This window comes from Primulina eburnea, chromosome 4 (genome assembly GCF_022965805.1).
Source record: "Primulina eburnea isolate SZY01 chromosome 4, ASM2296580v1, whole genome shotgun sequence".
Classification (NCBI taxonomy): Eukaryota; Viridiplantae; Streptophyta; class Magnoliopsida; order Lamiales; family Gesneriaceae; genus Primulina; species Primulina eburnea.
The window spans coordinates 39,416,186-39,541,098 of record NC_133104.1 but is presented as its reverse complement, the minus strand read 5'-3'; the positions used below and the strand labels follow the sequence as shown (position 1 = coordinate 39,541,098).

At 33.4% G+C, this 124,913-nt stretch overlaps 11 protein-coding genes and 2 long non-coding RNA genes across 21 annotated transcripts in view; 8 read left to right on the top strand and 5 right to left on the bottom strand.

Moving 5' to 3' along the window:
• Nucleotides 1-1,735: 1,735 nt before the first annotated feature.
• Nucleotides 1,736-4,020, top strand: LOC140829868 (subtilisin-like protease). The gene has a single exon (XM_073193149.1). The coding sequence runs from the start codon at nt 1,780-1,782 to the stop codon at nt 4,003-4,005; it is 2,226 nt and encodes a 741-aa protein (XP_073049250.1). The 5' UTR covers nt 1,736-1,779; the 3' UTR covers nt 4,006-4,020.
• Nucleotides 4,021-12,165: 8,145 nt separating this feature from the next.
• On the top strand, nt 12,166-13,084 carry LOC140828836 (uncharacterized). Its single transcript, XR_012117355.1, has 2 exons — nt 12,166-12,437; nt 12,773-13,084. It is a non-coding gene; the product is annotated as an uncharacterized lncRNA (long non-coding RNA).
• Nucleotides 13,085-16,294: 3,210 nt separating this feature from the next.
• Nucleotides 16,295-18,831, top strand: LOC140828835 (subtilisin-like protease). Its single transcript, XM_073191675.1, has one exon. The coding sequence runs from the start codon at nt 16,378-16,380 to the stop codon at nt 18,634-18,636; it is 2,259 nt and encodes a 752-aa protein (XP_073047776.1). The 5' UTR covers nt 16,295-16,377; the 3' UTR covers nt 18,637-18,831.
• A 5,814-nt stretch (nt 18,832-24,645) lies between these two features.
• LOC140829867 (lignin-forming anionic peroxidase-like) lies at nt 24,646-26,074 on the bottom strand. The gene is made up of 3 exons (XM_073193147.1): nt 25,584-26,074; nt 25,270-25,435; nt 24,646-25,183 (listed from the first exon to the last, which is right to left on the bottom strand). Exons 1-3 carry the CDS (start codon nt 25,998-26,000, stop codon nt 24,795-24,797), a joined length of 972 nt encoding a protein of 323 aa, XP_073049248.1. The 5' UTR covers nt 26,001-26,074; the 3' UTR covers nt 24,646-24,794.
• Nucleotides 26,075-39,404: 13,330 nt separating this feature from the next.
• LOC140828834 (glyoxylate/hydroxypyruvate reductase HPR3) lies at nt 39,405-41,311 on the top strand. Its single transcript, XM_073191674.1, has 2 exons — nt 39,405-39,908; nt 40,575-41,311. Exons 1-2 carry the CDS (start codon nt 39,441-39,443, stop codon nt 41,097-41,099), a joined length of 993 nt encoding a protein of 330 aa, XP_073047775.1. The 5' UTR covers nt 39,405-39,440; the 3' UTR covers nt 41,100-41,311.
• A 4,690-nt stretch (nt 41,312-46,001) lies between these two features.
• LOC140830288 (expansin-A7) lies at nt 46,002-47,236 on the top strand. Its single transcript, XM_073193572.1, has 3 exons — nt 46,002-46,152; nt 46,310-46,619; nt 46,845-47,236. Exons 1-3 carry the CDS (start codon nt 46,002-46,004, stop codon nt 47,155-47,157), a joined length of 774 nt encoding a protein of 257 aa, XP_073049673.1. The 3' UTR covers nt 47,158-47,236.
• Nucleotides 47,237-48,929: 1,693 nt separating this feature from the next.
• Nucleotides 48,930-56,688, bottom strand: LOC140828833 (agamous-like MADS-box protein AGL19). The gene is made up of 7 exons (XM_073191673.1): nt 55,773-56,688; nt 51,950-52,034; nt 51,227-51,288; nt 51,037-51,136; nt 50,698-50,739; nt 50,573-50,614; nt 48,930-49,148 (listed from the first exon to the last, which is right to left on the bottom strand). Exons 1-7 carry the CDS (start codon nt 55,952-55,954, stop codon nt 49,035-49,037), a joined length of 627 nt encoding a protein of 208 aa, XP_073047774.1. The 5' UTR covers nt 55,955-56,688; the 3' UTR covers nt 48,930-49,034.
• Nucleotides 56,689-66,166: 9,478 nt separating this feature from the next.
• On the bottom strand, nt 66,167-67,534 carry LOC140829866 (uncharacterized). The gene is made up of 2 exons (XR_012117570.1): nt 66,417-67,534; nt 66,167-66,316 (listed from the first exon to the last, which is right to left on the bottom strand). It is a non-coding gene; the product is annotated as an uncharacterized lncRNA (long non-coding RNA).
• A 1,928-nt stretch (nt 67,535-69,462) lies between these two features.
• Nucleotides 69,463-81,578, top strand: LOC140828832 (uncharacterized). 2 transcript variants are annotated; one of them, XM_073191671.1, is made up of 12 exons: nt 69,464-69,728; nt 70,981-71,099; nt 71,268-71,374; nt 71,586-71,673; nt 72,995-74,024; nt 74,191-74,245; nt 74,315-74,396; nt 75,883-75,963; nt 78,514-78,618; nt 78,701-78,750; nt 79,234-79,345; nt 81,292-81,578. In XM_073191671.1, the coding sequence occupies exons 1-12, from the start codon at nt 69,554-69,556 to the stop codon at nt 81,370-81,372; spliced, it is 2,085 nt and encodes a 694-aa protein (XP_073047772.1). In that variant the 5' UTR covers nt 69,464-69,553; the 3' UTR covers nt 81,373-81,578. The 2 variants fall into 2 exon arrangements, with proteins under 2 accessions (XP_073047771.1, XP_073047772.1); XM_073191670.1 differs by having other exon boundaries at nt 69,463-69,728; nt 70,981-71,374.
• A 3,063-nt stretch (nt 81,579-84,641) lies between these two features.
• On the top strand, nt 84,642-88,550 carry LOC140828831 (homeobox protein HD1-like). Its single transcript, XM_073191669.1, has 5 exons — nt 84,642-85,308; nt 85,470-85,590; nt 87,215-87,405; nt 87,491-87,622; nt 88,105-88,550. Exons 1-5 carry the CDS (start codon nt 85,012-85,014, stop codon nt 88,243-88,245), a joined length of 882 nt encoding a protein of 293 aa, XP_073047770.1. The 5' UTR covers nt 84,642-85,011; the 3' UTR covers nt 88,246-88,550.
• Nucleotides 88,551-90,035: 1,485 nt separating this feature from the next.
• On the bottom strand, nt 90,036-94,360 carry LOC140828829 (hydroxymethylglutaryl-CoA synthase-like). Its single transcript, XM_073191668.1, has 12 exons — nt 94,064-94,360; nt 93,498-93,604; nt 92,546-92,678; nt 92,322-92,465; nt 91,989-92,147; nt 91,503-91,576; nt 91,347-91,422; nt 91,167-91,222; nt 90,996-91,083; nt 90,787-90,927; nt 90,531-90,680; nt 90,036-90,395 (listed from the first exon to the last, which is right to left on the bottom strand). The coding sequence occupies exons 1-12, from the start codon at nt 94,133-94,135 to the stop codon at nt 90,204-90,206; spliced, it is 1,392 nt and encodes a 463-aa protein (XP_073047769.1). The 5' UTR covers nt 94,136-94,360; the 3' UTR covers nt 90,036-90,203.
• Nucleotides 94,361-102,465: 8,105 nt separating this feature from the next.
• On the bottom strand, nt 102,466-112,796 carry LOC140828828 (SPX domain-containing membrane protein At4g22990-like). 7 transcript variants are annotated; one of them, XM_073191665.1, is made up of 12 exons: nt 112,502-112,795; nt 112,144-112,322; nt 111,343-111,399; nt 110,247-110,367; nt 109,546-109,857; nt 109,280-109,384; nt 108,706-109,160; nt 107,813-108,114; nt 105,935-106,110; nt 104,571-104,761; nt 103,300-103,433; nt 102,466-102,913 (listed from the first exon to the last, which is right to left on the bottom strand). In XM_073191665.1, exons 3-12 carry the CDS (start codon nt 111,393-111,395, stop codon nt 102,675-102,677), a joined length of 2,088 nt encoding a protein of 695 aa, XP_073047766.1. In that variant the 5' UTR covers nt 111,396-111,399; nt 112,144-112,322; nt 112,502-112,795; the 3' UTR covers nt 102,466-102,674. The 7 variants fall into 7 exon arrangements, with proteins under 7 accessions (XP_073047766.1, XP_073047765.1, XP_073047764.1 ...); XM_073191664.1 differs by having other exon boundaries at nt 112,233-112,322; XM_073191663.1 differs by having other exon boundaries at nt 112,226-112,322; nt 112,502-112,794.
• Nucleotides 112,797-123,420: 10,624 nt separating this feature from the next.
• Nucleotides 123,421-124,913, top strand: part of LOC140828827 (uncharacterized) — a 4,662-nt gene continuing 3,169 nt past the window's right edge. For both annotated transcript variants that reach the window (XM_073191660.1, XM_073191659.1), the window contains exons 1-3: nt 123,421-123,746; nt 123,816-123,977; nt 124,700-124,913. The exon at nt 124,700-124,913 is cut by the window's right edge and continues 2 nt beyond it. In XM_073191660.1, coding sequence (XP_073047761.1) covers nt 123,543-123,746; nt 123,816-123,977; nt 124,700-124,913 — 580 coding nt within the window. In that variant the 5' untranslated portion in view covers nt 123,421-123,542. The remainder of the gene's footprint in view (nt 123,747-123,815; nt 123,978-124,699) is intronic.

The following is a 124,913-nucleotide window of genomic DNA, read 5'->3' as shown; positions in this document are numbered from 1 at the left end:
ATGAATGATATTACTTTATCTAAAGTGATATAATATTTTTGTAAAAAACTAATTTGTGTTACAAATTCAAATTACTAAAAGTCTCAACATTTATATATATATATATATATATATATATATATATAATGTGAATTTTAAACTCGATTAAATATTGTAGTTATGAGTAAAGTATATGAAAAATATTATTTATCAAAATGAATAGAGTATTTTTGTAAAAATTAATTGTTGTCGACAACTAAGGTCTTCAACTTTTATGCATTAGTATTAGTACAAACTAATGAACGACGCACATGTGTAAAATAATAATTATTATAAATCATGATCATGATAATTAATAGATCGATTGATTCAAAAAATTTTGTTATAGTTTTTATTATTATTTGGATAATTATAATGTAATTATTTAAATATATAATTCGTACAGATGATATATGAATTTTTAAAATTTTAAAGTAAAATAGACATTGTATTTATGAATAAATAATATAAAAAAATATTACTTATATAAATGACCTTAGACTAGTAGGCCTTCATTATATGAATATGAGTTATTAGTATTCTCACACGAGTGTGTGATGTAGTTGAAAAAGTCAACGGAGGTATTTAGATCATTGAACAAATTATTCACACTTTTATCCTAACTACAAAAAAAATCGTATCAAACAAAATACAATTTTATCTCAACTACTACTACATATCTTTACATACAAACAACTAGAGGTGAGTACGGTACGGTATACCGTATCGAATTACAGTACCGTAAATATCGGACCGATATTGATACCGAAAATTAGGTATAGCGTATATTCGGTATACCGAATTTTCGATATGAAAAAAGTTCATACCAGTATCGTACCGACACCGAAAATTTTGTCGGTATACCGAAAACATTTTCGTAATACTGAACTTAAATTTTTTTAAAAAAATAATAATAAAAAATTATTTTCGGTATTTCGGTATATATCGAAATACCGAAAAAAAAATATTCCATACCGATACCGATACCAATACCGAAAATTTCGGTACGGTATGATACCGTACCGATTTTTTCGGTAAGTTCGGTATTTTTTTCGGTACGATTTTTCAGTATTTCGGTATTTCGATATTTTTTCTCATCCCTACAAACATCTCTTTAAAAATAAATTACTTTATCACTCAAAATTGATATACATGCTCATCTCATCCCACCTTTCAAACAAACCCTTTTTTGATTACGTTCTCCAACACTTTAATCAAATGAGTAGGTCTCTTGTGAGACGTCTCACGAATCTTTATCTGTGAGACGGGTAATCCCTATCGATATTCACAATAAAAAGTAATACTCTTAGTATAAAAAGTAATACTTTTCATGGATGACCCAAATAAGAAATTCATCTCACAAAATACGACCCGTGAGACCTTCTCACACGAGTTTTTGGCTAATCTAAGTAATTAACAACCCAATATTTATAGGTTGGCCCTTCCCTCTTCTCGAGGCAACTGGAAAGCAATGGAGAACTATTTATATTATCATATAATTTATATTCAAAATTAAACGAGCTTTGATGACATTAAGCATTTTAATTGAGATGCCAAATAATGAAGGCCTAGTCTAAGGTTCAGCCAACGAAATTTGACAATCGAAGAGTACTATGGTTTGTTAATTAAGCCAGCCAGATCTTAAAGTACCTGTTTCTGTACGCAAGTGAGTTCCAATAATACAGAAAATGTCAACACAAAAGTGCTATTTATTTTTACAAAAGTCTGGAATTCGTAGATGAAGAAAGTTGGCGATTAAGAATGGCCTCCATGTTTCTTCTCTTCTTCATTTTTGCATTCCATTTCCATCTAGAAATGGCGCAGCAGGAAATCTTACAAACTTACATCATCTATGTCAACTTGCCTGAAGGTCACTTTCCAGGGCAATCACAGGCTCTGGAAACCTGGTATGGTTCATTTTTGGATGGAATACATGATCTGAATAGGACGCCGTCTCGTATGGTGTATATGTATCGAAACGTGATCACAGGATTTGCAGCTAAGTTTTATCCAAATGAAGTTAAGGAAATGGAGAAGAAAGAAGGTTTTTTGCATGCCAGGCGTCAAGAAAAATACTCTTTACATACAACTCGCAGTCCGAACTTTTTGGGATTGTATCAGAATCTTGGTACTTGGTCTGCCTCGAACTATGGAAAGGGTGTGATTATAGGAGTAGTGGACTCCGGAATAACACCTGGACATCCATCGTTCAGCGGTGAAAACGTCCCCCCACCGCCTGCGAAATGGAAGGGGAAATGTGAACTGAATAAAATTTCATGCAACAACAAGCTAATTGGTGCCAGGAATTTTGCAAGCGATGATCCTGGGCCACCTGTCGACTATGATGGGCATGGAACTCACACAGCCAGCACAGCTGCCGGAAACTTTGTCCCTGATGCCGACATATTTGGCCAAGCCAATGGCACAGCATCTGGCATGGCTCCTTTGGCTCACCTTGCCATTTACAAAGCATGTGGCTACGACTGTTACAACAGTGACATATTAGCCGCAATGGATACGGCAATAGAGGACGGTGTCGACATTCTTTCTGTTTCTCTTGGTACAGATCTTGTTCTATTTTATCGAGATGTTATAGCATTGGGTGCATTTTCCGCCATGAAGAAGGGAATCTTTGTAAGCTGCTCAGGTGGTAACAGTGGCCCCGATAAATTTTCAGTGTCTAATGCTGCTCCCTGGATTCTTACAGTTGGTGCAAGTACAATCGACAGAAAAATAGTTGCTACAGCATTGCTCGGAAACAAAGAGGAATTTGAAGGTCAGACGCTGTACCAGCCGAAGAATTTTCATTCTAGGTTCTGGCCATTAATTTTTCCAGGCATCAGGGGGGACAAAAAATTCAGAAGTGCATCATTATGTCTGCCTGGAGCATTGGACGACATTGATGTGAAGGGAAAGATAGTATTGTGTGAGATAGGTGGACCGATAGATGGAGTAGAGAAAGGGCATGTAGTTCGAGATTCTGGTGGGGCAGGGATGATCCTGGTGAATGAAAAACCAGATGGATACACCACTTTTGCCGATCCTCATGTGCTTCCAGCTATAGACATTACTTACGCTTCGGGAGAAAGGATTAAATCATATATAAACTCAACTTTATCTCCAACGGCTACCATTTTATTCAAAGGGACAATGATTGGAGACAAAACGGCTCCAAGTGTTGCATTTTTTTCCTCCAGGGGCCCCAATCTTGCAAGTCCCGGGATCCTGAAACCCGATATTATCGGCCCTGGTTTGAATATTCTTGCAGCATGGTCTGAATCGGTGGACCAGAACAAGAACGAACGGGCAAGTTTTAACATGATTTCCGGAACTTCAATGTCCTGCCCTCACCTTAGTGGCATCGCGGCCCTGATCAAAAGTTCTCATCCTGATTGGTCTCCTGCAATGATTAAGTCAGCCATCATGACATCTGCCACCCAAACAAACCTTGACAAAAGGCGTATTCTTGATGAAAGAAACAAATCTGCCGACGTATTTGCCATTGGAGCCGGACATGTGAACCCAACTAGAGCACTGGATCCAGGGCTTGTTTACGATATTTCGACCCGTGATTATATCTCTTACTTGTGTTATATCTACAATGAAAAACAAGCCGCAATCATCGTGCAACGTAAAATCGATTGCAATGGATCTAAGTACAAAGGCTTGCCTGAAGCAGAGCTGAACTATCCGTCAGTTTCTTTGGAACTAGGATATCACGAAAGACCTGTATATTCCAGGACTGTGACAAACGTTGGCGATGCAAAATCAGTGTATCATGTCAAAATTGAAAGAGTCCCAAAAGTGAACTTGACCGTGGAACCTGAGGTACTCACCTTTACGAAGGTGAAAGAAAGGAAGACATATAAGATTTATTTTAGTAGACACGAGTTCAAGGAAATTGAGTCTTACGTTGAAGGTTCCATTACGTGGGTTTCTCTCAAATACTCGGTTAGAATTCCGATTTCTGTAAAATTGGTATTGTGAACCACAAAAATTGTATGTTAGGGCATCTCCAACCGTCCTCCATAATGGAGGATTCCTCCATTATGGAGGACGAAATCTTCTCCAACCGTACTCTATTTGTTTCCTCCATTTTAAATGGAGAGTATGCAATAGTGATCCTCTATTTATGGAGTATCACTGTTCATATAGAGGATTGAAAAGGAGTGTGAAATAATTACTGAAATGCCATCGTAACAATTGCGAAATAACCTTTTTGTATTTTTATGTATTTGTTTTGCTCTATTTTATATTATTATATTTCAAATTATTTAATTTATTAATTTTAATGTTAAATAATTTTTATACTTAGTTAATTTATTTTACTTGTTTTATTATTTTCATGAATTAATTATAAGTTTATTGTTTATAATAATCATGAAATGGAAATAATAAACAAGATAATGATCACAAAAATTAATTACATAATTTATTAGATTATAATCATGTTTTATTGTATTATGTTTATCGAATTAATTAAGTTCGGTTATATAATACATTATGTAATTATATAATTATATGTGTGTTTTTTTAAAATAATAATCATGTTTTATTGTATTATTATGTCTCTTATTTTTTTCATGGTAATAAGGTTAGAATTTCCATATAATGTAATTTGAAATTAATATTATTTTTAACATTGATTTTAAATTAATCTCGATTCACACATATAACCAAGGGCGGAGCCACACCCCTTTTCAATCGGGCTTTAGCTCGGGTGTTTTAAAAAATATTATAAAATTTATATGTACTTTTTTTTTTATAATTTTGGATAAATTTGATATTAGTCGGGTATATCAATTTAAAATATTAAAAGATTTTAGAGTTTAAAATTCTAGTCCGGGTATAATCGAATTCTTGGCTCCGCCACTGCATATAACTGTAAAAAAATTTAAAATAAACCTATCTAGCTCGGCTCAGAGTAGTTGTTATGGTAAGTTACACGAGTTTACGATAAATTAATGAGTGTTACTGTTAAGATTGTAACTTGGACATAATTTATTTCCAAAGTTATCTCAAAAAAGACGATTGACCAAATCTATTTAAGCAACTTCCAGGAATTTTAAACAACTGATGTGAGATAAATAACACATAAAGTTCATATATACAATTTCCAGAGATTTTATCTAAACGACGTGCGATAAGTAACACACCCACTCACGCCTAATAATGAATATCAATGAAGATATAGAGCGTAAAGTTTATGAATGTCCCAACTACGGGCAGTCAACACATAACAATAAAACATGAGCTCTGATATATACTAAGATTACGACTTGAACATAGATACTTATATGTGGAGTTTTAATACTAAGACCAAGACATTCCGCCACAGCGTAATTTATGAACATTTTAAATCTTTAATTTGTCTTTTATCTCAAGTGGAATCCTGCCACTGCTGCTTTAAATTGAGCTGAGCAATTTCAATTATTCACCAAAAAATAAAATAAAATTATGAATATATTTTCTTACATTTTTTTTATTTTTACCATTAATTTTGCAGTTCCCAGTGTACACCACATCATAAATTTTGGTATCGTTATAGCTTGAATCAAAATTTAAATTTACAAGCAAATGCAGAGTTTGTAGTTCATTTTTCTTTTCCCTGATTTTGCAGCGTGCAATCATCACGGTCATATATCTGCTTGCCGCCTGGAAAGAATATGGATAGCAATTTTCTTCAATTCTTATGTTTTCTGCCGGCAATTTTCTTCTCAAGTCCAGAATATAGACAGGACCATATAAGTATATATCCTGGCTGGGAAATTTTGAAGAACCAAATCCAGGCTCCTAGCTTTTGAATATGGCAGAGCGATTCACTTTAATATTGTATGCTCTCATTTCAATTTTTGTTAGCTTCCCTGATTCATAATTCAGCAATGGATTCCCCGCCAGGGTCGAAAAAAGTGAATTCAAGACATACATTGTGCATGTGAAGAAACCCGAGGGCCGTGTAGTCTCTACACAATTTGAGGACGTGAAAACCTATCACGAGTCATTTCTGCCTGTTATGGCTATCGGTTCAGCCGAGGAGCAAAGCTAGAAATTGCTCTACTCCTACCAGAATGTTATCAGTGGTTTCTAGTCAAGACTTACCGCTGAAGAGCTTGAGCCCATGAAGGAGAAAGATGGGTTTGTTTCAGCAAGCCCCTAAAGGATTCTACATCCTCTAACAACACATTCTCCCAAGTTTCTTGGATCGCACCTAGAAACAGGATTTGGGAAACAGTCACATTTTGGCAAGGGTCATCATAGGAGTGTAAGAGATTTTATCTAATCAACCAAATCATGTTTCTAAACATATATGAACATGATAAATAAATATGCGGAAGCTTATCGAGTATTACCTCCAGCCATTGAATCATCTGAAAGATTTCTGATTTTCCTCCGGTTTGAAGTCTTCTAAGCATTCCAACCCTCTTTAGATGGTGTAATGTTTCTGTGTGGGTTGTATACCTAGGGATCTCAAACGCTTCTATTTATAGGCGTTTCTCATACCATCAATGAGCTTTATCGGGAGCACGAGATTCAAAAGGAGTGAGCGCATGCATGTCTCAAAGTCTAAAGATGAGGCGGCTTACGCAAAGTTTGTCAAAAGTGTTGGCTATGGCCGTCGCCATTGTCGACACGTTTATTTCCTTTTGTTTGATATGAGCCACATTAATATTTGTTAACATTTATCAAATATTTCTTACATTCTCCCACTTGGCTCTTATACATCTCAATTTCCATAGGAGAAAACAAAATACATGAATCATGGCGATAGGTCATCTTAAAACGAATATTATCTTCCATGTATTACAATGCATTATGTCTCTCAAATCTGTATAACTTAATGAATAAACCTTATGTTTATTCGAGGTCCAACTTTATTGATATTTTTCTCAAGATAACTGAATATGTACATAACTGAATATGAGAAATATCATAACTGAATGAGTTTCATAAATCATAATCAAATGTATATACCAGAAGTTTTTAGGAACCAAGTCCAACATTAATTACCACATGATCATTAAACATCTTAATTTGCATGCCTTTAGGTTAAATGATCACCAATTCATTGATAAACGTCCAATGGCTAAAAACTGTATGTCGATATACTTAATTCGACTATCGCTTTAGTCACAAAGACTACAACTGAATTGTCGTAATATAATCTTAATGGCTCAGACATAAAATTCACAATTCTAAGCCCAAAATGAAACTCTTTAAATACACCATATAATATTGCTTCAACATAAATGACGAATTTAGACTCCATAGTGGAAGTAGCAAATCACTTTCCAAATTGTCAATTCGTTTCTACATACGCATGTAAAACTTTAGTACCATGAAGGTATCCAAAACATTTTGCAGCCTTTTATTGATCAAATACTTTAGATTATTCTGATAATTCCCATAATAATTCAGCTCCCACTAACCTTATGGTATACATAATTGCCCATAATGTTCTCAACAAAACTTAATGAAGAGATAGCATCATGAAACATAAAATACCACTTAATGTGAGGTTTTTCTAATTTATATAGTTTCATTAATCTTGTAATATTAAATCTCACAGTCATTAGAGAAGAATACTTAATGTTATTTGATATAACATTCTTACTCTATATATCACTATTAAAGAATTTTGTTTTCACAACCAACTAATGCAAATCTAAACCAAATGGGTTATTAATGTCATGATCACATTAAGAGAATTTTCTTAAATACATGAGAAAATATTTTTATGTAGTAAATTCTCTTTCTTTGAATGAATTTCATAGCAACGAGTATATCCTTATGTTGTTCAATGTCGTCTGATGAGACTTTATTTGTCTCAAGGAATCATTTATAACAAATGACGACTGAACCAACTTTTATACTCTATTATTTGCTATTGAATTCCTTTATAATTAATGACATTATACCGCAAATTAGATTTCTTATGCTCATGGATTGTGAAAACACCTCAGGATCATTTTCGACATCAAAAATAAATAGTCAGATTCAAGATACACAATATAATCACTTAAAATTGTTGATCCCTTAATTCAACTAGATCATCTTAATGTTGCATCAACACTTTCCAGCGAAACTAGATTGTGTTGTTCAACTGAATACTCAATATCTTGATGAGCATTAAGATCCATATGATCATGATCAACAATTTGTGGAATTTATATGACTGGTCCCACAACACACTTTTAACTTGATAGATGTTGCGAATATAAATCAATAAATATAACTTGCGTGGCTGAATGAGCATCATAATGATCAATATTCTGAATTTGATCGCTCCCACTAATCAAGTCATTCTTAAGAAATTTCATCTCTTGATTCCACAAACTTTATGATTTGTGATGGACATTTACATATCCTTTGGACCCTTTGGTATATCCAATGAAATACCCATTAATGGACCTCAGTTGTAACTTGTTTTCTTGTGAACTATAAACTTTTGTTCAAACATGTATATGTCCCAAATTCGATTTCCAATATTTCCATAATTAAAATTTGATCTTATGGATACCTTTAATTGGAATCCGACTTGACATAACACATTAGTCTTAGGAGTTTCAATTCACAAGAACTTAATAAGTTTGGAGGTACTAATCATACTCCAAAATGTCCATCCTCAGTGTATTTACTATAATACTTTTTACCTTTATCTCATCTCACGATCTTAATTTGCTTATCGCATCAATTCTTTACATCTATCACTTCATATTTATTATGAAGCAAGTAGATATATACATATCGTGAGTAATCATTCATAATGGTAAAAAATTTCTGACCATAAATATCCATATTAATGATCTCCAATATGTCTAATCATTCAGTAACATCTTTCTTTGACACATTGATCTACTTATTCTTAATGTAGTCCAAATAAGTGTCAAAATAAATAAAATCAAGATGTCACATAATATTAATACATAGCACAATGTCTTAATATCAATATTTTCTGCAACATGCTATAGTGGACATATTTTATAAATTAATGTGAAAAGACCATCAAACAAAATATCATTTCCAAAATTTATCAGATTTACACAATAAACTGAATGATAAATTTGAAAAATATCTTTTTGATACTAGTTTGAAACTGAAATCAAATTTCTATGAAATTTGGAATTAAAAGTCTTTTCCAACTAAAATATAAAACCACGATGCAAGTCTCGACAACCTCCATATGTGAAATCATCTAATTTACTGAATAGATGAAACTTAAATCACTTCTTAATGATTTCTTCGAGTCTTGCAATTTTTTCATGATATTGATAACATGGATTGTAGATCATAATCAATCCACCAAATGCTATGAATAACCATATTGGATTATACCTAATGAGAGTTGAGAATTCATGTTCACACTTTATCTCTCATTTATAACATTTCACTCTCTTCTTAAACACATATGGTCAAAACTCATTTATTGACCATTTAACTTTATGTGTTTTAGAATATCTTAAGTGAGTAATAATGTTGAGCGAGAGTGCTCAAAATATTGTGAACTAAAATATCTCAAATATCTCAACCTCAATATTTTAAAATGATCCAATTATATTTCTTCATGTACATGACACGGTCGCACTTAAATATTAGTGAGCTTTAAATAATTAAAACTATATAATTAAGGTGTGTATGAACACTATCATTCTGTTTGATTTAATCCATGATCCCAGCAGAAATATTGATCTTGATGAAACTATATGAGAAACTATTAAATTTCTCCCACTTTTCATAAAGATCGTCACTTTAATCACTGGTTTCATTAATGACAGGTGGTTCATCTTTCCTAATAGTAGTGTTCATTAAACCTGTATGAAGAATAATCTTCCATTTTCACACCTTATAATTATAACCTTGAATCTTAGGAATTATTATTAGAGTAATTAGTATATAAATTTGCTGCAAAATTAATGAATACATGCTAATGTTATCAAATGAAGCAATAAACCATATGTCATGGTTTACCCCATGTAAAGCATGATATATATGAATCACTGACATAAAAATTGCCTGTGGGCTAAATTTTTAATTCAATTAGATTCATATAACTTTAATGATATAGCTATTGAATTATACTTTATTCTTAATTCCTGTGGGTAAATTAAGAAATAATTCAATATAATATCCTAATTAATTATATTTAACATAATGAAATTTTCCGTGGGATAAATTTCACTAATTAAATACAATTAATTACAATTTATATCCTTTATGACCAAATGTGATTTTTAATAATCAATGTATAATTTTAATTCAATTGAGGATGCTGTGGCTACTCTTCAATTAATTAAAATCATACGAATCACTAGGATATTGAATTCTTTATGCATAAAATATTTATTCTTCATAATTATTCATCTACAAGTATTACCAAATGATGAATAATTTTATGTAATTTATGTCTGTTATAACTAAATGTGATTAATGTATAATTTTAATTCAATTAAAGATGCTGTGGCTATTCTTTAATAAATTAAAATTATACGAATCACTAAGACATTAAATCACAAATTTTTAAATATGTATGCTCTTAATAAATGTCTTTCATGTGATCCTCAACCCACTTAAAGTATAATTTTTCATAATTAAGGGTGATATGGCTAAACCTTAATTATTTAAAATTAGACGGTTCACTAGACATAAATTTTGATTTTACAAATGTCCTTTATTCCACTTTATGTGATCTTTAACCGACTTAATGTATAATTTTTCATAATTAAGGATGCTGTGGCTAAACATTAATTATTTAAAATTATACAGATCATTGGACAAATTTATTTATTATACTTAATAAATGTCCTTAATGTGATCCAAATCTGACTTAATGTATAATTTCTCTTAATTAAGGGTGCTGTGGCTAAACCTTAATTATTTAAAATTATACGGATCACTAGACAAAAATTTTGGCTTTAATTAACGCTTTATATAATAATTATTTCGCAATCAACACTTTCCAAGAGTGCTCCCAGGATAGATAGGTAGTGCTAAGGCCTTTTAAATACCCAACTCCTAGTCAGAGCAACATTCCTCAGGGAGACCAGTGGCTAGTCAAGGCAATTTAAACCGATCTATGAAGAACTCCCTCAGATCATGTTTTCTCACGTCACCTTATAATTATTATTCAACTTAATTATCCACATTTATGTGAATCTTAATAAGCCAAAATTTTTCATTAAATAACTTTATATTCACATTTTTACTTAATATGAACAATACATTCCCCATCAGTTTTTCTCTTCAATCAGAGTAGTGATAAAGTGAGGATAAAAATGTGGGCTCCTCAACAGTTTTTCTCTTTTATCAGAGTAGTTATAAAGTGAGGATTATTTGTTCATTTGTGAACATCTGAAATATTTTAAATATTATATTCACATCTTACTTCATATGTTCATTTTAAATTATAAACAACTCAATATAATTTAATATGAACATAATGTGAATATTGATTTACCAAAATATTTTTCAATATTATTTGCATTTTAAATTTCAAGAATAAATGCAAACATAATATTAAATTTGCATGTACACATCAAACACTTATCCATATTATTTGACATTATATCTTACATGCAAAAAATAATTTCTAAACATGTATTAGAAATTACGTCGAACTTGAAATTATTTTTAATGTGTACAAATTATTTGACCAAATGCTATATGTATACCCAATTATACATATAACTTAATTACACATTAATTATTATTATTATTATTTTAAGAACAATAATAATAATAAAACAAAACTCCATCAAATTAAAACAAAACTCCATCAACGGCAATGTCACAATTGACGTGGGTCCCGTTTATTTTTTATTTTTTATTATTCATTAATTATTATTATTATTATTTAAAATTAATAATAATAATAATCATCATCATGATAAAAACAAGGCAAAAACTTGTGTGAGACGGTCTCACGGGTCAAATTTTGTGAGACGGATCTTTATATGGGTAATCCATGAAATAGTATTGCTTTTTATGCTAAGAGTACTACTTTTTATGATAAATATGAGTAGGGTTGACCCGTCTCACAGATTGAGATCCGTGAGACGGTCTCATATGAGACCTACTCTAAAAACAAACGTACACCAATTATGGGTCCCATGTTAAAAAAAAAATTAAAATTTTTCAACTCAGTTCTCGTACAATAATTGAAGCCAGTTGCCATTCATTTGCAGGTTGTTATTCAATTACATTCATTACGCAGAGAATTTATTTCTCATTCACGTGATATGTTAAATTGCCTCAATTATGAAGACCATTTCATTGAAGAACTTATAGCGTCGTCTTCTTTTTTCAGCCGAAACATTCTCAGAAACTTTCTTCGAAAAAAAAAAATTTTCTCCTAAAAATTCTTATTTTATATTTCAAGATTTCAGCTGAGAACTCCAAAGTGCAACCAAGAACAGAATTCTCAGGTAAGTTTCTGAATATTATTATGTCCGACTTCAAATTTCTTACGTAAACTTTCAGAAATCAATTTCTTAAAATTTATGATATCCGATCCTCAAGCTTCTTAAACAAATTTCAGAAAGAAATTTTCAAAATTTCATGATATCGGATTTTCAGAAAACAAAATTTCAAGGCAGAGGTATCACGGCTCTGATACCAAATGTAAGAGATTTTATCTAATCAACCAAATCATGTTTCTAAACATATATGAACATGATAAATAAATATGCGGAAGCTTATCGAGTATTACCTCCAGCCATTGAATCATCTGAAAGATTTCTGATTTTCCTCCGGTTTGAAGTCTTCTAAGCATTCCAACCCTCTTTAGATGGTGTAATGTTTCTGTGTGGGTTGTATACTTAGGGACCTCAAACGCTTCTATTTATAGGCGTTTCTCATACCATCAATGAGCTTTATCGGGAGCACGAGATTCAAAAGGAGTGAGCGCATGCATGTCTCAAAGTCTAAAGATGAGGCGGCTTACGCAAAGTTTGTCAAAAGTGTTGGCTATGGCCGTCGCCATTGTCGACACGTTTATTTCCTTTTGTTTGATATGAGCCACATTAATATTTGTTAACATTTATCAAATATTTCTTACAAGGAGTTCTTGACACACCGATATTCCCCAGTCATCCTTCGTTTAGCAGTGAAGGCATGCCACCTCCAACAGCTAAATGGAAGGGTAAGTGTGAATTCAAGGCAACAGTGTGCAACTAGAAGCTTATTGGGGCAAGATCATTTGATGTGGGATCTATGAACTCGAAAATGTGCAGCCAAGTTCAGTCTTGTACCAAGCCCAAGAATTCAAAAATTTGAACACATTCAACGACTTTGTAACAGCCTATAATGGTCAATTTTCGAAAATGCAGCAACACTCAGATTGTAATAGCCACTTTGCATCCATTTAACACCATTTTTAGCAAGCCTATGATGACGAATTTGACCCTAACTTGTAACATCTCAATGGTGATAGAATATGGCCTTAAAAGTGATGATCAATGGCCTTAAAATCATGTCCATTCAGTTGACCATTCTCTCCCTATAAGTACCACCTTGAAGATCCAGCAAAGCACACCAAAAACCTCACTAGAATTCAAGCAAAGAGGCTGCCAAATACAAAGCATTCAGGAGAATTTTCTTCAAAGCATTTCTGTCAAAGTTTCGTCCATTTTCGAGCAATTTTTTCTATTCAAGTACAAGCAAAGTAAAGTCCGAGCTCGAAGAAGTTTCTGTCCAACTTTGGAGACAAAAAACTCAAATTTTCCAACAAGTGGAGCATAATTGGGTAAAATGGACTTATGTTTTAAAATAAAAATGTATGTTTTATTTCGATCGTGCACAAAATGTTTTCTTGTGCTATTCGACCTTTGTTCGGCCCATTTGATTTGATAAGTATGTTCATTTCGTCACAAACATGTTATAAGTTCAAGAGAACTAATATGATTCAAATTAAAAATGGTTAAGGAAAATATTCTGAAACATGATAAGTTACAACAAGTTATTACCTTGATACAATAGGTAACAATAACCGCTATATGACCTCACCTTTTAGAGAAATTACATATTGAAGATTGATTAGTTAAACCATAGAAATGAGATGAAGTTCAATGATATACGTATATATACAAGGTTATGTTATGATTCTGCCATGTTTCATAAGTTTTAGGTTCTATAAATATGTGTATACATTATATTATTTATATGTTCGATCGACCCACATTCGTCCTCAAAATACTCACCTTTCATACTCTTCTCCTCAGATAAGAATGAAAAATAATTAGATGGAGAGGAATAAGAATTTTTTTTGGGCTGGTGATAAATATATATAAAGCTCAAGATCATGCAATTGTTTTAGTTTTTCTTTAGTTAAATTGTAATTGCTTATCCAGTACTTTATGCATCTTGACTTCAACATTGTAAAGACAATGAGCTATTTTATAAAATACACTTGTTCTGATTATTTGATTACTACGAATCTTGTTGTTTTATAATGTTAAACAACACCGGTGTTAAGTGCTCCGGAAAATGGGGCATGACACATGCCTCATCATGCACATGTACAAGGAAGGGAATTAGGCCGCTGATTATTTGGCTACTGAGTCTTGAGGCTCATGTTCATAAATTTGCCAAAGCTATTTACGCTATAAAAAGTCCTAGTTGTAGTAATTCATTGGAGGTTTGGATTAGTCCACCCCTGCTTTTGACTTATATACAGGTCGGGGTGGGTTGATTTCATCTTACATATAGGGGCACAATCCACATGATAGAATCAATGGCCCAAATTTAGCCACACATACACAAGGTCCACAATTTTTTTTAAAATCACATATGTGTATGAATCTTGTCCATCCAAATCATGTGGAGGCAGTGCCCCCTTAGGTAGCATCGACTTAACCGTCTCGGGGTGTTGGTGTCTGCCAAACCCTCAAACCCAGCCTGATGGTTTTTTTTTTTTTAATAAGAAAAAAAGACTTGTATCTCACACCTCTATGATATCTTTGCTGGAAAATTTCCACATAATTTGGCGATGTATGATATCGATAGACTAGCAACCTCGTCATTAAGTTAAGATTAGTTGACTTTATTGACCAATGTAATAAAAAATTGATAGTCGATCGAGAATGTTACTTCGTAAAATTTAAATAGTTTACATCAGTTGGGTCAAGACTAATCCTCAAAAATAACATAATCAAGGTGGGGTTGAATTCCTCAAAGTTGATTAAGAAATTAGACATCGCCTGCTTGCTTATTTTAATTTAAAAAGAGGGAAAATTTTGCTTAAAATTCACAACCCCCTATTTTTATTGGCATTGAATACACAATTTAGGTTGTGTTTGGATCGGAAGATTTAGATTTGAGATTAATATTTGAAAAGATGATTTGAAATAACTTAATATTAGATGAAATTGAAATCGACCACGATAACTCAGAAGACATTTAATTACTTGAAAATTTGAAATTCTTTCTCAAGTGGATTTACCAAAACAAATTAATTGACTTGTCGATCCAATTACAAGATAACGAATAATTGCATTAAAAGAAAAGGTCAATAATTGCATGCCTTAAAGTCTAATTTTTTTAATGGAAATTCCATTTATTTTCAAGTGACCTCTCTTTGTTTCATTTCTTAATGATGCAATTTGAATTAGCACGAAATATGTACCGCATACGCGTGTTTATACTCGTAACTGAAATTAAATTGACAAGGTCACCACTAGATTATTTATGTTCAATCTATACTTTTTTGCATCACTTGTAATATTTTCACAAAAACATATATAAGACATTGTTACGAGTCAATTTTGTGAGATGAGTATTCTATTTGCGTTACCCATAAAACATTATTATTTTTTGTGCCAAAAATATTAATTACTTTTTATTGTAAATATGAACATTATTTACGTCTTCTCGTAACAGACCTACTCTAATATTTTAGAACTCTACTAATTCGACTGACTCCACTTTGGAATAAATTCCACTAATACTAAGGTTGAACCAAATGATTCAAGCTCGAATTCTAATATTTCTAATTCGAGTCAGAATTAAGTTGAATATTCAAAGCCAACTCAAGATCAAGATCAAGATCGAGCTCGAATACGAAGATAAATGCAGCATCCATGAGTTCGGACGGGTTAGTTCGCCTAGCTAGCCCCTAATCTCTCCTGTGTCTGACCTTGTGAAAATTCATGCAAAAGCATCTGACCAAGTCGATTCCTTCAGCGACATAGTCACAGGAACAAGTCTTGGTCGGCAATGAAGTTGGAGTACTTAGTTATGTAATAATATATAACATTGAAAACTCAAAGTTAAGGACGAAGCACTTGTATAAATAGTTGACAAATCCAAAACTAAACACCAATTGCATTGGAAACCAAAGTTTCAATTACCAATAAAGGAATTAAAAACATGAGATTCCTGTTATTTGTTACCTTTATTTGCATTCTGAATTTCGGTTCATCAACAACATTTGCTCAAGATTTACCAGGTGAAACCAATTTGGAGACTTACATAGTTCGTGTCGAGGAACCTGATGCGCAGCTTTCCTCTGAATCAGGCAGCTTCGACTGGGACAAATGGTACCGGTCGTTCATGCCAACCACCATGGCAACGTCCTCAACCAGTGGAGACCGAATGGTTTACACATATCATCACGTGTTTAAGGGCTTTTCTGCTAGATTATCTGCAGATGAAGTGAAAGAAATGGAAAATAAGGAGGGATTCATATCAGCACGTCCCCAAAGAAAATTGTCCTTGGATACAACTCATTCGCCTAACTTCTTGGGCTTGAACCAGAACATGGGGTTCTGGAGAGATTCCAATTATGGCAAAGGTGTGATCATTGGAGTAGTGGACACTGGAATTTTACCGGAACACCCTTCCTTTAGCGATGAAGGGATGCCACCTCCACCAGCGAAATGGAAGGGGAAGTGTCAGTTCAATCACACAACATGCAACAATAAGATTATTGGAGCTCGGTACCTTGGGAAGCCTCTTAATGAGAGTCCACTAGATGATGATGGCCATGGCACGCATGTCGCGGGAACTGCTGCCGGAAACTTTGTGAAAGGAGCAAACTTGTTCGGCAGTGCTAATGGGACAGCATCTGGCATCGCGCCACTTGCTCATTTAGCCATTTACAAGGTTTGTTACTTATCTTGTTCAGACAGTGATATTCTTGCTGGGATGGACTTTGCTATTGAGGATGGAGTAGATGTGCTTTCTATCTCTATTGGAGGATTCTCTTTTGGTTTCTACGACGATGACATAGCGATTGGGGCATTTAGTGCTATGGAGAAGGGGATCTTGGTTAGCTGCTCAGCTGGAAATAATGGCCCGAGTGATAGAACAGTACATAATGCGGCCCCTTGGATTCTAACCGTAGGTGCAAGTACTACGGACAGAAAGATAAGGGCTACTGCAGTCCTTGGAAACAATGAACAGTTTGATGGCCAGTCCGCTTTTCAGCCAACGGATTTCCCAACGACACCGTTGCCTCTTGTATATGCCGGGACGATTAACAAAAGTGATTCTTTAGCTCCATTTTGCGACCCGGAATCATTGAACAGAACATCCCTCCTCAAGGGAAAAATAGTGGTGTGCGAATTAGGCATAGTAACAGCGACTGAAAAAGGAGAAGCAGTGAAGAATGCTGGAGCGGCTGCCATGATTGTGGTGAATAATGCACGGTATGCGAATACAACATTTTCAGAATTCTATGGCCTTCCTGCAGCTTATGTCAGTTATGCAGATGGGTTGGCCATCAAGACTTACATAAATTCAACTTCCACACCCACGGCCACAATTTTATTCAAAGGTACTGTAATAGGAGATGATCGAGCCCCAGTGGTCGCGGCTTTCTCTTCGAGAGGGCCAAATCGGGTTAGCCTCGGCATCCTTAAACCTGACATTTTAGGCCCTGGAGTCAACATTCTCGCAGCATGGCCTACCTCAGTGGAAAACATCGCAAACACCAAGTCCACATTCAACATAATATCTGGTACCTCAATGTCATGCCCACACCTCAGTGGTGTCGCGGCATTGCTCAAAAGCGTGCACCCTGATTGGTCTCCAGCAGCCATAAAGTCAGCAATCATGACTACAGCTGATGTCGTAAATCTCGCCAAGAATCCAATCGAGGACGAGACATTTCTTCCTGCAGACATCTTTGCCACTGGATCAGGACATGTCAATCCGTCCAGAGCAAACGATCCAGGACTGATTTATGATATCCAACCGAAAGATTACATCCCTTACCTATGTGGTTTAAACTATACAAACAGACAAGTCGGGGTTATTCTTCAACGCAAGGTAGATTGCCTGGTGGAATCAAGTATGCCGGAAGCACAACTCAACTATCCTTCATTTTCTCTCACTTTTCCATCATTCAATATTTCAACACCTCAGACATATTCAAGAATGGTGACAAATGTTGGTGAGCCGAACTCATCTTACGTCGTTGAGATTGTCCCACCCCCTGGAATCGAAGTCCTTGTTCAACCCGCTAAGCTCGATTTCTCAGAGTTTAACCAGAAACTGCAATATCAAGTGACGTTTACACGATTGAATATCACGACCTCAAACATCACAATTGTCCAACAAGGTTTCTTGAAGTGGAGTTCCACCAGGTATTCAGTTAGGAGTCCTATCGCGGTTATGATGCGTTAACAGATCCCGGAAGAATATTGCATTAAATTCTTTCCAACATAACTATTTATTGCATGCATTTGATGGATTATTTATGATTGCTTGCGGCTTGGTATCAGTTTATTTACTAGAATAAGAAGACATGAACTTATGTAATAATAATTTAATCTGCAAAATGAGTGCATATATACGACACATTTCTTCATTCAGACTTTGCCTCAAAAGCCATTACGAACATTTGGCGATTCCAATCTACGTACAGTCCTTTAATGTGAATGCTGAGCAAAATAATAATAAAGAAAAAAAATTTATAATTCACAAACTTTGTCTAGTTTGAGTTTTGGTCCATTAATTTTTCAAATTTTGATTTTAATATATTAAATTAGATTTTTTTAAGCTTTCAGGCCTATTTTGCTAGAGTGTTGACGTGATATCGAAAAATACTGACATGATATCAGAAATTGTTCACGTATCCAATATCATGTCGTCAATTGAATTAAAAATTAATTTACCTAAACTAAATTTTGAAAAGTTAGTAGATCAAAACATAAAATTAGACAAGCTAGTCTTACATAATGGTAAATTTATATGTATAATATACCCTTAGACATACATGTTTCACATAGACATGATCATGTAGAAGCCATACATGTTTTAATAAATATACTCCATATATAGTATTTTTCCAATTAATATAATTAATTTTTCTAGAAGATATAAGTGTGTTGTATTTTCTTTAATACATTAGAAAATTATTATTTTTATCAGTAATTTTATACTATTTTGAAATTTTATAGATAATTTTTGTACATATCTTTCTGCACTTTCGTATGTAATTTTGGCTATTTTAGCCATTGTGTTAAACTTTTAAACCTTTTTGTTGCAAATATAACATAAATTCAAATTAGATGAGATGATATATATTTATCTTATCATCGAATACACGTAAAGAAATTAAATGACATAATTAACATTAATATATTTTAATTAAAAATAAATTTTTACATGGATAGATAAATTGATTAAATTTTTTTTAATAGTCATGATTGCTATAGAATCTAAAATAATATTAATGCGAAATGTAAAATATTATATAGTGAAACTTGTATTTATTAGGGAAAATAAATATTTGGTTCAGTAACTTGTTTCTCTCTCTTTTTTTTTGTCCATGAACTTTTCCATTCTTAGTTTTGGTTCAATATCTTCTGAATTTGACTATTTTGGTTCAGCTGCTAAAAATTCGTGGATTTTTTGATTTTGAAGGGACGTAGATTTATTTGGAAGCAACTTAACATTAAAACAAATCGAACAAATTTTACAAAGTTCTATGCATTCTACCAGAATCATTCAATGATTATGCCAATAATCTAATCAGCATTTTTTTATGAAATCGAAAATTTCAATGGTAGATGGACCAAAATAGCTAAGTTCAGGAGTTATTGTACCAAAAAAAAAACTAAAAAGTTAATGGACAAGTTAAAAACAAAAAAATTTAATGGGGAAAAAAATTTTCCATATTAAAATATTAGAATAAGACACCGATATGAGAAAAAAAATTTGGAGATGCCAATTGTGTGTTTTTGTAATATACTTTGTGCTCTCTCTTAAAATAAAATTATAAATGATGAAACATTTTAAATAATTACTACTCCTTTAAAATAGGAGTTGAAGTTTAGAATAATTGTGTTGTTTTAAGTATACTTGACATGATTGATTAATAGGAGATCATCGTTGAGCTACGATAGCTCGGTTCTTGAAATATTGAACAACGATGAATTAAATCAAGTTTGGTCTTCAAACCAAGCAGAAGACACTCAAAATAATCCTTCATAGAAACCGATTAAACATTTTGTAAAGCATTTAAGATATATACAAGTTGAATGAGTAAAAATATTTTGGTTGAAGCATTTTATCAAACATTTGTTATGAAATATTTTGGTATTTGAAGAACACATAAAATGTTTCAACAATGCATATTTAAAAATAGTGGAAATGACAAGTAAATGAAATAAATAAATAGACACGAATTTGTTTATGGATGTTCGGAGATTAACAACTCCTACGTCACCCCTTCTTCCCCTTGAGAAGGATCCACTAGAAGACTTTGATTTATACAATACCTTATACAAACTCATTTCAACTTTGGACTTATCTCTTGCCTAATTGAAACTCCTAACACACTCTCGATTGTAGGCCGCAACCTCACAATCCGAATAATGTTTAACGTCTCTTATGCCAAGACTACAAACACAATCTTTAATGTCTTTGTGTCAAGACTCACTCAACTAAACTTTGAAGTTCAACTTTCTTTTATATGTATGAGTTATTATGTGTGAGAAATTTATCTTTTACAATGTACATCTTTTCATGCCCCGAGACGGGGGTTGGTTGACACCGACGTTGCTCTCAATTTTACATTCGAAAACAACAAGCCTCGGAAGGATAAAATTCAGGAACCAGTCTTTTTATTCATAATACGAAATAATTCTTTATTTGATACAAACTCGAATCATTAATGTTTTACAGCGGAAATGTAAAACATACAAAACATTGCTTCTACAGATGCAGCGGAAAAACATAATTTAAAACTGAGAATAACAGTCTTCTTCTTCACCATCCCCAAAACTGATTCTGCTCCTTTTCTTATAACCTTTCTTCATTGTTCTTATCTGAGATGTTATGGTGGGTGAGTGATATGGTTGTCACTCAGTAAGCGGGGGCGGGAATAACTCCCAGTTTTTGAAATCATTTTCATACAGAAACGTAATACGAAAAATATACAGAAATTCTTATTTTCATAACAGAAATCAGTATTCAGTATTCAGAAATCAGTATTCAGTAATCAGGAATCAGAAGTTTAACAAGTAAGCACTGACCACGTTCGTGAATTTCATGGCTAAACTGATATCAGTCCCCTAAATATTCTCTCCTCTAAGGGTGATGCCAGTAATCAGTAATGTTCAGAATATATATTCCTACCATTAGTTCACTCAATTTCAGTGCTTCAAAACCAGATATCAGAAATCAAGACTATACTTTGCTTTAAAACAGAAATCATCAAACGGTTTTCAAGATATCTATACATAAGCCCACTTACAGTAATTTGCTAAAAGTGTTTCGGTTGAAGTCTGAAATCTGCTTGTTCTTGCTACTAGTTTCTGCTGCTCGAAAATCAGCACTCTCTTAGCTCGAAAATTCAAGTGATAGTCTCAAGATTTGTGTAACCCATTTCAGAGGTCTGAGAGTGATATTTATAGACCAAATTATGACTGTTAGCCTCCCAATTAATGACCATAATCTGACATTAACAGCCTTTATTCCATGTTAAATGCTTCAGTTACAAGTCATGGGCTGAATTAGTAACCGTCTGCTGGAATTTCGTGATACTGCTGCTGGATTCTAATCTGCTGGAAAAATACCAGCTTCTGAAATAATAGCTTCTGCTGGAATTTTGCATTGCTGCTGGAATTTCGTGCTGTTGATGCTGCTGGATTTTATCTGTTGTCTGCTGCTAGGATTCCAATCTGCTGGAAAAATACCAGCTTTTAAAATATTAGCTTCTGCTTGAATTTTTTAGCTTCTGCTGAAATTTGCTAGCTGCCGCTATTGCTGAAATTTCAGGTTCTCACACATCTCAAATATATTATCACACAAGGGCTTGTGCTTTCAAATAACATATTTCTTCATGCTAGCTGCAGATGCTTTGAATCCCCTTCAAAGGCTCTTGTTTGATCTTCAAGATGTTGTAATTTTAGGCCCCAACAATGATATATATGTTAGACACAAAGAATATGACTGTTTGGAAAGTTTCTATACTGTTTCTGAAACTGCAACAGTAAAATTCGCCTTGCCAGACATTTTCTCGAGCTTAAATTGGTTGTTCAGCGGTTGAAACTGTTCAGCGGTTGAAAATCGATCAACGGTTGAAACTGGTAGCGGCTGAAAATTGGTAAGCGGTTGAAACTGGTCAGCGGTTGAAAACTGATCAGCGGTTGAAACTGAACTGGCCAGCAGCTCAATCTGGTGTGTTGAAATCAGCTTGATGATTTCAGTTTGTGCAAAATCAGTAGCTTCATCGTCATATATCATCATGTTAAGCTTCGATTCAAAGTTTGAATTTTGAAGATAATTTGTTGATCATTGTTATCTTTTCAACGTATACTGAATCGCTTCATTTAAATAAACGAGCTGAGAAATATGACCAAAACACTACAACTGCTCATACCCAACTGATTGCTGTTTTCGAGCAATCAGTTTGTTCATTCAACGAATAGTTTGGCCTAGATAAAATCCGATTTTGCCCAACTGACGTGAAATGCGACTTGTTTTAAATTGAGTTTTCTGATTGGTTAGACTAGCAGATTGTCATTTGAATCATCCAGTTGAGAGATATCATCAAAACATGAAGCTCGTCAGAAATTCAGTTTGTTTAAGCACAGTTTAATTTCATTCTTGTGTTAATAACTTCACACTTGAGTAAATATGTTAGAAATACAATAAAAAGTTTTGTTAACATAAATATAAAGGATAAATGAATCAAATCATATCGAATAATTAAAAAAAATGTAAGGTTCGAATTAGGTATATTTGAATTCGAGTTTGATTCGAAGCTCGAATATTTTTAGATTTTTCTGGCTCGATTTCTACTCAAACTGAAGTTTGAATTCGCGTTTGGCTCGAAATATTTGGACCTATTCACGAACTATTCAGACAAAAGTTCGATAATGAAAGTTCAAAAACTCAAAATGTATATATATTTAATATATAATAATATTGTATTAATATAATATCAAGGCTTAAGAACTATGGAACAAAATAATTTTGGTTTAAGTTCGGCTCAAAAAAATTTCGACCATGTCCGAGTTTGGCTTGAGTTCGATAACTTCAAATACGAATCAAATAATTATTGAGGTGGCTCGAAAGCTAGCGAACTAGCTGGATTTGTTTATACCCCTAAGTGCAACACAAAAAAAATTCAACGACCATATATATCAAAGTTAGTTTCTCTAAGGTTGCACTTGGATTCATGACTTTCATATCCATGGATTTCAAATGTCAAATGTATTTAGATAAGAAAGGCCATGAACTGCAAAATCCATCACTCGCATATATATTAGGAGTGTAAAAAAATCTAATCGAGAAGAATATTATTAAAAATCTAAGGTTCAAATTCGGTTCGAATTAAATATATTAGAGTTTGAGCTATATTTATATTTGAAGCTCGAAAATTTTAGACTTTTTGGCTCGCGTTCAACTGGAAATGAAGTTCCAATTTGCGTTAGGGTCGAAATGTTAGAACCTATCTGCGAGCTATTGTGACTATTGCTCGGATATTAAGATCAAAGAATGAAGGATCGAAATCTTGAAACGTCTGAAAAGCTCGAAACGAAAAGCTCAAAATGTATATATATTCAATATAATATTATATTAATCAAATATTAAGGCTCGCGAACTATCGAATAAAATAATTTTGGCTCGAGTTCGGTTCGAAAAAAGTTCGAACTGTTCGAATTCGGCTTGAGTTCAATAAATTCGAATACAAATCAAATATTTATCTAGACGACTGTAAAAGCTCGCAAATCAGTTCGATTTGTTTACACCCTAACGTATATAATGTTTCAAATTAATTACGATGAATTTCAAATTCACCAATATTGATATAATTTGAATTCATTCTACTTTGAGTAAATAAATTATGAAATGACCTATTATTTCATTGTTAATAATAAAACTATAATCGAAATATGTGAGATTTCAATTTAATCTCCCAAATGCCCTTTAGAAGTCTATCTCATAAAAAATACTAGTATTTTGGCACATATATTGTGTACGTAAAATAATTGATGTATGTGTGTGTGTGTCTATATATACACACACACACGTTAGTTAGAAATAAAAAAACTAATAATTGAATTATATTAATTAATAATTAAGGAACTAAAGCGCATTAGAATGATGAATAAATCATTCCATAAATATCTTACAGATATAAAACACCCAAATTGTGGGAGAGTGAAATTTATTACGATACAAAGAAGATAGACGACTTTTAGATATTACAAACACACACACGCACACGCACATATATATATAAATTGGTGATTAACTATAACAAATTAAGAGTAACAAGAAATTTAAACAAATCTACGTGCTTTTGCTACAAATATGCTTGGAATTGGTTAATTAATAGCGCCACAAGTCCTCCTTACGATCCCATTTGGTGCAAGTAATGGCTGAATCTCCCCCATCTTTATCATTGCAGCAGCGAAATCAGCAGCGAAAGCTCCTGGATTCCTGCTGTACTCGAGGACGATGCTGTTTGTTGACGCGGAAGTGAAAAGAACCTGATCGGATTGAAGAAGACCCTTTCTCTGTACCAAATTCCTGAAGTAGTTGTTATCGAATGAATTTGGTGTCACCAAATCAAGTGGAGCCAGATTGGTGTCACCACCTGTTTGAGGGCATTGGCGCCTTCGAGTGCTAGCAAAGCCAGGATCAATATCGGTTGCGTTGCTGTATATTCTTGACCGAAACAAAAAGCATTGGGCTTGGCCGAGTGTATGTGATCCTACAAGCATTAATATGTCATACTTCCGAAAGTCTAGTATATGCAGTATGTACATGAATGTACATAAAACTAGCTAGATCGTATACCTGACAGCGCAATCATGTCTCTTGTGTTAAGTCCCTTAACGGCGAAGGCGGAAATAAGGGTGTTGGCATCAGCAAAAGGACTGGGAAGATCGGTGTTTGCTTGAGCACGGTTTGCGGTGGTGGAGTCCTTTCTTCCGAGCTTCACATCCCACGTCGGACCACCAACCTGCATGCATGTATTTTCATTTCTTTTAAAAATTAAGCATGTATGAATTTGTTCTTTCGAAAACACTATTTACCTAGCTAGATGTAGTAACTATATATATTATATAGTTTATACGAGAAAGTATATTTATATATATATAAATTCTTACAGCAACTGAGGCATCACGTGCTGCTAAGGTGAGTATGTCCGCACATGAAACTACACCAGGACATATGCGCTCCACCTCACGCTTAGCGTCCTCTATGACGTTGTATCCTCTTGCAGAATTTATATTGGGAAAAGCTGTTTTCTCACTTTGAATAGAAGGCGTCTCATCTAGCAGAATCGATGCATCGCATCCCTGAACAAAACAATCGTGAAAGTGGAGCCGAATGAGTGAGGCCGCCATGCGACGCTCCGCCGATACTGCCCGTCTGACGGATGTTCGAATCGTAGCAAGTGCATTTGGGCATGTTTTGCTATAAAAAATTGTGGATAGTTGTGCTTCACAAGAAATGCTAGAGAGTAAAAACAAGATGGATGTAAGGGAAAAAAGAGTGCAAAATGAACTCGTAAAGCTACCCATTATTAGAAATAGAAATTTTAGATTTTTGATTGGATAAATTATTTATCCACTCAGATTAAGAATCAAAATATTGATTGCAATTGAGGTTGATGGAGATGATGGGTTTCTTGGCAACTATTTATAGGACAAATTAAAAGTAAAAAAATAAAATAAAAAGAATTATTGTTCACTGTTGACTTCTACCACGCGTATAAATACGTACCTGCCACACTTTTTTTTTTAAAAAAATTCCAGCCTTTTATATTCGCAATTGCACGTAAAAATTCAACTGATCCATCCCATTTGATTTGGTCGTTGTTCGAGGGAATTTAATTAGATTATGCAATCTAAATCATTGAAAAAATATATCTATGTCCGTATCTACGTGACTACGTCTCTCATATTAATTCATGCTGAAGTACTGATTTGAACAATAAAGGAATAATTTTTAGAAAATAAATAAATAAAAACTTTTATTTCAACCCTAGCTAGATTATCATCACTTAATATGAAAAAGAATACTCAAATCCATTTTATCTGAAGTATATCACTTGAATGAATAGGTCTATCATGAGATAGTCTCAAGGATCTTTAGGCAAAAAATTTGGTGGGACGGTCTCACGTGTTGTATTTTGTGAGACGGATATCTTATTTGGGTATCCATGAAAAAATATTATTTTTTATGCTAATAGTATTAGTTTTTATTGTGAATATCAGTGGGGTTGACTCGTCTCACAGATAAAGATTCGTAAGACCGTCTCACAAGAGACCTACTCAATCTTTATTCGTGAGATGATGAGTTAATCATGTATATATTTACATTAAAGGATACTCAAAAGTAATATTTTTTAATGAGTGATTTAAATACAATATTCGTCTCACAAAATTGACCTATGAGACTGTTTCACAAGAGTTTTTGTGTAATTTGAATTTAACCTTGGTAATGCGAAAATACATCCAAATATCGTGAAATAACTAATACAATTTACGTTACTAAGTACCAAGAATTCAGAAAATACATGCATGAGTGTGTATATAGAAACAACTTGCGGTGGAGGTAGGTGAAAGAAAAAACAATTAGGTTTAAGTTTTAAAATATTTATATTTTAGAATACTCAAATAGAATAGTCAAATAAACTTAAATTTTATCGAATTAAACCAAAATATACATTATTCAAAGTCTTTCAAATCCGTACATTTACTAATCATGATTTTATCCAAAAAATGTTATTTCTTGTTTCCAAGTGTTTATTCTTTAATCTCTCCATTACTTGTATACATTTGAACTTGAATTCGAATTCTAGTTTTGAGCTCCTTTATTATTTAATATCTCACCGGCTCGCAATATTATAATTAATATATGTTATAAACTTACCGATATATTCACAATAAAAAATAATACTCTTAATATAAGAAGTAATACTTTTCATGGATGACCCAAATAAAATATATGTTTCACAAAATACGATCTGTGACACCGTCTCACACAAATTTTTACCTAAAAATAAATACATGCCATTTGTGTCGTTCTATTAATATATTGACAAAAACTTGTGTGAGACGGTCTCACGAGTCGTATTTTGTGAGACGGATCTTTATTTGGATAATCAATGAAAAAGTATTACTTTTTATGCTAAGAGTATTACTTTTTATTGTGAATATGGGTAGGGTTGACCCGTCTCACAGATTAGTATCCGTGATACGGTCTCACATGAGACCTACTCTAATATATTTTGGGCTTTTTATGTCAGCGTTATGGGAAAAAATATATTAAAGTGAAAAAAAAAATACATAACCAAAATCTAAGATAATTTAATTTACCATTACGGTTTTGATAATTTGTCCTCTACTAAATTACTGTAATTAAAACAATTTATCTTATGCATGTTATTCAGTTTTTGACTTCATAGAAAAGTCAAATGCAAGTTGGCATATTACGTCATGAGATAATATTATTTTTCAAGTAGTTGAATAAAGAAACCAAGCTGTTATTTGACGTTTGATTTTCTTCTCTTATCGGCTGGGGAAACAGTCAAATGTCCATAACTTTCACGCAAATCCTCTTTTAGATTTACAGCTCGACTACAGCATTATTATATATAAGTTGTACTCAAAATTATAATTAATAATATACAATAAATCAATTATTTTTTTAAAAAAAATTACAATAAATCAATTAATTTTAAAAATAATTATTGTTTCTCACCATGATCTCCAACAAAATTAGACTGTAATAACTACAAGAAAAACATGGATCGGTCTCTGCTCCAAAATAGAGACAGATTAGCGACTGATTTGGATGGTATCAATAACATTGCTTGTTAATGGTGAGAGACCGGTACCATGAACCGGTAAATTAGTTACCATATTTATGTTGTCGGTCTCTAAAATAGAGATCGCATATTTTTTATGCGATTTCTACTTTTTTTACCGAATAATTAAAGTCAGTCTCTAATTTTGAGACCGATTCATAAGTCGATCGCTAAATGAGAGACCGAAGCCGTACAATCAATCTCTAAGTTTGAAACTGAATTTATTATATCAGTCTCTAAATTAGATATCGCTTTTCCGCTCATATCTTTTATTGCTGTTTACACAAATTCAAACAATCACAACACAATCAATATGAATAATCAGTCAATATAACCATCATCTTTTATTGTTATTTTACACCAATTCAAACAATCATAACACAATCAATATGCATAATCAGTCAATATAACCATCCAAAAAACACAACATAGTATTAACATCAATATAACTACTCCAAACCACAACTTATCAACACCAAAATTAACAGAAATATTTATACCAACTATTCAAGTGCAAAATATCCCAAAACAAGTGTCAATTCATTCTACAAAATGATCAACCACTTCCAAATTATTCAAGTCAATCTATTCGAAACTCAAACTTTAACTACTGGGATGGTGTTTAAGGGACTTGAGTCTCATCAGAATCTATAATGGGTGAAGAAAACTCTAAAAAAGTAGAAGCACGATCTAGTATTTGAGAAAACACTATACGAGCCATAAATTCACACATCTTTTCTTCCAATTCAGTAACTCGAGGCCTCAAATCTGCGTTCTCTGCCCTCAACTCTTGTATCTCAACATACGAGCAACTTGGACGAACCCTTCTTGTAGAAGCGGGCATCGTATGAGGAAAGACAACTTTTGCTTGGGAGTCAATTCCATAAATGCATCTTTTCTTCATTCCTTCATCAACCTCGTAATATATGTCGTTTATGGCATCCTGTGATGGAGTATGTGGCTCCTCCCCCTCTGTAGTAACTTGAGATATCTTGGAAAGTCATATTATTCTATGTAAAAGAAAAAAAATTTAGCATGTAATATACCAACTATTCATCAACTACTTAACATTAAATTTTATATTTAATGAAGAAAGGTATATATATATATTATACTCACTCACAATCAACCTCTCCCTCAGGAAAATTTTCTCAATCGTTTTAAACTGAAATTAAAGAACAATATCACAAAGAGTTCAACAAGCTAATTATTTTTCACACATTTTCAATTGTATTTTTATTTTTAAATATTTATTATATATTACATCTAAAATTAATGTAATAACCCTCCATCAACCTTATATAACTCCACCAACCTGGTGTGGAGAGTCCTACGAGTAACGATGCCTATGGAAAGCCCGTGAGGGAAGAGTTCCAGAGGGGCTAAGGCCCATAGAGCAGATCCAAAGATCGGGATAGCCTTGGGTCGTTACAACATGTCTTCTGGAAAAATACCAGCTTCTGAATATTATCTTCTGCTGGAATTTTTTTTAGCTTCTGCTGAAATTTGCTAGCTGCTGCTACGGCTGGAATTTCATGTTCTCACATCCCTCCCTCCTTATGAGAAGTTTCGTCCTTGAAACTTGGCTAAGCATGATCTTCAAAGAGATAAGGGTATTGTTCTCGCATCTTTTCTTCCAACTCCCAAGTATCTTCTCTTTCGGTGTGATTGGACCATTGTACTTTGACATATGGAATAGTTCGTCGCCTCAGTACTTGGTCTTTGCTATCCACAATTCGAATCGGAATTTCTTCATATTTCAGCTCTTCATTTAGATTGCCCTCAACCAGAAGTGGTCCAGTTTCCAGAATATGACTTGGATCAGAAATATATCTCCTCAGCTGCGATACGTGGAATACGTTGTGAATTCTTGACAGGTCAGGTGGGAGTGCTAATCTATAAGCAAGCGTTCCCACTTTCTCAAGAATTTCAAATGGTCCGACGTATCTGGGGTTTAGTTTCCCAGCCTTATTGAATCGGATTACACCCTTCATGGGTGACACTTTCACATATGCCTTCTCTCCAACTTCAAATTCCACGGGCATTCTTTTCATGTCCGCCCAGCTTTTCTGTCGATCTTGTGCAGCTTTGAGTCGCTCGTTGATCATAGCAACTTTATCCACTGTTTCTTGGATCATTTCGGGTCCAACAATGGCTTTTTCCCCGACTTTATCCCAATATAGTGGTGATCGACATTTTCGTCCATACAAAGCTTCGTATGGTGCCATTCCAATGCTGCTGTGGTAACTATTATTGTATGCGAACTCGATTAAGGGCAGATGTTCGCTCCAATTACCACTGAAGTCCAAGGCACATGCTCTCAGCATATCTTCTAGAGTTTAAATTGTCCGCTCTGTTTGGCCATCGGTCTGAGGATGATAGGCCGTGCTAAGAGTGATTTTGGTTCCCATAGCATGTTGAAAGCTCTTCCAAAAGCGGGATGTAAACCTCGGATCTCTGTCTGACAGTATGCTAGCTGGAACTCAATGCAATCGTACGATCTCATTCATGTACAATGTGGCTAGCTTGTCCAAATTATAATTCATGCGGACAGGTAAGAAATGTGCAGATTTTGTGAGTCTATCCACGATTACCCATATTCCGGCATGACTTTGTCTCGACTTTGGTAAACCAACTACAAAATCCATGGAAATATGTTCCCATTTTCATTCCGGGATTTCTAATGGTTGAAGAAGTCCACCAGGTCTTTGGTGCTCTGCCTTGACTTGCTGGCACACGTGACACTTGGAAACAAATAGTGCCACGTCTTTCTTCATTCCACTCCACCAAAATTTTTTTTCAAATCTCTGTACATCTTGGTACTACCCGGATGGACTGAAAATTTCGACTTATGTGCCTCAGACATTACTTCTTGTCGAAGATTATCGATGTCTGGTACGCACAATCGTCCTTTCATCCACAAGGTTCCTTTGTTATCCGTCTCAAAATCTGGTGATTTCCCTTCTTTAACTTGCTCTTTTAGTTTCACCAAAACGGGATCTCTAACTTGACTCATCTTGATTGTCTCTCGAAGACATGGTTGTGCTGAAAGTGATGTCAGGATCACCTTACTCATATTCTTTCGACTTAAAGCATCTGCTACTTTGTTGGCTTTGCCTGGATGGTAGCTTATTGTCAAGTCGTAATCCTTCATGAGTTCGATCCATCGTCTTTGTCTCATATTTAGTTCCTTTTGAGTGAACAAATATTTGAAACTTTGGTGATCGGTGAAAATCTCACACTTGGCTCCATAAAGATAGTGCCTCCAAATCTTTAGTGCGAACACCACTGCAGCTAATTCAAGGTCATGTGTTGGGTAATTCTGTTCATACGGCTTCAACTGTCTTGACGCGTATGCAATCACCCTTCCCTCTTGCATGAGCACACATCCTAAACCTTCTTTGTATGCATCACTATAGACGATGTAGTCCTTACCTTCCATAGGTAATACTAGCACTGGTGTGGATGTAAGCTTCTTCTTCAAAGTCTCGAAGCTTTGCTCACATTTTTCACTCCGTTGAAACTTAGAGTTCTTCCGTGTGAGCTTGGTGAGAGGTATGGCTATTGAGGAAAATCCTTCAACAAATTTTCTGTAATAGCCTGCTAGTCCCAAGAAGCTTCGTACCTCTGTCACATTCTTTGGTGTAGGTCAATCCGATATTGCCTCCACTTTCTTAGGGTCCACAGATACTCCTGTTGCTGATATTATGTGTCCCAAGAATGCGACGCTCTCTAGCCAGAATTCGCATTTCTTGAACTTGGCGTATAGTTCCTTTTCTCTCAGCTTCTGGAGCGTGAGACGAAGATATTCTTTGTGGTCTTCTTCACTTGACGAATATACTAGAATATCGTCGATGAATACCACAACAAACTTGTCTAGAAATGGTTTAAACAGTTCATGAGATCCATGAATACTGCCGGAGCGTTTGTTAATCCGAACGGCATCACTGTGAACTCATAGTGTCCGTACCTTGTCCTGAAGGCTGTCTTTGGGATATCGTCTGATTTGACCTTCAATTGGTGGTAGCCTGACCTTAAATCGAGCTTGGAAAAGACTGAAGCTCCTTTGAGTTGGTCAAACAAGTCATCTATCCTTGGAAGCGGATACTTGTTTTTGATTGTGATCTTGTTCAGCTCTCTGTAATCGATACACATCCTCATACTTCCGTCCTTCTTCTTTACAAATAAGACAGGAGCTCCCCACGGAGATGCGCTTGGTCGGATTTGCTTTTTGTCCAACAACTCTTGAAGTTGCTCTTTGAGTTCTTTCAACTCTGCTGGAGCCATTCGATATGGTGCTTTTGAGATTGGTGTAGCATTGGGCACTAAGTTAATCTCAAATTCCACTTCGCGATCGGGAAGTTCGCCAGGGAGTTCTTCAGGAAAGACATCCGGGAATTCTTGTACTACTGCAATCTCTTCTAGCGTAAGTGTGGTTTCTTTCTTTACCTCGCTTAACATAGCTAGGTAAACTTCTTCTCCACTTTTCATGGCTTTCCAAGTTTGAGAAGCAGAAAGAAGAGTCTTTCGTTCTTTGGTCTTGCCACGAAATAATAGTTTCTCTTGGTGTGGGGCTTGGATAGTTACCATCTTTCCATGACAGTCTACTAAAGCATGATTCTTGGCTAACCAATCCATTCCAAGAATTAATTCGAACTCCATCATGTTTAGTTGAATCAGGTTTGCCTTGAAATTCTGATCTTCTATGAAAACATTAATATCCCGATATAGAGTGCGAGTTTCTAAAATTCGATTAGCAGGAGTTGCTACTCTATATGGTTCTTCTAAGTTATCAGGCTTAGCTCCTAGCTTCTTGGCAAATCTCTTAGACATGAATGAATGTGTAGCACCACAATCAAATAACACATAAGCAGGTATATTATCGATTAGAATGGTACCAGCTACGACATCATTCGAGTTGTCAGCCTCTTCTTGAGTGATAGCATAGACTCGAGCATTTGGCTTGTTCTCCTTAGGCTTGTTTGGAGTTGTTCCTCCTGCTGGTCCGTTCCTTGGATCTGGAAGAGGACATTGAGCAATACGATGGTCCATCTTTCCACAACGGAAACAAGCTCCAGAATTCCTACGACATTCACCCGTGTGTGTGAATCCGCAAGTTTGGCACTTGACTCCTTTGTTTGATTGAGAAGAAGTGGTTCCTTTGGATGGAGCACCGGTAAATTGGTTGTTTGCAAACCTAGGCATCTTGAATTGCTGGCCCGATGGGTACTGGCTTGGCTGAGGATGTTTGAGTTTGTTCTCGCCTTCACGCCTCTTGATGTCATCCTCGGCCCTGATGGCGGCTCCCATCAATTCCTCAAAACTATTGGGCTCGATAACGGCAAGGGCAGATTGAATACGGCTGTTCAATCCTTTCTTGAAGCGATGCATCTTCAAGGCTTCGTCTCCCATGATGGTTGGGGAGTAAGTTCCCAACGAGTGGAACTTGGACGAATACTCCACCACTGTCATGTTTGGTTCTTGAACCAAGCTTTCAAATTCTGACAGCTTCTGCACTCGAACTGCTGCTGGAAAGTACTACCTCAGGAATGCCTCTCGGAACCTTTGCCAAGTGATAGGTCCCGCCTCTATCATAGCTGGTGAGACTTCTTCCCACCATTTGGCAGCTTTATCCACAAGAAAAGGTGTAATCACCTCTACTCTGATCCTTTGGGGAACCTCAAGTAGTCGAAGATGATTTTCCACCTCTTTCATCCAATTATGTCCGACCTCTGGATCGGTGCTTCCATCGAAGTTAGGGACTCTTGCTCTTCGGAGAGCCTCATAGTGTTGCTTAGTCCCATTCTGAGCTGGAGGTGGTGGAGCTGGCTGATTAACATTAGGGTTCACCAACCCTTGTAGCGTTGTTGTCACGATTGTGGCTATAGCCATCAAGTCTACCTGACTGAGGCCAATTGCTGGTGGTGGTTGTGGTGGCTGTTGCAGTTGTGCATCCTCATCGTTGCGGTTATTGTTGCGGTTGCCGTAGCGAGGATTGCGATTGTTTCTAACTGGGCGTCCGTCCATTTCCTACAATTAAGAAAGTTCTAATGTTGATGGCAGAATATGGACTCAAGAAAGAAATGAAACAAAATGATTGAGTAATTGCTCGTAATTTAAATACGAAACCAATGGATAAAAATAAATTTTATTGATTTCCCAAGAAAGTGCAATTACAACTGAATTTCGAAACAAAAACAGAAATGCAAGTGTTATTACAACTACTACTACTGGTATTCTAATCTATCACTTCTCCCAAATCTAAATCCATATGATCATCTTCAACTTCTTCTTCCTCTTCTGGATCCTCTTCAGGTTCTTCTTCATGGTTGGCTATTACTGCTTGTAGATGTTCAATATGACCATGCAGAACTGCATTCTGGTCGAACTTCAACAGTACTCTGCAACTCATTAATTTGAGCGTCAGTCTGCTCACTATATTGATTGTGCTGGTGCACGAGTTGATGATTTTGATCCTTAAGAATTTGGATCTTGTCAACTAGTGTGTCACGTAGTTCGATGAATTCTGCCACCCTCTCTTGGGATATTTCAAACTCTTCTTGAGTTTTTCTATTCCTCTCTTCTGCTTCATGCAGATAGTGAGCATAACGTTGAACATCACCCTCTAAGTGTTATGCTCGACGCTCCAATTCATCTTTGTCCAACTCTAGACAATAGTTATGTTGCTTGAGTTTCTCTAGCTTCCTTTCTAGGCTCTTAATGTAGCTACTCTGGTCAGTCATATCCTACATCCAAAAACATGAGATTCAAGGTTCAGAAATGATCTCAAGAATATAGGTCGAGTTATAGACAAGTACTGGAATGAACAGAATCAGTACTGCCTATACAATTAACAGAAGAAATAGCTCAAAACTTTTCGGTCTCAGAATGGTGTGAAAATTTTTCTAAAAATACTTGACATCAAGAACATGAATGGTGCCAAGTTTGGTGTAAAAATACTAAGCCAATTGGAAATGAAAATTCCTCAAAGTTACGAAATTTTGGAAAATTTCACGGGAATGATGATATCACTATCTAAGCGATGGATTTTGGGGTTCGTCGGCGGTGCTAGTAAAAATTCCTCCTGGATCAAAAGTTATGGCCGTTTGAAGTTTGCGCGAAAAACACTTCAACTTCCATGCCATTTTGCGAAGTATACTGCATGTGCCTACTGGAATTCACTTGCTACTGCAATTCTGATGCTACTGCATTCAGTCTGCTACTTTTCCAGCATTGTCTGCTGCATTCCGAGTCTACTGACCCAGTCTTCTGCATTCAGATCTACTGGTTTCCTTCTACTGGTTCTGGTTTCAGACTACTGGTCTTATCTTACTGTTTTTCGTCTACTGGTTTTGGCCTAATGATTTTTTTTTTTAAACTCGTTTCAGTAGCCTATTACAGTAGCTTATTTTCATAACAGTAATACAGTGATATACAGAAAAACTCGTATTTCATAACAGAAATCAGAATTCAGACTTTACAGGTTTCAGAACAGAAACCAGAATTAGTAAGCACTGAGCACGTTAGTGAATTTCATGGCTAAACTGATATCAGTCCCCTATATGTTCTCTCCTCTAAGGGGTGAGGCTAGAATCAGAATCAGAATTCAGAAATGTTCAGAATATATATTCTTACCATTAGTTCACTAGGGAGTTTCAGTGCTTCAAAACCATATATCAGAAATCAACTTACATAAACTGATCTTTAAAACAGAATTATCAAACAGATTTCAAGATATTTATATATAAGCCCACTTACCGTAATTTGCTAAAAGTGTTTCGGTAGAAGTCTGAAATCTGCTTGTTCTTGCTACTGGTTCTATTGCTCGAGAATCAGCACTCTCTTAGCTCGAAAATTCAAGTGATACTCTCAAGATTTGTGTAACCCAATTCAGAGGTTTGAGAGTGTTATTTATAGGCCGAAATCTGACTGTTAGGCCCCCTATTAATGGTCATAATCTGCATTTAACAGACTTTATTCCATTTTAATGCTTCAGTTACAAGTTTAAGCTGAATCAGTAACTGTCTGCTGCTTCTTTCTCGCTCTTCTGCTGCTGCTGATTTCTCGTTCTTCTACTGATGCTGCTGGAAAATACATGTCTGCTGGAAAAATACCAGCTTCTGAATATTATCTTCTACTGGAATTTTTTTTAGCTTCTGCTGAAATTTGCTAGCTGCTGCTACGGCTGGAATTTCAGGTTCTCACAGTAAGGCCCATTGGTGACACACATTTCACACAAAAAGCAACCAGAAATATGTGCTTGATATCAAGCATGGAAGACTTTGAAGAGCATGAGATCGTGTGATGCTTAGTGAATGATTTGTGTGTTGCGCACAACAATTGCAAGAGTTAAAAAAGAAGCTATGGAAACGTGTGCAGCCCTTTGCAGAATCAAGTGTCAATTAAAAGTCAGGAGGAGAAAGGAAATGACGCATGATTCATACATATCAAAATGCTTAATCATTTTACAACTCAATCGAAATAACATAATTTGAAATCCAAATAACAATGGATAATCTTCTCCCGGTAGAACACTTAGCTAGTCTCGTCTAATATCAGCTCTGGTCCCCTGACTCATCCAACCTAAGACCTACACCGTGAGAATACAGTTGTCCAAGATAAAAGCAAGAACTTGATCAAACTAATTACTCAATGCATAAATATAAGTATACACACCTATCATTAAATGCATAAAATTATGCTCGGATAACATAGATTAAGTACTAGAATCTCATGCTCAGTCTAGAGACGTATGAGTATGTAACACTTTGTTATGTAGAATCAGTTGGTGGCTCTCATACTCAATCGAGATCTTGGACCTGAAATATCCTAGGTTATCATAACACTCTGTTCTGTGAAACTAGTGGGATCGGAAACTCCTTATATATCCGATTTTCTAAAAGAAGATGTCTGAGTGGCCCTACTCAAACTAGGATATCTCAAAAGATAACATGCTCAATATAATATGCAATGCATCATATATACGGTGATAGAAAAGATGCATCATATAATTGAAAGTAAATAGGCCAACTAAAATAAGAATGTATACTCGGCTAATAAACTCACTCAGTACTTACATACCTTTAAATCGCCTCTAAAGCCTACGCTCCCGACCTTAGACATTATAACCAAACTAGATATTACTACTACAATGCCAGATTCGTAACTCCTAAACCATGCTAAATATTAAACTTTCAGAATACTATAAAAGTGTTTAGGTTTATACATTCGTCTGTCGTTAACAAGATGTGATACAAACTCACCGACCGATCCTGGAGTTGTCGCTATATATAAAAATATAGTACTTTTGAATCAATTGCGAAAGTATAACAATCCGGGGAAAGACGAATTCCATGTCAAATTCCCGCGGATCCATCATTTGTTTAAAATATTAATTTAATTATTTATTTAAAAGTAAGATTTAACCGGATTAAAGAATTAAGTGGCAGACTGGTACAGATTTATAAAGCTGCACTTTTTTTTGCTACATAAATACTACGACTTTTGCGCCTTGCGGAGCCTAAGTTAATTCTCTTCGCGTGGTGTAGCTCTTTTCTGCTATAAATGTTACGCCTTTTCTGCTATAAATTGTGGAGCCTTAATTCATTCAATGTTCTTCTGAAGTAGCGTTAGTTCTTTTTTGTTATAATTTACGTGCGTACATGTAATTATATACTTATTATTGAAAATTTTTTTCCACTTATTTGATTTTTTCAAAATTGTGGTATATAATTTGAGTAGGTGGTCTCTTGTGAGACGGTCTCACGAATCTTTATCTGTGAGATGAGTCAACTCTACCGATATTCACAATAAAAATTAATATTTTTAGCATAAAAAGTAATATTTTTTCATGGATGCACCAAATAAGATATTTTTCTCATAAAATGCGTTCCGTGAAACCGTCTCGCACAAGTTTTTGCATATAATTTAGAATTGTAGGGAAAATTGTTTTATTAGTTCTTCGAACAACAAACAACTTCTAAATTGTCACAGTTTCAACATTTATTTTTCATTTGTAGTTTGTTTTTTTTTTTTAATTTACGTGTAAGATATTTATTATATATTTTTGAATATTGAAATTATTTTGTTTTTGTAATATTTCTGATAGGTTTTACCCAGATCCGTAATGGATCTGCGTGTATGCGGTGTGTTTGGATATACTAAATGGGTCATGAGACGGGTCTCGCGTCCAAGTTTTCAGACCCTTCCGGATATGGGACGGGTCATGGGTCCTATAGTACCCGTCTCATACATGCCCCATATATGTGGATATAAATAATCTAGGGTTTTAGTTTTTTTAATTTTCATTTTTTAGCAACTCACCTCAACCATAACGATCTTAGTTATTCTTATGTCAACGGTTGCATTTGAATTTGTTTTTAGCAATAGTGGAAAAATAGTTGACGATCGTCTTAGTAGACTTAATCCAACGACTTTGGAGGCATTGATATGCTCGCGTAGATGGTTGTCACAGTTTTATTTTATTATTGTACTTTCATTTTAATTTTTTTTACTATACTTTTTCTCTTTAAATTACATTTTTTTGCAATTTGAAATTACAGTTTTATTTTTCAATGTACTTTCTCTATTTAATTTTGTAGTTAATTCTTCAAATAGTTTACCAACTTGTCCTAACATTCTTGGTGATGAGGAAAATGATCCCGAAGAATGTGCTTGAAATATTGCCTACTCGCTGATTTTATATTGATCTGTTTAAATTATGTTATGACTTATTTTTGGGGATGTCAAAATTTTTTTGGAGAGCTAGTAACTCTTTTTTTTTATGTAATTCTTTATGTCGTGAAAATACTTTGTTTGTTATTATTAAGTGTGGTCGAAGACAATAATTATTTTTCCACAATGTTGTATTTAGAAGTGTGTCTATTTCATAATTCAATCATATGAGAAGAAATATTACTTTTTTATTTTAAAAAAATTAGGATCTCACGGGTCTCACGGGTCTATCCGACCCTGTTTCGTATTCGAGGTGAGGTGAGTCTGAATAATATTTAACCGGAGTAGGATGGGTAATAGATCAAAGTTTTTTTCATGAGAAGGGTCTTGAATATAGCCAAACAAGCCCCATTAATGTCTCTAGAGAAGACACTATATATAGAGACAAGATCGATGAGTGTTCCCCAACTCAAACATGGCTGCCGCTGCTCCTGATAACCTGAGTGAATCCCCACAACCGCCGCGCCTGCTTCTCCTCCACCGATTTCCCACTTTCAAATTGTCCTTCCTCTCCTCACTCAACACCGATTTCACCGTCCTCGATCCGTTTTCTGACCCGCCCCACCCATCATTCTCAACCCTCTCCAAATCCGCGCGCGTCATGATCTGTGTGGGTCCCACCCCAGTTGCCTCTGAAGACCTCGACCGCTACCCTGCCGTCGAATGCGTGGTGGGAACCAGCGCGGGTCTCAACCACTTCGACCTCGTCGCCTGCCGCCGCCGAGGCATCCGTGTCACGAGCGCCGGTGACGCCTTCTCCGATGATGTTGCAGATTACGCCATTGGCCTCGTGATTGATGTTCTACGCAGAGTTTCTGCGGCGGACCGGTTTCTTCGCGCCTCGTCGTGGGGACCTGGGAAAGAATATCCTCTGGCTTCCAAGGTTAAATCACCTACCTACTTCATGTGGACCAACTTTCTTTTCTGACATTTGTACTTTGAAACTCTTTTCAGTACTAATATTTCTCCTAAGGGAAGTCAATTCCGATTAGCTATTGACCAAAACTCTTCAATTTACTGTTGCCACTTCATTATATGCAACCAACACTAACAAGTAATTAGCGAGAATTTCTATGCTACATTGAGGTCCCACCCCAAATAAATGATTATATCAACATGCTGAAACTCATCCGGTGGAACATAGAATGTCCCAGTAATTATTAACCATAAACTTCGTGCTTTTGGTTGGCGCAAAGATTAAAGCTATGTTCTGGATTGAAAAATGATATGTAAGTTTTCAGGACAAGGAAGTATGTGATGAAATGCGAGCGTAAAAATATATAATTTTTCACAGCCCAAGTTATCTGAAAATGCATGGTATATTTCATTGGATATAACATTGAAATGACCATTAGAAAGTAGTTGGATAACTTATATCTGCCATTTAATAAAATGGAGGTTTCATCAAATTTTTGGGCTACGCTTGAATGTGATCTTATAGTGTCTTTCTTTTTTTTTTTCTTTTTCTTTTTTTATAATGTGAACCAACCAGTAGTACATCTACAGTAACTCATAAATATATTGACGTGATTATTATGTACTTCTTTAGGTGAGTGGGAAACGAGTAGGGATTGTGGGGCTAGGCAGCATCGGTTCGAGAGTTGCTAAAAGGCTCGAAGCATTTGGCTGCTGCATATCATATAAATCAAGGAAAATGAATCCTCGTGTTTCATATACTTATTACGAAAACATTCTCGACCTTGCATCAAACAGCGATGTGTTAATTCTTTGCTGTGCATTGACTAATGAAACATATCATATTGTTAATAAGGATGTAATGACTGCTCTTGGAAGAACCGGAATACTTATTAATATTGGACGTGGGTCACTGGTGGATGAGAAAGAACTGGTTGGGTTCTTGGTGAGAGATGAGATTGGTGGTGCTGGTCTTGATGTGTTTGAGCACGAACCTCAAGTTCCCAACGAGTTACTCATGTTGGATAATGTTGTCTTATCTCCGCATCAGGCCGTTCTGACTCCCGAATCATTTGCTGGTCTGCAGGAGTTGATTCTGAGCAACTTAGAAGCTTTCTTCTCCGATAAACCTTTAAAGACAGAAATCAATCTTGAATGATGTTCACTAGTACTTTGAAGTGTGTTCGGTTGCTAGACAGTAGCAACTTGTTTTGTTCCATTGCGAACAATGCTACCGATACTATGTAGAGTTTCGGGGTGCTTGAAGAGCATTTGAGCAAATCAGTTTGTAGCTACTTGGAATAAATTGTTGGAACATGAGTATGAAAACGTATGTAACAAGAATCAATAAGAAGGCAGTGTGTTTATTTATTCATCGTTTCCTTTATATTTGTTATTTTATGTTAGGTCAAGGCAGAAACTAGTGAAACTTAAGAATGACAAGTGACAAATAAGAGAGAGTTACTACGTATGAAGTTTGCAACGATATGAATGAATGCATTTTTTTATCAAATCCGTTGAAAATTGATTAAGGAAATTATATTACAACCTTAAAATATACAGTAACAGAGTATTTTGAAGAAGCCATGAAAAATTTAGCTAAAAAGCGATGCTTACTTATCTTATGTTGGACATGCGATAGCGAGGGAACACATGTTTTGAGAGGAAATGATTCTTTATGGAGTTCTAAAAATAATGCTAAAATTACGGTCTCAATCAATTTTCTTTATGATATGTTTATACGATAATTAATCTTAGTACAAAGACTTAATCACCTGTCACGCCTTGGGACAGGGGTTGGTTAACACCGGCGTTGCTCTCAAATTTACATTCGAAAACCACAAGCCTCAGAAGTACAAAAATCAGAAAACTGTCTTTTATTCATAATAATCATTGTCTGATACCAACTCAATAATAAATGTCTTACAGCGGAAATGTAAAATTAGAAAATACAATGTCTGAACAGATGCAGCGGAATATAAAATATAAATCAGAACTAAGAACAACAATCTTCATCACCAGCCCCAAAACTGATGTTGCTCCTCTTCTTCTAACAACTCTTCCTCGTTCTTATCTGAGATGAGTTTGGTGGGTGAGTGATATGATTGTCACTTTCATAACAAAAATCAGTATTCAGTATTCTGAAATCAGTAATCAGTATTCAGTAACCAGTAATCAGAAATTTAACAAGTAAGCACTGAGCACGTTCGTGAATTTCATGGCAAAAGTGATATCAGTCCCCTATATGTTTTCTTCTCTAAGGGGTGATGTCACGCCCCGAGCCCGGGCTCGCGCCTGCATGACTGCACAATGAGACCCTATAGCAACTACTTCGTATTCGTCCTCGCTTTACGAAAATGATTAACCCAAGTTGCTATAGAAGTCCATTGTAAGCCATTATAAACTCATTTTAAATGTTTGATTTTTTCGATGTGAGACAAGGGTATCACAATCACTCCTCCTTCAGAACGCGACGTCCTCGTCGCGGTCTGACCTCTCGATCCACCAGCACCGAGAATCTAGAGGTGGCTCCTACAGGTTCAAGAAGTGGCTCCCGTCATGTAGCACTTTGCCCCGCAGGTTCAAGAGGTGGCTCCCATGCACGTAGCACTTTGCCCTGCATAGCACTTATTTCCCGGTGTTCCATGCCGGTGACCGGCTCTGATATCATTCTGTCACGCCCCGAGCCCGGGCCCGCGCCTGCATGACTGCACAATGAGACCCTATAGCAACTACTTTGTATTCGTCCTCGCTTTACGAAAATGATTAACCCAAGTTGCTATAGAAGTCCATTGTAAGCCATTATAAACTCATTTTAAATGTTTGATTTTTTCGATGTGGGACAAGGGTATCACAAGTGAGGCCGGTAGTCAGTAATCAGTAATGTTCAGAATATATATTCCTACCATTAATTCACTAAGTTTCAGTGCTTCAAAAATCAGAGATCAAAATACAAATACTTTGATTCAAACAGAAATTATCAAACGATTTTCAAGACATTATTACATAAGCTCACTTACTGTAATTTGCTAGAAATTTCGGTTGCTGAAGTCTGGAATCTGTTTGTCTCGCTACTGGTTTTTACAGCTAGAAAATGCACTCTCTTAGCTCAATTTTCAAGTGATAACTCAAGACTTGTGTAACAAAAATTTCAGAAACTTGAGAGTGTTATTTATAGGCTAATATCTGATTGTTAGTCTCTCAATTAATGACCATAATCTGTCACTAACAACTTTTATTCCATGTTAATGCTTCAGTTACAAGTCTAAGCTGAATCAGGAGTTGCTGTCTGCTGGAATCTCGCACTCTTCTAGAGATGGCAATGGGCCGAGGCCGGGGCGGGTTTGCGCCATTGACATCCCCATCCTCGAATTCCATCCTCACCCCCATCCCCGTCCCGACCCCCACTTTTTCGGGTTCAGGAAATCCCCATATCCGAAACTTCGGGGATCAACTTCTCATCCCCGTCCCCCATCCCCGTTTCAAAAATATTAATATGTCAAGACGATGCTGAATTCGGAGATTTTCTCAAACCAAAAGTTATTATTATCTATTATTATTAGATATAATATTAATACTAATATCAATATTAATAATAATAAGATTATTAATATTTTAAAAAATAATATTATTATTATATTATTATTAATAATAATAATAATATTATTTTATTATTGATATTATTTTCGGGACGGGTTCGGGAATTTCAGGAATGAGGATAGTAATCTCATACCCGCCCCGAATTACATCGGAGATTTAAAAAAATCCCCGAACCCGAACCCAAACCCGAAAAAATCGGGGATCCCCATCCCCATTTTGGGTTTTCCCCGCGGGGCCACAAACCCATGGGGAAGTTGCCATCCCTACACTCTTCTGCTGCTGGATTCTATCTGTTGGAAAATACCAACTTTTGAATTATTAGCTGCTGCTGGAATTGTGAGCTTCTGCTGAAAATTTAGCATTGCTGCTGAATATTACTAGCTACTGCAATTATTACTATATATAGTTGCTGCAAATGGCTAAGTAATGCTGGAGTTGAAAATTTAGCATTGCTGCTGAATATTACTAGCTGCTGCAATTATTACTAGTTGCTGCAAATGGCTAAGTAATGTTGGAATTTCAGGTTTTCACATCGCTGATCACTGTCCATGAATGTTATATTATTGATCCTTATGATTATATATTCATGGTTAATGGATTGAATCAATCCAGAATTGATTTGAATTTGGTTTGGTTTAATCCGGTTCAATGCGGAACAAATATAATTGGTTCAAGGTTGAATCAAGATTAGGGATGTAAACAAACCAAACCGTTCGCGAGCTATTCGAAGCTCGGCTCGATAAAAAGCTTGTTTGAGTTCGTTTGTTAATCATATCAAACCAAGCTCAAGCTCGATTTTGAGCTCGACAACTTAATCAAACCAAGCTCAAGCCTAAGCGTATTCGGCTCGTGGGCTCGCAAACATGTTTGTTAATAGGCTCGCGAGCTCGAACTCGGCTCGTTTAGGTGGCTCGTAAGCTCGAGCTTGACTCATTTGTTGAGTTGACAAATAAAAATATTAGTACTAATAAAATTTAAACTTTTATGTCTAATATAATATTAGTTCATAGATATATTTAATTTTAACAAGCTCGAATCAAGCTCAAATTCGAGCTCAATTATATGTTTTACGAGCTCGAAAACGAACCGAGCTCAAGTCAAGCTTGTTAAATATGATAAACGAGCTATTAATAAACCAAACTCGAGTCAGGCTTGATTAACATGATAAACGAACTTTTAACGAGTCGAACTCGAGCTTTTCACAAGCTTAGTAATTTCAAGACAAGTCAAATTCTAGCCTGATGATAAAAGCTCGAATAAAGCTCGAGCTCAATCAATCTTAAACGAGCCAAACTCAAGCCAGATGATAAAAGCTCGAATAATCTTAAACGAGCCAAGCTCAAGCCTGATACTGTTCGGCTTGGTTTGGATCGTTTACATCCCTAATCAAGATCAACATTAATAGTATTTTAATCCAATTCGTTTGAATTGGGTACCGAAACTAGTTCATGAATTGTTTCATAGAACTATTTTTATCTATATATATAGATAATTAATAAATAAATTATGAATTGATATTAGAATTATATCTAAGTTTTTAGATTTATAAATGTTTTTTAAAAAAATTGATTTCAATTTAATCTCAATCTAGTCCAATCCGATTTCAATCCTGCTTAACTCAATTTCGATTTTAGATTGGGTTACACTCTCAATCCAATAAATCCAGAATCGATTTAATCTGATATCATACCAGATTGTTCTTGTCTCATCATCCGGCAATCCAAAACCAATTCTGATCCGGTAACATGTCTATGTATTATCATAGTTTGGACTAGAGCTATATACGACTCGAGCTCAATTTGATCCAGCTCGAGTCAAGTTCGAGCAATTAGTGAATCTGGTCGAGTGGCTAACTATATATTATCGAGCTCGAGTAACTCGATAAGTTCTCTAGTCGAACTCGATCTCTAAAATTTTTACTCGGTTGAGTCGAGCTCGAATTCTAATAGTTCAAATTTTTTTGAGTCGATCTCGAGTAGAGTGATATCTGGGCTCGACTCGACTCGACTCGACTGCATAAGTAGTTGGGACGGGAACCATGAGCAACATAGATAATGTTCGAAATTATTGATTCTAAATCTGAAAATTCAGATTGGTTAATTACATAGATAAATAGATACTGGTCGGGGAGCAATTTTAATTTGTTTTCACATAATCGGACTAATTTTATATAATACACTTGATTGATTCCTTGCACATTTAAATAAAAAATTAAAGAGAGGAAATGTTTGGCCGACCCCCCAAATACCTGCGTGCACGTTTCAACATCGACTCTATGAATTATTAACAAATTGTAATATATGGGGGAATGGGGATGCATGCATATACTAAGTTGTCGGCACATAGAATTATAAATTATTCGTGGAGGTCACGAAGGTGGTTATATTCTCATTAAACAACCCTGAATTCATATAAATATCACATTTTCAAGTGAATTTGGCACCGAATTAAGAACGTGATCATGGGTTCTTTGCTGCATTCATGGAGCCTTGCTAGCTTCTTCTTGGTGTTGGCTTTCATTCGCGAAGCAACGTCGGCGGGCCAGTTTCAACCTAGTGCATGGCGTAATGCCTTTGCAACATTCTATGGCGATGATTCGGGAAATGGAATGGGTGAGTACTTCAGATGTTACATAAATATAATCTCATTCGCTGTATCTTATTAACTATCCGGTACAAAAATCATGTCATATATCGAATTCGATATAGATGATTCGGTCATATTTTTGTTTTATTCATTTTCCGGCCATACTGGTTTTGATCTGCCTAGGCGGAGCTTGTGGATATGGAAACGTGTACAGCAGCGGGTACGGGGCAAACACGGCGGCATTGAGCACAGTGCTGTTCAACAACGGTTACGGCTGTGGGCAGTGTTTCCAGCTTCAGTGCTCCAACTCCAAGTGGTGCACCAAAGGCTCCATCACCGTCACCGGCACCAACCTCTGCCCTCCAAATTGGGCTCAGGACTCCAACAATGGCGGCTGGTGCAACCCGCCACGCACGCATTTCGACATGTCTAGGTCTGCTTTCACCAAGATTGCCCAGATGCAGGCCGGCATTGTACCCGTCATGTTCCGCAGGTATATATGTAATAGATTTTTTCGCTTTTTGTTATCAGTAACTCAACTTTTCATAGACATTGTTTTTATGAAATACTCAAAATAATAAAAAAAAATACAGGCGTTAAGACAAATGCATGGAGTGTTTGAAGAAGAAGAAAACCCATCCGGTTTATGATAATTAACCAACAATGATTACAATTTTTTGAAATATATATTAATAGCACTCCCCCTGCCTCATTGCAGGGTACCATGTATTCGAACCGCGGGCCTACGATTCAACTTCCAGGGCAACGGGTACTGGCTGCTGGTGTACGTCATGAACGTTGGCGGGGGTGGGGATGTATCGACCATGTGGGTGAAGGGGACCAAGACAGGTTGGATAAGCATGAGCCATAACTGGGGAGCTTCGTATCAAGCATTCGCAACGCTTGGAGGCCAAGCTCTTTCTTTCAAGATTACTTCTTACACTAACCGTGAAACAGTGGTCGCATACAATGTTGCACCTGCCAACTGGCAAGCTGGGATGACTTATGGTTGTAATGTCAACTTCCATTGATTATGGAAAATATATAGCATGTCTTTTCTCTGAAATATTGCATGATTTTCGATATACATAGATGAATGATTGATATTTATCTATAGATATTCAATATATTGAATGACAGATTATTTTTAATTAATACATGTTATTCAGCAGAGAAAAGTGCGGAATTGAACTGAAGATCGGAGACATATTCTTGGATATGGGCATTTATTTCCTTGAATGTTTTTGTTAAATATTCTTCTTAATTGGGTTACCCTTTTAATTCTTTCACTGCATCCTAAATTAATTGATCAGAATTATTTTCTCTTATTTCGGTACCTAGTGGTGGGATTTCATGCATGACATAGTGTACCAATGACCAAAGAGATACCTGTTTGTATGGGAAAAAGAATTGGCATTTTATGCGTGAAGAAGGGCAATAAGATTTTAGCCTAACATTTGGTCATTTAACTTGTATATTTTTTATTTTTGACATGTTATAAGTCAATTTATAGTTTTAGTCACTTATCTTGCATTTTGTCTTATTTTTTTCTTCGCAATACTGACGTGACACCAGATACATCAATAGTTCATGATCTCATGTCTATTTTTTGGTGTCAAATCAGCATTTTTAGGCGTTACATCTGCATTTCGGTGAAAATGACTAAAACGAGAAAAAATACAAGTTAATAGACCAAAATCGTGAATTAACCAATAACAAGATTAAAAATGAAACACATACAAATTATACGACAACAAATATTATTGTGATGATGATATAAGTTAAAATGTGCGCATTTTCTTCCAAATTTTCAAAATTTTAAAAGTTCATGTTAATCTTTTTCTTTGCCACGTCGTTTTCTTGCTTTGATGTAGCATTGCATTTAAATATATTGGGTGTGTGAGAGTCGGTACAAAGTTAGATTTTATATATCACGAAGATATTAATTATGAAATTAACTCGATCTCATTCCCTACAAACAATTTGCGACGCAACTCGGCGACGAGTTTTGGCGTCGTAATATATTCGGCGGCGTGTTTCACTTACATTTTACTACGTTGGTGAATGTTAGTTGATTTTTCAGTATTTCGGCCCATTTATGGATCATTGTTCGATATTTATTTTATTTTACATGCATCATTGAATAACAGAACTGTTATTAAAGTTTTTTATATAATTAGTTAATAATGCCATTCTGTTGATGAAAATGCCATCTCTCGATGATGAAAACAACGAACAATATTGGATTGGATGGACAGAGATGGAATTTAATGAATAATGATGAGAATACAACATACTTGGAACGATGAAGAGAAGCTTGTCGGATCAAGCAAGAGCACATTTCATTTAGATTTTTGGGTAGTCGACTCAACTGAAAGTGAGACTTTCAGGGGATGAAAACATGATTCAAGGTAATGTATCATGGCAGCGTAGCTCCATAGCTGCCTAACTCGCAGCTCTAGGTAAGGAAGTGCCTTACCGCATTCCTTGTTTCAGAAATGCTCGACTCGTTAGCTCATTAACTCCTTGTTAATTATAATTCCTGAGTATAACTCGATAAAAACGTAACCCCAAAGCCCGTAGGACGTATGCTAGCTAAAACTCATTGAGTGAGATATAAACGCGCAATCGGGAACCATGACCAATATATAAATAGTTTTTAACATTACTTTCTAATATCTGTTTTAGCCTACAATATAAATAGAAATTATAATTTTGCCTCTATATATTAAATGTCCACAACTTATCAAATATATTGAAGTATATTAACCAAAAACTCAACCAATTACTTTAAGTTTTTGGCTTCACTTTAAAATCCACATCACATAATAATGCAAACATAAGCTCGTATAACTGAAATTGACCCAACAAGATGTACATAATGTAATAAAATAGCTGGCCTTTAAAGCTAAACATGAGCCACCTTCGTTTTCGGCGGTCCGATAAACAACCCCGTCTCCACCTCCATATCCGGCGATAGTGGTTGGCTTATGGGGACGCTGGACATCGCCAACATCTCACACTATCACAAAAATAACAAGAGATTATAACATAGTGTCCACCTCCATCACTAGTTAGTCCTACATAAATATATACAAATCTAATAATACACACTGTTTGATAAATACATTCTTCATATTGGATTTATGCACTTTTAAGTTGATTTGATAACTCATCTCACAATTATATATGTGTAATTCACTTTCTCAAGTTTCCCATCAAATTTGTGCATGAAAACTTGTAGAATCCGCCTTTTAATTTGTTCTATACGAACTTTCGGTCCTCTATTTGATTAAAATTTGATCTTAATATAACAAGTCAGCTTTTACCAAATTTAATACGATTTTCATCATAATACAGACATGTGTCATGTCAGCACTTCGACAAGAATTGGAAAAAATGTACAAAACACATCGTTTTGCATTAAAACAAAACTCGACTAATCAAAGGACTAAAATCATACAGATTTTGAACTTAGATGATGATATTTTGAATTTTCTAAATACATTTGGTTAAATACTGATATTGTATATAAAATTTAGGACGTTCAAATAATTTGTAAGCAGTTTAAAAAGTAGTAATTAGTAAAATGCTCATAGACTTTAACATGATATAAACCAAAATTCATTTCATACTAATTTTATCTCCATGACTAAAATCATCACGATTATAATTTTTTAAATACTGTACTGTCATTACTATATATGCTTATCAGCTTATGTTTAAAATAAGGTTTAAATTAGAACACTCGATATCAAAAAATATCATTTTAAACATAATAAAAGCTAAATATATCTCTTCCTCCTTTCAAGCCCAATATCTCTAAAACCATTTGACAATTTTGGGGTGCTATGATAAATATATTCATTTTTTTGTTAATTTCAAATCAGATTAATTTGAAATGGTAATTTTTTTTAAAAAAAATCAAAAATTACCGTTATGGGTTTAATGATTAGCATTATTCCTTTGACGAGGTTATTATCAGTAAGAACCAAATTTTTTTTTTACACAAAAACTCCTGTGAAACGATCTCACGGGTCAATTTTGTGAAACAGATATTCTATATGAGTCACCCACGAAAAAGTATTATTTTTTATGTCTACTATATTATTTTTTATTGTAAATATGGATATGATTGATCCGTCTCACGAATAAAGATCTGTGAGATCGTCTTATAAAAGACCTACACTTTTTTTTTATCTTGTGATTCCATAAAAAAAGGTGTGAATTCATATCACCAAAAAGTTTGAGCCCTTTGATGATCGCTCATGGTATACCCCGAGGGTAGCATATCTTTAATCGGGTTTTTAACCCGTGAGTTGAAAATTCGGAAAGATTTTAGCTTTGTTGATTTAAACAAGAGTTTTTTTGGAAGAAAAAAAAAAGTTTCACCTCCTTTTATATAAACCAAGTAACCAAAGAATAATTTATGGATTCAGCACCCACCTTTTCCTTTAAATCAGTGTTTACTTTCATAAGTTTTGCCTCCTGCGTCATAAAACAATTAGGGTTGCCAATTACAAGCAGCAACAAGAAATCGATTATTATTGATCCTTGATCTCAGTTCATACCTGTTGTTTTAGCTGATGGATCTGTTCTTGAAATAAAGCATTCTGGCCAAATAAAAATAATATTCATTAGTCAGATAAATAGAATTCCAGATTTCATATCCATATAATAAACTATGATCAATGCAGAGGAAGTTAAATCAACTATGCATGTCACATTATGGTTCATACCATAAAATGTAATTGAATATAAAAACATATATTATATCATATGTATTAGACGATTACCACAGCCGAATACATAAATGATGACTTGAATTGATTATTGGTATGAAACGAAAACAAATCGATACTGTAACTAATGGATATGGATTTTATACACAATGACATTAACGAGATCACCTTCCTAGCCCTGATTTTGCTTAAACTTTTTCCCAACTGTTCTTCCACATGTACTAACTCGTTAATAGAACACGAATCTATATTTTCTCCCATGAGTTTTCTGCAATATTTGTGCAATCATATTCTGAGTTAACATCAGCTTGTCAAGTATCGAACCTAATCATATAACCAATGAGTGGCTCATGAATACCTTTTAGCATCTTCAAGGTGATCAAGTTTCTTATACGAATCAGCCGCCTCATCTTTCAGTTTCTGCTTAGGATTCAATAATATGGAAAAATGTAAGAAAGATCTTGTACCATTCACCTCTTTTTATATATGCTTGGGCGATACTTTATAATCCGTGTATCTTACCCGTATCGTCTGTAGTTATAATGCATGTATGATTTGCTAAGAATAATGCATTTTTTCTCCAAGATTAAAAAAAAAAAAAGAAGCAATTTTTATGCAATGGTTGTTGGACGTACATGTAGTTTCTTTGTAATATCAAAAGGAAAAAAAATCATTTTTAACGGATGCAAAGAACATGATTGCACTAGCTATCAGTATATTTTAGACGGATGACAGACAAAATTTATTTAGACCATCACCAAGGGAATGATTCAAAATACTTTACAAAAGTATAAGATCGAAAAATTTAATTTGTCCGGTTTTTATAGCCTTTCTTTATTGCATTATGGATTTGATCAAACTAAGGATTTCAAATCAATAGGTTTATTTGAGTAAATTTGTTTGACAATAGATTTCAAATCAGAAACTAGCTGGTTATTTGTTAGGTCATTGTAATGGACTTAAAATTCATGTCAATATGTAGTCATTTCAAATTCTTCCTTCAAATACCTCGTCAAATTCAAAATCCTCTGATCTAAATGCAACCTTATATAATGAGCTAAAGATGAATAAGAATCCTTACCTGCATATATACTTCTTCAGTTATTCTCAGGTTGGATAGGGTCTTGGCATTCTTTTGATACCGTTCAATTGTGTTGCTCATCAGACTGCCAACATGAGTTGCAGAATAAATAGAATATATATACCAAGAGAAATCACTCAGAATCAATATTGGAAAAACCAGATGTAATACAATCTTAGATTTTTTATTTTTTATTTTTTGATCATACACACTTACATTTTCTCAAGGGTTTGTAAGTTATGGTCTTTTCTTGTTCAATTTGTAAAAACAACATTTTCTTTCCTTTTTCTATGATTCTAGAACATAAATTTTATGTTCGAGTGTCATTGGTGAGTAAATATGATTCTAGATTAAAAAAAAAAAAAAAAAAGTGGAACCTCATAACTAATCAGAAAGGGCGGCGCGGCGCTTAATTTTCCTTCGATTCGTAAAATATGATGATTTTTAAAAAATGATCTACATGTTTTACTAGTGAATGTCGATAGTCATTTAGAATATTGTTCTACCATACATCACCTTCTCTTGAAGTTTAGACTGCAAGCAGACATTAAACTCTTAATGCTTGGAGGAAATTAGTGAAGTGAAACAAGATACGATTACACAGATGCATGCTTGATATCAAATAGACATGTGATTGATTGATTACACATGGATATGCATCATTGAGGATTGATAGCGCGTGTGTGTATATAACGAAACATTGAGTCAAACGTTAAATGAAACATTGATATGTAATCATTTAGGCATAGTTTGGTGTGTTTGATAACTAAGTGATTAATAATTTATCACTCTTCAACCTATGTTTGGTTCACTTTTTAAAAGCCCACAAAAATTAAATGGGCCCGTGATAATGGTGGTCCATCATGGAGAAGACAACCCACCAAAGGTTAGTGATATCTCCATGATAAAAGAATAAATAATATGAAATGACATTATTAGCCCCCAAATTTTCCATCGGCAACAACCCATAATTTGGCTTTCTTGTTTGGTATCTCTTTGTTTGAATATTTTAAATCATTTCAGTTAATTTTAAATGTTTATTAAATACATATATATATATACAAATATATAGATACATATATATACACACAAAAATACACACACACGCATATATACTTCACTTTCGTTTTATTTTTTTTAATATGCGATGGTTTTAATTTGGCTTTCTTGTTTGGTTTCTCTTTGTTTAAATATTTTAAATCATTTCCGTTAATTTTAAATGTTTATTAAATACATACATATATAAAAATATATAGATACATATATATATACACAAAAATATACACACACACGCATATACATGTGTGTGTGTGTATATTATATATTATATAGCATAATTTAAGAATTGAGACATGCAATTACAAGATCTTGATAAGAATGAAATATAACTTTTTATAGTAGGGTTAATTTTGTCATTACAATACAATATATAAATTTAATCACTCATGTTAAAATCATACCAAACATTCAACATATTATCTTATTATTATATTTATCCTTGATTTATCCTTATACTATATATCCCTTAGTTATCCTATCTTATGTACCAAACTATGCCTTAATGTCTTATCCTTCTCCCGAGATGGTGTCTCATATAGTTCAAAATTTTAAGCACGAGGAAAAGATAAACAAGAAAACGAACAATTATGATGAATAACTTTGTAATAGGAGTTCTTCAACATTTTACACAATACTGATTACAATAAGTATTTGTATAAAATATGGCAAAAACTTGTGTGAGACGGTCTCACGAGTCTTATTTTGTGAGACGGGTCTTTTATTTGGGTCATCCATGAAAAAGTATTACTTTTTATGCTAAGAGTATTACTTTTTATTGTGAATATCGACCGCGTCTCACAAATAAAAATTCGTGAGACCATATCAGAAAAAGTATACTCTAAAACTATTGATTGTATTGTCTCTAACAAACTCGAGCTTAATTTTAGGATAATTTGTTTCAACGTGGTGTCGTAGCAAGAAGTTCAAAGGTTTAATTCCTTAATTATGAGGGGAAAACCTAGGCTACATATTTAATTAAGTTAATTAGTATTAGGTGGTTTTTCCGGTTTAAAGTCCGATTAACTTGCGAGTGTATTTTAATCTGAAGATATATTCTAAGTTTTCCAATGCTAAAAAATTCGAGTTTTGGGATAGATAATTTCAAGAAACTTATATAAAGAACAAAGAAAATATCAGTATATATAGTTAATAGTCTCAGTATATTAACTTTAAAATCTACCCAAAAATAAATGTTTACTATTTTTTTTATATAATAACAAGATTTCGTCAGAATATTCACTTTTATGTACAAATATGGGATTTCAACTCTAACATCTGAAATCCTCCTAGTTAATTCCGATCTATTATATGACACGATCAAACAAGTAAACGTGTAATTAAATTAATAAATGTATATACAGGCAAAATGTATGTATATATACACACTATTCTTACAATTATTGATTTAGTTCAATTATTTATCTGTCCCCATGAAAACTGAAGGGACACGTACGTTTTAACCTGGCCAGAAAAACTTTAATGAGAAAATTTATTTTTCTGCGTCACAATTACTTAGGCAGCAAAAAAGATTGAGCTTCCTAAGAAGATTAAATCTTGCAAACGATTAAAATATTGTTAATCATTTACATTATATTACATTTGGATTGAAATCTCATAATTTTGATCATAATTTTATTATCAATAATGAAACAATAAATTCAATTTTAAATTAATATCTTGTTTATTTTATTTACAAATTAATTACACAAACAAACTGAATGAACTTGAAATTCATCTTAATTAATAAAAAAATTATACCACCAATTTTAATTATAATGAAATGTTATAGCAATCTTAATTAACATGAAACGTTATAGTCTAAATCTTCAAAAATACATTTGAAATATATAAATTTGAAATTCATCCTTTCAAATATAAATTTTTGGGACAGTACTCTCCATTTTATGTGTAGAAATATCTTTTTTTGTTTTTGAGTGAGTCTCATGTGAGACCATCTCACGGATCTTAATCTGTGAGATGAGTCAACCCTACTCATATTCACAATAAAAAGTAATATTTTTAACATAAAAAATAATACTTTTTCATGGATGATCCAAATAGAGATCCGTCTCACAAGTACGATTCGTAAGACCGTCTCACACAAGTTTTTGTCTTTGTATTTTAGCCAAACCCTCCAAACATAGGATAAATTTTTGCCTAAAAAAGGTAGTACTACTCCAAGGAGGTGCCCATAAATGAAGTCAAACAAGATTCTACGTACAGAAACTTATTATCTACACTGCTTTTATATATATATATATATATATATATATATATATATATATATATATATATATATATATATACTAGTAAAAGATACACGAGCGTTATATATGTTATTATTATTTTTAATTTGATCAAATAATATTAAACAATTAATACGAAATTATTTTCAATTTAAAAAAATTGTTCAATTTAAAAAGAAAGTTTTCTTTAGATTTTTTCTATTTCAAATATGAAGTGATTTAAGGTGGTTTTTAGTAGAGTAAGAAGGATAATTATGGAATTAAATTATAGTATAGGATATATACATTCAGCAAAAAGTCAAATTTTTTTAAACAAATATTTTTTTTAAAGCAGGATTGACCTATCAAGATATATGAGACTTCTCATAGACATATATATATATATATATATATATATATATATATATATATATATATATATATATATATGGCAGCCTGATATTCAATATCTAAAAAATAAAGGGAGATTTTTTTCTATTTTTTATCAGAAAATAATAATGTGATAAAAAAATTTGTACCTGGAACTTGAAAATTCATAGAGTCTACCGGAATGTGAAAAGATTGTAAGTGCGACTTCTGCATCACAGAGAACAGAGAGCTCAAAAGCCTTCTTCAAAAGCCCACTCCTGCGCTTGGAGAAGGTCACTTGCCTGCTGCTCGCATTTTCTATCCTTTTCAATTGGGTTTTTCCCCTCACCATTTTCTGTATATATATGCTTTCAAAGATTGATTATTTCCGGGATTATTGGAGCATAAACCAGACAATCAACTGTTTCTCGAGTTTATGATCAAGAAAAAGGGGGGGAAGTAGCGGAATATGGAAACATAACTGGACTGCCACAAATTTGGGCTGTTGAACTTGATTCACTCCAAAAATAGCAGAAGACGGAGAAGAATTTTCATGGGTTTCTCAGATCTGTGACAAGGAATGAGCTGATATCCGTAAAGGGTTAGAGGTAATTGCCAAGAAAACAGCAAAAGAATGCCTGAAAATCCATGAACCTAGGCGGGAATCCAAATATAGAAAGGGTATCGCGTTGATTGACTCAAAAAATAGCAAAGAACGGACAAAACTTTACGCGGGTTTCTCAGATCTGTAAGATTTATAAGCTGGAAAGGGAGACATGAGATGGATCAAGATTAGAAACCCTAGATTAGTATTTCTCCAAGAAATCGTGAGGGAAAGTGTCGGTTGCTGATTTTTTCCAGATGGATTTGAAGTGATTTCAAAGACTCAACCATGGGAACAGCGATACAGATGGTTTAGGAAAGTTACTATAACCTCATTCCTTTCTTCTTTTGGTAAACACAGCGCAGAAGCACTAAATATGGACAAGATAGATAGATAGATAGATAGAAAGATTGAATTGAGAGAATGACTTGCAAAGATAAATGGAAACTTTATGGAATTATTTATATTATTTTTGGGTTATCAATTGAAGCAAGAAAGTATGGTCTTTTGAGAACCACTCATAGGCACGAAAATATATTTTACCAAAGATATATATATATATATATATATATATATATATATATATATATATATATATATATATATATATATATATATATTATTTGACTTTAAATCCATATTTTTGCCACAATTAAGATATTATGTTATATATTAATCTTTTTTATATTTTGTAAAGCTTATATATAGTTTTGCACATTCGAAATATACGTGAAAACAAAATTGCACTCATTGGGCGCACATATATTTTCATTGATGAATATTGATATAAATCATTGAAAATATGGTACTAATGTATTGTACTTGACTATCGACTATACAAATTAGAACAATTGTATTAATATCAACACTTGCTATATTTTTATAGGTACTTAAATATCATATATCAGTACTATATCTAAAATAATTACTACTCAAATATTATATATTAATATCATATTTTTAATATTTTAACAACAAATAAAAGTATATTATTGAAGTTTTATGATCATTTCCTGTGAAAACAATAGCTAAAATACTTAGTGTGGTGGACCACGGCTGAATGTATAGTGTTGAAAAACCTAATTGTCCGTACAATGTTAGCTACACGTCGATATCTATATCCGTACGGTCGACAAACTCTAAGCCAATGTAGATGCGCCACGTCATCATCCACTTGACGTGTCTCGTTCTGCGGCATTTAATTAGTAACTTGTTTCGACTATACTTTTTGGTTGTAAAAAATGTTCGTAAGATCGTCTAAGATGTCGTATTTTGTGAAATAGATCTCTTATTTAGATTATTCACGAAAAAATATTATTTTTTATATTAAGAGTATTATTTTTTATTTTGAATATCGTAGGGTTGACTCGTTTCACAAAAAAAGATTCGTGAGATCGTTTCACATGAGACTTAGAGTAGTTAGTTTTATTTTTTGGCACGCCATACGTTGTTATATATTCCATCCACCACTGCTAATTTGAATGTGAAGTTCTTGTGAGATGGTTTTATGATTATATTTTGAGAGATAAAATAGATTTGACTCATAATTAATATTAAAAATAATATTTTTTACATAAAAATTAATATTTTTTTATGAATTAAGCTTGGTTAGAGATTTATCTCACGAAATTAACATATAAAACTGTCTTACAAGAGTTTTAATTTAATTTGAAAACCAAATAACAGTATTTAAACAAATATTACATGATATCCTAATAACATCTTCAACCATATTATTTAATTTACAAAGTTACCAAACTTAATGGAACTATTTATATGCAATTTTATTGATTTTTGTGTTATTTAACTTAAGAATCTATTAATTTGGCTAAACATAGATACAAAATTTTTTTTAAAGAAAGTTACTAATCAAATTTTGTTTTTCGAATATGTTTGAAGTGACGAGAACATAAGAAAAAGAATTGACGGACGGCCTATTTCCTATTGTCTGTGAGAATTATGTAATCCATCTCTAATCCATCTATTGCCAAAATAGAATTTTTTTTCATCTCACGTGTTTATCTTATAGATGGATTACAATACATGATATAGGAATATATAATTTTTTACAACAAAATAAATCTAATCTAGTTGATAAAATAAAACTAAATTTCAAAGATGAAAATAACAAACAAATTTAAAAATATTCATATCATCCAACACCCCACTCAAGTTGGAGTCGGGATTGAAATGTCAAGAACACCCAACTTGGGAAGTAGTCGATCGGTGATGCGCATCACCATCGAGAAGCTTGGTAAAGATGTCTGCCAATTGATCACTAGAACGCAGGTAGACATAAGCAATAAGACCAGCCCGAATTTTTTTCCTATCCAAAATAACTATTGATCTAATTTGGTGTGCTCGTAAAATACATGATTCTCTGTTATGTGAATTTCAACTTGACTATTGCAATGAACAGAAATTGGTTTTGGATGATGGAAGCCAGGTTTGAAAAAAGAGATATTTTAACTGTTGTAATTCGTAAGTAAACGCAGCTAAAAAACGACATTCAGCTTCTGCGGATGAACGAGAAACTGTGGGTTGTTTCTTGGTTTTCCAAGAAATAGGGCAAGAACCTAGCATGGTTAAACAACTCGTGGTGGATCGACGAGTAGTTGGACAACCATCCAAATCAAAATCAACACATCCAACCAAAGTAAGGAGACTAGTGATGCAGAAAAGAAATAAACATTTACTAATAGTTATTTGTAGGTAACCGAGAACTCGGTATGCAGCATCGAGATGACTAGAGTAAGGGCATTGCATGAATTGACTATATTTACGACAAATTGAATAACGGGTGGAGTTACAGTGAGATATATAACACTCTTCTCATGAGTCGATGTTAAATGTTGGATCGAAAAGAAAAGTAACATCATTTGATCTCAAATGAAGATGTTGTTCCATATATAGGAAAATCAGATGTCCGAGATCCGGTCATTCCAGAATCATATAATATATCAAAAATATATTTTCTTTGACATAGAAATTCCCTTGTTTAGAACGAGTCACCTAGAAATGGCATCATCATCGTTTTCAGTGATAATAATGTCATCGACATATACGATAATGAAAATTAAATTTTGATCACATATATACATAAAAACACTATAATCAGAAATAGATTGATATAAATCACATTCGATAAGTGTGCTTGAAAATTTAGAAAATCATTTACGATAAGCATGTTTAATTTAATTTATTTAATTGACTGTATAGTATAAACAAAGTATCCATCATCATCGATTGGGGTGGTGGAGATTGAAATTTTTTATGATGGAGATGGGATATCTTGATATGGGAAAGTTGATTCATGGAATACGACATCGCGAGAAACATATATTTAATGAGTCTGAAAATCATATATGTGATATTCGGTTTGACCCTATGGGTAACCAACAAAGATGTCAAGCCTTGCTCACTCATCAAATTTACTTCGAATATTCAATTTTTTGCAAAACATAAACATCCAAAAACACGAGGATATGAGTATGACGAAACAGTTCCAAATAAAACTTGATGAGATGATTTATACTGAAAGACTTGAGTTTGAAGTTTGGTAATAAGGAAAGCAATTCTGAGAATACATTCACCCCAAAAGAAAATAGGTGTCGCCTGAAATTATAAAGTGCAAGCAACATCAAGTAAATGTCGATGTTTACGTTCTACAATGCCATTTTTTGTGGGATTCCAACACAACTACGTTGTTGAATAATACCATTGTCATGAAACCAAGGCGCATTTGTTTCAGAACCATTGTCTGAGTGAATAGTTTGAAGTTGAGAAAAAAAATTTCCCCATTGCCAAAATTGATGCGAGAAAGTTTCTTATTGAATTAATGATTAATTTGAATAGATTAACATGTGAAAAGTTTTAGATTTATGTCTTAATAATTAAATCCAAGTGTAACCTGAATAATCATCAACGTTAGTAAGAAAAAAAAACGAGATGCATTTTTAGAAAGTATAGAAAAAAAACTTCAAATGTCAACATGAATTAATTCAAAACAATGAGAAGAGCCAGACATACTTTTAGAAAAAAAAGAGACGTGTCTGTTTAGCACGCAGCAACGTCACAAATAAATTCTTTATTAGCAAAAATACTTGGAAAATTTTTAACAATGAAATCAAAATGAGACCTGGAGGTATGGCCCTATGCGAGAATGCTATAGGTCAAATTTATTACATAAAGAAAAAATACATAATTTAAAACTAAATCTGCATCTAAATAGAAAAGGCCATTACAAGCACTACCACGACCAATCATCTTCGTTGTTGATCGGTTTTGAAATATACATACAGAAGAAGAAAAAATGCATCACAATTTGTTGACTTAGGTATTTATGAGATAGAGAGTAAGTTGAATTTAAATGATCGAATGTGGAAAGCATGCATGAGAGTTAGTGAAGATTAACAAGTAACAATGTCTATGTGGGTCAGAGGCTCTTGAGAACCATAAGGTAATTGAATCGATGAACTTTTATTGACCTTACAATATGAAGAAAAAGAAGAAGAGATGAACATATATGATTAGAGGCGCGTGAATCAATAATCCAACAAGAGGGTAAATAAATGAGAGATGTACATGCAAAATGGACAGATGATCCACCAGATTCTTCCTTGGCAAGAAGTGCAAGTTTATCGTGTTGTTCATGTGTTAATTGGCTAGCAAAGCTAGTGGAAGGCGGCTCTGTTTTCTTCATCTACGTATCTGCAAAGTTGGAGGGGGTCTCTGGTCTCTTAACTTGCGTCTCCGGAAAGCCATGAATCTGATAGCATGTAGTAAGAATATGACCATGATTGTTGCAATGCTCACATAAATGGTGTTGGAGTTTCTTGAAGATCGAGAAAGTGGCTTATATGCTTGAAGTGTTGATGAATCAAAATTAGGAGTGGTAAGAATATTAATCTCATGTTGTTTTTCTTCTTGGCACACCAAATTATAGATACATTGAATTAAATGAAAAGGCTCCATTAGGAGAATCTGACTTCGAACCGCTGAAAACGATCATGCTTTCCTTGAAAAAACTCCATGGCAGGATCTTGATATTGTTGATCGATGATGTTTTTATCATTGCCGCAGATACATGAAGTAATAAAAATAATGGAACCATGTCCCACAAATATTTGAGTTGTGTGAAATATAGGAAAACAGATATACGATCTTGTTTGAGAGTTGAGATTGATTGTTTCAATCGATAGATCTTAGGAGCATTTTATTGAGAAAATGATCCTTAAGATTCGTCCAGTGAGCTGCAGTTTCAGTGTAAAAGAATGTATCTATGGTGAAACAGAGTTAATAATCCAACTCCAAACTAAGTCGTTACACCGCTCCTAGTTGGAGATATCATCCTTTTCTTTTGGTATTGTAAGAGATCCATCAACAAAGTCATACTTGTTTTTAGCACGAAGTTCAATCGTTATCACACGACTCCATGAACCATAATTGTCTCCAGTAAATAAAGGAGTAAAAAGGATAATTGAAAGATTGTCAAAGTGATGAATAGCGTGAAGATTGGTTTTGATAAGAGCTGAAGAGTTTGGAGATGGTTTTTTGTCGGCCATGATGGAGAAATGATGGAAATGTTTTGAATTGAATAAGGAAATGATATAGGATATTGTTGACCTGATATTGATACGATGTGAAAGTAATTAGGTCAAAATAGAATGAATTTATTTCATCTTATGCATACATTTTATAGATGGATTACAAAAATAGAATAATACAAAAATATAGGAACAAATAATTTGTTAAAATAAATAAATCTAATCTAGTTGATAAGATAAAACTAAATTTCAAATATGAAGATAACAAATAAATCTAAAAATATTCATATCATCCAACATTGTTCATATTGATAATAAAAAATTTAGTCTTATATAACTCTTGTATAATTTTAAAAATAAGAGATTTTTTTTTTGCGAACCCCTATAATAGCTAATTAAGTATAAGAGTACTTTATAAGATGTTCAAAAGTAAGTTATTCCTCGTATCAAAACAGATTTCAGAAAAATAAATTTTGTGAGAGATTTTTATAACATCTTCATGGTTTTATTTCCAAAAACCAGTATGAAATTTTCGGAAAATGTGTTTTTAAATTTCATGGTTAAAAGAACATAAAAAAAATTCATATATTTGTGCGGTGAAACCTGTTATTATATTTTTAATTGAATTAAATGAATTTTGATCGTTACATTTTAAAAGACATTTTTCCTATAAAATAATAGCAATAACGAAAGCTAAATTGGTGATGTAAAATGCTACATAAATAGAGATGGTTCAGTATGGTATACCAAAATATTTTGGCCATACAGTATAACGTACCAACAATTTTATTGATACCATACCGAAATTTCGGTGTACTGTATTGTGGGCGTCGGTCGGTTCGGTCCGATTTTTCTCTACAACGATTCAGTTTTTCGGTTTTCAGTTTTGAATATATCTGGTCAAAAACCAAAATATTTTATTACGGTTCAATTTATTTTTTTTGTAATACAGTTCGTTTTATATGGTCAATTATATATAGTTTTATAATATTTTGTTAATAAATAAAAGTATACATCAGTTGATGCTTGATGGATGCAACACATATAAAAAAAAACAATGACAATATATGAGTAGAACATATATGATTACAATATATTTATGACTTAACAATTTAGGAAACAAAATCGAGAACTTGGAAGAGAACAACCCAATAAAATAAAAGAATGATTAATGAATCATCCAAAAGAAAAACAAAGTAATAAGTTATTCAAGTACCCTGGGCTATGAAGATTGAAATTTGAAGCAGAGAATGGAGTTGCGCGAATTCATATGAGGAAGGAAAGAAAACGGATTATAGAAGTATGAACGTGTAGTGATGAGTGATGACTAGTGATGAGTGATGACTAAATTCAACCCTAACTCCCAAACGAGAATATTAGTCAGTAATCAATATTGGACTCATTATACAAAAAGCCCTATAGTTAAATATAATATGACATGTTCGGTTATTTTGGTTTTCTAGAGATCAAAACCGTAAACTGAACCGAAAAACCGAATTTAATTTTGAAATCTTAATCGGCCGAAAGACTGATAAAACCGAAATATTTAATCCAAATTTTTCTGTCCGATTGGTTATTTCGATTTTAACCAAACTATGCTCACCTGTAGTGTACCTTCATTTTGTTACAGTAACATACCAATTATACAAAATATTTGATGTTTACCGAGATGTCATTACATTATCAATATATATCGTTCATGCCAAATATTTGACATTAGTTTTCTTATTTTATTTATAATTTAATTACTTAAGTATTATATTTTTTAATATATAAATATTTTTTCGGTATTTTGTTATATATATATATATACCGAATTTTTCATAATTTTATACTGATATTATACCGAAAATTTTGATATTGTTATCATATAGTACTGAAATTTTCATTATACCGAAAATATCAATATTTTCAGTTTTTTCGTAATGGTAAATTCAATGTACCAAAACTTTTAGCATTTTGTCCATGGTCCATTAGTGTTTTGAAAAGAAAGTAGCTTAAAATCGCAAAAGTAAAAAGAAATTTAAATGAATATTTAATAATAGGTACGACGATTGAAAGCGACGTGTCCATTTTGTCAGGTAACAATAAAAATTATCGTTGAAAATCAAATTCATTCATTGGAGCTTTTCAAAATATATATATATATATATATATATATATATATATATATATATATATATATATATATATTTCAAAGAAAAGAGACTACCAAACTACCGCATTGTTCGATTATTTTCTGAAGCCTGCATATTTCCAAGATTTTCGAGCACACTCACACACATAGCAGAATATATAAGATCTTTCAAGGATCAATATATTCTACATTATCAACTCAAGCTGTCAAGCTGACTATTAAGATATTTTGTATTGTTTTCTGGTGAATTGATGGTTCTTAAACATCCAAATCTAATAAAATGATTACTAAGAGTTTTAGTTTAAGTAGTGATAAGTCATAATTGAAGTGATTTACTACAAGACATTATAAAACAAAAGTTTTTTAGTGAAATTCTTTCTAACTAGAATAAAGAGCGACGTTTGAGTGTTATCTCTGAACTTTCATAAAATATTTGTCTCATTTCATTACACACTTTGTATTCTTGCTTATTTTTTCCAAGTCATTTCTTGTTAACTACCAATTGCATTATATAGTTTATCATTAGTCAAGTCAGGTCATTTCCGCATTTATTCACTTTTCAGTGGTCCATCAAGCTAGCCGTTAGATAATATTTTATTAACAGCTTAAAAACGGTTAAGAAAAGCTCAAAATTTTTGAAAACTCTAAAATAGTTTATACACCCCCTTTAAACTCTAATATGATCCCAACAAATTATTAGGGTCAAACGCTTACCACTTGACCAAAAGTTATTGTTGTTCGTCAAAGTTCAATTTTATTTATTTATACTCGTGGCATATCCAAGTTCACCTACTTGAGTGTTAATGAGTCGGGATGTTAGGCTCATGAGTTCGAGTAGGTGTGTGTCTATCTATTGATGTTGTCTCATATCCCTTAAAGACTAGTCTTACTATTTTCCTATCATCATCCATATACCAAGTAGAGACATTATTACATATTAAGATTTAACATCACTCTTTTACAGCCCACTTAGCCAATCAAATCAAGCAGTGTAACATCAGCAGTTTGACACACGAGAACTTCTCAATAGGTCATCCACACCAGTACTACTATCAATCATACACGATTAACTCAACAAACCTCTATGCGCATTTGGGCGGACGTAAGCAAACTTTAAGATCCCGGATTTAACCGAACTTGTCCCACAATTATATTATATTTATATATAATAATAATAATAAATAATTTTTATATTGAATATTAAATACTTTATTCATATAAAAATATATAATTACACATTTTTTTATTACTTATTAATTGAATAAAAATTGATAGATTTTAAATTGTAATAAATTTTTTTTTCTTATATATTATTATTATAAAAATGAAAAAGAACTTTAATGATTAATTAATTCTAATTTTTTTGTAAAAAAAATGTTTTGGTTGATCTAATGGGTCAAACTCTGATTGGACCAGTCGAATTCACAAGACGGGTCTACTGTAAGGCGAACGGGTCTCGGGTTTGGCATGACCCTTTGTTATCAATAAATGTATCATGAATTGGCAGATCCATGTCCTTCATGGTGCATTTCATTTGTGTTTCATCTTTATACAACATCAAAACAAATAAAATCTTGTTAACCATCATACACTATTTATCTTGTAGGCCATTGTTTCAGAAAATTTATGCAACAATGAAGATGACTATGTTCCAAGTTCAATTATTTTATCACTATTAAACAAATTGTTGTTTTCCCTTTCATTTTCTGTTTCCAAAGTATGCCAAACCGACATTAATAAAACTTTCTAAGATTATATATACTAGCAACCGAAGCACACGCGTTGCGTGTGTCATGAATATATGACGTTAATATATTAAACTTTCGTGATTTTACAAAACCATCACAGTAAAAAAATGTGTTCTTGGTCCATGAAAAGCAAGGGATTACAAAGCTTAAATAAATATGCAAAATTCAATTTGTTACCTCATATGATATATATGTTGATTTTAAAAAAAATATTATTTTGAAGCAGTAATATCATATCTTGTGAAATAATGATAAATTTCAATTTAAAAGAAATAAACAAATAGTCAAAAAATGTCTAAAAAATATGAGAATATCATTAAACTAAAATTTATTGAATATAAAAACCTAAAATTTGTCTTCTACATTCACCAAATAAATTGAAAAAAATATTCAAGTTGTAGATATCCTTGAGCATTTTATGCATAAGTTAAACTGTTTATGGTCAAACGTAATAAAAAAATATTCATTTCATACTATAGTTCAACCTAAACATACAAAATAAATAAAACAATCCATTAAAGCGTGCTATAAAAATCGATATGACAGAACCAAATGTAAACTACTGCAAAGATTTCGCTAAATACACCGTAAATAAATAAACATTTTAGAAACGTTTATTTTCTCGTAATGGAAAGAACCCGAAGGGTTTGGCCTAGCTGCATTTGATGTCAGGTTCCACCTGTGAACACCGTTTCAAGTGTAGTTCTTGATAAATATTTGATGCATTGCATATTCATTTGCTGGTTTCTTTCAAACTCATGAATAAGATCTTGGAGTACCTGTAAGTTCTGGCTTGGGCAATAGACCACTCCATTTGGGGAGGTTGACCATTTGGTAAAAGATCCAGAAACAGAACAAAATTTCTAAAATATGCAATGATAAAACAAAATGTAATGACAAAACAAAATGTAAACTACTTCAAAGATTTCGCTAAATACACGGTAAATAAATAAACGTTTCTAAAATCCTTAAATGGAAAAAATCTTTGATTTCAATCGTTGTTTCTTCAAATAAATATTATTTTTAGATAATTTTTTGAAGAACCTTACTTTAATTTTTCCATTTAAGGATTTTAGAAACGTTTATTTATGACATGTTTAAGTTTCAATAATTCAAGAAATGCAATAACAGATTTACCAAAAATATGAATATACCAGCATTACATCGATATACATTGAAGAAAATTGATGGCAGAAGATGATAACATGTTATAATTGGATAAACTATTGTGAAAACATGAATAAAATTTGAGATGAGAGGTTAGTCTCATACAAATCATTTTTTTTAATTCAAAATACATAATTTTTTTTTATAAAATGTAAAATACAATAAGTCTCAAATATTATATCATCATAATATCATACATTATTTTGTTACACCATGAGAATGTCAGAAGCGAAAACAACGTTGGGAAGTAACACGAAAATCGTGTACCAAATGATACACGGATGCCGTGTGCTACACATTTCAAACAATATACACAAAGTAAAACACCAAAGTGAAAGCAAAAGAAGGAAAACTTACAGATACAATACCTCTTTGTAAGAAGGAACCTTCGTCTTGAAAAAATGTGCACCTTACATACAATATAACCATTAGCATTGATTAGCTAAATATATACCTCAGTTATAACAGTATATCACCGAAAATAAGAAGTAAAGATTACCAACCTTATTTCGGAAGCTTAAATAAAAAAATACAGTATGACAACATTATACTCTAGATCCAAATCAAAATTTGATAAAATCAGTTTAAAATTAAATGAGGGTCGTAGTTGTCTATCATTTTTTAAAAGAAAAAGCTCACACATCTCATACCTCAAAACAAAACACCAAAAACAAATGAAATCATTATATTAGCGTAGTATTATTATTTTTGTTGAATATTACATTTAAATGTTGAGAAGGCATCAGGGAACATTGACTTACGGCTCCAAATCAAAATTATGCAAAATCACAAAAGAATAAAAATTATTATTATAAAAATGAAAAAGAACTTTAATGATTAATTAATTCTAATTTTTTTGTAAAAAAATTGTTTTGGTTGATCTAATGGGTCAAACTCTGATTGGACCAGTCGAATTCACAAGACGGGTCTACTGTAAGGCGAACGGGTCTCGGGTTTGGCATGACCCTTTGTTATCAATAAATGTATCATGAATTGGCAGAGCCATGTCCTTCATGGTGCATTTCATTTGTGTTTCATCTTTATACAACATCAAAACAAATAAAATCTTGTTAACCATCATACACTATTTATCTTGTAGGCCATTGTTTCAGAAAATTTATGCAACAATGAAGATGACTATGTTCCAAGTTCAATTATTTTATCACTATTAAACAAATTGTTGTTTTCCCTTTCATTTTCTGTTTCCAAAGTATGCCAAACCGACATTAATAAAACTTTCTAAGATTATATATATTATATAAATAATTGTTTTCATTTATATATATTTTTTGAATAAAAAAATATTTGATGATTATGTCGTTTTATTTTAATATTGAACTCCAAACTTTTGCAGTATCGGATGTTTACACCTGAGATCTTGTCACACTAATTAATGTTTGAATTAAAATAAAAATTAGGCAAAAAAATATAATATCACAAATTTATATTTTCTAAAATTCTCTCTTATATTCTTTGTTTTTTGGGCATGCATTGTCAATGTCACTGTGATTTTAACATAAATATGAACAATATAGAAAGCTCAAAATAAAAAATTTATATCCAAATTTAGTCAATCTATCTACATTCATTTCATAATGGCATTGTTTAATTTGCTGCTAATAATGAAATATTAGTTGCTTATAATATTTATTTTATTAAACACTGAACTCAATTTTTACAATGATTAGATTTATAAAATATTAAATTATTTGTATATATTGATTTATTATTTATTTATCAAGAATATTTCATTATCCTATCTTTCGAGTTATTTTACTTAATTATTAAAAAAAACGACAAAAAAAATATTTAGTTTCTTAGCGTGTTGGATATTTTAAAATTAACCCAACTAATCCTTTAATTTATTGAGCGTCACACTTGTAAATTTGTAATAGAATACGACATGATATTGATATCATCGTTGAATAATGATAACAATACTTTAAATTTTAAAAGAATATTAAATTATCTGATTTAAGACTCAGATAAATAAATATATATATTTTTTTCATGTAAAATTTGGGTATTTTTTAAATAACTTTAGATTACGTGATATCTGCCTTTATTATAATCAACATTATTATTATTATTATTATTATTATTATTATTATTATTATTATTATTATTATTATTATTACTATTATTATAATTGTTATTGTTAGAGAATCTTACTAATTTTTTTAATTCAGTGTAATTATCATGATAAGTTTGACATATTCAAAGACAAAATGATAATAAAAAATTGCCAACTTTATTCAATATTCTTACAAACTTTAATAAAGTTTGTTTTTCTTATTTTTTTTGTCAAATTTATATGTAAAATTTTTGAATATACGTATAATACGTTGAGTAGGTCTCCTGTGAGATGGTCTCACGAATATCCAATCATACCGATATTCAAAATAAAAAATAATATTCTTAGCATAAAAAATAATATTTTTTCATAGATTATCCAAATAAAATATGTCTCACAAAATACGACCTGTGAGATCGTTTCAAAAAAATTTTCATGGATTATCCAAATAAGATATATATATCATAAAATACGAATCGTCTCACAAAATACTTTTAGTCTATCCTTGAATGATTTAATTAATAATTAATTTTTAATCTAAATTATTATATATTGTTGTTAATTATGAATTCACCTCCTCACCTTCTGCTTTTTTGACTTAGTAGAAATCGGGAAAAAAAAATGTAATCGATCAAACCAAAATCGGTAATTACAAAATTGTTTCCTGGAAAATAAATGGATTCTTCTTCTTCGAGCTCCGCCGTGGCTCAGCCGCTGCCTGATGACGAGGCAAAGAGGGAAGAACACGAAAAAGAGATGGTGCACCGAACTAAAGTCGTACAATTCTTAGGACGAACGACTCCGATCATTCTCCAGAACGACAATGGCCCTTGTCCTCTCCTCGCTATCTGTAATTTCATCCATAGGAATTTGTAATAATTGCGGTTTATGTATGCGTCAGAATATCTGTGTTTTTTTATGGTTCAGGAAGATTTTGATCCTTTGCTTGGAGGAGAAATGCTAGAAATCGGAAATTTAATGGAACTGTGAGTTAAATTTTATTGACCCCACTCTCCATTCGAGGGAATACTTGCGAATATCAGTTAGTTTTAGAGGTGTGGTATGAATTGGTGACGTTTGGGCAAAGAGTAAGAAATGGAAAGTAGTTGCAAAAGAAGCTTAATTGCACCCCAGAACTCGATAGTTTTTTTGAGTTAAGAGAGTGACTGGGTTGGGTATTTAATTTTAACATAAAACTGTTAGACCGTGACTTTTTATTTTATATTTTATCACGTGGCTCATCATGTGTGAATGTTGGTAGCACCTTGGAATTGTCTTGGCAGTTGGCACTAGTCTGAGTATGAACGAATTGTTCTCACGACTTGACAAGCAAGCATTTCTGAGATCGTGAATTATGGTTGTATGCTTCGCACGTATCAAATTTTTGGTTATTTTCGAGGAAAGACTTTGTATCATGTTTTGAATTGTTGATTTACTAATTTCTGTTTTCATGACACTAATTGCAAATCGAATCTTTGATTTATTTCAATTTGGTACTTGCTATTGGTGACTCTTGTTTTACATATTCAAAGCATGTCATCACGATCTATACTGGGCCAATTGTGTGCTCCCATTAGGCATGACTTGGCACTTAGGAAGTTTAGTGAGTTATTTGGACATTGAATTTTTTCGGTCTAGTTTGGATTAAAGTCCAGTAGTTGGAAATTAAGGAGTGGGGTTAGATCTTGTTGAACCTCATTTGTCTCTGAGGGAATTTTTGTGAAAAAACTCTTCCGTTTGTTTTATCAACCTATTTGTTCAACTACGAGTTACTTGGCACATTATTAGTACTTTCTGCTTTTTTTCTCGGTCCTTAATAATTGTTCAAAGATGGTGAATCGTTACTGCCAGAATGGATTATTTTAGTTTATTTTATGTTGGCATGTCATGTTTTCATGACTTTGGATCAAGAACAGATTCTTACCTGTTGGATGATAATTGTTTATAGTGTTGTATTTGACATCTTAATTGTCTAATTTATGAACAAACTGCCTAAAATTTGTACTGTTTGAGTGTATGCAATGGTATTCTTATTAAATACCCGAATTTTGTTTTTGTTTGTAGTTTCTGTCCTATTAATTTGATGTTTTCTGTTACAATAGGTAACGTTCTTTCCCTGAAGAACAGCCTAAATTTGAGTCCAGATATTCCTGAGGTTTCACAGGAGAAATTGCTTTCACTTGTTGCTGAGCGGTTGATTGATTCAAACTGTAACATTGAAGTAATCACATTTGGTGCATTCTTAGCTTATCCATTTATTAACATTGACAAATTGTATGCATATTATTCTTTTGATTATGTTTACATAGCTTTACAAAACTTAAGCGATCTTTTTTCTAGGTTTTCCTTTCTGAATTTGATTGGTTTGACCTTGCTAACTGTTCGGCAGAACAAAGATACTGGCTATGTTGAAAATCAACAACAGAACATTGCAGATGCAATTGATTTACTTCCTAGACTGACAACTGGAATTGATGTGAATATAAAATTTAGGAGGTAGAATAGTTCTTATTATCTTTTTATTATTCGTCAAAGATTACATTCCACTATTATATGCTAGAGGTTATGTTGGCGGTGGTCCTGGTGCACCCATTTAATATGCATAATATTGAAAGAAAAATACTATTTTCTTATCTATTTTGATTTTGAACGAGAGTATCCTTTGTTTATCATTGTAAATTTGACAGGCAAATGTTGTATTTTGCAGAATTGATGATTTTGAGTTTACCCGAGAGTGTGCAATATTTGATTTGTTGGATATTCCACTCTATCATGGATGGATTGTTGATCCACAGGTATGCATCTTGTGCCACACCAATCAACAGCAGTGATATTTAACTTTTCAGTATTAAATACTTCCATAAAACTAGTCTGAGAGTAATGTGTTTTAATGATCTACCATGTTTGAATGCAAACTATGCTTTGAGTGGAGCCTCTGCTTTAAAATCTTGGGTTTTGTATTGGGTGATTTCTCTCATTCCAAAGGTGATATAGTGTGAAGATTCATTGTATTAGTTTAGGTGCCAACATACTTTGCGTAATTGCATCACAGAGATGCAATGTCGAGGGGTATTGTAATTGGCAAAGGACGACTTGGGACTCAGACATGAAATTTTATGGTTATATTAATTAATTATTGTTTTAAGTGATGCCAAAATTAATGGATATTTGAAAAATTCTGTGCTATTTCATTTTGTTGCATGATTGAGTTGACTCGTGTTCAATCCCAAAAGCTTTCCCTTTAATGGTATGAAATTAAAATGTTTGAGGTGTTATATCCGAATGTAGGTATATGAATCTAAATTAGCTCAAATGAATGATGCATAGCTCAGAAAGCCAAACACGAAAAACTTGATTTTTCTGCCAGGCCGAGTTGAACGGTAAAACGAGTAATATGCAACGATGTTGTCCCCCATCCAGAGACCTAAAAAATCAATGACGTCATACCAGGGAATATTGGGATCTGAAAATACGTAGGTGTAGCAAAGAAAGAACGTGGCCGAGTTGTTCGACCATTTGTATTTTTACAGTGTTTCTTGTTTGTTAAAACTTAGTTTTCTTGCCAAGCTAATTATTCTATTCAAACACGTTATATCTCAAACATTCTTTCCTTTAATAAAGTGATTGGCAAAGGAAAACATATATTATGCACTAAAAGTCAACCTTGTCAACTAAACTAGAATGTCAGGTGGTTTGAATAAGTGACTGAAATATTTTGATATTTGGTTCGCATGAATACACAGTTCTTGCAACCATTTTTTGTTTGGAAGTTAAATATTTATCGGATGCCAAAATTGTATTAATTGGCGGATGATAGAGTACATGTGAATCTGATTATTGATTCAAGGTCTTCAAATGTCAAGAACACAGTTTCAGCAGAAAATGTATTGGTGATATTTTCGTTAGAATTAAGGTGGAGTATAAAAGTAGTGAGAGGTGTGGTTCTTTGGTTTTTGGATATCTTTTGGGTCAAAATGATGTTAGTCCGATGCTGAAACTTAGTAATCTCTCCTGGTATGGTGTAATGGCATCTGGCTGTGCTTATACCGTGCTTCAAAATCTCAGGCACACCGTGCTTATATTTTAATGTTGGTTTCTTCTGTTGATGTGTTTCAGTACCATGAAACTGCTGATGCTATTGGTTCAAAATCATATAACTCTCTCATGGGTGAGCTTGTTTCGTTAGACACACAAATTTTGGAGAAGAATGATGAGAAAAGGAATCAAGAAGGTGTTAGTGTTGATTTTGTGGCTGCAACCACTGCAACTCTTGGAGTGCCTTCACCTTGTCTTTCCCGAGGCCAATCCTTTGATAATTCTCCTCATAGATCAAAAAAAGGAGACATTGAGGAAGAAGCAGAGCTCCTCAGAGTCCTCAAGTTGTCAGAGGCCGAAAGTTCATATCCACCCGTTGGTGGTGGTGTTACTGGTGTAAATTTCCCTGATATTGTACAAATTGATAAATCTGAACTGGCAACACATTCAGAAGCATTGGAGAAAAATGTTACTGGTGTTGTAAAGACAGGGACATCAATGTCAGATAATATCAGCATTCTGAACAATGACATTGTAGATCTAAAACACCCTGAAGCAGTTTCATTGGAAACTGATTGTTCAATCTCAAATGCTTATCCGCAAAACTTCTGTACCCAACCTACTCTTGAAGAATCTACTAGACATTATGAAAATGTGGCTGAAAACACTGGTTCTGGAGCTGAGAATGAAAATGTTCATTCTGTTTCATTTAAACAAGATCCTCCGTCTGTCTCTGATAGCTTTCGAGATAAATCCAGGAGTGAGCATGCTCAGAGTGAGTTCACTTCCACTGCTGGCTCAGAGGAACTGAGAGAGAATCAAAATGGTTTTAAAGCAGGAGATTCTTCTAGCGTGTTGACCACCACCATTGTTATGGATTCATCTTGCGGCATTTTGCATGGCGGGGATGAGCCTAATGTATTTATTCCAAGTGTCGACGGTGGTGAACCCATTTATGAAGGTGAAGAATGCATATTGAAGCCAGAAATTGTTGTTTATGAAAATCGAGAACCTGTTTATGAAGGTGAAGTGGTTCTTGCGGAGCAATTGGATAAAAATGGTTTGGATGACAGTGACCTTAACAGCAAAGACAGAATATCTATAAGACAAGGTGAAACTGCCCCAACTGAATGAAAACATCGATTAAGTAGTGTTCAACCTGGTTTATTTGTTCCACTGGAAAAAGTGACACTGTCATTCTTGTTTAATTATTTTAATTCTTAAAGATGTAGGATGTCTTTGTTAATCCATCTTGTCGTTTTTGATTGATTCATTAGGGGAACTGATCCAGAAGTTTATGAAGAACAGCGCCAGTCAGTTGACTAAATATGGGTATGTTTGTTTGCTGTGTTGCCCCATAGTTTAGAAGATTAGTTTCTGATTTTTGGTTCTCTTCTGCAGCCTATTATGCTTACAAGACAAAGTGAAGGAACGTGAGCTTTGCGTGTTTTTCAGAAATAATCATTTCAACACTATGTTCAAGGTTAGAATGCAGCAGTTAGATTGTACAGCTATATCTGTTTCCACTAGCTACGGTTTTCTTGATCCCCAAATAATCTGTTGCAACATGTTGACTAAGTTTATACTGTGTGTTAGCAACTATTTTTTTATTGATTGAGATACTCATCATATTAGTATAACTGTGCGTGGAAGATGCTCACTTTTCTGGGGTTGATGTATCGTGTTGGATAATGATAAAATGTATCGGTTTGGATAATGATAAAATTACCCTTTTTCATTTGGCGGTTGATGACATGCCTACATCACTAGGTCCAGGGTTTTCAACACGGGACGAAAGATTATGGATACGAAATTTACTCTTGCCCCATCTAGGAATTTGAAAAACTATAGAAGTGTAGGCTCCATAATTTAAGAAGTCAAGTTGCCATAATATATCAATATGACTTTTCCTGTTAATTCTTGTTGATTGTTCAAGTTTCGGGAGAAAATCATAATCGTTTTCTCCTAAAGTCTGATTGGATGAGAAACATTTTGCAACATGAGAAAATATCAATGTGGTATATTTGTTCATAGGTTTTCATGTTTATGGCTGGAAACACAAGTTCTCTCTTTTTAGTCAAATTGTCACAGTATGGTGGAACCATTAATTTTATGTTCAAGACTATTGTTCCTTTGCATGTGACAAAAAATGAAGTTCCTACAAGAGTTGGTTGTTATTCTATATATATTGGAATTCTTTGTATAAATTTAATTATATTGTAATATCACCGATATTATTTATGTTGAAGTTTGTCAATTAATCTAAAAACCAACATCGTTTGAAATGAGTGATAGGGTTTGTAACCTACACTTATATGGATTTTTTAATCTAAATTTTCTACTACATTTGTTTATTTTACAGAAATTATTGATGTTGAAGACTGGAAGCTTCTCAAACAATTTAAACATTCACATCATTTGAAATGAGTGATGGATATCGTATTTAAATGATGAATAAAAAATATGATACCAATTGATATTTTCAACTGTAATGACAACCTAAATGTTAACTAAATGCATTTTATTGATACTTGGTGTTAATAATTAATCGAAATGTTAATTTTTAAAATTAAAAATTTCTTCTGAAAGTTCAATGAGTAAGCTGTAAAGCTACTACATGCTAGTTTTGCGGAGTGTAACAATTTTATTATGCCCTCATTCACAATTATGTTTCTTGAAATCTTTTTAGGTACAGCAAAATGTCTTAAACGTGGAAAAATCATAAATATACCATTGACTATAAAATGAGTGCTCATCTATCTATCAATACAATATTCGAATATATGAATCAATTACTATAATATTCTCACGTCTCCAAATGCTTTAGGGGATGAATACTCTGTCAATTCTGATTTCAAAATGCGCCATATGGTTTCCACTATGTTATTTTAATGCTAGTGTTACAGCATGAGTTGTGTTTTGTTTCTTGATGCAAGTTGTCTGTTTTGTACCTTATGACTTTGTTGCAGTATGAAGGTGAATTGTATATTTTAGCAACAGATCAAGGTTATATAAATCAGCCAGATTTGGTATGGGAGAAGCTGAATGAGGTGAGATAGCATGGAAATTATTCGTTCTATTTTTATTATTGGGTGATTTTTAATTCAATCGTGGAAGGAAATGCCTGGATACCTCTGTTAAGATGTGACAAGATCATAGAAGGTATACCATGTTGTGTTTCGGAGTTCTCCACGCTGTTTGTTTCATATTTATTTTCGCTTTAGGTATAAACTACTTTTTTTAATGAATAACATTCATTAAAATAAGGTAAAAAGAGTTTTGTACAAGTACACTCCCAAGAGATAGCAAATATCAAACCAATAGAACCAACGATACCCACACCAACTACATGAGGCATACCTCGGTTCTAGAAACAAGCAAAGGCGATCATGTCCACACACAACATAAAAAATAATAATACAATAAAGTGCCTATATCCAGATGACTTGGCAAACATAGAAGAGTAAGGATCTTGATTTTCCTAATTATATCCTCGGGACACAGCATTTCTTCTTCAAAAATATCCGAGAGGGTGCATTCCAAATGTTGTAGACACATGCTGCCACTGCAATACATCTCATGATCTCAACTTGGACAATGCAAAATTACCTCTATAGACTCCACAGAAAGCTTTCAGAACCGATGTTGCAGATCCCATGGTTTTACGCATGCCTAGCCATTCTTTGTTGTCATTCCATATTTTCTTCGACACGTCACTAGCTAAGAATAGATGATTTGCTGATTCCTCATTATTATTACAAATTACACCCATCTTGTTCTCGATTTAGCATTGTTTATATTTAGTTAGGAATTTAGCGTGTGCAAACAACCACATGGCAAAATGATGCTTGGGGAGTATGCAATGTTTTCGAATGATAGGTTTCCATGGTTATCACCCTTCTTTTTTAACCTAGAAATCATAAGCTCGAGCAAGACCACCATGACATCTGAACCAACTCTCCAGCAGCATCCCTGCACTCTCAGCCGAGGGTTGTCTAGTAGAAAAACATACGAATTCTCAGAATTTTTTTAATCAAAAGAGACCATGACGTTTTTGCAATCAAAGCATTGTTCCATGCAAATAAATTCTTAAGCCCCATGCCCCCATCTTCCTTTGGTCTACAAAACATGTTCCACGTGATAAAAAAGTGCTTCGGCCTTCGAGGGCCACACAAACTTCCTACAAATCATGTAACTGTTATCCACGACATTAGAAGGGAGTGGTAGAAATAGAATAGATAACCGGAAGCATTCTACTCAATCTACTCAATTCGATCTTCCCGGCATATGATAGTTTCCCGGCATATGATAGTGAATGTCTCGGTCAAGAGCTAATTTTAGCCCCAATCGCATCCACAAGTAGGCTATATTCTAAGGTGCGCAGCTTCCAAGACGCGAGAGGAATACTGAGGTATCAAAACTGAAGGTGACCAACACTAAAACATGCCTACATCCAAAATGGACTCCCTCACACCATCTTCCATGCCGGCCATATATATGTTAAGACTTCATCAAATTCACTCTCAACCCCGCAATATTACAAAAATGATTCAAGCAGTCCATTATCATAGAAACAATGCTAATATCCCCTTCGTGTATGCAAGGTGTGTAATCCCCAGCTTACCGCATCTCGAGTGGAACCCAAAAGATGGGGATGAAGACATGTGATTCAAAGACCTCGATAACACCTCAATACATAATGTAAACATAAAAAGGGATAACGGGTCACCTTGTATGAGGCTCGTTGAGCATGAAAGAATACGAGTTCGTTGTGACACACTCCATGATCCATCTCACAAACCGAGAAGGGAAGTTAAATAGAATCAACACTTCTTTCAAGAATTGTCAGTCCACAATATCATATGCTTTTTGCAAATCCACTTTAAGAATACATCTTGCAGAAATTTTCTTGTGAACATATTTCCTCAAAAGCTCTTGTCCAATGCATAACGCTTCCCACTTGGTTGAAGTCATGAGACACTTCTCTTAACATTTTTTCCTTGTGAGCATATTTCCTCAAAAGCTCTTGTCCAATGCATAACGCTTCCCACTTGGTTGAAGTCATGAGACACTTCTCTAACATTTTTAGGTGATGAAACAACAACAAAATCATCAAAAGATTTCAAACTTCAAACTTTGGCTATTCAGATTGTTTTAAATTTGTATACTGAAGCATGTAAACTGTATTAAGCACCTTGATGATATGCAAAAGTAAAGTTTTTAAAAAGTTAAACTATAAGTTTTCCATAGATGAAAATTCAGAGTTTCTGTATGTAGAGACTCTCCCATATGTGACATTCCCCAAAACTGTGTAGCTAGAGATCCACAGCCAACTAACAAGTTACTATTTCTTTCATGATTACAACTGAAACACAAATCATGGAGGGGCTTTTATGGCGACATATATACCTTGAATGGACATAGTTTCTCTATTCCCTACTTTCCTTGCCTAAACCTTGTCGTGTATGTTGATATTATCATGCTTTGCTTGTTGGATGGTGTTCCTTGTGTCTAAAGAACAGGAGTAGACGTCCTTCTTTTCTTTTAGACTGGGTATTTCATCCATGCTTCACATCTCATAATTTGATTCCCATGATCAGGTGAATGGTGATACGGTATTTATGACGGGAAACTTTAATGTATTCAAGGTGGATGACAATTCCAACAGCACATGGGATGAGCAGAATGCCATGTCTACTACTGCAGTATGGAACTTTTCGATAATCTCTGTTTCCTATTATTTCTCTTCTTTCCTTTCTCTATCAATTCTGAGGTTTTGGTTTCCAGGACTATCTAGCCGGCGTTGACAGCACCCCTCGAGAACATTCAAGTTTCAAGTATTACTCTTAACTTATCTTCGACATGTTGTCCTCAAATTATCTGGTTTTGTGATGAAAAATGAAATGTCATTTTCGACCGTGACCCTGTATCCCATCCCAAGTTTGATATTCGTCAAAACGAGTCCCGTGTTTTCAGTGTTTGGTTAACATCTGCTTTTATTAAAATTTGTTGTGATAGTGTGTATCATTGTTTGCTGTTTGCGGTATCTTTTCCTGGAAAAGGTTTTAAATTTCTCTTTGTTTGTGGGTGAAAGCAATTCATATTTACTACCTATCTTGTTATTCTATACTTTATTTATTCTTTTATGGATTTGAAGCAATTCATATGTTCCTGTGGATCTGTAATGGATTTTTATTCTCTGGGGACATCTTTTATTCACCATTTCAGCTGTCATTTTCCAAATTTCAATTTCTGATAATGGGAAACCTCTTGCCATGGGAATAATTTTAAGTAAAAAACTTGAATGCTGTTTTTGGCAGTTCTGATTTGCAGTTGGCAATAGCTCTCCAGCAACAAGAATTTGAGCAACCACAGCGTAATGTGCAGCAATCAGCTGTAAGTGGCAGTTCAAGGATGGTGACTGGTCCACAGGTAGTTTTGTGTTTTCCCTTTGTACACTTTCTTACGTATCTGGTGTAGTTACATTGAGGTGCCATTTAATGAATGTGCATGTCCTTTATGTTTTCTTCTAACTGGTTTTACCATTGCTGTTAAAAACAACGTTTGAGGTAGGATAACTCAGTGTATATTACACCAAATATAATGTAATGATGTGGGTTTTTTTTGTATCACTGGATGATATTTCTATTTTATTTAACAAGTGTTAACTAAATCTCTTAATGTTATGAAGTTAATTTGTAAGGGGACCGATGTCACGGGCCTTGACCTGCTTAAGCCCGTGTAACTTGTACTAGCTTACTCTTTATTGGTTTATCAAGTCAAGGGAGTGTTTGCAAAATATATGTTTTTGTTGAAGTGATTAAATTTATGTATTATGAAAATGTGGAAAAAAAATTAGAAGTGGATAGTATTTGAAATAAAAATGAAAAATTGAAATTTTTTAAAGTAGAGTTTTTGATAAATAAGTGATTATTTTTAAATAAAATAACAAAAATATCCTTGTTAGAGAATACGTCTCTCTTCATTTATTGAACGAGTGTAAAGTTTAATTTTAAATTAGACAAAAATATTGTGAATAAGAGTGTCTAAAAGAATTTTCATTTATTTATCAAAATATTATATTCAGCTTTGAAGAAACAAAATCAGCATGAGACTGGCTTTGAGATTTTTATTAAATTGAGCATAATCAAAAGCAAAATTTGCGGTTAAAAAACACCAAACTGATTTCTGAGAAATGAATAATCATTTTTTTTAGTAATTGCAAACACTTCGAGGAGATGTTGGTTAATGCTCATAATATTGTGAAGTTGTATTGTATGGACCAAAAGTGACTTTTGTGGACTTGGTTTAGCCTCCGATTGGTTGTACGAGCTAACCATGCCTTGCAAACTTAATACGCTTTTGGCCCTCGACCAATATGAGGTGATAAATTTTGAACCACTTTCCCCCATTTAAACTCTTGCTGTTCAAATTGTGTACAAACCTTCGCCATGACTATGTGGATAGAGCACCTAGAGCGGAATTTGATTTTCATGGACCTTTTAACTTCGACAACATTTTGTTTTAGAACTTAGAAGTACTTGTGACCTTGCTGAAAGAGTGAACTAACTAGAGCCTTCCCCCTTACAACCAATTAAGGATTAGTTTTTACGCATCTAACAGTTTGTGAAGGAGATGATGAAAGGAGTTAATTCTTATTCAGATGCCGAGAATGTGCTCAATCTTGTTCACATGTTTGGTTAGACACTTCAAATTAAGAAGTCCTTGACTTCGAGAAAAGTGAGCGCGAAAGTGGTCATTGATGTTTAGGTGGGACTCCTGAAGGCTATTTCAATTTCAAAGTAAGAAATTCTGACGTTAAAAAATATAATATAGAGCTCTCGGTGCTTCTGGGAAAGCCTTAAAAAATGGTTTTTCAACTTTTACAACATATTATGAAACTCTTCAACTTCGGTTTTGGAAAAGAGCACTTCATAATATATGTTTGCAGAGCACCTTATTGAGTTTTGTGAACTTGAAGTACATGAAAGCATTGTTGGATTTTCCTTCTAGTGCCTCTTGTCGTTATAGTCCTGAACAGGTTCTGATCCGTTAATGGAATACTTAATGTGAACAACAGCAAAAGAAATGAGCTGGTGCTTGTATACTCTTGTTTAGCATTTCTGCAGTTATTTTTCCTCTTTTTTCTCCCTCGTGGACGTTAGTTGTGTCACCAGATGTTACTTTGTTGTGTAATTCTCTGTTGGATGCAAACTACTGCAGTTACATTTCTCAAAACGTATAATAAGTGCATGTCCCTACACATATTTTTGAAGAAGCAACCGCATGGGAAGCAATTCGACTGTTCTATTTGATCCAACAGAAAATTCTGACCTTTATTACCTCGCTCACATGCTCCGAACTTAACAAATTTTCAGGTACCACGAAGTAGTGGTAAGTATACCACCTCTTCTTCGAAGCAGGAATCAAAATCAAAAGCCAAATGCATTGTGATGTGATTACTTGTTCTGCGCAAGGAACTTCTGTGAATGCTGTTATCGTTTGTTGATCTCGTAGCAATGTAAGCCAAGCTTAACACCATCATGACGTTTTTTCATGTAGATAGAAACCACATTTTTCAGCTACACAACTTTACTTTTGTATCTCACAGTTGTAAATCTTTATAGTCCTAAGAATCGAGATGTAAATGGCTTCCACTTGATTTTGTTTTCTGGTCATGGAGTTCGGTAGATGCTACGAAAGTGTGATCTGTTATGTCATGACTGCATTCAGAGCTTCGTAACACTGTCTAGGGTATGTACATGTTAGAAAAATCATGGATTATAAAATACTTAGAGATTAGAGTATCTATCATATATGTGTTTCAATCACACTTTGGACGTAATCAGTTGGGAAAATGGTGAAAACCAGAGAGATGTTTTTTACGTGTTGTGTCCATGCATGCAAAATACTCTAGACTTTTCGGCTTTCCACGACCAATCGTGGAAAATTAAAGAAAATATGACGTCAAATGTGAATTGTATACGTTACTGCGCTTCTCCTTCAAAAATAATGTAAGAAAAGTAGAAAATGTTGGAAAATTTTAATTTGTGCCAACCCTTTGTGTGTGTGTGTGTGTCTATATATATATATATATGTAACTTATTCTAGCAGTACAGTTTGGATTTAACTACGTTTTGGGTCCACTCTCCACTTCTCTTCGACCTTCCAAACGTTAGCGTTACCCTCATTTCGCTGCCCAACCACCATCACCATAACTTTATTCCACACAAGAAAAATAAATTAATCGTGTGTTACCAACATATTACTCCATATATTAGAATTATGTCAAATTAATATATCATTAAACAATTAATCGCGGGTATTTAGTGATTTTAGGACGTAAATATACGATTTTTTAAGTGGAAAAAATATTATTTACGTATGTATAAGGATGAGATATCTAAGTTTTCAATCTCAATTATGAGAAATGTGTGAATATACATAATTCCTAAAATCCATTTACAACTGAAACGTCTTTTTTTTTTTTTTTTGACGGGCTGTGACAAGATGAGCCAACTATTTTTATCAAATAATAATAATAATAATAATAATAATAATAATAATAATAATATCACATATTCTTAACTCTTACGCGTATTGTCTTCAAAATGAAGTTTGTTACCAATTTAAGTACGTTTTGATTGATTGTTTGCTAAAATTCTTGAGATTATCGAAACAGGTCTAAATTCATTTGGACACGACACCATTTACTAGGACAAATAAAATATGTTTTCGAACGTACTCGAATTTTTTAATTCTCAAAAATAAAATTTTTTTACAAAATGAAAAGGAGAAAAAATATTCATACTTGACTGAAAAGTTTGAATTTAAAAAATAGTGTAATGCTAAAAAAATGACGATGATATTTATTTAATTCTTCACAATTTTTGATACCCATGAATGGGTCAATCAAGTGATTAGGCCCAAACCAGATTTTGGATCTCCGACTCATTTCGTCTCTCCCTAGTAGGTGACCCATGATAGATCTCATATATTCTCCTATAAATATCAGGGTTGACAGCCTAATTTATTAATTCAATATATTAATTTTTAGCAGCTATCTCATTTTGATCCTCAGTACCTGACTTGAGCGTTGGAGAGAATACGCGAGGACACCCTCCTGGTCCCTTTCTAATAGTCTCTTTTGTGATTTCAGGTCCAGAGTAAGTCCGACGTCGGAATTCGGACTAGTCTCATCCATCGGAATCGAAGCTATATTTCTAGTGAGTATCAATTTTACACTTTTATTAACTTTAATCCACCTCTTGAGTGTACGCATTTACCAGTTAGTAATGATTCTTGTGGTCCTAATTTTTTCACTCGCAAGATATTATTTAACTTGATAAGCGATTGAGTCAATAATGTGGCGATCATTATTTATTCATTTGTAATAATAATAATAATTATTATTATTGATCATTATTTATTCATTTGTAATAATAATAATAATAATAATAATAATAATAATAATAATAATAATGCTCGATCGTTAAATAACGATGTATGGTTTGAGCTTACCATCAAGAATGGGAGGAAATGAAATACTCTATAGTAACGAGAATTGCATAATTGCATAATTTTCAATTTCGTATTTTATTAATTAATTATTTTGTAATCATTAATTAATATATAGTAAAATCAAACAGCCCGAGATACTATAATTATCAATATTTTCATATGCAATCTATCTATTTGTTGAATCTCGATTATTCATTTATTTTTATATCAAGAAAAAGTGAAAGATTGGAATGTGCATTTATTTATTTGATTTAAATTATTAGTTTTAAATTAAAATTTATTAATTATTAGTAGAGTGGGATCTCATGTGAGACCATCGCACAGATCATAATCTGTGAGATGAGTCAACCCTACCCATGTTCACAATAAAAAGTAATACTTTTAACATAAAAAGTAATACTTTTTCATGGATGACCCTAAATAAGAGATCTGTCTCACAAATACGACCTGTGAAACCGTCTCACACAAGTTTTTGCTTTATTAGTATTACGATTATAATCTTCGAATAAAATCATAAAATTCTTAAGCGATTCATGGAGTAATATTTAATAATAATAAAAAAAAAATTATAATATTTGGTAGAGCCATTTTGGACGAGTTAGGTCAAAACCGAAAAGCAAAGATAAAAGAGTGACACCTCAACCCCTTTCAGCCGACTTTCTTAAATACAATTGAAAAGCAAGCGAGTTTTCAAAGGTAGCTGGGGTCGTGGTAGGGCATCGTCAGTTTTTATCAAGAAATCGAAGGTTTAATTTTTCTTTATGTTTTTCGTATAGATGATTCACTTTATTAGCGTGATTTGAATATTACTGCATTGACCATTTAGATTTATCCAGATATCACCAAATATAATTATTGTGGTTTTCCTATGTAAAAAAAATAAATTAAAAAGAGTATGTCTACGGTTTCACGAATCTTTATGTGTGAGACGGTCAACACTATCGATATTCATAATAAAAAATAATATTTTTAAGCATAAAAAGTAATATTTTTATAGATGACCTAAATAAAAAATACATCTCACAAAATACGACTTCAAGACCTTCTCACACAAGTTTTTGACATTGAATAAATACTATTTAAGGGTAAAAAGTTACTGCAGAAATAATTTCAAAGATATAATATTCTTTTTATATTATCTGGTTATATAAAGATCAGCTACCTTGCTGACTCGGTGCAGAAAGTTGTGTGTTTCTGATCCCAATATAGTGTGTGTCCCCATCAATATCAAGAAACGGCGCTTTTTTCCTCTCCCCCACAGAAATTTTACACACAATTATCATGCAAAATCTGAAATAAATCCGAGCTATTCAGTGAATATATATACATATATATATATATATATATATATATATATTTCACATGAAAACACCCTTTGCTTGTCTGAGCGAGAAACCCTTTTCCCCCCCCAGTGGTCCTCACCTGTGAAACTCTCTACTTTTTGCTTTGATTTCTACACAACTCCCCTTTTTCTTTTCTTTCTACCCCACTGCACTGTTCCACTTCTGCATAAAGGAAAAGAAGTAATCGTGTAGTGTGAAAAAGACGGGATCTTTGGGGCCACGAAAATATCTATTATGCAAGAACAAGGGGTGAGCATGATGGGTTCCGGAGGAACTGGTGGATTCAGCGATGGGTCCACGGCGGTTTCCATCGAGCACCACCACCAGCTCAAGGCGGAGATCGCCACCCACCCGCTGTACGACCAGCTTCTGGCTGCACACGTGTCATGCCTACGTGTGGCGACGCCTATCGACCAACTGCCATTGATTGATGCTCAGCTCTCTCAGTCTCACAATATCTTGCAGGCTTATGCTCAAAATAATCATCATTCACTCTCTCCACATGAAAGGCAAGAACTTAACAATTTCTTGGTACGTTTTTTTTTTTTACGAAATCCCGTCTCTTCGTTTTCTGCTATGTGTTTCTTTGATTCTTCTTTACTTGTTGTTTTCCTATATTTGAGGTTCTTCTTCCATTTTTTTTTTAAAAAAAAATTCTCGGTTGTTCACTGTTTGTGATTTGAATGAGACAGGCACAGTATTTGTTGGTTTTGTGTTCATTCAGAGATCAGCTGCAGCAACATGTCAGAATCCATGCTGTTGAAGCTGTCATGGCCTGCCGTGAAATTGAGCAAAATTTGCAGTCTATTACTGGTAAAATTAATTGTTTCTCCCCATTTGTTTCGAATCTTCTACTTGTGAATTCATTATTATTTTGGTACGAACTTCCAATAACATTTCTGTCTTTAGTTGTTTAATAAATTCATCCGTTTGATAGTGTTACTGAACTTTTCTTCCTTTCTTGTCTTTTACAACTTTATCCCCCACTCAAATCCAAGTTTTAAATGTTAGCGAATCAACCGCTCAGCCTGCGCATACCCATTGATTGGCCACTTGTATTTTGTTTTTTTTTAATTTCATCCTACCCGAAACATCAACTCATCAAAGCTCTCAAAGGGAAAATTTTAGTTTTCCAGATAATGAATAGGCATACTAGCTAAGATGATTAATGAAGTGTCGGTTGTGTATCATTTAATGTAATGTGGTTGTCCACACCTAGACAATGAATTTCATAAATTGGCATTATTGTTTGGTGAGTTTAGATGTGTGATACAACCAAACCTAATATCAAATACTGTAGTTTATATTCCAATTTGGCAGGAGATTTTGCTTATTTCATTTTATAATTCTTGAGGATTTCTTGATTCACATTTGGTAGTCAAAGGATTTTGAGGATTCTGTAAGGTAGTGTGTCTGACTCTACAACAAGAGGTGGGTACAGTGGGATCCATTGAGGATTAGTTTATATGGTTAGGAGAGTCTTGGTTGGTTGGTGGTGATGGACGATGTAACAATTAATTAAGTGACAATCAACCTACTAATATTTATAGTCTACCTCTACCAACCAATGAGGATGTGTTGTGTTACTTTAGCTTGATGTTTATATTACTTCCCATGGTCAAAAATTAATGTTGGAACCTGCATCCGAAGCTATACTTGTATTGAATGCAACCCAGTAAACGTTAGTGAAAATTAAGGATGCCAGATAAGATTAATATGAGTTTGGTTTGTGATATAAGTAAATTTTTCAATGTTGTTCTTTTTTCCGGGACTGCGACTTTTAGGTGAGTTTTATTCACGAGACGAAATCAATATTAGAGTAACCAGAAAGCATGAGTGCTGGGTTTAGAACAATCAGATCTTAGTCCAATGTTGGGCAATCATATTTAATTTATGGTAGATCATCATAATATGGAACACCATTATTCTAAGTCTCATAAAAATAATAATCCATTTCTTGATTGTGCATGACATTTTCCAACTTTATTTCGAGTGTTTGGTTATCTCCAAATCTCTGACAATGTTATCTTTGATATGGTATTACATTTGTGCCACAAAAGTTCTTAAATTTAATTTTCGCTTTTCTAAAAATATAAACTGAACATACAGCTTAAATGTGTATGTTGGCCATCTTTGGGAAGAAATTTCTAGTCTGAGAATCAACCAACTGATTATATCAGAGCATTAATCAATTCAACGATAGGGCATTTGTGCATTGTCCCTTGCTATATAATTGGTGATTGTTCTTGAAAACATATGTTTAATATAGACAACATTCTACCATTGAAGATGAAGATCTTGTACCAGATTCCCACACTGCTTGTCAAGAATTTATTTACTTAAGATGGTTATGAATCAAGGATAAGTAAACGTGGAAGCTTTTCCAGACCATGACTGATCGAACACATTGAGGATTTGGTTGTTTTGTTCCCCACAGGTGCAACTCTGGGAGAAGGTACTGGTGCCACTATGTCAGATGACGAAGATGAGCTACAAATGGATTTCTCAATAGATCAATCCATGGGTGATGGTCATGACTTGATGGGATTCGGTCCATTGCTTCCGACAGAATCAGAGAGGTCTTTAATGGAGAGAGTGAGGCAAGAACTGAAAATCGAGCTGAAACAGGTGGATTTATTTCCAAAGCAGCTGGTAATTACTTGGCAGACTATAATGTACGAATGTAGTTTGACTTAAGGTTTTATTTTTGCAGGGATTCAAGTCGAAAATTGAAGACGTGAGAGAGGAAATATTAAGAAAAAGAAGGGCCGGAAAATTACCTGGTGACACTACTACTACTCTAAAGAACTGGTGGCAGCAGCACGCGAAGTGGCCCTATCCAACTGTAAGTGTCATTTCTAGATACCTTGTTTCTTGAAATATCAAAATCAGCATCCGTTCAACTCTGAACCTCTACTCTATTCATTAAACAATCCGATCGATATAAACAAACCAAAAAAATAAATTCGAGTCTCTACAGACGACTCGTGACTGTCTATAATTCTTTATGCTAAAACAGTAACAAATCTTTATAGTAAGTGTTGTTTATTTGTAGGAATCACGATTCTTGAAATATTTAAATCCATTAATTTGAAATCTGGTCTGGTTATTATATTTGTTATGCGTAATTCCAATAAAGATGAAGGAACAAAAGACAATCTATATGGTTTAATAGTTTATAGTCTCTGCCGATTCACGTATAGTTATGATCGACTGCAGCAATCTTTGTGTCATATCCGCAATGAATTCGGTGTCAAGATTACAAAAAACACGGAGATTAGAATCAAGAACCCTGAAAAGCACCGTGTAATTTTTCCATTCTTGCAGGAAGATGACAAGGCAAAGCTTGTGGAGCAGACAGGGTTGCAGCTGAAGCAAATAAACAACTGGTTCATCAACCAACGGAAGCGAAACTGGCACAGCGGTTCGCAGTCTGTTACATCTCTCAAGTCCAAACGCAAGAGATGAAAATTCGATGACAAATCTTGGATTTGAATGCACATCTGTGTTCATAACTGAATCTTAGGCAATATGTGAATCAAATTTCAACCTGGCAAACTGGAAAAATGGGAACTAATACTTAATTTTGTGGTAAATGAGGTGAGGTTGGGTGATACATAAGTATACATGATGCTACGTATATTTTGTGTAAGGAAACTTGCTAACAAGTTGCTTGTAAGAAGAACTGGTGTGACTACATTTTATCTTATTCAAGGTCACATGGACTTGTTTGATGATAATTTATTTTGAATGCAATTCGAAATATAATTATTTCAATCGCCATTTAAGATTTCATGATACTCCATATTTCACCTGATTTCTTAACCACAAGCCCAAAATATATAAACATTTTTCAAAACTAGCACGAGTCATAGAAGTACTTGGATGAGTGAATATTTGGAAGATCATGTGTCAAGTTGTTTTAATAATTATATATATTAATAAAATATTAAAAACTTTAATATACGTCAGTTGTGTTTCAATAGATAAAGTCTTTGTTTCTTAATTATTAGAATTATTGATTCAAGTCTCACTGAACACTTTTTTTTAAAATTTCTTTTTTCTATTTATTTTGTAATTAATATATCAAAATTGTAGTTTTGACTACTATTATTTTTTATAATTATATTTTGTTCATCATTTAAATATAAAAAATTAATTATAAAAAAATATTGTAAATACACTAATTTCAAGAAAATTCCCAAAACCTCTAATACTCACGTGTCACCTACCCACCAACTACCCCGAATTTGCAATTAACAAAATCCTCTCCAGATTATCTCTCAAATTGTTACAACAAATGACAAGATAATAGTCAATAGCATCCTAATTGATGATATTACTCTCTACGCTGGCGTTCGAGGAACCACGGGATATTTCATATAGAGCAAGCAAGTAATAGGGATGAGATATCCGCACAAGGATCTCAATTATCATCAGGAGGTCGAACCAATGACCTATGGAAGTCGGAGCTACCCCGTCCCCATGGGAAACGCAATAATGTCCCCGAGGGAGGAGTTTAGATTTCTTATAATAGCACGTGCTTCTTTTTCTTTCTAGGTCATGGGAAGAGAATCAGTCCAAAATAGTACTGTTTCTCTACAGAGACAACCGACAGAGCCGCTCTCAGTGGCGCCTTGTTTTGACAAAAGCTAAGAGCTTTCCCCATCAGAAAACTTGAAAGAGAAATATTATCAAGTAATTATGAGTAGGGCAATGCCGGCATGGTATTAATCATCTTTGTAAATCAGAACTTTCTCGAATAATTCTTTTCTAGATTTTTTTGTTCAAACAAAAAACGACAATATGAAATATAATTTAAATAATGATTTTAGTCATATAATGAATGAAGTATAACATATAATATATATAATTATTATTATTATTATTTACAGAAATATATTAAGTCATACACCCTCCTCTTAATATCCCCTATTTTTCATGTTTTGTTCGTTGGCAAAATTAATTTTGTGTAAAAAAATTATAAAAATTTAAATTTAATTTCTAATTTTTTTTAAAAAAAATATTAAAATAATTAATTTTAATTAAAATACTTTTTAAAAAGAAAGTCGACAATACAATACGTGTAGTAGTCTTTGGGGAACGGTCTTGATGTGATTGCATATTTCGTTTGAATAGTTTTTTTATTTGGCGCAAAATAAGATCTGGGTGGGTCTTTCCGCTGAGCAACTAATTACAACGATACTTTCAATATTTGGAGATACATACCCTTTGCATCATCTTCTTTTAAGATAGAATAAAAAACCCAGAAAATATATAAACTAAAATAAAATATTCAATTTCCAATAAACCGAAAGAAAAAAGAAAAAGAAAACTCGATTATTTGCTTGTACTTGACAATGAAACAAGGTTATTTTTTGCACGTCCCAAAACAAGTAGATTAAAGAAACCAGACCATTCAGACTTCAGTGGCCATTGGCGAGGGTGCCGTTCTCATTAGCTTTCTTGGAGTAGAATCGTCTGTACTTGGAATCCACTTCAGTGAGATAATAGGTGCCGGGAGCAAGAAGACTACAATCCTTGCTCGTTACGAAGTCCTTGCCACCGTACCTATGCTCCATCACCTTCATCGTTTCGACGAATTTTTCGGGAGGGAACTGCCAGATTTATGATCATTCATATATCAGAAAACCAGAAAATATGGAATCCAAATATTGTCAAATGCACCATAATGTGGTTCGGTGGATTAAATTTTAAGTGAAGAAGAAAATGGAAGGAGAAAAATGACCTACCTCCTGTCTTGACTTCAACTTCTCTGCTATATTCATTACGGATGCAATGTTTGACAAGTTAAAGGGGTGTTGTCCCTCGTTAAGACGGACAGAAAACATGGAAGACGAGAGACCGCTCCCGTAGGAAAACAACATCACTCTTTGTCCAGCCTGAAATTAGGTGGAAAATATCAATTCCAAGATTGCAACATTTTGCTTTTGTGAAAATTATCGAGGCTACAAGAATTTTTAATGAGAGCATTGGTTTGTACTTTACCAAAGTGCTGTGCTTGTTGTGAATGAGGGATGCAAATGCTGCATAGATCGATGCAGTGTACATGTTCCCGACTTGTTTTGGTACTAGAGTAGATGGCTGCACTTTTGCATCATAAAATGGTTTTGCAACTTGTTGGGACGCCTGTTGATATAGCAAGTTAGGATGGAAGACGAAATTTTTGCTAATGGAAGTTTTATAGTGATTCAAACCTTCTCAAGATCACGGCTTTGGTAGCTTTCATCGCTGGTTAACGATGAAAAAGGTGCAAGTTTTTCCTTCGCAGACTCACCGATAGAGCTGAAATCAATAATGGACAAAACAACTAAGCAGAAACCTTTTAAGCAGATTGCTGCTCGTCCAAAGCCGGAGAAAATATTTACCTGGCACTCCTTAAAAAATCATTGAATAGCAATCGCGCAAAGCTTTTCTGTACTAACTGCATTTTTTGAGTAAAATTGTTACAAAACTTAGATCCAGTAGTTTCAGATTTCGATAAGAAAAGAAAAGAATATTAAAAAAACACACTTATCAAAATATCCATTATTTTCTACATGAACTACCTTATTGTATGGAGAATGAAATACGAAGTAGTCGACATCAACAACCGAAAATTGTTTGCCCTGAAGCTTTTCATACCTGTATACATAATATGCAGTTAAGAACCTGGTGATAAAATTTAAGCAATCAAGGGATGAAATGTACCAAAAAAATCTTACTTGTCACATAAGCTTTTGTAACAAGAATCGAGCGCCATGAGGTAACAAGTCTGAGAAAGTTTTCCATCGACAACCTACAAACATAACATTAGTTGCATGTAAACAAACAGAAAACGGTTATGTGATTCAATCTATTGCCAAATAGTATTCATGATGCCAATATAAGGTCAATGTCAGACAAAGAAAATTTAATCAGTGCCAAAGTAAACTTGCAAAATGTTTATTACAATTTAAAAGGGAGGCAAACGCATTTTCCAACATAAAAGGGCATGTAAAAAAGGTCAGGGAGGGCAGACTTTCAAGGGTTTTGAAAAATAAACACTTGGAGAAAACCCCAGTGAGGACAAATACAATACATGAAGTATACGTGATTGTTTAAAAGTCATAATGGTTCTTAACAATTATTTCCCCCAACTAACACATGTAAACACGACCTTGCATAGAAAACAAACAAAAGCAGCTAGTAGAGGCTGAGAGGAGGATTACCGGATATTCACTGGCAAGATCAGGCTTGTAAAAATCATAAGCATGAGCCATGTGACTTGCCCTGAGCTTACTTTCGAAAGAAATAGGTGCATTTGGCCCTATAAGCATGGCAATCGCCGCAGCTCCACCAGTTGGCCTAGCTGGTCCCTCAGCATAGACCTGTTACAAATAAATCGTTCTTAAGATGTTGAAAAACAAACACATTTATTGTTTTATTTTAATGCTAACATTTATGAGATGGCCAGACAAGAGTAACCTTATCATTAACAAAATGTCACCTCCTATTTTACAAGTAATCTAGAATTGGAAAATATGTGACGATAATTGTCATACCGCACTGTCTGTGCAGACAACAAGGCCGTATCGTCCATCCCACGAACTACTTTCCACCCAATTCACACAGTTAAACAAAGCAGCAGTTCCTCCATAGCAAGCGTTGGTTGAATCAACACCTTCTATGTCAGTATTTCCACATTTCTGTTCATTCAAAAGGACAAGACATGGAATGACTAACCTAAACACGCTAAGGTAAATGCTCAGATCACACGCTTCAATACCTCAAAAATAGGCATCAAGAAGGTTTTAATGGATTTGCTCTTATCAAGTACAGTCTCGCTTCCAACTTCCAGACGACCAATCTGCTTTGGATCAACCCCATACTTCTCAAGGAGTGAAGAGACAGCAGTCAAACTGAAGATCAAAGAGTTAACTAACAGTTACCAGAAAGCAACTAGTAATCAACTAGGTTCACAAATAGTAAACCACAATAACCTCCCACCAGATTTCTACTTAACATTTTGAAACACAAGCAACAAAAAGTAGCAGTTTCCATTCATGAAACCTATAAAGTGTTTCAGTCTTTTCAATAATGCCATAAACGATGACGCAAAACATATAATATTAAATATTCGTTATATAGCTTCTATCAAATACAGCAGCATAACGACCTTTAAGAAATAGAAAGCAGCCCGTGCGTTTACATTTTGAATATTCTCTTGCTTAAGGGCACATTTCAAAATCAATTTGCGAAAAAGTTAACCAACTTCCCATCAGATAGTCTAGTTACAAGTGGCAAAATGTTCAGAAGTTGGTTGATCATAACTTCAACAACTATGTCTGTATTCTCATACTTGTCAATCGATGCTTGGAGAAAAAGAGGGTATAGTCTTTACATGCAATCTGCCAAAGCTCTCAACAACAAAGGTGAAATTACATTTTAAATCCTCTTACCCCAAGCCTCTCTTTGGTATTTGCCAACATTTGCAACAACTGGATATGTATTAATTATAACATACAATTTAGATTTTTAACAATGTTAATTATTAAGAAATAAACCATATGTTTCCATCCCCAAAAAAAAAAGGACTAAAATATTTAATTTCTCAAAAGCGGTAAAGAGAGATGGGGAAAATCCCTCCATTCCCTCTGCTTAGACTGCGTTAGTAAATATGCATTGTTTCCTCTTTTTCCGATTTTTCCAACATTTAATATAACGGAAGAATCGAATACCTCATGGAGATCACATCTTCAACATCAGTACAAAATGCCATGCAATCTTGGCCAAGCCCAATTGTATATTTACCCTTGCTTGCTCCATCATGAGCCTCCAGCACTTCCTGCACCAATTACAACATTTTTCATTAAAGGGCATCAAGATCTGTTTTCCTCCATTGCAAAACAAATCAAAAGTGCAGCAAAAAAAAAAGAAGAAACCCGAGGAAGATTTCTGAAAGCGAATCTGAAATTACGATACTAGGAAACCAGGTGTTAAAAACGATTAAATGAAAATGGATCAAAACTTCACAGCTAATAACATCAGAAGCCCACATCAAAATCGATAGGTTGATCCACTCAAGCGATTTTCTCCACCCTTCAACGTCATTCTCGAATCCCATAAAATTTCTCGAAAAAAGCCAGAAAAATAGAAGCCAACAATAAACAAAACACAAAAACACACACAAGCACGCACGCAACTCTCCGCAGACGTGTACGCATGGCACGTTTGATTTCCCGATTCAACTAACGTACAATAAAACAAACAACACCCAAGATAAAATAAAACACAAAAATCAAACCTGCTGGATGCAAGTAGGAGGAAAGTAAACTTCCATGGCGAGAATTCCGACGTTCTTGGGTTGCAGGGCCATTTCTCTTTCTTCTTCTACCTCTTCCTCGCTTCAAAAAATGCAGCAAAAGGCAACAGATCGAACAGGCCAAGAAACTACTATTTCCTGCGTCTAAATTCAGGAGATAATTCGCTAAAGACAGGTGCGAGTAAGTAGGAAAACAGGAGCTGGAGAGAGTACAAATGGGTGGTTGAATGTAATGGCTTCTTGATTTATAGGAGGAAAAAAATGAGTTTTTTTTTTTTTTCTAGTTAGCAATTATTCCATTTTCTTGGCTTTCACAGCCCCTCATTGCAGACTTCTTGAATTTACACCCCTTTTTCCACTCACCAACCAAATTCTCTAGTCCATTACACACTTAATTTGCAATTGTATTCATCAATTTCAAATTTATAAATTTTAAATATGTTTTTTTATTTATAAAAATAAAGTCATAAATTTAAAATCTATTATTTATATATTTATATAATATTTCATATTAATTAATATGAATTTCAAATTCACTCAATAATAATATAATTTGAAATTCATTCCAATCTAAATAAGTAATATATTGATTTAAGATTTGATTTATTATTCATGGTAGTCAAATACTTGTGTTAGACGGTCTCACGGGTCGTATTTGTGAGACATATCGCTTTATTTGGGTCATCCATGAAAAAATATTATTTTTTATGCTAAGAGTACTATTTTTTATTGTAAATATGGATAGTGTTGATCCATCTCATATATTAGGATCCATAAGACAGTCTTGCATGAGACTCACTCTTCATAGTAAATAATAAAACTATAATCGAAATATATGGATTTCGAATTCGCCGCCTCAGACACAACCATAAGTTATATTATATGATTTGTTTTGTGTTAAAACCATGTATCTTAGTTTCTATATAATTTAACTATTGAGAAGATTATATATGAGAGCATAATGAGTCATATACTATACATTTTCTAACACATTATGTAATACTCGTCTCGAAAAGACTTAAGGTTGTAATTGGATAGATGAATTTAGAATTTATAGATTTCGATTAATTTTATTATTTACAATAAAACAATAGATCAAATCTTAAATCAACATTTTACTTATTTATACAGTAATAATATAAAATAAAATAAATTTCAAACGACATTATTATCGGATGACTTTGAAATTCATCATTTACTAACATAAAATAAATAAATATATATATAATCGATGTATTTGAAATTTATTATCTTATTTTTTATACGACAAAAATATATTTAAAATTATCAATTAAAGCCAACCTGATTGAATTGACTTGGAATCCATACAAAGTCAAACATATCACATAGCATACTTAATTGTCGCTTCAGTGACATTATGTCCCTTCATAGATACTGAAAACTTGTAATTAAACTTGAGTACCAACAGAAATTTCACATTTAAAAAAATGGTCAAGCATTATTTGATGTTGGAAATGTCTTTAAAATGGTTTAAACTGATAAACATGGCTATTTAACTAAAAAATTATATTTTTTCCAACCTTTTTTTTCATGGCATTTTGGCTAGAACTGGACATATTGAAATTTTTGGCATTAATTAAATAAGTTATTTGAGAGACAGGAGATGGCCCCCAACAACAATTATAGAACTAATGAAAATATTCAGAATTTTGGACTATTTTTCATGTGGCAAAAATATCACATGCATTGAGTTATGTACCTGTCGATGAGGACAAATGACTCGTGACTACCGATATATTATATTAATAATATTATTTTACGGGAAATATAAAAAATAAATTTAACCTCAAGAAAAACAAAGAAAATATAGTAGTGCATATGTTATTTATCTACCAATAAAATATTATATATATATATATATACATATGTGTGTGTGTGAGAGAGAGAGAGAAATACAATATGATTGATAGAATTTTGACTTTTGGGCTAGTAGGATTTGTATTTATACATGGAATCGTGTTAGAAATTGTCAAATATATATATTTTTGTCACATCCAAACATAAAAATCAGTTATATATTTTGAGTTTATAATGTAATGTATAAATAATATAGTTTTTTTTAAAAAAATTATATAAAATATAAAGATATTTACATGGAGGGAGACATGAAAAGAAAAAAAGAGAGAGATATAATATAGGAGATAATGAAATAAAAACCTATTAATATCTTATGGATTCAATAGCATTTTTTAAAAAAATGTGACGATCTCATAGATTTATTTTTATGAGATCAGTCAATCTGATTTATAATATTTTTTTATAAATTTGATCGATTTAGTTATTTATTTCACAAAATTAACTCATAAAATTACTTTTTAAGATAATTATTATAAACTTTGATTCTTTTGCAATATTTAGGTGAAAAAGTATATTGTATACGTGTCTTGTATTAAGTTTCCGAAAGTTGAACGCACCACTTTTTATCATTATAATTATAATTTTAAAACTCTATTATTTAACAGAAAAACGACACATTTTTCCCCTATCTTATAAAAACATATAATTTTATCCCAATTAACTATCATATGCAAGCAATAAAAATTTATTTCTTCACTATTTATTTAATTTAATTACAAGCATGCATTAAGTTATTGTATTTGAAGGTACTGGATGGTTATCGTTTTACCAAAAACTATAACTGACAATAACAACGTAAATTTAATTCTAAACCGTACAACAACTCCAACGTCGTGTTTGGATTGATGTCATAATAAGACAATTATTACACCGAACAATAATTTTTTTTTAAAAAAAAAAATTCCTATTACATACATATTGTCACGCATTAAGGTTTTGATAACAAGTGTGCGTAGGACTCATTGGGCCAGTACCAACCAAGTCAATTTGTTGACTAACTTTTAGTACCTAAAATCCGCTAGTGCGGCCGGTAAATTTACTATCTTTATTTAAATAATAAAAATAATAATTTGTAATGTCAAAACGTCGACATTTTGTAAGCTACCCACATTAATGTACTTAGTCCTTGCATTGTATATAGCCACCCCCCCCACCCCCCCCCCCCCCCCTTCCAAAACTAATTTTAAAAATTAATTATTTTAAAGATCAAATGTTTGGCAACAATAGTTAGAGTTAGTAGTTATAGTGTAACATAAATCTTATAACAACCTAGTACCCTATGGACATTTTTTCCAGTAATTTCATTACTTGCAATTCATTGGAATTGAAAACGGGATTTGATTCGAATATGCTAATTGTATGGCAGAGAGAATGCCGTTTTACAAAGAATAATATATTGTGATAACGATCCAACTCAAATTATTTAAATCGTAGAGCGGTCCTAACAAATACGTTGCAATTGTTTTGCGAGCTAGAATAATTAATGCACACCAACAAGTTTTAAATTAAATAAAATATTTGATTTTTAGAATATTATTCTAATTACGTAAATTTTTTATGTTAAACTGTGAAAGAAATGAATATCTGAAACAAGCTGTTTTAAAACTTAAATATATATTAAAATAGAAAATATAATTTCTTTAGTTACTTTTAAATCAAGTAATTATTTTTATCTCATATTTAGTATAAAATGCTATATAATAGAAAGAATAAATTTCATTCTAAAAAATATATATGATTATTTGATATAAAAATAATTAAATTATAACACGGGTTTTTTTTTATTTAAATTAGTTTGAAAATGTTTTATTATTGTATTAATGTTTAAACAATATTTGTAATTATATATGTATATATATGTGAAAGTATTGATAATTTTTATTAAAATATATATGTGAAAGTATTGATAATTTTTATTGATTTTAATAAAAAAATCTTTGTTAAATTTTTATTAGTTTAGAGTAATTCTATATTATATTATATAATAATAACAGTATAACAAAATTTAGATTTACATTGACAATGACTTATTTATGGTCTTCAACTTTTGAAATAAAAAAATCATCATTTTTATAATAAGCGCATGATCTGTAATGGTGGATCGTTATAACAACCAGCAACTCATCAAAAATCATGGGGATCCAATACCTACATGGTTAGGATGAAATAAATCTCCACGTTGCTTTTAATATTAAAACTCATTATTTATGAGTCTTACATTCGAGTGATTCCACTCAATCATCTTAAATTTTATTCATATTAAATAAATATGTTTTTATTTATTTTACAATATTTAAATCATTATTCTAATTTTCAAAAAATATATTAATTTTTAATAAAATAATTTTATTAATTTTAAAAAGTTAAACAAATAATAAAAAATCAAAAAAATAAAAAATACAAAAGAAAAAAATATTAATTTAAAAAGTTAAAAAAATTAAAAAAAAAATCCAAAAGAAACCTAAAAAAGATTAAAAAATAAAAAAAAAGATGATGCAATGTGTGGGGCCCACAATAAAATTATAAAAAAGGAGAGAGAGATAGGCGTTATTAATGCTCATTTAACACTCCAATGTAGATGGCTTAACTAGTAAGAAACATGTGCGTTGCACGTGGAAAAAAAACTACGAAAAAATTATTTATATTGCAAAACTATAGTAAACTGTTACATTTATTCGATTAAGAAACAATAACTAAGATATGAATTTGATATTTATTTGGTTCCATGTATGTATTTAAAGATTTTCTTGTTAAATTCTGATTTTTCCCTTTTATTTTTTATTTCTATATCTATTTTGGATTCTTTATTTATGAATGTTGATCATAACTTTGCATCATCTAATATCTCAATCACTTCGATCTTTGTGTGTTTTTTTTTTTTTTTTGTACTTTGATCTTTCATTGGGTTGTTAACTTGTTATGTGTCTTTCTTTTTCGTTTTTGTATCCCTTTGACTTCGTTTTCTGTGTTTCTTTTGGTTCATCGTTTTCTTCTATCATACTTTTGGTCTTCTGCAATACATGTATTATAGCGGTATATTCAAACAATTTTACTCTTGCAACATGGTCATTTTCTTGGACTGATAATGTCAAATGATATCAATAAAAATATAGTAATGTTAATTTTTTTTGGAATTTTTTATTGAAATATATGTTTAATTATTTGTTATGCTTACTTGGAATTTTAGTGATTTTGAAGTCCACACACTTTGGGCAACTGTCTCCATTAATTGTTTTGATTACACTTCTCATACAATTGTTACATGCCTCGTACCAAGGTTTAGTTTTGTTTTCCACTTTTGATATTTCTGTTTCAAAATAGTAGAGAATATCCTGCAATTTTTTTTTTGTAAGATAAGAAATTATGATTTTATTTCATTTATAATTTGGGATTATAATGAACTATACATAAAATTTTCTAATATTGATATATTTTTTAAAAAAATTAATGTGATTTTGATTATGTTGTATCTTAGTTATACATATGATATTTGCGTTAATTGTAATGAAACAATTGAATTTTATCTTTTGAACTGTTTCTTTGTGTTTTATCCATTGCTCAATAATTAGGCTACCTATGAGTTTTCGAATCAACTTTGAATTCTGTTTCGCGACAATCAAATTTTCTTGTCAAAGTGTTATAATTACTTGTATCTTTACATTCCTTTGATTTTCTGTCAATAAACTTATTGGTATATAATTAACTTTTTCCATGATTATACAGATTTGAGTTTGAAAATGAAATTTTAGATGATAATGAATTTGAGGTTGGTGTGAGAATTTGCAAATTTTGAGGAGGACAAAAACTTGTGTGAGACGGTCTCACGGGTCATATTTGTGAGACGGATCTCTTATTTGGGTCATCCATGAAAAATTATTACTTTTTATGCTAAGAGTATTACTTTTTATTGTGAATATGGGTAGGTTGAGTCGTCTCACGGATTAAGATCCGTGAGACGGTCTCACATGAGACCTACTCATTGAGGAGATATTTATATAGTTTTTTTATGTTTTAATATTAAGGCATTTATATAGTAGTGTAGCATTAAATGAAATTGATTTTCGTCCTAGATTATATTTCATTTAATGATAAACTAATATAAGTGTCAAATATTTTATTGGTCGTTTCATATGTCTCTTTAGTGAAAATTGTACCGTTTGTTAGATTTTTATTTGTGACAGGATTGAATACAAATCGTGGTTTTTAAATTATTTTTTATTATTATTAATATCAATTTTGCTTTTTGTTGATATTGATAAAATCTTCTTTTGCAATTCTTACTAATTATAGTTTGTTTTGCCCCAAGACGTGATTTTGGTAGACGTCGTGGTACGTAGCCGTCTGATTGTTCGTATCGTAAGGTTTATTAAAACATGATTCGAGAAGGAAAGATGCCAGATTGCCAGAACTCCTGAGCTCGAATTTTATCAGCTAGGACGGTATTCAAGTACTGTCTGTGGCAGACTGGCAGGGCCTTTTGAAGGCAAGAAACCGATTCGGTTAACGAGGGAAGAGTTTCGTGGTTAGTGAAGAAGGTGTTTGGCTGAATGTATGGCAGTGGCGAAATCAGTGCGAGGATTTGCGGCCGTGCTAGGAGAACTATGAGGATCAGGCAAACCAAGCAGAGGATTTACAGAACAAGTGATGCAATCTGATTGCATTTTTGTTTCTGATATATGACTCAATAATAATCTTTTGTTTTCCCCTTCAACTCCATTTCCCTTGTTTTCATCAAGTTCCTTGCTTCCTACTCTTTATCGTTATTTATTGTTGCTACTACTAGAAATAACCACCGTGGCTGTGGCCAGGTTGTCTAGAGGAAAACGTACTAGACTTGACAAAGTCATTTTCATTGTTTGTTTATTGGAATACTCTCTATCTATGTATAGTGTATTCATTGTTGTTCAATAAAATTCAAGATTTCGACTTGGTCATCAATCATAAATACATTTCCTACGAGTGACTTATAGATTAAGTCTGTGTCACTCTGATTACAGACTAGAATCAGTTTTGACAGATATGCTTTGTGCAGCCATAGGGTGAAATTAAGTAAAGCCAATTGTAAGCCCCGACCTGAACTGCATTATGTCTAATTCATGTACGTATAAGATACTAACAAAATTATCAGACATCATAGGACAGAAGATCGATGGGATTTAGGCCTAGTACCTCTTTTAAGTAGTGGGGAATACACATTTTCTTGCCACTCCTTTTTTGCCAAAAAAAAAAAAGAACTCATGACTCCGCGCAGTCCACTAACGTATGTAGTAGCTAAGCAGGTGTAAAGTTGATGGGTATTGTTAGTTTGATGCAAAAAGACAAGCAATCTGATGTTTCAAAGGTGTCGGGCATCATCCACTGCTGGGCACAAGCTTTCTTGAAAATGGATTTCTTCGCTTTTGTCCGCATGAGTTGGAGAGCCTCATCAACGTAAATATTATTTGTTGTGTCACAGAAAAGTGAGAAATATTGATAAATATATGCACATAACATAGTAATTAATATTTACATAATAATTATCGCAATCTACATAATTCTATTGCAATTTATTATATTTATACAACATCAAATTTAATTTATTAACATCCTATATTTATGATTTCCACAATTTTTTTTTCTTGTATGCGTGGAGATGATCGAGATTTGAGCAATGACTTGCAGTCGAGGAAAAATTATGAGGAGTAAGTCTCATATGAGACCGTCTCACGGATCTTAATCTGTGAGACGGATCAACCCTACCCATATTCACAATAAAAAGTAATACTCTTAACATAAAAAGTAATACATTTTCATGGATGACCCAAATAAGAGATTCGTCTCACAAATATGACCCGTGAGACCGTCTAACACAAGTTTTTACCAATTATTAGAAACGCCAAAGAACCAATTACGATAGTCTCGCTCACATATTAATTTAAGAATAAGCAAGCATCTTCAAATTTCCAGCTTAGAACGTTTAAATTTAACGCAATACAAAAGAATTAAAAGAACCAACGTCACTAATATTTACTTATATTATAAATATTTTTATATTAATAACCATCTCTTAGTATCAAGAGAAATTATATGATCTAATAATTTTTTACTGCTATTATTTCCCAAAAAAAAAAAAAACTGACCAAAATTATTCCAAAATTTCTCAAATAATAATTGAAATAGAGATACTATATTAACTTAGTTTTTAGTTTACCACAATTTTTTTCATAATCATAAAAATAGCCTTTTATCATTGTTCAAAATATAAAAAGATCAAGTAAAAGCACGATTTCAACAAGAGCTTATATTTGATGATTCGAAAACGAACTCGAGCTTGACCCTACAAAACTTTTAAGCACCAGACTCATCTCTCCGAGAAAAGAAGATAAAGAACGACATTGTGTTTCTTACAAATCTACATTCCCAAAACGATAGTCCAATCTCGTAAAAACCATAAAAAAATTCAGACAAAATTCGTATCTACATTCACACGACAATGACCAAACCTAAAAGTTGAAACATAATCGATCTTTACTTTCACACAACAATAAATAACACATAAAATTGATAGTTTACTTTCACATGATAACATCCAAACCTTGGGAAAAAATGCCAAAACTTCAGACGTAACTGACATCCATCAGATAAATTACTAACAACAATATTAAAAGAATGAATCAAAATTGATGATCTTCGACACCTGTCAGCTTGAAGACTTCGATTCAACACACGGGGTGGCTTAGTACAAAGAATTGAAGGTAAAACATGTGGCTACTATAGACACCATACAAATCACAAGTGAAGGTATAAGGGTGACGTTTAAGAGCTTACTCCGCCCCAAATATCCTGCGAGGGTGATTGTTGCATCTGCAATCACTCGAGCAATTGTTCCAGCTTCTGTTGATAATAGGCCACCATTGAACGTTCCGCGAGAAAGCCTTGATGACATTACTCTTGAGAGGAGTGACAGGTTTACCCCTAAAATGGTAACCAAATCAGTGCAATGTTAAAGCTACAAACTTGTGAACATACAAGTAGGGGCGGGCCCAAAATTTTAGATAAGGTGAGCCATCTTTGTGTTTTCAGGTGGAAGTGGGGCCAAGTTAAGTTTTTTGACAAATTATAGTAAATTTGACGAGATTCTACAGCACCCCCGCTGCTTGGATATCCAAGTGCATCCCTCATAAAAAACATTTTATACAACTCTATTGCTGTCATGACACTCATACGATGAGAAGGTAATATGCATCATCGTTGAGAGGCAAAACACCAGATATGGTAACTGAAATCCATTTCCAAAGGTTCGCAATTGTTGAAAAAAATTATTTAGGATGGTTGAGAGTAACAGAAAATAGAAATCTAACCTTCTAATACTTCAGCAGATACAAACATGATGAGGCCTGAGCAGACATATTGGGGCACAGAGTATGGGATTATAAACTGGAAGCTGAAAAGTATACCCAGGAAGACCACAATTTCCGATGCCAATAATATTTGCCTAAAAAAAGCAATGAAAGATATTGATCAGCAGGTAATGATCAACGAGACAATTGGCTAACATGAAACTAACTAGCAAAAATCTTCACAAAATAAAAACTACACTACATTAGAGACCTTTGTATAACTTTTTTTAGCAAAATTAAAAGACAGTTTGCAAGATGCGAAAACACAATTTGAATTCAATTTATAAGACAACCTTCATAAGAAATTGCCGGTACATTCATGAAGCTCACTTCATTCCTAAGAGCTAAAACTCAACAGCTATTGAGCATAATGAGAAACAACCATATACAATGCATAGGCCCGGGCATAATATTAAGAATCATAAAGATGGATACTCCACCAATATTCTTCAAGATGTTTTCAATCGCATAGAAGGGCTATGATACCGAACTTCGATCCCAGAAACTAGATCCAAGCTTGACTTAGAGAACCAACTCAATGATTATTAATAACTGTAACCAAATTCCACTAAAGTTTCTAGTTTGTTGGATGCGACTTCTTCAAAGTTTCAAAAATGATAAATCTAGGTTTTGAACACTACAAAATGAATCTTCATAAGTTTAATTTGTTTGCAAATCTAGAAGAATTCCTCACCAGTTTGAGAGGAAACCCCATTATTATTGATGAAAGATATATTCTCCTTCCACAGTATCTTGTCCTAGCATTTACAATGCATAATTGCATAGGCAGCTTAAACAAGCTTAATGGACTTAAAATACTTCCTAATAAAGAGTCCAAGACCATCAATATTTTAACTAAAAGTAACCCGAGAATTAAATAAAACAAACTTAAGGCTCATAAACACTAAATAAGCCCTACTTGATATCACGTGCACTCCTCAAATCTAGAATATCAAGCACCACCACTCTGCCTGACAGTTACCATGATGGCACACAAATAGTCCAAGTTGTGTATTTAAAAAGCATATTTTTTCAATTCATTGTAAAAAATTCTTTCGCAAAATATTAGCTCTACAAGACAGAATTCAACAGTTACCATCTGCTCGCCACATCAGAAATTATCTTAATAAAGAATTGGTAGAGATTATGTAAGAAGCACCTTTTAAACATTGAGGAAAGTATAATTGTTTAGATATTAATGATCCATAGCAAAACATCAATAATGAAATTACCTGTCCTGATACATATTACTTATGTAACTTCCAACAATAATATTCACTGGAAGAACTGTTAGGCCAAGGCAAGCAAGAAAAATCGACACTGTGCTTGTTGTCCAGCCAAAATAGTAGGTTGTGACAACACTTGATTCTGAAAGTAGAATCTCCATTGCATATTTAAGCATAAAGTAGATCAACAGCTGAACCTGCAAGACATGATAGACACTTTACTAGACAATTGAACAGAAACTAACTACAACTAGGCTGTACATATCTTGTGTTTTATCCTCCCATAAAAAGAAAGGTATAAACCCTTGGACTCCCCACTATCTATGCAACCACGGTGACTTTTTCTAGTTTCCTGTTTTAAGATGCATTTATTGCACCAGATAATATCTGAATGGTTCCACATATTCTGCATCTAATCTACAATCAAATTTCAGCTCTTTCCCTAATCTTTCAGTAATTTATGATAATTAACTGTGGGACTCTATCAGGATGTCTTGCATCATTTTGTCGCTTGATTAAATCAAGAAAAATACATTGACAAGTTTAAGACAATTTAGAGACCCGTGATCTGAATAAAACGTGCCCTTTTGTTCGCTTAGCCTTCATTGCAAGTGACAGTACCTACGTGTATTTATTTAAAGTAATTTTCGGTAAACGCTGACCAACTTAAAAACATTTAATTATATTAAAATTGAATCAACATGTATGGTTGACCTAAGGAAGTTAACCTTAGATCCACAAGTGGAAACAATACTATGCAATGCTTTGAAATTTCTGTTGCTCTATCTTGATAATACCTAGTGGCTCAATTTACATGATGTAGTGTTAGCCCAATAAAACTACACATAACTTGGTCCAGTTTTCGTCATTCTGATTCTTTCTGCATGTCATAACAGAGCACCTTTGTGATGAACATGTCTAGGAAAACGCATAAACAACCCAAATCAGCACTTCTAACAGTCGATGACTAGCCTTTTAATTACTATGCGGTCAAATTCCAAAATATATCTGGAATTTGTCCGTAAAACTCTGAAAATGGAGAAAAGAACAGGCAGCTAAAAGATGACATCCACCACAGTTTGTATGTCCAGCGTCCATCACAAAGTTCCAAAGAAAGTCTAACTTGGACTTCAGATTATCTTTAAATTGGCTACGGTATTCTTCTCAGTCCAACATCACACTCGGTTCATTAATCTTTACCCAAAACAAACCTCACTCATAAATATTTTCTTCTTGACGTGTTGAAAAATAAAGCAACTGCTATCGTGAAAACAAATTACATCTTTTAATTTCTAACTACAATCATGTAAAGGCTGAAAATAGGCTTCACACTTTTTAAACTATCACACTCTCAAAAGTAAGCGCATTACCTTTACAGAAGGCGTAAGTAACCGATAGGCAGCTACCAGCGAATTGGCTGGTTGACGAGATTCCTCTGAAGACTCTTCACTCATGTCACATTCTACATCTCCGTCATCATCTTCATTTTCAACTGATGCTAAAAGTAGTGGTTGTGCAAGACCTTTTTCAACCTTATCATGCTCTTCTACCAAACACAAAATATCAGGTTACCAAGTATCATTATTTGGTTCAGAAATGAACATAACCTCGAGAAACTTATTTATAAATATACAAACTGAACATACAATTAAAACCCATAATTTTAGAGAGATATAAGATGAATAATTTTCTCAATCTGAAATTTGAGTGCATATTATATATTAATAATTATACAAGAATTATATTAAATGAAGTAGATTTAAATACCCTAACTACTCGTAGACGTTAAAATCATGCACTTACTAAATTCATCTTTTTTCTTTTCACACCATGGTATCATCATGTAATTAAGACAAAAGTTAGACACAAAGAAAGCAGACGAGATTTAGCTAACCAGTAGAAACAAGAATTATATTCCGGATTATGTTTTCTGCCAATTGAACTGTTTCTAATATTATGCATGACGATTGAGTTGGCAACTTCCTTTTGCCCTGAAACAGGTTTTGAGTGCTTCAGATAAGGAGTCAGAAGGATGGGCCTTGAGGGGAGCTCGGGAAAAATAAGAGTAGATGACATCTTGGGAGGTAAGGAGTCAGGAAGTGGAAGTTGGATCTAACTTAGAAAATATATGCTCACGTTGTGCTTGAATGGAAGTATTTGAAGCTATGAAATTCAAATTCATGAATTTTAAATTATTTAATTGTTTGGATGAATTTATGTTGGGTGATTGTTTAGATGAATTTATGTTAGGTGGATTTTAAATCCATCTCTTGCTAATACACGTAGATGCAATGGTAATTAAGACATATTTGAAATACACCCAAGATGGGCGTCATTTCAAATCCAATCACAAATCATATCCTTTCTTCCAAATCATACTCTCTCATCCAAATGCAACCTTAGTGCTTTTCAAATTACAAAACAAGTGTAAGGTAATTTATTGCGTTAATATTTAAAACATGAAGAGAATCATATTTTGATATGAATTTTCATGCAGCGTGTTTAAGCTTATTCTCCAACAAAAAGAATTCAGTTATTCCGTTAAGTTAAAATTTTGCTTCCACTTGATTATTATGTTCCACTTTTTTGTTCTGTTAGTAAATGTATGTTCAGCCTAAGTGATTAGACCTCGGGTTTTCATCTGGTTGAGAGCTCTGAACTATTTTTACTTTTGGTCTGTTCTATATAAACTTCAGAACGACACTTAAGCAATTTTTGAGAAGATAGAATTGAGAAATACTGTTTAAAACATTGTTTTGGCTAGCAATTAAAGTTAAAGTAATATATGAGCCTTGCGATCAGCAACGATCACGGTGACAACACGTCTCTTCCGCTTCATCATTCTTGAAGGGCATGGTGTCACCGTCGCAAGATAACATACTTGCAAGATTTGGTTTAATGAATGAGCCCAAATTTATGTACAACCAATCAACACGTGAACATACATTCTTCAAAGGTGTTTTAAATCAATCCTCATATTGTTTACATGTCTATCAACCAATCAGTTAAAATGGACTCCATCAATATGAAGTGGATAAGATGGTTAAATTCAAAAGAAGTTAGCAATTGTAAGATGATAATTTAACTCTTCTTTAATTAATGATGCAGACAAATATAGGCTTCAAGATTAACAGTACATCTTGATTTATCGATGTTAATTATACATTTTGTCGGGTGCCAAAAAACTAGTTATCACATTAACTGACAAAAGACATGGTATGAACAGGGAGATATTAAGGAAACAATACCAGCACTAGATTCTTGTCGGTCTTCATTGGTTTCAGTCTCATGAACAGGTTCACTGAATGAGAACCACAGCCATATCAAATACATCAACCAACCCACAGCCATTACCCAACCAGGTAAAGTGTCTTGATTAAATGTGATTCCATAAATCTTGAAGTTAGTTTGGAGCAAACCAGCAAGTGCAGGGCCACATGCCATTCCTAGAGCACTAGCACTAACAAAAGCTGCTGAAGCCTGCATGCGAATTTTAATCGGTACACAATCACTTATGTAGCGGCGATTTACGGCCCTGGCAGAACCTAAACTGCAAAATCATGAAACGAGGGAAACCATCTTGAGATCATATCCAAATCATTCACTCACTTACCATTCAGTGCATGTACTCAGATGTCTGAATGACTGTACATGAATGAAAATTAAAATGTAAAATTCCTGATCAGATGAGTGAGCTTATCAGGACAGCAGAATGCGCCACCATCATTCTTATGGTCTGAATTGCCTAAATTGGAACTTTCAATATTCTATTTTCATTCTCTGTTTAACATATAATCAATACTTAAAAAGCTAGCGACATGAAGGAAGAGGATTCAAAACAAAAAATATAACTCATTTGGAACGAAGTACTTGTAAAAACAGAAAAGAACGGAAATAAAAAGAATTGATAGGTTCAACAACAATATTTCACAAAATAGAACTAATAATCTGATAATGGATAATGATTTACATTAGAAGCAGGTGGATTGTAGATAAACAGTGAAAATGGTCCGCATCAGGTATCAAAGGACAAACACTCAAATAGGTTTGTCATATAATATCAACACGTGAAAATGAAACATGCGCACACACCAGAGAACAGAAAAATAAATCACAATCAGAGAGAGAGGCTGTTACATACCCACAAAATAGTCGACCAAGCAAAAGCACTGAAATTGAGTTGAGATCATAAGCCAATGCATACATCAAATTTCCCACAAAAAGCACTATGCTGCTAAATATCAAGGGTCTGAAGTACGACTTATTAGACCAAGCACTGAAATACACGGAAGAAAATATCTGTGCAACTGCCATTGACCCAATCACAATACCGCAGACAGTTGCTGCCGCTCCAAGGCTCATAGAGTAGTCATCTGCTGTTGGAACAATAATATATGTATTGACCATGTAAAGAAATGTGTTCACCAGATTCAGAAGAAGTGAAATGAAATGGTATTTCTGATCATCTATATGTTCTTCAGCAGGAGAGGGCAAGTCTTCATGCATAATCAATGCATGTTGACCCAAAAAGTTGAGGAGATTCGTTGAGTTGGTTAATCTGTCAACAGCTGATTGCAGTAAATCAACTACGGGATCCTGCAAATCAATCCTCAATGAATATGCACAGACCAGAGAACTTTCAAAAAAATAAATAGCTGCAGATACGAGATGAACTAAATCAAGGAAAGTTAACTGAAAGATAAAGGTGTCTGTACCTCAAGAGAAAGTGGAGGCTGGTCGTAAATTGATAAATAGCTTCCTTGGCGGTCCTGGAGATCTGCAAGATTACGAGAAATAGCTCCAACAACAGCTCCAAATCCCTGATATCAGCAGCAAATCAGAGGTAAATGCATCGCTAAGTTTCATCAAGATAATAATTTATCGATACTTTACGGTCCATTTAACATATATATAGTAACGTACATTGTTTGACTAGTACAGAAACATGGAAGCAGGGTGACTATTCCCTTCAGCATATTACCACATGCTTGAATATTCCCTGCAGCTGGGAATACGGGTGATTAGCGCGAGTTTTCACATAATAATCAGTGAATTTGTATCCAAATCTCTTATCAAATTTCTTGAGTATCTTCCTCAGACCAATGGCATTCATTTCGACAAAGAATAGAAGCTTTAGAAGTTGTTGTGCAACTGCCCTATAAGCTTCACGCAACTCAGATATTTTGGATATGTCAGGCTCATCCTGAATAGCTTCTTGTTGCTCATTAAGATGGGCTATCCTGGTTGCAAGGAGGCCTTGCTGTTCCAACATAAAGAGAACGATAGTTTCAATCTGCAAATGAAAAAAAGAAATTATGAGAGCCTCGTTATCAAAACTAGAGCAAAGAAAACTTATTTGTGACTGCTGACGTAAAATTACAGCACTTCCACCAAGTATGCATATTAGTTAAAATGCTTGGCTTGGCTTGGCTTACTCTGGGCCAATAATACTAAAGATTATTTAAAGCCATTTCACCTGGAGTTCAATTCAAAATTTTAACATTGCTTTTCAGACAAGAAATTGGGAAACGGAAACACGTGAAGAAGTTGAAGCCATCTTTCATTACAAGATGGTGAATAATATAACATATAAGTGAAAACTTTGATATCTGGAGTTTGATGAGCAAAACAGCGATGCTCATATGGCATACACGAGTGCGCCTGAGTTACATGCATTTTAACCTGTTTATCCAACATCCTTGAGAAATCCTTGAGGACATGACGACGATCCAGTGCTCCAGCTTCAATCTGATTGGCATACTGCTTCACTTTTTTCTTCATCAATTTGTAGTTGATGTAGTATCTGCAGGATACATACTTTTCTAAAACCGTACGCACAAAGACAAAATCAAAACAATATTGTCAATGTTATGAGCTATCTTGTAATTTCAGATCCTCTCTAACTTCACATGCTTCTACCCTCGCACAGGTTTTAATCATAGTTGTCAAGGGCGCAAGGCGCACCGAGGCGCACAAGGGCTCTGGAGCCTGAGGCGAAAGGCGCAAGGCGAGGCGCGCGCCTTATCGAAGCAAGGCACACATTTTTTTATTTTTTTTAAAAATATATTTATCTTAGAATAATATATTAAAATATGAAATAATTAAGTCACAATGTCACACAAAACAACAAATAATTAATAAGTTCATAACAATAAGTAACACAATTCAAATTCTTTAATCATCCTGGGCCGTTACGTTTGAGGTTGGTTTGGGCTTTTACATTTTAAGTTACTATTAAAAAAAATAGAGAAGTTGCATTTTCAAAATGCAACTTCTCTGTTACTGAATTTGTTTTTTAAAAAAAGCAACTCAGGCGCGCCTCCGAGAGCCTTTCCAAGGCGAGCCCAGGCACGCGCCTGGGCGAGCCTTTGTGAATCGTTGCGCCTGGGACCACGCCTGGTGGTGCCTCTCGCCTTAAGGCGAGAGGCGCTCGCCTTTGACAACTATGGTTTTAATTTAGCCATTTTTCTAAAATAAGTTTGCAGTTGTCCGTGAAAGTTACCTTAAAATGCACTAAAAAAATCAAGGTAGAAATATCTACATGTCTCTCCGTCAAGCACACCCACGTGTTTAATAATGCAATAAGCACTTGGTTGGTGTAAACTACACTGGTTTAATGGCTCATATTCCAAAACACTCTTATTTCTTTTTAATTTTGGGAGTTGGAGCGCTCTCATTTTTTTGATGAATTGAAATCATGCAACAATGTTATCATAGAGCCATCACTGTAAAACTAACAGAAACTGAATCCAAATCAAATTAAATATATCATGCATACCCTTGCCATTCTGGAATTTGTCTTTCCTTCAACTTTTTGCCGAATGCAACCATTTCTCTGTTCATAACAAAAAAAAAATGAAATAGGAATATAATGCAATAAAATCACCAGATAAATTTGGAAAATTTCGATAGATAGTCATAATTCAAATGTCCAATGGACTAGAATAAGGATGTGTTTCACCACCAAGAATGTCGCATCTGCCGCAGTTGCTACAAAAGAAACATCTCTAAATAGCTTGTTTTACTAAAAAATAAAATAAACCAGTAAATGATCTTATAATATGAGCCTTCTAAGCATCCACAGATACAAATAATATGTTTGCTCCCCGTGTAAAACCTCACCAACAGTTGTGTTGTTTTAATGTTGACTAAATTTGACACCATTCCGTCATTAATTAAATCTCGATGTATAAAGTGAGATTATATTCCACCCAGGCTAATGTTGGAAATCCTCCATATGCATCATGCAAAACTACCACCAGACCTCTTTCTCAAACCTGAACCTCAAAGATCACAACAGTAAACCATTTTGCTAATGTAATTCGGGATGAATATGCTCAGCTGGTTAACTGCTAACAAAAAGCTTTTCTAAGATAAAGAATACAGTAGTCACACCTATATATCGGCAACGAACAGGCGTTGCCCTTTCAGATTCGTAAGAGCTAAACTGAAACAAATCTACGTATGCAAAAACGTAACCTTTATTCTAGGATTTAACAATCAAACCGAGACTTCAAAAATCTATTTTTTAATCAATTTCCTCAATTGTTAGGCCCACCACTTCACAGCTCACAAATACCTTTTTCACAGACAGCAAAACAACCGAAGAGTCCAGGGGGGGAATATGATTTTGCCAATTTGTATTGCAAAATGTCACGTACCAAATACCTTTGCACAAAAACGTGTCAGCAAATCAAGTACGCCTTCTCAACAAAAACAAAAAAAAAAATCCTCCTGAGACTCTGAAAAGTCCCCTCCCTGCCATCACATCACACAAAATATTAGTTTTTCCGAAATAAAGTAACGATAAGCTCCTACAAAATGAAAACCACCAAATAGATTAAAATCATCATTATCAGAACACAACAATTTTCAATTTCAATAAATCAATAAAATACACACACACGAAGACAATTAAAAAAAATGGTAGGCCATACCTGAAAATCTCGCAGCTAGAACCGGGCAAGAACTGGATGAGCATCAACAAACGAATATTTTCGAGGAAATGATTCCCCGTCTATACGGAGCCGAGCCGAGTAAATTCAGCAGATTGGCCCAAATCTCGTCTCGAACCAATAATCACAGCCACGATCAAACGACCTATGCATACACATACATACGCACGTAGATGTGTGTTTGTCTGTGTGAAAGAGAGAAGGATATATTCTCAATCATACGCAGGAGAATCCTAGTCCGTGGCTTTTGTATGTAATTGTAACATGCATGATTGGGGGGTTGGGGGGATCTGATTGAAAGATAATAACTCTCAAAAACTACATATGCCTCCTTGAACTGTGTGTAAATTACAAAAGTATACCTTTCTTTTTGGAGAAAGTATTATCTCATAAGTAACACCTGGCAGCATCGTGGGTCGAATATAATATATTAATCTTCCGAAGCATCTACATGCAATTTTGGGTTTCCGTGCCGCCAAAACAATAGTATACTGGGCATCTCCAACCCCACCATTTTGGCGTAGAGGCCATTGGGACGTAGGATTTTCTTCTCCAACGCAAAATAGCGCAGGTCTATTTTTGCTGCGTCAAATTTAAAGCAGAGTTTTTTAAATTTTTTTTATTTATTATAAATATTTATATTAAATATTATAAATATTATTTAAATAATAATATAATATTTATATTATTTTATTATATTATTTAAATAATTAGATATTTAAACATAAACATTAAAATATATCAACTAGATGAGTTGAACAATGTTCACATTCGGTTCAAAAAATAAAATAAATTTAAATAAATCAAATAAAAAATAATATTTTGAGAATATTTTTTTAGAGTAAGATTTGAAATAAATGAGTTGGAGATGAATATTATATTTGAGAGTAAGTCTCTTGTGAGATGGTCTTACAAATATTTATCTGTGAGATGGATCAACCCTACCGATATTGCCAATAAAAAGTAATACTCTTAGCATAAAAAGTAATATTTTTTCATGGATGACCTAAATAAGAGATTCGTCTCACAAAATACGACCCGTAAGACCGTCTTATACAAGTTTTTGCCTATATTTGGTACAGAAATTGCACTATTTTAATATTAGGATCCGTGAGACTGTCTCACATGAAACCCACTCTAAAAAATTACAACACACAGCTGTAATACAAAAATTTTCATTCTCACCATATATATATATATATATATATATATATATATATATATATATATATATATATATATATATATATATATATATATATCTTGTTTTAATTTACACCTTTAAAAATATAAACAGAACAAAAAATTAGATTCAATTTGATTCGTGCTCAATAATTGGATAAATTATTAATAAAATTATAAAATATGAATTAGATAGGTCAATGAAGAAATTAAATTGTTCGAATTGACACGTTGGGAAAGGACGGGAAAATGTTCTCCACCACGAGACTGATATATTACAAGTAAGAAGAATAGTCGTGAAAAAAAAATTAAATTTTTGGTTGGCTTTTGTATCGAAAAATATTTAATTTATCAAAATTTTGATGCGATATAGTATTGATATCCAAATTTTGGTAAAGTGCGGAATTTGAAAATATCAACATAATATATATAAATTTAAAAATATATAATATTTTTAAATAATAAATTTAAAAAATATATAAAGTATTTTTGGACATATAACCATATATACCGATATCATATCAAAATCTCGTTATATCACAACATTTCGATATAATCGGTATACTAATTATACATTTCGAAAATCTTCGGTATATTGATATATAGTAATTTTTTGTACAATTTATCCCCCCTAAGTAAGACAACGTTGGAAGTTGCGCATAACAATTTATCGATAATTTATCTTATCCAATCATTTGTTTATTTGATCATATTTTTTATTCATATACTAATTATTTATATTATATGAATCAAATCATTTATATTCTTAATAAATAATATTATTAAAAAAATAAGAAGATATTCTTATCTTAAATTTAATCAATCAAATATCACATTAACTATATTTTTTATTTATTTTTTTCTTATTACATTATATTATTTATCTTCACATTATTATCTTATCTTTAATTTCAAACGGTGGTTACGTATTATCATTTCATGGGGTTTACACTTCACAACATTAAATCCACGTTTTAATTTTTCTTATTTTAATTGATCAATTTTCGATATAAAATTCAGAGAAGAAATTATATTATTTTGTATTTTAATATAAAAAAATATTCTTTTCAATAAACTTAATTACTGTTATATTCCCTTCTAGTTAGTGATTAACAATATAAAAATTTTAAAAATAAATTAATTATTTTTATTTGCTGAACAAAATATCTAGGTTTTAACCAAAAAAATTGGTAAAATTATATTTTAATAAATAGATCAAAGCTACATGCTTATTAGTTTTTCCATTAGTTAAAATATATTATTATCATTAAATAAAACCAAAAAAATTGGTAAAATTATATTTTAATAAATAGATCAAAGCTACATGCTTATTAGTTTTTCCATTAGTTAAACTATATTATTATTATTATTTATTTAACTGTTATGACCATTTTTTATTTTAACTGTTTAAGTTAGTAGATCATTTTTTTTTAGTATAAATTAAATTTTATAAAAGTTATCCTGCAATCATTGAACAGTTCAAAATGTGAGTACATGTCAATTTTCTGCTACAAAGTTTTCAGATTAATTAAATCACTGATGTGATAGACTTTAAGAAAGAGCACATGATGTGTCCGAGATTATTTCTGTGAGATTAACTTTTTTTTCGATTTAATTTATAAAAAATATCATTTTTATATGAAATATATTGTTTTTTATGATAATTATGAATTTAATCAACTCATCTCACGTATAAAAATATGTGAAATCATTTTACAAGTGACGTACTATTAAAATAATGTACTGATGTACTTTTTTAAAAAAAATTATCATCAATATTGATTGCATATAAAATAAACAAAAACCTGTGTGAGATGATCTCACGGGTCGTATTTTGTGAGACAGATATCTTATTTGCGTCATCCATGAAAAATTATTATTTTTTATGTTAAGAGTATTACTTTTTATTGTGAATATCGGTAGGTTTGACTCGTCTCACAGATAATGACTCGTGAGACTGTCTCACGAGAGACCTACTCTATAAATATTAAGTTTCGTTAATAATCTATTTCTTTGTTATTCTCCTGTTGACAACTCGCAAGTCGCACACGGCACATGTAGAGTGATATAAAAAATAAATTGTTTGGATAAAGATAGAAAAAAATGTGAGTAATTATAGGATCAGTGATGTAATATTCAGTGGACACTATTTAAAAAATAATAATCTACTAACATAAATCATTGAAATGAAATTGCCAATGATATTTTTTCATAAGAGGCAACAATAATTATTGAAATAAAAAATCTATTTATAATAAAATAATCTTGCCCATTTTGTCTTTGTTAGGAAATATAAAGCTTTGGTGGTATTTAGTCAAATAACTTTTGATCGAGAATTCGTAATGGAAAATTGAGTTAAACGATGAACTTCGAAGAAATTAAAAATACATAAAAACTTATGAAACGATTTTACGGGTCAGTTTTATGAGACGGATATTTTATTTTGGTTATCTACGAAAAATTATTATTTAATGTCAAAAATATTAATTTTTATTATAAATATAAACATGATTAACTTGTCTCACAAATAAATATATGTGAGATCGTCTCATAAAATATTACTCGTTGAAAAATCATAGAGGCGGGTTTTGAAGTTGGGGCAGTGTAGGGATGGAGTGGGATTTATCCCTCTCATGACAAAATTCATATTTTGTATGCATTAGATAATTTAGTGGCCCATCCATACATGTAATATCACGAAAGATTCGTTAATTATGTGTGGCTTAGTTTCATTCATGTTTTAAAGGGACAAAAAAAAATTGAAAATGTATATAATAATAATATACAAAACATGTGTATATTAAGAATGAAAATTGCAATATTTGTCTTATATATTTATTTTGTTATTTTGTCTCTTTTTGTACTGTCAAATTTCAATTTTAATTCTCTACTTTTAAATTTTTTTTTACAATTTTAACTATTTTTTTATTGAAAATACTGATATTGCATTTACACGTCAACGCTATTTAAAGATACGTAAATAAGTATTTCATAGATAGAAATGATTAAAATTGTTAAAACAGTAAAGATAACAAACCAAAGTTGAAATGTAATAAAATAAAATATCAAAATAACATAAACGTTTCCAAGACTAAAATACGGCCTTTTCACACTCTTAATAAATTTTTTTTATGGAGCTACTGAGAAATTAAAATCAATAATCATTCTTTTATCCATAATTATTTTTCTATATGTTGCAAACACCCTATAATATATTTTTTAAAAAAAAATTAAAACCAGCTAAACTTAAAGAAATGTAGGTATATATAATATTTCGATTTGGTTAGTTCCATTAGTTCAAGTATTTTAGACTTTTATTTTTTTAAGAATACTCTTTATTTATTTTGGTTTGATTGTTTCGATTTTGAAAATGGTTGTATTATTTCGATTTTGGTGTGTAAAGTCGATTAGATTGGTTTATTTCATTAAAAGTTTGATATTCACGTTTTCCACAATAGCTCTCGTTATCATAGAATATCATGGAATAATTAACCAAAGACTTAGCCAACCTATGAATTGGTTGTCTTTCATAATTTCATTCAAATTTATTTTCAGTTCAGATTTTTTACGATGCCAATCAAGAAGATTAAGAATCAAATACTTTATTGCTTGAGAAAATTAACTTTTAAAAATATCGGAAATCATATTTAAAAGTCTAATAATATTTACATGAACTTGAAAACTCTTTTGACAATTTTTCATGCCATACAAAAATTTGCAACTCATGTTGATTAGTAGGTCTCTTGTTAGACGGTCTTATAAATCTTTATCTAGGAGACGAATCAACTCTGCTCGTATTTCTAATAATAACTAACACTTTTGACATAAAAAAATAATGATTGACCGAGAGGAGATAAATTGACTCATTAGACCATCTCACAAAAGTTTTGTGATGATTTAACTATCTCAAGCCAAGAAAATAGTGGACATTGTTTGAAAAAAAAAATCAAATGAAAAATTGTCTCAAGCAAGAAAATAGTGGTGATTGTTTGGGAAGAAAAATTTGTTGAACGAGTTTTTACGATGAAACTATCAAACCAAGAATAAGCCATCACCTACAGCCGTGGATCGATTGCCTAAAAGATTTCATAAAATTGGGCCAAAACTTATAACAGAGCCTGCCTCTTAAAATACAGCTAAAAGAAAATAATACCATGTATGGAAAGAACTAGTAAGTCGAGTTACTTGAAATACGAGATTTCATAAAACTGATATGCCTTACTTTATCTTTAGTAAAATTTGGATATATCCGGATATCTTCAAGATTGTTTCTTTATTAAGATTTGTACGCGTATTTAGTTCATAATTATCGTAATATTTGCATGGACTCGACTTAGGTAACCATGACATGGGCTCTGCTACCCAAGCCTTTGTTACGCAAAATGTGTACAAATGTATATGCACAAACAGAAAGGTACTCGTAAAAGAGAACTAGTATTGCGATAAACAAAACAGTAGGACAGTGCAACAAGTAAAGCAAACCGAGGCCTGTATGAAATACAGTGTCCTTAAAACAGATTCGTCCCCTTCGGTGCGTCCTGCGAGGATGAACGTGGACGTCTGTTTCCCAGGATACAACGGAAAACCAGTAGTACCGTAGCACAAGGCACCACCACGGCGAACTGAAAAAGTACCTGAACTTTATCACGAGAGTAGAACAACAACAGGGGAACAGCAACTGATGAAGCAGCAGCAGCCGAGACAGTTGGAAGCAAAGCTACGAAAATCAGAAAGCAGGGGAGTGTGTTGGATGATCTGAATGACTTGAGGCTGCACCTATATATATGCACTCATATGGACAGTTACGGCTGGCCATTCGAAAGGCCAAAGGTCAGCAGCTGGAACACCAAAAGTCAGCAGCTGGAGCACCAAAGGTTTTCAGTTTACAACACCAAGGGTCAGCTGAAATACCAAAGGTCTTGGTCCATAATTCCAATTTTCGAAAATTAAAAATAGCAAAAACCAGGTGAACCTCGGTGGGAAATTTTGCCTTGATCGGTCCGACATTCGACGCGCCCAGATCGCGCACGTACACTTGCACACAAGTCAAGCCTTTTTCCACTGCAAATCGGGCCCATGATTTGCACCCCCCTACGCCTGTGCGCGCGAAAGAGAGCCTCTTGACCAATCATTGTTACACCTCCACAAAGTGCAACTCAATATAAGTTCACCAATACTATGTTCATTTTCCAATGTGGGACATTTCCCACTTGCCATCTATTAGACCTTGCTTGCTTATCTAATTTCCCATTCAAAGATCAAGCCCAAAGCCCAATAACCTCTAAGTCCAACAGCCTTTACACGTATGAAAGCGCTTTTTGAGGTAAAATCAGCACAGGTTCTCTTAGGAGCATTGGTCCTTAGCTTTGCTTAATTGTACTAAATATGGTCCATGCTCAATCTAACAGATGAACTTAGGTTAACAGGTGATTCGGGTTGGATCCACGCCGAATCGGCTATCCCAAGATATCAATAGTACCTTGTTTTTTGGGTCTAAAAAAGGTATGAAGTTTAACATAAGTATTTGGTTCGACACATGGTTGAGACGAACAACTTTGTGTCAGTTTCAAGATTTGTGTTAGTTCATGTGACAATTGAACCGTAAAAACAAATGTTTGAGAGTTCAATTTGCATGTCCTTTATTCTTCAGTGTTGATAAAAATATGGACGGTCAAGATTTCGCATTGTTTTAGTTTTAGAGGCGGCTGGTCAGATTCTTGTCCCGTTCTGGACCGTAGGATGAATCACAATCCAACAGTTTTCTTCATTCTCCATTTCCCTTAAATAGATGGTCATCCCTCCATTATTTTCACTTTGTTTTTTTTATCGTGTTGTTACTCTGTCAAATCTCTTATTGATTCTAGACTAGACTTCTGTTCTCGGTTTTTATCCTATTTTCTCCTAAACTTTTTAATAATTTATTTTTTTTTCAAAATGTCTAGTCCTGACTCAATGATAGTTCGAGAGTAGGCGAAATGCGATGATGTCCTCTCATATTCCAGACATTCTTCGAGCTCCGACCAGAATTCTCCCAAGGCTCGAAGACTCTGCAAAATTAAATTTTAGGAGGCTCCACTAACGACAATTGGGTTCCCTTGGTACGAGGTTTGTGGCTTTTATTTAGATCCTCATAGGGGGGAGAAATTGGGGAGACGTCGAGTCTACGCTCAGGGTTTGACTTACTCATGCCCGGAATGGATCATAGGGCTCAGAACTCTCTGAAGGTTTCACACCTTTTTTGAGGCCCGGGGCCGAAGAGGACAGGGAATGATCGTCGGTGCAATGAGATTGCACGGATAATGAGCGGCTCCTGGTAGGTTTATAGGCGGAGGGAACATGAATGAACCGATCTTACACTAGAAGGAGAGGAATTCCAAAACTGTTCAGGTATGAGACTGTGCACTTGAGGAGGGCTTAAAAGATTTGATTTGTACCGCTCATATGAAGAAAGTGCATCTTATTTTCGGTAGCTCATCACATAAGAATTATAAAGTTAAGCGTGCTTGACTTGGGGTAATTCTGGGATGGGTGTCCCCTGGGGAAGTTTACTAGGGTGCGTGTGAGTGAAGACATAAGCCCGCTGAAAAGACTCGACTTGATACAGTGGGAACAGTCGTCGAATCTGAGGCATTACAGTTGGTATCAGAGCGGACCTCTCCTAGTACAATGTATGGTTCGGGGACAAATCAAGCCGAAGCTGGTGGGCATGTGAGTCCCAAGGAGAATATTTTGAAGAAGTAGGTCTTAGAACCTACTCTTTCTACCATTCAGAAAGTGACTCCTCTGGGGATCGCGACCTTTTCTCCATAGAAATAGAAGGGGCTCGGGGGCTCCTCCAAATGCAATGATTGGGAGGCTGAAGCCCTCCTAAAAAATCCCATCGAAGAGGCCACAGTTAGGGATGTAAACAATCCAAATCAAACAGTATCAGGCTTGAGCTTGGTTTGTTTAAGACTGTTTGAGGCTCGAGTTCGAGTCGATTCGAGTTTCTATTATCAAGCTCGAGCTCGGTTTATATTGAAATTGCTGTGCTCGAGAAAAGCTCGAGCTCGGCTCGTTAAAAGCTCGTTTAGCATGTTAATCAAGCCAGGCTCGAGCTTGATTCATTCATAGCTCGTTTAGCATATTTAACAAGCCTGGCTTGAGCTCGTCTTGTTTTCGAGCTCGATAAGCATAAAATTGAGCTCGAGTTTGAGTTTGAATAGAGCTTGTTAAAAATTAAATATATCTATAAACTAATTTTAAATCAAATATAAAAATGTAAATTCATTCATAAATAACCAAAACGACACAAATAAGAGCTAAAAAAAACATAAATCAGTATATTACACTCTTTATATTTTGGAAATAGAGATTTAAATATAGTAGATCGAAGACAACATATCATTATGAAATGAATTCGTCATAATTAACTTAAATTATTGATTAATGTCAAATGGAATATCAATTTAGTATGTAAAATTTTTAATTAACCTTCGTATACTAATAGTAAATTATGAATGATCCAAATAAAGTCAATTTAATATAATATTTTAGTATAATAATTTGTAAAGTTACTCAACTTGTATATGACTTGGTTATGTAAATTTTTAGGGAAAAAAATAAGTTGATGTATTTCTGTCAATTTATTTTATTTATTATATTTTAAAGAACATTTTAGTATAATGATATGCAAATAAGATTAAAAATGTAATTGTGACTAAATGGTAATGTGAATTCATCATTTCTTCAAACATGTCTTGAATTCAATTGATTTCATTGACATTAGTACTAATATTTTTATTTGTCAACTCAACAAATGAGTCAAGCTCAAGCTTACGAGCCACCTAAACGGCTCAAGCTCAAGCTCGAGCTTACGAGCCATCTAAACGAACCGAGCTCGAGATCGCGAACCTATTATCAGACATATTTGCGAGCTCACGAGCCGAATATCTTTAGGCTTGAGCTTGGTTTGAATAAATTTTCGATCTCAAAATCGAGCTTGGGCTTGGTTTGATATGATTAACAAACAAATTCAAACGAGCTTTTTATCAAGCCGAGCTTCGAATAGCTCGCAAACGGTTTGGTGCTTCCACTATTTTCCGAGAGTGAGGGCGGTGAGAAGACACTATATACAGTCAGGGCATCTCCTTGATCCGTGACTCATTAGGCTCAGTGTCGTTGACCTAATTAGTTTTGGTGCCCGAGGAAGAAGTAGTTGATCAGAACATGGCCTCAGGCTTCCTCTATGTGAGATTATTTTCCCTTCTCGTTATATATGTGTGTGTATATATATTTATATATATATATTATTATTGCATAAATATTATTATCATTTTGCAAAAGTTTGTCTATGCAGGTAGGGCATGTTCTGTGCTGGATAGGACAACCTCCGCGTGAGCATGTCTGAGCAGCCGCCCAATTCCCATCAAAGGGACATGAACGACGCGTGGGCTTGACACGGAGAGCTGATGTACCAGCTCCAGGAATTGGAAGCCCAGAATAATGAAGAGAAGACATCTCTTCTTAGCGAGCTCGAAGAGGCTCAGAAATAGACAAAGCTGGATGATGATGAAAGAGCTAGACTTTCACACGAGACTCTTCACTTGGAGGGGTAGCTGTAAAGTCAGAGACAGAAGGTTGAGGCTCTTTGGGCTCAGGAGAAGGACGACTTCCTTAAGCTCCATGAATTCGAGGACTTATACTCGTGCAAAGTTGTAGCCTTCTTTGAGTAGGGATTCCAATGTTGCTTGGTCCAGTTCAAGACCAACATATATCCTGAGCATGAGCACCCGTCCTCTTTCCTGTATGTGGAGAAAGCTATGGAGGGCATGCCAGAGGAGGGCAAGCTCTCCGTGCACTAGAGCACTGTTAATAACAATGAATTAATTGCACCAAACTCACCGGTGAATTATTGAAAATTTATATTTCTGTCATGAGAAAATTAAATAGACTTAAATCTTAACCTTTTCAAAAGTTGCACGAACACCATCCTCAACTCCTGCAAATCTGACAAGCTGGAATATTTTGATAATATCTTATAGAATAATTATCAAAATGACCCGCTAACATAACTGTTAGAAAGAAAACTCAATTTGCTACATGTCATATTTCAGACCTGCTAGACTCGTTCGAATGTTATCTATGCTAACAGGACGTTTTCGGTTGCTGTATCCGTGTCATCCAGCTCGATCTTGTAGTGTCTGGTCAACATAATATCATTCGAACTATCTTCGCCGTCCTGAAATATGACTTGTAGAAAATTAAGTTTATTTTCTAATCGTTTTGTTCACTGGTAATTTTGATAATTGTTCTGTGAGATATCATCAAAACACTTCAGTTCAGTTAGCCAGAATTTAGGTGGTGTAGAGTGTTCATGCAATTTTTATAATAAAAAAATTAAGATTTAGAATACTTATTTAATCTTCACAAAGGAAAATTGTACATTTTCGATATTTTACAATCGTTTTGTTCACCGGTAATTTTGATAATTGTTCTGTGAGATATCATCAAAACACTTCACTTCAGTTAGCCAGATTTTAGGTTGTGCAGAGTGTTCGTGTAATTTTTATAATAATAAAAAATTAAGATTTAGAATACTTATTTAATCTTCACATGGAAAATTGTACATTTTCGATACTTTACAAGGAATTTGTTGACAAAAAACATAAAATATGCGAAAAAGGGTAATCGCGTTGGAATCAATAGTTTCTTGTTAACGAAATCGCGCTTCTATATAATGATTGGAAAAGCGCGAATGTTAAATATGGTGGCGTAAAACCTCGCCGCGGCCAGCACTCTAATAAGCTCGCAGGCCCAAGTCCCACCCGCCGCCGCTTCATCGTCGGGGCACACGGTGTCAATGGAACTGGGAGCGCAGATTAAGGGTAACAATAACAGCAGTACGGTATCATATTTCTCCCCCAGTGTCCAACGCTTCTCAAAATCATGGAGCCCTCACAACAATTGTGGCACATTACATGCTTCATTTCGTTCTCGTCGAAGTTCCTTTTGCAAAGCAGCTGTTAAAAGCGATAGCAGCAGTGGCGTTGATTATGCGGTTAAGGTGGTTTTACTTTTTCTTTTTGTGTATGTGCGTGTTTTTTGTATGTATCGACGACTAATACTTCTTTAGGTAAGCACGATGTATGCTGCTGATGCGGTTGATTCAATTGAAGATGAGCTCTCAAGCTTGAATGCTTTGTCTCCACTGGATGGTCGTTATTGGTCCAAAGTAAAGGAGTTGGCACCACTTTTGAGTGAATATGGCCTCATAAAATATCGAGTTCAAGTTGAGGTATTGTTCAATTGATGTGTGGTCGAAGAACATATTGACTTATTTTCTTTCGTTATAATTTTTTTGGGTAAGCGGGCAAATATTGAATTATTGCAAAAAGCAAGCTTTCTTAAAAGATAAAATAGGATGACTGTCTCGCAATGTATAGTAAATGTCCTCATAGCAGTCAAGGTATTCACCTTTTCTGGTAGTTTGCCTATTGGTGATGGTTGGGAGTTGGGACCAACTTGCTGATTTAGAGGACAATTTTTATATGGTCTTCGAAATGTCATCTTGGTAAATTTGATTTGAATTGTCATCTATGTTTAAGTGTCTGCTGCTGTGGATTACTGAAGATTGTAACCATGGATTAGTTATTATGTGTGGGGGGTGATTGGGTGGTCAGTTACAAAAGCACAGAGGAGAAAAAAATCTTTTTGATTTGCAATTCCCCTTAAACTGATAATATGTTTTATAATAAATAATTTCCATATGCATCAAATCTTACTGCAAACGCACTTTGAAGTTTGTTCCATGCTCTGAATTAACCATAAATGGCAAGGGCTTTATATTTTTATATTCCTAACATTCCTTTAGTTGTTTTGGAAACCTGATTTTTGTTTGGTTTTATCTTATGTTTCCGTTCGATTATGCTCGTGTATTTCCTTTGGTTTAAGTATTTTAATTCTTCAAGCTTTGTATTGCCTGAGCTTTCCTGTTTCTCTCTGTGTAATTCTCGTCAGATTAGGTGGTTGCTGAAACTTTCTCAAATGTCCGAAGTCTCCGAGGTCCCTAGGTTCTCTGAAGAAGCAGAATCTTATCTTCAAAACTTGATTGATAAATTTAATATGGATGATGCCTTGGAAGTAAAGAAAATTGAGAAAGTGACAAACCATGATGTGAAGGCTATTGAATACTTTCTGAAACAAAGATGTCAATCACAACCAGAGATTGCTA

Bases quoted from the DNA above. Each gene is read 5' to 3' on its own strand.
- LOC140829868 (XM_073193149.1), top strand. From the start codon at position 1,780: ATGGCCTCCATGTTTCTTCTCTTCTTCATTTTTGCATTCCATTTCCAT.
- LOC140828835 (XM_073191675.1), top strand. From the start codon at position 16,378: ATGAGATTCCTGTTATTTGTTACCTTTATTTGCATTCTGAATTTCGGT.
- LOC140829867 (XM_073193147.1), bottom strand. From the start codon at position 26,000: ATGGGTAGCTTTACGAGTTCATTTTGCACTCTTTTTTCCCTTACATCC. The intron at 25,436-25,583 runs GTAAGAATTTAT...ACATGCATGCAG, and splicing joins CACGTGATGCCTCAGTTGCT to GTTGGTGGTCCGACGTGGGA. The intron at 25,184-25,269 runs GTATACGATCTA...TAATGCTTGTAG, and splicing joins AGACATGATTGCGCTGTCAG to GATCACATACACTCGGCCAA.
- LOC140828834 (XM_073191674.1), top strand. From the start codon at position 39,441: ATGGCTGCCGCTGCTCCTGATAACCTGAGTGAATCCCCACAACCGCCG. The intron at 39,909-40,574 runs GTTAAATCACCT...GTACTTCTTTAG, and splicing joins AATATCCTCTGGCTTCCAAG to GTGAGTGGGAAACGAGTAGG.
- LOC140830288 (XM_073193572.1), top strand. From the start codon at position 46,002: ATGGGTTCTTTGCTGCATTCATGGAGCCTTGCTAGCTTCTTCTTGGTG. The intron at 46,153-46,309 runs GTGAGTACTTCA...TGATCTGCCTAG, and splicing joins TGATTCGGGAAATGGAATGG to GCGGAGCTTGTGGATATGGA. The intron at 46,620-46,844 runs GTATATATGTAA...GCCTCATTGCAG, and splicing joins GTACCCGTCATGTTCCGCAG to GGTACCATGTATTCGAACCG.
- LOC140828833 (XM_073191673.1), bottom strand. From the start codon at position 55,954: ATGGTGAGGGGAAAAACCCAATTGAAAAGGATAGAAAATGCGAGCAGC. The intron at 50,740-51,036 runs GTGATCTCGTTA...TTATTTGGCCAG, and splicing joins GCAAAATCAGGGCTAGGAAG to AATGCTTTATTTCAAGAACA. The intron at 50,615-50,697 runs GTATGAACTGAG...TTTATGACGCAG, and splicing joins TCCATCAGCTAAAACAACAG to GAGGCAAAACTTATGAAAGT.
- LOC140828832 (XM_073191670.1), top strand. From the start codon at position 69,554: ATGGATTCTTCTTCTTCGAGCTCCGCCGTGGCTCAGCCGCTGCCTGAT. The intron at 69,729-70,980 runs GTAATTTCATCC...CTGTTACAATAG, and splicing joins TTGTCCTCTCCTCGCTATCT to GTAACGTTCTTTCCCTGAAG. The intron at 78,619-78,700 runs GTATGGAACTTT...TTTGGTTTCCAG, and splicing joins ATGCCATGTCTACTACTGCA to GACTATCTAGCCGGCGTTGA.
- LOC140828831 (XM_073191669.1), top strand. From the start codon at position 85,012: ATGCAAGAACAAGGGGTGAGCATGATGGGTTCCGGAGGAACTGGTGGA. The intron at 85,309-85,469 runs GTACGTTTTTTT...TGAATGAGACAG, and splicing joins AAGAACTTAACAATTTCTTG to GCACAGTATTTGTTGGTTTT. The intron at 87,623-88,104 runs GTAAGTGTCATT...CCATTCTTGCAG, and splicing joins CGAAGTGGCCCTATCCAACT to GAAGATGACAAGGCAAAGCT.
- LOC140828829 (XM_073191668.1), bottom strand. From the start codon at position 94,135: ATGGCCCTGCAACCCAAGAACGTCGGAATTCTCGCCATGGAAGTTTAC. The intron at 91,223-91,346 runs GTAGTTCATGTA...CAAAAAATGCAG, and splicing joins TTCATTCTCCATACAATAAG to TTAGTACAGAAAAGCTTTGC. The intron at 90,928-90,995 runs GTTTGAATCACT...CTATATCAACAG, and splicing joins AAAGCCGTGATCTTGAGAAG to GCGTCCCAACAAGTTGCAAA.
- LOC140828828 (XM_073191661.1), bottom strand. From the start codon at position 112,545: ATGCTCATCCAGTTCTTGCCCGGTTCTAGCTGCGAGATTTTCAG. The intron at 108,115-108,705 runs GTATGTAACAGC...ATGATTTTGCAG, and splicing joins CTTGGTCGACTATTTTGTGG to TTTAGGTTCTGCCAGGGCCG. The intron at 103,434-104,570 runs GTAATTTCATTA...TGCTTTTTTTAG, and splicing joins AGTAATATGTATCAGGACAG to GCAAATATTATTGGCATCGG.